Genomic DNA, 144179 nt, shown 5'->3' on the forward strand with positions numbered 1-144179 from the left:
TGGAGACAATCTATAAAAACAAAGACTTCACAGGTAACATGATATCAATAAAAATGTATCTCTCAGTAATCACTCAATGTGAATGGCCTAAATGCACCCATAAAATGAAACAGGGTTGCAGATTGGATAAAATGACAGGATCCATCCATATGTTGTCTACAAGAGACCCATTTGGAACCTAAGGATACATCCAGACTGAAAGTGAAGGGATGGAGAACCATCTTTCATGTCAATGGGCTTAAAAAGAAGGCTGGGGTAGGGATCCTCATATCAGATTAATTAGATTTTAAACTAAAGAGATAGAGATAAAGAGTTAAGAGCTAAAGAGAAATAAAGAGTTAAGAGATAAAGCGCTAAAGAGTTAAACTAAAGAGTTAGAGATAAAAAAAGGATATTACATCTTTCTTAAAGGGACTATCCACCAAGAAGATCTAACAATTGTAAATATTTATGTCCCTAATATGGAAGCAGCCAATTACATAAGAAAACTGTTAATCAAGATAAAGAGTCATATTGATATGAATACATTAATAGTAGGAGATCTTAACATGCCACTCTCGGTGATAGGCAGATCATCCAAGCAGAAAATCAATAAAGAAACAAGAGCATTAAATGACACACTGGACCAGATGGACCTCATAGGTATATACAGAAGACCCCACCCTAAAACAACAGAATACACATTCTTCTCGAGTGCACATGGAAGCTTCTCCAGAATAGACCACATACTGGGTCACAAATCAGGGCTGAACTGATACCAAAAGACTGAGATTATTCTCTGCATATTCTCAGATCACAATGCTTTGAAACTGGAACTCAACCACAAGGAAAAGTTTGGAAGGAATTCAAACACCTGGAAGCTAAAGACCACCCTGCTTAATAATGATTGGATCGGGCGCCTGGGTGGCTCAGTGGGTTAAGCTGCTGCCTTCGGCTCAGGTCATGATCTCAGGGTCCTGGGATCGAGTCCCGCATTGGGCTCTCTGCTCAGTGGGGAGCCTGCTTCCTTCTCTCTCTCTGCCTTCCTCTCTGCCTACTTGTGATCTCTCTCTGTCGAATAAATAAATAAAATCTTTAAAAAAAAAAAAAGAATGATTGGATCAACCTGGAAATAAAAGAACTTAGATAGTTCATGGAAACCGATGAAAATGAAGACACATAGGTCCAAAACCTATGGGATACAGCAAAGGCGGTCCTAAGGGGGAAATACATAGCCATACAAGCCTTCCTCAAAAAAAGTGAAAAATCCAGAATTCACCAGCTGTCTCTACACCTTAAGGAACTGGAGAGTCAATAACAAATTAAGCCAACCTCACACACAAGAAAAGAAATAATCAATATTAAAGCACAGATCAGTGAGATAGAAACTAGAGATACAGTAGAATGCATCAATGAAACTAGAGCTGCTTTTTTTTTTAAAGAATCAATAAGATTGATAAACCATTGGCCAAACTAATCCAAAAGAAAAGAGAGAGGCCCAAATTAATACAATTATGAATTCAAAGGGAGAGATCACAACTAACACCAAGGAAATAGAAACAATCATCAGAAATTGTTATCAACAGTTATGTGCCAATAAGCTAAGCAACATAGATGAAATGAATGCATGCCTGGAAAACTATAAACTTCCAAAATTGAACCAGGAAGAAACTGACAACCTGAATAGACTGATATCTAGTAATGAGTTTGAAGCAGTGTTCAAAAACCTCCCAAAAGGGGCACCTGGGTGGCTCAGTGGGTTAAGCCGCTGCCTTCGGCTCAGGTCATGATCTCAGGTCATGATCGAGTCCCACATTGGGCTCTCTGCAGAGCAGGGAGCCTGCTTCCCTCTCTCTCTCTCTCTCTCTGCCTGCCTCTCTGCCTACTTGTGATCTATCTCTGTCAAATGAATAAATAAAATCTTTAAAAAAAAAAAAAAACTCCCAAAAAACAAGAGCCCTGGACCTGACGGATTCCCTGGAGAATTCTACCTAACTTTCAAAGAATAAATGACACCTATTCTTCTGAAGCTGTTTCAAAAAATTGAAGCAGAAGGAAAACTTCCAGACTCTTTTTATGAAACCAGCATTACCCTGCTCCCCAAACCATCAAAATGGAGAATTTCAGAGCAATATCACTGATGAATATGGATGCCAAGATTCCAAACACGACCCTAGAAAACAGGATCCAACAGCACATTCAAAAGATTATCCACCATGACCAGGTGGGATTCATCCCTGGGTTGCAAGGATGGTTAAACATTCGCAAATCAATCAATGTGATAGAACAAATCAATAAGAGAAGAGAGAAGAACCACATGGTCCTCTCAATTGATGCAGAAAAAGCATTTGACAAAATCCAGCATCCATTCCTTATTAAAACCCTTCAAAGTATAGGAATAGAGGGAACGTTCCTCAACTTCATAAAATCTATCTATGAAAAACCTACAGCAAATATCATCCTCAGTGGGAAAAAGCTAACAGCCTTGCTGTTGAGATCAGGAAAACAACAAGGATGCCCACTCTCACCACAATTGTTCAACATAGTATTAGAAGTCCTAGCAACAGGGGGGAGGAGTCAAGATGGTGGAGAAGTAGCAGGCTGAGACTACTTCAGCTAGCAGGAGATCAGCTAGATAGCTTATCTAAAGATTGCAAACACCTGAAAATTCATCGGCAGATCTAAAAGAAGAAGAACAGCAATTCTGGAAACAGAAAAACAACCACTTTCTGAAAGGTAGGACTGGCGGAGAAGTGAATCCAAAGCGACGGGAAGATAGACCCCGGGGGGAGGGGCCGGATCCCGGCAAGCGGCGGAGCAACGGAGCACAAAATCAGGACTTTTAAAAGTCTGTTCTGCTGAGGGACATCGCTCCAGAGGCTAAATCAGGGCGAAGCCCGCGGGGGCAGCGTGGCCTCAGGTCCCACAGGGTCACAGAAGGATTGGGGGTGTCTGAGTGTTGCAGAGCTTGCAGGAATTAGAATGGGAAAGCCGGCTACAGAGACACAGACGACAGTAAGCTCACAGCTTGGGGTTACCTTGAACCAGCCACAGGCTCGGTGAGCTCGGAGCACTGCCGGAGGTCAGGCAGACGGGACTTACTGGGTGCTGTTCTCTGAGGGCGCACTGAGGAGTGAGGCCCCGGCTCTCGGCTCCTCCGGGCCAGAGACCAGGAGGCCGCCATTTGTATTCCCGTCCTCTGGAACTCTATGGAAAGCCCTCAGGGAACAAAAGCTCCGGAAAGCAAACCCGAGCGGATTACGCAGCCCGGCCCCTGGTAAGGGCGGTACAATTCCGCCTGGGGCAAAGACGCTTGAGAATCACTACACCAGGCCCCTCCCCCAGAAGATCAACAAGAAATCCAGCCAGGACCAAGTTCACCTACCAAGGAGTGCGGTTTCAATACCAAGGAGAGCAGCAGAATTCCAGAGGAGGAGAAAGCAAAGCACAGAACTCGTGGCTTTTTCCCTGTGATTTTTTATGCTTGCAGTTAATTTAATTTTTTTCTTTTTCATTTTTTTTCTCTTCTTCTGCTAGATTTTTTTTTAACTTTTACCCTTTTCTTTTTTAACGTTTTTTAAATAGTTTATCTAATATACGTTTTAATCTTTTTTATGCTTTTCTTTATTCGTTTTCTTTTTTTAATTCTTTCCTTTCTATTTTTTTTTTTCTTTCTTTCTTTTTGAACCTCTTTTATCCCAATTCTTCCCCCGCACAATTTGGGATCTCTTCTGATTTGGTTGAAGCATATTTTCCTGGGGTTGTTGCCACGCTTTTAGTATTTTACTTGCTCCTTCATATACTCTTACATGGAAAAAATGACAGGGCGGAAAAATTCACCACAAAAAAAAGAACAAGAGGCAGTACCGAAGGCTAGGGACCTAACCAATACAGACATTGGTAATATGTCAGATCTAGAGTTCAGAATGACAATTCTCAAGGTTCTAGCTGGGCTTGAAAAAGGCATGGAAGATATTAGAGAAACCCTCTCAGGAGATATAAACGCCCTTTCTGGAGAAATAAAAGGACTAAAATTTAACCAAGTTGAAATTAAAAAAGCTATTAATGAGGTGCAATCAAAAATAGAGGCTCTCAAAGCTAGGATAAATGAGGCAGAAGAAAGAATTAGCGATACAGAACACCAAATGACAGAGAATAAAGAAGCTGAGCAAAGGAGGGACAAACAGTTACTGGACCACGAGGGGAGAATTCGAGAGATAAGTGACACCATAAGACGAAACAACATTAGAATAATTGGGATTCCAGAAGAAAAAGAAAGAGATAGGGGAGCAGAAGGTATACTGGAGAGAATTATTGGGGAGAATTTCCCCAATATGGCAAAGGGAAGGAGCATCAAAATTCAGGAGGTTCAGAGAATGTCCCTCAAAATCAATAAGAATAGGCCCACACACTGTCACCTAATAGTAAAATTTACAAGACTTAGTGACAAAGAGAAAATCCTGAAAGCATCCCGGGAAAAGAAGTCTGTAACATACAATGGTAAAAATATTAGATTGGCAGCTGACTTATCCACAGAGACCTGGCAGGCCAGAAAGAGCTGGCATGATATTTTCAGAGCACTAAAAGAGAAAAACATGCAGCCAAGAATACTATATCCAGCTAGGCTATCATTGAAAATAGAAGGAGAGATTAAAAGCTTCCAGGACAAACAACAACTGAAAGAATTTGCAAACACCAAACCAGCTCTACAGGAAATCTTGAAAGGGGTCCTCTAAGCAAAGAGAGAGCCAACAAGTGGTAGATCAGAAAGGAACAGAGACCATATACAGTAACAGTCACCTTACCGGCAATACTAAATTCATATCTCTATGAATGGCACTAAATTCATATCTCTCAATAGTTACCATGAATGTTAATGGGCTCAATGCACCAATCAAAAGACACAGGGTATCAGAATGGATAAAAAACAAAACCCATCTATATGTTGCCTACAAAAAACTCATTTTAAGCCCGAAGACACCTCCAGATTTAAAGTGAGGGGGTGGAAAAGAATTTACCATGCTAATGGACATCAGAAGAAAGCAGGAGTGGCAATCCTTATATCAAATCAATTAGATTTTAAGCCAAAGACTATAATAAGAGATGAGGAAGGACACTATATCATACACAAAGGGTCTGCCCAACAAGAATATCTAACAATTTTAAATATCTATGCCCCCAACGTGGGAGCAGCCAACTATATAAACCAATTAATAACAAAATCAAAGAAACACATCAGCAATAATACAATAATAGTAGGGGACATTAACACTCCCCTCACTGAAATGGACGGATCATCCAAGCAAAAGATCAGCAAGGATATAAAGGCCTTAAACGACACACTGGACCAGATGGACATCACAGATATATTCAGAAAATTTCATCCCAAAGCAACAGAATACACATTCTTCTCTAGTGCACATGGAACATTCTCCAGAATAGATCACATCCTTGGTCCTAAATCAGGACTCAGCCGGTATCAAAAGATTGGGATCATTTCCTGCATATTTTCAGACCACAATGCTCTGAAGCTAGAACTCAACCACAAGAGGAAGTTTGGAAAGAAACCAAATACATGGAAACCTAACAGCATCCTTCTAAAGAATGAATTGGTCAACCGGGAAATTAAAGAAGAATTGAAAAAAATCATGGAAACAAATGATAATGAAAATACAACGGTTCAAAAATCTGTGGGACACAACAAAGGGAGTCCTGAGAGGAAAATATATAGCAGTACAAGCCTTTCTCAAGAAACAAGAAAGGTCTCAGGTACACAACCTAACCCTACACCTAAAGGAGCTGGAGAAAGAACAAGAAAGAAACCCTAAGCCCAGCAGGAGAAGAGAAATCATAAAGATCAGAGAAGAAATCAATGAAATAGATACCAAAAAAACCATAGAGCAAATCAACGAAACTAGGAGCTGGTTCCTTGAAAGAATTAATAAAATTGATAAACCCCTGACCAGACTTATCAAAAAGAAAAGAGAAAGGACCCAAATAAATAAAATCATGAATGAAAGAGGAGAGATCACAACTAACACCAAAGAAATACAAACTATTATAAGAACATACTATGAGCAACTCTACGGCAATAAACTTGACAATCTGGAAGAAATGGATGCATTCCTAGAAAGATAACTTACCACAACTGAACCAGGAAGAAATAGAAAGCCTGAAGAGACCCATAACCAGTAAGGAGATTGAAACAGTCATTAAAAATCTCCAAACAAACAAAAGCCCAGGGCCAGATGGCTTCCTGGGGGAATTCTACCAAACATTTAAAGAAGAACAAATACCTATTCTCCTGAAACTGTTCCAAAAAATAGCAATGGAAGGAAAACTTCCAAACTCATTTTATGAGGCCAGCATCACTTTGTTCCCAAAACCAGACAAGGATCCCATCAAAAAAGAGAGCTATAGACCAATATCCTTGAGGAACACAGATGCAAAAATTCTCACCAAAATACTAGCCAATAGGATTCAACAGTACATTAAAAAGATTATTCACCACGACCAAGTGGGATTTATTCCAGGGCTGCAAGGTTGGTTCAACATCCGCAAATCAGTCAATGTGATACAACACATCAATAAAAGAAAGAACAAGAACCATATGATACTCTCAATAGATGCTGAAAAAGCATTTGACAAAGTACAGCATCCCTTCCTGATCAAAAGTCTTCAATATAAGGATAGAGGGCACATACCTCAATATCATCAAAGCCATCTATGAAAAACCCACCGCAAATATCATTCTCAATGGAGAAAAACTGAAAGCTTTTCCACTAAGGTCAGGAACACGGCAGGGATGTCCATTATCACCACTGCTATTCAACATAGTACTAGAGGTCCTAGCCTCATCAATCAGACAACAAAAGGAAATTAAAGGCATCCAAATCGGCAAAGAAGAAGTCAAATTATCACTCTTCGCAGATGATATGATACTATATGTGGAAAACCCAAAAGACTCCACTCCAAAACTGCTAGAACTTGTACAGGAATTCAGTAAAGTGTCAGGATATAAAATCAATGCACAGAAATCAGTTGCATTTCTCTACACCAACAACAAGACAGAAGAAAGAGAAATTAAGGAGTCAATCCCATTTACAATTGCACCCCAAACCATAAGATACCTAGGAATAAACCTAACCAAAGAGACACAGAATCTATACTCAGAAAACTATAAAGTACTCATGAAAGAAATTGAGGAAGATACAAAGAAATGGAAAAATGTTCCATGCTCCTGGATTGGAAGAATAAATATTGTGAAAATGTCTATGCTACCTAAAGCAATCTACACATTTAATGCAATTCCTATCAAAGTACCGTCCATCTTTTCCAAAGAAATGGAACAAATAATTCTAAAATTTATATGGAACCAGAAAAGACCTCGAATAGCCAAAGGAATATTGAAAAAGAAAGCCAATGTTGGTGGCATCACAATTCCGGACTTCAACTCTATTACAAAGCTGTCATCATCAAGACAGCATGGTACAGGCAAAAAAACAGACACATAAATCAATGTAACAGAATAGAGAGCCCAGAAATAGACCCTCAACTCTATGGTCAACTAATCTTTGACAAAGCAGGAAAGAATGTCCGGTGGAAAAAAGCCTCTTCAATAAATGGTGTTGGAAAAATTGGACAGCCACATGCAGAAAAATGAAATTGGACCACTCCCTTACACCACACACAAAAATAGACAAAATGGATGAAGGACCTCAATGTGTGAAAGGAATCCATCAAAATCCTTGAGGAGAACACAGGCAGCAACCTCTTTGACCTCAGCCGCAGCAACATCTTCCTAGGAACATCGCCAAAGGCAAGGGAAGCAAGGGCAAAAGTGAACTATTGGGATTTCATCAAGATCAAAATCTTTTGCACAGCAAAGGAAACAGTTAACAAAATCAAAAGACAACTGACAGAATGGGAGAAGATATTTGTAAATGACATATCAGATAAAGGACTAGTGTCCAAAATCTATAAAGAACTTAGCAAACTCAACACCCAAAGAACAAATAATCCAATCAAGAAATGGGCAGAGGACATGAACAGACATTTCTGCAAAGAAGACATCCAAATGGCCAGCAGACACATGAAAAAGTGCTGCATATCACTCAGCATCAGGGAAATACAAATCAAAACCACAATGAGATATCACCTCACACCAGTCAGAATGGCTAAAATCAACAAGTCAGGAAATGACAGATGCTGACGAGGATGCATAGAAAGGGGAACCCTCCTACACTGTTGGTGGGAATGCAAGCTGGTGCAACCACTCTGGAAAACAGCATGGAGGTTCCTCAAAATGCTGAAAATAGAACTGCCCTATGATCCAGCAATTGCACTACTGGGTATTTACCCTAAAGATACAAACGTAGTGATCCGAAGGGCCACGTGCACCCGAATGTTTATAGCAGCAATGTCCACAAAAGCCAAACTATGGAAAGAACCTAGATGTCCATCAACAGATGAATGGATCAAGAAGATGTGGTATATATACATAATGGAATACTATGCAGCCATCAAAAGAAATGAAATCTTGCCATTTGCGACAACGTGGATGGAACTAGAGCGTATCATGCTTAGCGAAATAAGTCAAGCAGAGAAAGACAACTATCATATGATCTCCCTGATATGAGGAAGTGGAGATGCAACATGGGGGCTTAAGTGGGTAGGAGAAGAATCAATGAAACAAGATGGGATTGGGAGGGAGACAAACCATAAGTGACTCTTAATCTCACAAAACATACTGAGGGTTGCTGGGGGGAGGGGGGTTGGGAGAAGGGGGGTGGGGTTATGGACATTGGGGGGGGGTTGTTTTGGTGAGTGCTGTGGGGTGATTCACGGACCTGTACCCCTGGGGATAAAAATATATGTTTATAAAAAATTAAAAATTTAAAAAAAAAAGAAGTCCTAGCAACAGCAGACAACAAAGAGAAATAAAAGGTATCCAAATTGGCAATGAAGAAGTCAAACTCTCTCTCTTCTCAGATGATATGATACTTTATATGGGAAACCCAAAAGACTCCACCCCCAAACTACTAGAACTCACAGCAATTCAGTAATGTGGCAGGATACAAAGTCAATGTACATAAATCAATTGCTTTCTTATACACTAACAATGAAAACACAGAAATGGAAATTAGAGAATCTGTTCCATTTACTATAGCACGAAGAACCATAAGATACCTGGGAATAAACCTAACAAAAGAGGTAAATGATCTATACTCAAGTAACTACAGAACACTCATGAAAGAAATTGAAGAAGACACAAAGAGATGGAAGACCATTCCATGCTCTTGGTAAAATCTCTCTACAGCCTAGAGCAATCTATACTTTTAATGCCATTCAAAATTCCACTGGTATTTTTCAAAGAGCTGGAGAAAATAATCCAAAAATTTGTATGGAATCAGAAGAGACCCCGAATCGCTAAGGAAATGTTGAAAAAGAAAAACAAAACTGGCGTCATCACGTTGCCTGATTTCAAGCTTTACTACAAAGCTGTGATCACCAAGACAGCATGGTACTGGCATAAAAACAGACACATAGACCAGTGGAACAGAGTAGAGAGCCCAGATATGGACCCTTAACTCTATGGTCAAATAATCTTTGACAAAACAAGAAAAAATATGCAGTGGAAAAAAGACAGTCTCTTCAATAAATGGTGCTGGGAGAATTGAGCAGCTATATGTAGAAGAATGAAACTCAACCATTCTCTTTACCATACACAAAGATAAACTCGAAATGGATAAAAGACCTCAATGTGAGACAGGAATCCATCAGAATCCTAGAGGAGAACATAGGCAATAATCTCTTTGATATCAGCCACAGCAACTTCTTTCAAGATATGTCTCCAAAGGCAAAGGAAACAAAAGTCAAAATAAACTTTTGGGACTTCATCAAGATCAAAAGCTTCTGCACAGCAAAGGAAACAGTCAAGAAAACAAAGAAGCAACCCACGGAATGGGAGAAGATATTTGCAAATGACAGTACAGACAAAAGGCTGACATCCAGGATCTATAAAGAACTTCTCAAACTCAACCCACACAAAACAAATAATCATGTCAAAAAATGGGCAGAAGACATGAACAGACACTTCTCCAATTGAGACATACCAGACACATTAAAAAATGTTCATCATCACTAGCCATCAGGGAGATTCAAATTAAAACCACATTGAGATATCACCTTACACCAGTTAGAATGGCCAAAATTAAGACAGGAAACAACATGTGTTGGAGAGGATGTGGAGAAAGGGGAACCCTCTTACACTGTTGGTGGGAATGCATGTTGGTGCAGCCAATTCGGAGAACAGTGTGGAGATTCCTCAAGAAATTAAAAATAGAACTTCCCTATGACGCTGCAATTGCACTCCTGGGTATTTACCCCAAAGATACAGATGTAGTAAAAAGAAGGGCCATCTGTACCCCAATGTTCATATCAGCAATGGCCACAGTCACCAAACTGTGGAAAGAACCAAGATGCCCTTCAACGGACGAATGGATAAGAAAGATGTAGTCCATATACACTATGGAGTATTATGCCTCCATCAGAAAGGATGAATACCCAACTTTTGTAGCAACATGGACTGGACTGGAAGAGATTATGCTGAGTGAAATAAGTCAAGCCGAGAGAGTCAATTATCATATGGTTTCACTTATTTGTGGAGCATAATAAATAACATAGAGGACATGGGGAAATGGAGTGGAGAAGGGAGCTGTGGGAAATTGGAGGGGAAGATGAACCATGAGAGACTATGGACTCTGAAAAACAATCTGAGGGTTTTGAAGGGGTGGGGGGTGGGAAGTTGGGCCAGTCTGGTGGTGGGTATTGTGGAGGGCACATATTGCATGGAGCACTGGGTGTGGTGCATAAACAATGAATTCTAGTACATTGAAAAGTAATTTAAAAAATAAAAAATTTTTAAAAACAACAACAACAACAAAGTTGTTTAAAAAACAACAACAAAAAAATTATACTTGACCTATTGAGGGGAAAAAAAAAAAACCTGAAGTCCCAAATACCTGATTTTAAGAGCATTAGACCAGTGGTTCTCAAATCAATTGATCCCAGTTCCTCATTGCTTCAGGGAAAAAAATGTTCACAAGGAACTAGGGGAAAAGCTCCAAGCTGCTCTACTCCCATCCCGATTCCAGTGCAATCCAAGATACTGTTGTCTCATTTTTTTACTAGGTTTCCCAACTAATGATATATTCAAAAACAATTGGCTGAGATCATGGTCTATCATTACTCTACAATAACAAAATAACAAATTTATAAGTTGTATTATTTCACTGATGGTTCTCTACATGGTATTCTAACACACACAGTATTTTAACACAAAGTCACCAGGAAATCCTTAGTGACTGTGCTCAGTATTCTCCAGCTGTCCCTCCAGATTCCCTCTCAAACTCTCCACCCTACTTCCCACCCTAGGAGGCTGAATGCCTTTATTATGTGGGCATGGACCACCTCAGCAAGGACTTTGTCACCACACATTACATGAGCAGCCCCACTCTAGACATTTTGGTGGGCTCAGCGAGGCTGAACCCTGCCCTAGCAGGGGAGCCAAGGGCACAAAATGTGGCTGCACCCTGAGGTTCTGGATTCTGAGAGGAACGCAGTGCTTTTGAGGTCTCTCTGTCAACTTCTGGCTGGTAACCATTCCCTCTCAATTGCTCCAGCCCTGTCTGCACCTGCCTGGACTTCTACACAAGCTCTGAGCCTTCCCAGACTTGGTAATCAGCATCTCCCTGCCTGCACCTGCTTGGACTACTACACAAGCTCTGAGGCTTCCCAGACTTGGTAATCAGCGTCTTCATTCAGTCCTCTTTGAATTATCCTCATTCAAGTGTGCCTTGGATTCTAACTGATATGGCAACTTTCATACTTCATATCCAGGTCAAATTTGGCAGTCTCTTAAGCGTTTGCACACACATGACCTGACTTAATCCTCCAAAGAACCTAAGAGATTACAGTCTTGGTTAAAGTGAACAAGTATTGTTAGCCCAACAGACTCTACAGCATAGGATTAGCTGAGCAGGGAGAGGCACATGTGGCAAAGTGAGAAAAAACAGAGCAAAGGCTGAGCTTAAATATGCCTGCCTAAGTCTCTAGGACCTCACACCAACCTGTCCATGGCCAACAACTTAGAAACAGTCTCTGAGACCCTGAAATCGATGACTCTTCTACTTTCCTTAATCTCCCCCTTTGCAGAGGAGTCTATACCTGAAGTTCTTGCAATTCTAGAAAATCAATTGGTAGCTTCAGGTCAGTGGTAGAAGCTTTGAAAATTTTATTTTTTAGATTTTATTTATTTGAGAGAAAGAGAGAGAGCATGAGTGGGAGGGTGGAGACAAAGGGAGAAGGAGAGAGAGAAACAGTCTACCCACTGAGTAGGAGCCCGATGTGGGACTCCATACCAGGACCCTGAGATCATGATCTGAGCTGAAAGCAAACACAACCAACTGAGCCACCCAGAGGACTCGTTTTGAAAAGTTCGTTAAAACAGTTTATTTCTGCTCTGTTTTTCTCTCTTAATGATGCCCGTATTCGTATAGGAGTTTTTCCCCATTGTTTTTGTCTTTAACATAGCAGTACTGTCATTTTTTTTTCCTTTAAGGTAGTTGAAGTTTCTTCCTCAAATTACATTAAAGGTAGGTTCATCTCATAATGTTATTGGAAAGGAGTCATCAACTACTTCTCTTCAATTTGCCCTAACATTTAAGAGGCAGTTTTGCGAGACCATCACCCAAGTTTGCCCATAGCACTCCAATATGAGCTGCATTAGTGACAGGAGCTCTGCTGCATCCTGGCACTCAGAGACTTAAGGCACTCTGAGCCAAAGGATAAGGGAACAATGAGAAGAAAAAAAAAACTGTTAACAATTCCTAAGCCCTCAACTCTGTGTAAACCCTTTCTCATTTTTTTAATTATTTATTTCCATATTTATTGAGTGAATGATAAATAAATGGAGCAAAACATAAAAAATTGGTGGATCTGAGTAAAGTACATAATAAAAGTTCCTTTTTTATTCTTGTCATTTTTCTGGAAGTTTTAATTATATCAAAATTATTACACAAAAATAAATATATCAAATAATCCCACACAAACGTTATTTTAAGACCTTGGGAAACTAGAAAAATGGAATACAAGATCTATCAGTATCTTTGAAGGTCATTCTGAGCCAGCTTAAAGATCTCCAGGCCTTCTTGCTGTATCCAGAAGTGCAAAATAAGTCAAGCAGAGAGTCAACTATCATATGGTTTCACTTACTTGTGAACCATAAGGAATAACATCCTCAGCATGGAGGATATTAGGAGAAGGAAAGGAAAAGTGAATTGGGGGAAATTGGAGGGGGAGATAAACCATGAGAGACTGCAAACTCTGAGAAACAAACTGAGGGTTTTGGAGGGGAGAAGGGTCGGGGATGGGTGAGCGTAGGGGTGGGTATTGAGGTGGGCACTTATCGCATGGAGCACTGGTTGTAATACATAAACAATGAATCTTGGCACACTGAAAAATAAAATTTAAAAAAAACTAATGCAAATTTATACATGGTTAAAAAAAGGTTTTTTAAAAAGTGAACAATCGGGGCGCCTGGGTGGCTCAGTGGGTTAAGCCACTGCCTTCGGCTCAGTTCATGATCTCAGGGTCCTGGGATCGAGCCCCGCATCCGGCTCTCTGCTCAGCAGGGAGCCTGCTTCCTCCTCTCTCTGCCTGCCTCTCTGCCTACTTGTGATCTCTCTCTGTCAAATAAATAAATAAAATCTTTAAAAAATAAATAAATAAAAAATAAAAATAAATAAAAAATTAAAAAGTGAACAATCGTAAAAGGAAATTTGGAAGGAACTCAAATACTTGGAAGCTAAAGAACATCCTACTAAAGAATGAATGGGTCAACCAGGAAATTAGAGATTTTTTTAAATTTATTTTTTATTTATTTTAGCACAACAGTATTCATTATTTTTTCACCACACCCAGTACTCCATGCAACCCATGCCCTCTATAATACCCACCACCTGGTACCCCAACCTCCCACCCTCGGCCACTTCAAACCCCTCAGATTGTTTTTCAGAGTCCATAGTCTCATGGTTTACCTCCCTTCCAATTTCCCCAACTCCCTTCTCCTCTCTAACTCCCCATGTCCTCCATGCTATTTGTTATGCTCCACAAATAAGTGAAACTATAGGATAATTGACTCTCTCTGCTTGACTTATTTCACTCAGCAACTCAGCATCATCTCTTCCAGTCCCATCCATGTTGCTACAAAAGTTGGGTATTCATCCTTTCTGATGGAGGCATAATACTCCATAGTGTATATGAACCACATCTTCCTTATGCATTCGTCCATTGAAGGGCATCTTGGTTCTTTGCACAGCTTGGCGACCATGGCCATTGCTGCTATAAACATTGGGGTACAGATGGCCCTTCTTTTCACTACATCTGTATCTTTGGGGTAAATACCCAGGAGTGCAGGGTCATAGGGAAGTTCTATTTTTAATTTCTTGAGGAATCTCCACACTGTTCTCCAAAGAGGTTGCACCAACTTGCATTCCCACCAACGGTGTAAGAGGGTTTCCCTTTTCCACATCTCCTCCGAACACATGTTGTTTCCTGTCTTAATTTTGGCCATTCTAACTGGTGTAAGGTGATATCTCAATGTGGTTTTAATTTGAATCTCCCTGATGGCTAGTGATGATGAACATTTTTTAATGTGTCTGATAGTCATTTGTATATCTTCACTGGAGAAGTGTCTGTTCATATATTCTGCCCATTTTTTGATATGATTGTCTGTTTTGTGTGTGTTGAGTTTGAGGAATTCATTATAGATCCTGGATATCAACCTTTTGTCTGTACTGTCATATGCAAATATCTTCTCCCATTCCGTGGGTTGCCTCTTGGTTTTCTTGACTGTTTTCTTTGCTGTGCAGAAGCTTTTGATCTTGATGAAGTCCCAAAAGTTTATTTTGACTTTTGTTTCCTTTGCCTTTGGAGACATATCTTGAAAGAAGTTGATGTGGCTGATATCAAAGAGATTATTGCCTATGTTCTCCTCTAGGATTCTGATGGATTCCTGTCTCACATTGAGGTCTTTTATCCATTTCGAGTTTATCTTTGTGTATGGTGTAAGAGAATGGTCGAGCTTCATTCTTCTACATATAGCTGCTCAATTCTCCCAGCACCATTTTTCCACTGTATATTTTTTCCTGCTTTGTTGATGATTATTTGACCATAGAGTTGGGGCTCCATATCTGGACTCTCTACTCTGTTCCACTCGTCTATGTGTCTGTTTTTATGCCAGTACCATGTTGTCTTGGTGATCACAGCTTTGTAGTAAAGCTTGAAATCAAGTAACGTGATGCCCCCATTTTATTTATGTTTTTCAACATTTCCTTAGCGATTCGGGGTCTCTTCTGATTCCATACAAATTTTTGGATTATCTGCTCCAGATCTTTGAAGAATACCGGTGGAACTTTGATCAGAATGGCATTAAAAGTATAGATTGCTCTAGGCAGTATAGACATTTTAACAATGTTTATTCTTCTGATCCAAGAGCATGGAATGGTCTTCCATCTTTTTGTGTCTTCTTCAGTTTCTTTCATGAGTGTTCTGTAGTTCCTCAAGTACACATCCTTTACCTCTTTGGTTAGGTTTATTCCCAGGTATCTTATGGTTCTTGGTGCTATAGTAAATGGAATCAATTCTCTAATTTCCCTTTCTGTATTTTCATTGTTACTGTATGAGAAGGCCACTGATTTCTGTACATTGACTTTGTATCCTGCCACGTTGCTGAATTGCAGTATGAGTTCTAGTAGTTTGGGGGTGGAGTCTTTTGGGTTTTCCATATAAAGAATCATGTCATCTGCGAAGAGAGAGTTTGACTTCTTCATTGCCAATTTGGAGACTTTTTATTTCCCTTTGTTGTCTGATTGCTGTTGCTAAAACTTCTAATACTATGTTGAACAAGAGTGGTGAGAGTGGGCATCCTTGTCGTGTTCCTGATCTCAACGGGAAGGATGCAAGCTTTTTCCCATTGAGGATGATATTTGCTGTGGGTCTTATAGATAGATTTGATAAAGTTCAGGAATGTTCCCTCTATCCCTATACTTTGAAGCATTTTAATCAGGAACGGATGGTGGATTTTGTCAAATGCTTTTTCTGCATCGATTGAGAGGACCATGTGGTTCTTCTGTCTTCTCTTATTAATTTGTTCTATCACATTGATTGATTTGCGAATGTTGAGCCATCCTTGTAGACCAGGGATGAATCCCACCTGGTCATGGTGGATAATCTTTTTAATGTGCTGTTGGATCCTATTTGCTAGGATCTTATTGAGAATCTTAGCATCCATATTCCAACAATTTTAAATATCTATGCCCCCGATATGGGAGCAGCCAACTACATAAGAAAACTGTTAATGAAGATAAAGAATCATATTGATATGAATACATTAATAGTAGGAGATCTTAACACACCTCTCTCAGAAATAGACAGATCATCGAAGCAGAAAATCAATAAAGAAACAAGAGCATTGAATGACACACTGGACCAGATGGACCTCATAGATATATACAGAACATTCCACCCTAAAACAACAGAATACTCATTCTTCTCAAGTGCACATGGAACCTTTTCAAGAATGGACCACATACTGGGTCACAAATCAGGACTCAACCGATAACAAAAGATTGAGATTTTTCCCTGCATATTCTCAGATCACAGTGCTTTGAAACTGGAGCTCAATCACAAGGAAAAGTTCCAAAGGAACTCAAACACCTGGAAGCTAAAGACCACCTTGCTTAAGAATGCTTGGATCAACCAGGAGATCAAAGAAGAACTGAAACAATTCATGGAAACCAATGAGAATGAAGACACTTCGGTCCAAAACATATGGGATACAGCAAAGGTGGAAATACATAGCCATACAAGCCTCCTTCAAAATAACTGGAAAATCCAGAACACAGCAGCTGTCTCTACACCTTAAAGAACAGGAGAATCAACAACAAATCAAACCAACTCTACAAATAAGAAGGGAAATTATCAAGATTAGAGCTGAGATCAATGAGGTAGAAACCAGAGATACAGTAGAACGTATCAGTGAAACTAGAAGCTGGTTTTTTTAAAGAATCAATAAGATCGATAAACCATTGGCCACACTAATCCAAAAGAAAAGAGAGAAAGCCCAAATTCATAAAATTATGAATGAAAAGGGAGAGATCACAATGAACACCAAGGAAGTAGAAACAATCATTATAAGTTATTATCAACAGTTATATGCCAATAAGCTAAGCAACCTAGATGAAATGGACACATTCCTGGAAAACTATAAACTCCCAAAATTGAACCAGGAAGAAATTGACAACTTAAATAGTGATCCAAAACCTCCCAAAAAACAAGAGCCCAGGACCTGACGGATTCCCTGGGGAATTCTACCAAACTTTCAAAGAAGAAATAACACCTATACTCCTGAAGCTGTTTCAAAAAATTGAAGCAGAAGGAAAACTTCCAGACTCCTTCTATGAAGCCAGCATTACCCTGATCCCCAAGCCAGGCAAAGATCCTACCAAAAAGGATAATTTCAGACCAATATCACTGATGAATAGAGAAGATTTTTTTTTTAATTTATGGAAACAAATGAAAATGAAAACACAGCTATTCAAAACCTTTGGGATTCAGCAAAGGCAGCCAGGCCTAAGAGGGAAGTACATAGCAATACAAATATTTCTCAAAAAAATTAGAAAAGTCTCAAATACACAAGTTATACTTACATCTAAAGAAGCTGACCTAAATTTCCTTTTGTGATTGAGTTCAAGTTTGAAAGCATTGTGGTCTGAAAATATGGAGGAAATAAACCCAATATTTTGGTATCAGTTGAGACCTGATTTGTGACTCAGTATGTGATCTAGTCTGGAGACTATTCCATGTGCACTCAAGAAGAATGTGTATTCTGTTGCTTTAGGGTGGAATGTTCTGAATATATCTATGAAATCTATCTGGTCCGGTATGTCACTCAAAGCCCTTGTTTCCTTGTTGATCTTCTGCTTAGATGATCTGTCCATTGCTGTGAGCGGTGCGTTGAAGTCCCCTAGTATTATTATCAATGTGCTTCTTTAATTTGGTTATTAATTGGTTTATATATTTGGCTACTCCCACATTAGGAGCATAAATATTTATAATTATAGATCTTCTTGTTGCATAAGCCTTTCAAGTATGGTACAATGTCCCTCTTCATCCATTACTACAGTCTTTGATTTAACATCAATTTTGTCTAATATTGGGATTGCTACCCCAGCATTCTTTTGAGGTCCATTAGCCTGATAAATTGTTCTCCACCCCCTCACTTTCAATCTGGAGGTGACTTTAGGTCTAAAATGAGTCCCTTGTAGACAGCATATGGATGGGTCTTGTTTTTTTTTATCTAATCTGATACCCTGTGTCTTCTGACTGGAGCATTTAGTCTATTTACATTCAGAGTAACTATTAAAAGATATGAATTTAATGCCAGTGTATTGCCTGTAAGGCCCCAGTTTCTGTAGATTATCTGTTTCTTTTGGGTTTTCTCTTCACTTATGGGATCCCCTTTAATATTTCTTATAGGCTTAGTTTAGTGGTCATATTCTCTTAGTTTCTGCTTTTCCTGGTGCTCTTTAATTCTCCTTCCATTCTGAATGACAGCCTTGCTGGATAAATTATTCTTGGGTGCATGCTTTTCTCATTTACTATTCTGAATATATTATGCCAACCTTTCTGGCATGCCAGGTCTCTGTGGATAGTTTTGCTGTCAGTCTAATGTCCCCATCTCTGTAGGTTAAGAATCTCTTGTCTCAAAGAAAGAGAAATCAAGGAGTCAATCCCATTTACAATTGCACCCAAAATGAACATATCTAGAAATAAACCCAACCAAAGAGGCAAAGGATCTGTACTCAGATGACTACAGAATACTCATGAAGGAAATTGAGGAACACAAAGACATGGAAAAACATCTCATGCTTATGGATTTGGAAGAATAAATATTGTTAAAATGTCTATGCTACCCAGAGCATTCTACACATTCAGTGCAAGCCCTATCAAAATATCATGGGCATTTTCCACAGAGCTCGAACAAATAATCTTAAAATCTGTATGGAATTAGAAAGGATCCTGAATAGCCTAAGGAATGTTGAAATAGAAAATGCTGATGGCATCACAATTCCGGACTATAAGTTATATTTCAAGGCTGTCGTCATTGAAAGAGTATGGTACTGGTGCAAAAACAGACACCTAGATCAATGGAACAGAATAGAGAACCCAGAAATGGGCCCACTACTCTATGGTCAATTAATAAATTGGCAAAGCAGGAAAGAATATCTAGTGGAAAAAAGACAGTGTCTTCAACAGACGGTGTTGGAAAAATTAGTCAGACACATGCAGAAAAATGAAACTTGGCCACTTTTTTCCACCATACACAAAAATGGACTCAAATGGATGAAAGACCTAAATGTGAGAGAGGGATCATTGAAATCCTAGAGGAGAATACAGGCAACAACTTCTGTGACCTTGGTCACAGCAAATTTTACTAGACACATCTCCAAAGGCAAGGGAAACAAAGGCAAAAATGAACTATTAGGACTTCATCAAGATAAAAAGCTTTTGCACAGCAAAGGAGACAGTTGACAAAACCAAAAGGGAACCCACAGAATGGAATAAGGTATTTGCAAATGACATATTAGGTAAAGAGCTAGTATCCAGAATCTATAAAGAACTTACCCAAATCAACACCCAAAGAACACAAAATCCAATCAAGAAATGGGCAGAATACATTAATAGACATTTCTCCAAAGAAGACATACAAATGGCCAACATATGAAAAACTGTCCCACATCACTTGACTTCAGGGAAATACAAATCAAAACTACAAGCAAATACAACTTCACACCAGTCACAATGGCCAAAATGAACAAGTCAGGAAATGATATAGATGTTGGTGAAGATGCACAAAAGGGGGAACAATCCTACACTGTTGGTGGGAATGCAAACTGGTACAGCCATTCTGGAAAACAGTAAAAAAAAAAGTTGAAAGTTGAAAATAGAACTACCCCACAACTCAGCAATCGCACTATTATCTTACCCCAAAGATACAAATGTAGTGATCTGAAGGCATACATACACCCCAATGTGTATAGCAGCAATGTTCACAATAGTCAAACTATGGAAAGAGACCAGATGTCCATCAACAGATGAATGGATAAAGAAGATGTGGGAAAAAAAAAAAGTGGTATATTCATACAATAGACTATTACACAGCCATCAAAAAAAGAAATATTGCCATTTGCAATGACATGGATGGAACTAGAGGGTATTATACTAAGCAAAATAAGTGAATCAGAGAAAGACAATTATATGATTTCACTGATATGTGGAATTTAAGAAGCAAAACAGAGGACCATAGGGGAAGAGGAAAAAATAAAACAAGAAAAAAGCAGAGAGGGAGACAAACCATAATAAATTTTCTTAAATTTAATTTTAGTTTTTCAGTGTTCCAAAATTCATTGTTTATGTGAATAAGAAAAAAACTGAGGGTTTCTCCCTTCCAGGGAGCAGTGTGGAAGGATGGGGTAACTGGGTGATGGGCATTGAGGAGGCCAGGTGATGTAATGAGCACTTAATATTATATACACTGAATAAAATGCATGCCTGTACATCTGAAACAATAATACATTATATGTTAATTCATTGAATATTTTTTAAATGTTTAAAAAAGAATAAACTCAAGTATAAACTATTTTTCTAATTTCTGCAATAAATTGTTTCTCTTAAATTATTACTTTAAAAAATAAAAGTTGGGTGCCTAGGTGGCTTGGATGGTTAAGCATCTAGATTTGGCTCAGATCATGATCCCACAGTCCTGGGATTGTGTCCTGCATCTGGCTCCCTGCTCCTTAGAGAGTCTGCTTCTCTTTCTGCCTCTGCTTCTCTCTCTCTCTCTCTCTGTCTCTCAAGAATAAATAGATACAATATTTTTTCAAGTTTTTCTTGGATGACAAATGGAATTAAATTTGTTGGACATTTAGGTCTTTTCCAAAGAAGATAAAGTGCCAAGTCATTGATTACTGAACATGAGTTTGTGCTTTTGACTTCTTACAGCAAAGAAAATAAGAATATTTAAATCTGTTAGTAAGTATGATTTGTGCTTAACTGATTCATAAATTGGCATCTAAAGAATTCTGTTATAACTATTCACAATTGATTAATAACTGACTAGAGGTTAATAACTAACGGTGCTTCTAAGAGTACAGAATTCTGCTAACTGTAAAACTGATGGAAATAAAGGAAGCAACTCTGTATGTAGGAAAGTAGAAGATATGTAAGAAAGATTTAAGGAATGGGAGTACATTTTGTTGAAAGTAAAAGGAGATAATTTTGTCCTAAATGAGATGGTTGTTTGGGACAAAACCTGAATGCAAAGGAGAGTTGTAGAAGGTTTGTGAGGGGAATTCATTCAGGAACCCAGTGAAAACCTGGCCATGTTTCTTAACTGACTTACTGAGGTGTTAACTCAATACACTCGCCTAGACCCAGCCTCTCTGGCAGGGGCGACTGTTTTAGCTACCCACTTTATTTTCAGTCAGCAGCTGACATTCAGAAAAAATTAAAGAAAGTGGAGGAGGGCCCTCAAACTCCCATTTCTATCTGGTGAAAATGGCATTTAAAGTCTTTAACTCCCAAGAGGAGGCAGCAGAGCTTAAGCACCAAGCCAGACTCCCAACAGAAGGTCCAACTGCAGACCCAAGCCCTGGTAGCAGCCCTGAGGCCAGCAGGTTCTGGGGGTCAACAGAAGGGAGCACCTAACTGCGTCCCTCTGGGGGCCTGTTTTAAGTGTGGAGGCAAGGGACTCTGGGCCCATCAATGCCCCAATCCAAAAGCGCCTACTAGGCCGTGCCCTCAATGCCGCATGACGGGCCACTGGAAATCGGACTGCCCCAGCCTCAGGGGATTCCTGGCACCTCCACGTGGGGGAGACCCTGAGACGGTAAATCCTGACTTCCAACTTCTAGGATTGAAGGATGACTGATGGAGCCCTGACTCAGACACCCCTCTCACCCATGCCGAGCCCAGGGTCATGCTCCAGGTAGCAGGTAAGTCCATTTACTTTCTGTTGGAGACAGGGGCTACCTATTCTGTCCTGCCTTCCTACTTGGGTCCTACTCGTCCCTCCCCAGTTGCAGTTACGGGAAATGATGGTACTTCCTCCACTCCAAAGGCCACCCCGCCCTGTAGGTGCAGCCTGGATGGGTTCCCCTTCTCACACTCCTTCCTCATCATCTCTTCCTGCCCTGTTCCCCTACTAGGCAGGGACATCCTCCACAAACTTCAGGCCACCTCCCTCTTCAGGTCTCTCTCCTTCTCCCTCAACTTCTGCTCACCTCATCCTTCCTCTACTCCCCTCTGACTCGTCCTCTATCCCCAACTGCCCCCCCTCCGTGGACCTGCAGGTATGGGACATTTCCAGATCTATAGTAGCAACCCACCAGTGAAGACTTAAACCCATCATCAACTGCATGCCTCAGCAGGGTCTCCTTATCCCCATTAACCCTCCAAGCAACTAGATGTCACCGCCCAGGGAGGGCAGCCCTGCCTCAGGGCCCTAGCGGCAGCCACTTCTCTGACAAAGGAGGGCCTCAAACTTACCTTGGGACAGCCCATCATGGTCTTCTCCTCCCATCGACTGATGGACTTAGTCAGCCACAAATCCTTGGCACAGCTCACTCCTTCCCCTCTCCAACTCTACCACCTGCTGTTCATAGAAAACCCCCAGACACTCTCTGTCTCCCCTTGCCTAAATCCCTCCACTCTCTTGCCGACACCTTCATCTCTCCCTACTCCTTCCCATTCCTGCTCTCAACTCCTGGAGGAACTCTCTCCCTCCCATCCAGGACTTTTGGACCAGCTGCTGCCTGACCCCGATCGCATTCTGTTCGTGGATGGGAGCTCCCTCATAGCGCCAGATGGACAGCCACACGTGACCTATGTAGTGGTTACGCTGGACGCTGTCATAGAAGCGGTCCCCCTTCCCATTGGGACTACTTCTCAAAGGCATAACTTGTGGCTCTCACCAGGGCCCTTCACTTATCTGAGGGACAATGGGCCACTATTTATACTGACTCCAAATATGCTTTCCTTATTACTCACACTCACACTGTCCTCTGGCAAGAAAGGGGATTTCTCACGACCAAGGGAACCCCCATAGTCAACGGGCCTCTTATTGCCAAACTCCTTGAGGCTCTCAATTACCCTACTGAGGTGGCGATTGTCCACTGACATGGCCATCATGCCTCCAAGGGCCCCATCTCTTTGGGGAACAACAAGGCTGACTCTATTGCCCGACAGATGGCCTAAACTCCTCTCCAGCTCCTCTCTTCTTTCTCAGCACTCCCCACAGTCCCTCATACACTGATGAGGAGACTTAAGCCCTCAAAACATTAGGTGGCAGGGCTGTGTTTCTTCCCCTTGTTATTGGGGTCTCCTTGGCGTCTTCCCTAGTGGCCCTAGCTCACTCCATAGATGCTACCCGAGATTTATCTGAACAGCTCCAAACAGCCATGGAGGCCTCAGGCGAGTCTTTGGCATCCCTACAACAACAGGTTACCTCAGTGGCCCAGGTAGCCCTACAGAACTGATGAGCCTGGACCTGCTCACCGCAGGTTTATTCCTCAATGAATAATGCTGCTATTATATCAACAAATCCAGTATTGTTGAAACCAATATCAGTGCTCTGGCAAAAATCCACCACTCCCTTCGTGGCCAGCATCACCCTGAAATAAACCCCTCTCAATGGTGGCTCTCTCCCTTACCAACCCGGCTCCTTCCAATCCTAAATCCCCTTATTCTCCTCTGTCTGTTAGCACTAATCTTCCCCTGTGTTCTTCGCTTCATTCAGGATCACATCCATGAGGTTTCCAGGGTCACTGTCGACCAACTCCTGCATCCCCATACCTGCCTACCCACATCCAAAGGACCCTATAATGATGCCCCTTGCAAGCAGAAAGTAGCCAGATCTGAATCGCCGCCCCTATTACACCAGAAAGGTCAGAATGTTGGGTCGGCAGCTCCAGGAGGAGCAATAGAAATGACCTCCGGCCTGCCATCTTCCAGCCTCCCCCCTTGACTTTTCCGCCAAAAGGATGTATGCCCAGGTCATGTCTCCATAGGTAACCTGATACTTATGCAGGAAACAGAAGGACACCCCTCCCCATACCCTCTGATCACCAAATACCCTATCATATATGGATATGAGCCCATGCCCTACCTTGGCCCCATAAAAGACCCCCCCCACCCCCGCCAGCTCCCTCCCAGTGCAACTTCCCCCACTCCTCTTCCTGGAGTTGAGGAATCCCGCCTGAGGATACCCACCTCCTCCCAGCGCAAATTTCCTGGCTCCCCTTCTCCTGAGCCCCGAAACTTCACTGGAGAGTGCCTTTAATAAATCTTGCCTTGTGCCTACCTCACCTGCTGTTGTGTTTATTTTGCCTATAAACCCTTACATGGGTGAGGAAGGTTATTTTGATTCTTCCTGGGTTTACCTTGATATCTTTGTTAAAGGACTCAAATTTCCAGAGATAAAAGGAGAGTAAAACTGGTTTATATAGAGAGGTAGTATTGATTAGGGAAAGAGGATTACCTTGAAGCTTATATCTATATGTATACCAAAAAATAGAAAAGAAGAAGAAAAACACAGGTGTATGTATGAAAAAAGTTCAAGTTAAAAGGTTGTTATGGAATATGTTGTATTAAACCTCTAGTTGTAATGGTAAGTAAGTTTAAAAAATTAAAAAGAACAAGAATAGTGAGAATGAATTAAAAATAAAAGTTGTATCTATGAAATACACAGGTTTTAGGGCAATGCCAGTAGCTTAATATATTGTTTTCCCCTGATAAAGGGGTTTTACAGTTTTATGGGGATCCTGTGGTGGTTGTCCTCTCATTCTTTTGGCTGACTTTCTGGGATAGGGGACTGCCTTGTTGTTTTTCAGTCAGTGTTGTTTGGGTTGAGTCCTCCTGCTCCCTATCAAGGGACTGCACTTTATGGAAACCTGTTTTTCAGGCTTTTGTCCTCTGGAGGTATTTTTTCTTTGGCGGCTTTTTGGAGGTTTAGTGGAAAGCAAACAGCCACCAGACCTCTGCCTCAGAGAGAAGCCTCAGTCTGCCCCACTCTGGTTGGTCCAGAACACACAGACTCCCCCTCTGCAAATCCGCTGAGCCATGTGACCTCCCACAGTCAGTGTACATCCCCAGCCACTGTCTCAAGGGTCACCCAAAGTGCCTGCTTGTTTCTGCACCCCCATGCCACTAAAACAGCAAGTGAGATTGATCCAGGGAGCCTGCTTCCAGTGGCTGCCTTTGCCGGGACTGTTATCTAGGTAGGTCCTTCAAGTCTGGGCAGGAGTGTCCCGACTCTTGGCCAGCCCTAGAGACCTCCAGCTAGTGCCTACATGGAGCACTCTTAGGCACAGGTGGGGAGTGCAGATCAGACCCCATCGCACAGTGAGCACAGAGTGCAAAAGGCTCTGGTTCTAGAGAGCACCCACCAGACTCCCTCATGCAAGGGTGAGAGTACATCCCTGCTGAGCGATGGTGCTGATGAAGTTTTAGAATATAGGTGAGGTTTGGTGAGGTGAGGTCCAGGGCTGATGACCAAGAAAGAATTTTTGAGACATGTTTGGTACAAAATGGTGGTTTACTAAAGCACAGGGACAGGACCCATGGGCAGGAAGAGCTGCTGCCCCAGGTTGTGAGGGTGGGGGAAGTAAGGAAAAGGGAGGTTTCAATAGAATTTTCATATGCTAAAGAGGACCTACAGGATACCGGATATCAGAGGCCATGCCATTGCCAAAGTCGTTTTGCCCTTTTTAGCAAGCTATTAAGATAGTTGGGAGATTCCTAAAGAATGTCACATATGGGGGTGCCTGGGTGGCTCAGTGCCTTCAGCTCAGGTCATGATCCCAGGGTCCTGGGATCAAGCCCCACATCAGGCTCTCTGCTCAGCAGGGAGCCTGCTTCCTTCTCTCTCTCCCTGCCTGCCTCTTTGACTAGTTGCAATCTCTATCAAATAAATAAATAAAATCTTTAAAAAAAAAAAAAAAAGAATGTCACCTATGTCCCACCCAGAATTGGGAGGGGGGTTGCAAGGTGTCAGCCTTTTGCTTTGTCCTCAACCAGCCTCCTGTTCCCTCATCAGTGCAAGCCACACAGCCCTGGGAATTCCAAGACCAGGAACTGGAGGCTCTGCCACCACACTCTCTCTGGCACAGGTGGTCGTAGGTGGTGGCTGACCTGGGTCAGTAGGCTTAGGCCCGTGCTCATGATTCCACCAGTTGCCCTTTAAGATCTTTTGTTTGCTCTTTTTGAGGGCTTTTAACTAGACTCCAAGTTAAGGCTGTCCCTAATCACAGGGCACCTTCATATTGGGGTATTACTTTCCAATGGGTTACTTTTGGTGGTTCCCGCCCCCTTCTGTTCATCCTCTGATATCAGCCCGATCTTTCCCAGTATGTTGTACCTCTTCACTGATGTCTTCTGCCCCCACAGAGATCCAGAAGTGTGTAATTCTACATCTCAGGCTTGTTTCATGGGTGTTCAGAGTGTTCTGGTAGATAATTAGCTCACTTTAGGGTACCGGTTGAAACAGCGTCTCCTACTCCTCTGCCATCTTGCATCTCCCTCTCAGTTAAAGCATTTTTAATTTCAACCTGATTAGAATTTATTTCTGCACACTAGAGATTCTCTATTGTCTTTGATGCTTTTATCAAGCCCAACTTGTAACTTTATAATCATTCCTGAATTCCAGCTCCAACATTTTACTTATATCCATATCAATTAGATCTGTGGCAGAGAGTATTACCTTTCATACTTTCTTTTGATTTGAATTCCTCCTTCTAGTCATTTTGCCCTGAGAAGAATGGATGAACAAGAGAGCAAAATCAAAAATATCAGCCATGACCCAAAGGAAATACACACTAGACAAATCCAAAGAGGTCAGAAATCAAAAAAGAAAGGAATAAGAAAAAAGGGGTGAGGAGAGAGAATATAATTTCCCAGGTGATCAAGACAGGATGATCCACTTGGTCCTGGGTGTATTTTGGTCTGTTTGTTAGAAGACACTAAATCCCCAAATTATAAAGAATGCAGAAGTCATATGTATGTGTGTGTATAAAATTAAATACAGTGAAAGGAAGCCAAAAATGAAGAATATATCTATAAAATGTAAAGGTAGAAAAATGAAAGTTAAACAAAGACTTAAAAATAAGGAGTCAATAAAATGTCTCTATGGCCTAGAGCAATCTATACTTTCAATGCCATGCCAATCAAAATGAGAAACTAGTTGAAAAGGGGGAAAAAAAGGAAAAAAGTAAAGGAAAATTTTAAACTGAAAGAAAACTGAATCAGGAGGAAGAATTTAGATTTCTATATACTATTTTCCCCTAGTGCTGGAGTTCTGCAGTTCTGTGTGTTTGTAAACTTGGTGTTCACCCTGACTTTCAGCTAATCTTCTAGGGGAGGGGACTGCTGCACTGATTCTCAGGTGTCTTTGCCTGGGGCAGAGCTACCAGGGGGGTGGAATCAGTGTAAATTTCTTCTGGTTGCTGTATGTGGCTTTTGTTCCGTGGAGGCTTCTTTGGGCCTCTTTAGAGGATTAAAATGGCCACAACCTGATTTCCAGCCCCAGAGCTGAAAGATCAGGGTCCCCTCTCTTCAGTAAACTCTTGGGGATAAGCAGTCTTCACTTCGTGTATCAAACTCTGCATTCTCTTGCGGTGCATGCCAGCACCAATCCTCCCAGGAAAAGACATAGGGTTGCCACTTTTTCTGTCCCTTGTAGGGCCCCCCAACAGATAGCTGTCACTGGACCCAGCTGTGGTTTATCATTTATGGCAAAATGAGCTGAGAGCCTCCTCTTGGGCCTGCTGACCCTAACAGTTTCTGTACCCTAATGCTTGGGAATTCTATCAACTCGGGCACCCTCATTCTTTCTGTGACTCTGGGGATTCTGAGACCCATTGTCCCACCTAGGATTCTTCCCCACTTCACCACCAGAGCACCTTTCAGGCAGGGATGACTCTCACTGGAGCATATTTGAAAAGGTTTGGATTTTGCACCCTGGGGTTATATCACTCTCCCATAGTAGGCTTATGGAGGCTCCCTCCCCAATATATCCCCTCAGATTTTCTCTGCACCTCCCTACCTTGCAAAAAGTGGTCTCTTTTCTTCTTGTAGAATTCCAGCAATTATTTTCTTACATCTCAGGTTGAATTTGTAGGTGTTCAGAGTGATTTGATAGTTACCTAGCTAAATTAAGGAACCAGATGAAATGAGGTCCCCTAGTCTTCCACCACCTTGCCTCCTTCCCTAGAACCTCATTGTGGTTTTTATTTATATTTCCCTGATGAGTGTTGCTGAGCATCTTTTCATGTATCTGTTAACAATCTGAATGACTTCTTTGGAAAAGTATGTATTCATGTCTTTGGCCCACTTCTTAACTGGATTATTTGTTTTTTTGGGTGTTCACTTTGTTAAGTTCTTTATAGATTTTGGAGACTAACCCTTTATCAGATGTCATTTTTTTTTTCTCCCATTCCACAGGCTGCCTTTTAGTTCTGTTGATTGTTTCCTTCACTATTCAGAAGCTTTTTATCTTGATGGAGTCCCAGTAATTTACTTTTGCTTTTGTTTGCCTTACCTCCAGAGATGTGTCTAATAAGACCTTGCTGTAGCTGAGATCAGAGGTTGCTGCCTGTGTTCTCCTCTCATATTTTCATGGTTTCTTGTCTCACATATAGGTCTTTCACCTGTTTTGAATTTATTTTCATGTAGAGAGTAGAAAAGTGGTCTAATTTCATTTTTTCTGCATTTTGCTGTCCAGTTTTCCCAGCACCATTTGTTGAAGAGACTTTTTTTTTCCATTGGATATTCTTTCCTGCCTAGTCAAAGATTAGTTGATTTCATAGAGTTGAGGGTTCATTTCTGGGTTTTCTATTCTGTTCCATTGTTCTATGTGTTTTTGTGCAGTAACATACTGTCTTGATGACTACCACTTTGAATTATAGCTTAAAGTCCAGAATTGTGATGCCTCCAACTTGGCTTTTCTTTTTCAAGATTGCTTTGGCTATTCAGGCTCTTTTGTGGTTCCACACAAATTTTAGGATTGTTTATTCTAGCTCTGTGAAAAACGCTTGTGGTATTTTGATAAGGTTTGCATTAAATGTGGAGATTGCTTTGGGTAGCATAGACATTTTAACAATGTTGGTCCTTCCTATACATGAGCATGGAATGTTTTTCTATTCCTTTGTGTCCACTTCAATTTCTTTCTTCGGTGTTTTATAGTTTTCAGAGTTCATATCTTTTACCTCTTTGGTTAGGCTTTATTTCTAGGTATCTTATTGTTCTTGGTGCAATTGCAAATGAGACTAATTCCTTGATTTCTTTTTCTGCTGCTTCATTATTGGTGTATAGAAATGCAACAGATTTCTGTATGTTGACTTTATATCCTATGACTTTGCTGAATCCATGTATTAGTTAAAGCAAAGTTTTGGTGGAGTCTTTTGGGTTTTCTACATAGAACATCAACATCAACAGAGAATATCTATAAATGTGAAAGTTTGACTCTTTTCTTGATGATGTGAATGTCTTTTATTTCTTTTTGTTGTCTGATTGCTGAGGCCAGGACTTCTGTACTATGTTAAATAGTAATGGTGAGGGTGAACATCCTTCTCTTGTTTCTGACCATAAGGAAAGGTTCTCAGTTTTTCCCCATTGAGGATGACATTAGCTGTAGGCCTTTCGTATGTGGCCTTTATGATGTTGAGGTGTGTTTCCTTTATCCCTACTTTGCTGAGGGTTTTTTATCAAGAATGGATGTAGGCAGGACTTGAATCATATTAAATTTGTTGTTTTGTGACCCAAAATATAGCTTAGCTTAATCAATGTTCCATGTGCAAAATGTATCTTCTGTATTGGGTGGAGTATTCTATAAATGTCAATTAGGTCAAGTTGATTGAAAGTATTGTTTGAGACCTTTACATCCTTATTTCCTGTCTTCTTATCCTATCCAATTATTGAGAGAGTTGCTGAAATTGTTGACTATATTTGTGGATTTTTCTATTTCCCCTTGAATCTATAAGTTCTCTTTAAGATTTTGTTTATTTATGAAAGATAGAGAGAGTAGGGGGAGCAATATATGGAGAGGGACAAGCAGACTCCACACTGAGCCACTGAGCAAGAAGTCCCATGTGAGACTCAATCTCAGGACCCTTAAATCATGACCTGAGCCAAAAGCAAGAGTCAGATGCTTAACTGACTGAGCCACTCAGGCACCCTGAAATTCTATCAGGTTTTGCATCACTTTTGAAATTATTTTATTTGGTAAATAAATGATTAAAGTCATTATGTCCCTATGATGAGTTGATAATTTATCATTATTAAATGACTCTTTATCCTTCATAATATATTCTTTCCTGTGAAATCAATTTTGCCTGATAATATAGCTACTCCAGATTTCTTTTCATTAGAGTTTTCATAGTGTATTTTTTTCTTTCTTTTTCTTTTAACCTATTTGGTTCTTTTTATTAAAATTAGAATTCTTATAGTCAGCATATGTTTGGGTCTCATTTTTTTAATATAATCTGATAACTTCTGCCTTTTAATTGAGGTGTGTAGAGCATTTACATTTAATTGATATGGGTGAAATAATTAGTATCATTGAATATAAATCTAAGATCTTACTCTTTGCATTTTTTTTTTTTGTCCAATTTTTTTCTCTTTCCCCCTTTTCCTCTTTTCTGCCATTTTTTGGATTTGGTAATTTTTTTTATTCCATTTCTTATCTTTTGGCTTATTAGTTGCAACTCTTTGGCATGTTATTTTAGTAGTTGCCTTAAGATATCCAGTATACAGGGGTGCCTGGGTTGCTCAGTGGGTTAAGCCGCTGCCTTCAACTCAGGTCATGATCTCAGGGTCCTGGGATTGAGTCCCGCATTGGGCTCTCTGCTCAGCAGGGAGCCTGCTTCCCTCTCTCTCTGCCTGCCTCTCCATCTACTTGTGATTTCTCTCTGTCAAATAAATAAATAAAATCTTTTTAAATAAATAAATAAATATAAAAAAAATTTTAAAAAAGATATCTAGTATACATATTTATCACAATCTACCTTCAAGTGATATTACATCACTTTTCATGTAAGAACATTATAACAGTATAATCTTATTTCTCTCCTCCAAGACTTTGTGCTATTGTCATACATTTTACTTTGACATATATTACTAACCCTACAAGAAGACATCAACATTATTATTGCTTTATACAGACTATCTTTTTAAGATATAAATAAGAAATGTATATGTATATATATAATTTTTAGTGTTCTTCATTCCTTTGTATAGATCCATATTTCTTCTGGTATAATTTTCCATCTGCTTTAACAATTTCCTTTTATAGTTCTAATACTGCAGGTCTTCTGATGGTTAATTCTTTCAACTTCAATATGTTTGAAAATGTTCTTATATCACCTATGTTTTCCAAAAATATTTTCAGTAGGCAAAGAATTCTAGGTTTGTTTCCCATTCTAGTACTTTGAAGCTGTTCCTCTGCTCTGTTGTAGCTTGCATAACTACAGTACAAGAACTAAGAAATACTCTGTCATCATTACCATCGTTCTTTTATAATGATGTACCTTTTTCCTGCTGATTTTAAGGTATCTGTATCACTGTTTTTAAGCAGCTGATTAGACTTAAGGTTGTTTATTCATGTTTCTTGTGCTTGAAGCTTATTTACATTTTTGAATGTGTGGGTTTATAGTAGTCATCAAATTTGGAAAATATTCAGTCATTATTTCTTCCCACACACCCTGACTCTTGAGAGAGTCCTTTCTTTCCCCTCCAGTCTTTTTCCTCCTTGGTTTCTTTTTGAATGCTTTCTATTGTCTTTAAATTCACTACTCTCTTATTCTGTAATCTGTTATTAACTCTACTTGGTTAGAATTAATTCCTATTAGTTACTAATCCTGTCAATCTTATTTTTCACCTCAGACATTACAGTCTTTATTTCTAAAACTTCAGTTTGGGGCTTTTGTATCTTTCATGTTCAGTCTTTCCTCTACATTCTTAAAAATATCAAATACAGTCATAACTAGTTTAATATTCTTTGCTCATTTTATCATCTGTTTGCTATTTTGGGGTCAGTTTTGATTAATTGATGATTTTTTTTCTCTTCATTATAGGTCTTATTTTTCTACTTTGAGCATTGGGTGACTTTCCAATTTTAGTATATGTGCTGTCGAAGCGAGCACAGCATTGGATGACTTTTGACTAGATGCCAGACAATGTGATTGTTGAGTGGTAGGCATTTTTGTATTCCTATAATTTGTGCTTTGTTACAGGACACAGTTAATTTTTTTTTTAAGATTTTATTTATTTGACAGAGAGAGTGAGCACAAGCAGAAGGAGCAGCAGGTGAGGGAGAAGGAGAAACAGGCTCACTGAGCACGAAGCCTGATGCAGGGCTTGATCGTAGGACTCCCGGATCATGACCTGAGCTTAACAACTGAGCCACCCAGGTGCCCCACAGTTTAATTTCTTAAAAACAATTTGATCCCTTTAGGTCTTGCTTTTAAATTTCCTTGTTAGGACCACCGTAGCATTTAGCCTAGGGTTAATTTACCTTCACTGAGGCAAACCCATCCTGAGTATTCTACCTAGTATCTTGTGAAATATGAAGTATTCAGCTTTGCTTATGGGAACAGTCACTGTTCCAAGTCCCCCGATTGTTTCCTCTAATCCTTTCAGATAGTTCTCTTTCCTTGGCCTCAGGTGCTTTTCTCTCACACACAGGCTGATCTGTACTGAGCGAAATAACAAATGGAAACCCTCTGTAAATCTTTGTTTTGCTCCCTTCTATCCAGTACTCTGATCTGCAAAATTTAGCCACCTCAGGTTCCCCAAGTTCCCAGCTCTGTCTCCTCAAATCAGGGAGACTGCTAGGTTCTATGTGGCTTTCCCCACCCACCCCCTGTATCTTAGGAAACTTTCTCCAGGTGGTTAACTAGGGAATTAGAGGACTCCATTTGTGTCCATTCAGTGCTTCACACTGCCTTATATATTTTGTTGAATTCTTGTTTTTTTGTTTTTGTTTTTTTTAAGGAGGGAGAGTAAATATGGTCCCTTTTTATCCATCTTTTTATAAACAGGAATGTGTATCCTTATGTTTTAGCTGTACATCATGTTAGCTATCATGTACTTAGGTATTTTGTTTCCAATCTGACAGTATTTGTTTTTATTAGAATATCCTACCATTTACATTTAACATAATTACAGATATATTTATATCTGGATCTACCATCTTACCAAGCTCCTGTATTACCTATTCTATATTCATTTCCCCTTCCTTCTCGCCTTCTTTTCGATTATTTAAGGAAGGGAGAATACAAGATGCAGCTGGCAGCTCTCAGATGAGGCACACTCTGGGTAATGAGAATCACCTTAGCTGATATTATGCCCCCTTTCGGAGGCAGTCCACATGAAATGGTTGGTTGATGCAAGAATATAAGGACCTAGTCCCCTCACCTTGTTCCCATGGGATTGGCTGGGGCTTTTGCTGTGACTCTCAGCTCAACATTGTGGTGCAGTGGCCCTGCCAGTTAGGCTATACAACTCAAGAAACTCTATGCTATTAGAAGTATTTGTGGGGGAAAAAATACCCGTGGTATTTGCAACAAGTCCTTACAGGAGAATCACATTATACTGCTGGTTCTAAAGCAAAGCCCCACCTTCTATGGCAGATACTTATGTCTTTTGAAAAACAGCTGTTGGTGTACTACTGGCCCTGAGAGATAGAGTGCCTGATCACAGCCAAACAGATATCCATGCAGCCAAAACCACCTTTGATGTTCTGGCTCTGTCAGACTCACCAACTCAAGAGGCCAGGCAAATCCATCAGCAATCCACTGTAAAACGAAATGGTACAAAGGGATCAGGCATAAGTATGGCCACAGGGAACTTGTGAGCTTCATGTGCAAGTGACCTGAACATCATGTCATCATTGTTGCATCTATGCCTCTTCTTCAGCTCATACCTGTAGCTACATTGGGGCCAAGGGGATATTTTAGACCAGCTTACAAAGGAGAGATAATGACAAGCCTAGTTTCCATGTTGGTCAGTTTTGTGAATGAGTACAAAGCCAAAAAGGGACTGCTGCCACACCACAGTCCTACTTATGGCAGTCCTGAAAAGTAGCAGTGAGTGACATCTTCCTTATGACATCCTTGGGCACCACATCTCACCATCTACTTTGTGAGGTAGGAGGAAGCCTAAAGTCAGAACACACATGGACTCATAGGAGGTGACAAAATGCTCAGCTGGCTGAGAAAGAGTATGGTGGGAAAACAATTGGGAAGTCAGAGGCATGTGGATGCATGTGTAGAGTGGGTACAAAGTGTGAAGATCACTGGATCAGAGGTTAATGTCCACCAGAGAACAAAAGAGATAGCAAACACCAAACTGGACAGAATGACTTAGCCAATTGGCAACATCTGGTCTCTCCTCACCATCTCAGGGCTGACACAATGACACAATGACGAGAATATCAATGACGGCAGGGGTGGAGGTAACCAAGACCAGTCTGTCAACTGCTACTGCTGAGTGTCCAACATGCCAATGACAGCCCAACACAACACCATCCTGAGACAATCAACTAGTTTGGGTGAAGTTGAGTCTATTGTACCCTTTCAATCCTGGAGAAGGATGATTTAATCTTGCCTTTAATAGACATATTCTGGGAATGGGTTTGCCTTTCCTGCCACAGAGTCTCATGCTCTGATCCCAGGGGTAGCCTGGAACATGACTGTCAGTACAGGGATATAAAGGCCCACTCCTCTTGCCCCAAATTAGGACAACTCTGAACGGCCATCCCAGGTCCAGAGCACCCTCACTGGAATGGCTGAGGCCTTTGTTGTGGCTGCATCACAGCTCACATCCTCCCTCTGCTAAGACTGCTTTAATCCCTTAGGTATTGGTTCCAACAACAGTTCTCAATAAACTTCCTGCACAAAAGTCTCCATCTGAGTGTACATCCCAGAGAACATGCTTGCAGCAGAGGACAAGGCTAGAGACAAAAAGACCAGCCCAAGCCAAAATGTATTGATTGCCCTCTTATTATACACTGTCCATTGCTGATCCAATCCAGGACTAATGGGCACAATCTAGCATTAGGTTCTCAATAACAACACTGTTAATTCTGATTTTTGAGTTTCCAAAAAGGGATCCAGTGTTTGCAGCCTTGACAGTTCACCTAGTACCTGGGCTTCTGAATTAGAAAACTGGGATTTCAAGAGAGAATAAGCAGAATATTATTGAACTGGCAGATACATTAAAATCAAAAAGAGTTGGGGTGCCTGGATGGCTTGGTGGGTTAAAGCCTCTGCCTTCGCCTCAGGCCATGATCTCAGGGTCCTGGGATCGAGCCCCGCATAGGGCTCTCTGCTCTGCAGGGAGCCTGCTTCCCTTCCTCTCTCTCTGCCTGCCTCTCTGCCTACTTGTGATCTCTGTCTGTCAAATGAATAAATCCATAAAAAAAAAAATGCCTTTAAAAAAAAATCAAAATGAGTCACATTTGTAGCTGAAGTCTGCAATATAATTTGCATTAAATAAATTCATACAATAAAATATACCCTGTGTGGAATTTCTAAAAATAGCTTGAACATGATAGGCAAGTATGAGAATATTGGCCTTCTGATTCAGAAAAATGAACTCTCTAGAGAAGAGCTTAATAAACCAGGTTAAAGGGGCGCCTGGGTGGCTCAGTGGGTTGGGCCGCTGCCTTCGGCTCAGGTCATGATCTCAGGGTCCTGGGATCGAGTCCCGCATCGGGCTCTCTGCTCAGAAGAGAGCCTGCTTCCCTCTCTCTCTCTCTCTGCCTGCCTCTCCATCTACTTGTGATTTCTCTGTCAAATAAATAAATAAAATCTTAAAAAAAAAAAAATAAACCAGGTTAAAGCTATAATATAATTTCTGCAGTTAGGTCTTCAGTGAATCCTGAGAAAATTTAAATATTGATCTGTAATACAAAACTACCAATTCTGATTGGTCAAGGAGAAATAGAAATTTAGCTACTATGCCCTCTTCTTCTCTCTTCTCTTGTTTTTAATTCTCTCAGAGGTATTTTTTCCTGCCCCCAAAGTCAGGAATTGCCAAAAATAAAAACAAACCCTTGGAGTCATAGGCCCCTGACACAAGAGGATGACTCTAACATGTCTTCCTTAAATTTCTACAGATACCATATTTATAAACTTCATATTAATCTGTATCTCTATTCACCTCATCAAATGAATGAGGTATCTGGCAGTTAGATTTACTGTAATTTTCTTTTTATCACACTTGATTAAATGATTTTTGTATATTTTTTAAAAATCCTATATATATAAGGACCATAGACAAGTCCTTTATTGAAACATAATTAAGTAATGTGCCAAAAGGGATAAAATAATAATTTGGGGGCCTAGAGAAAATGGTTCAAATTCAATTCTAGAAATACTAGAAGTTCAGTCAGAGAGTAGATAAGAGCCCTAGTGGCATTTAATTTTCTCAATCAATATCTAACAATAACAAACAGCTTTCGTTTCCCTCCAGAACTCTTTAGTACATTTTTTTTTAAAGATTTTTATTTATTTATTTGACAGAGAGAGATCACAAGTAGACAGAGAGGCAGGCAGAGAGAGAGAGGAAAGGAAGCAGGCTCCCCGCCGAGCAGAGAGCCCGACGCGGGACTCGATCCCAGGACCCCGAGATCATGACCCAAGCCGAAGGCAGTGGCTTAACCCACTGAGCCACCCAGGCGCCCCTCTTTGGTACATTCGTGATGAACAAATCAAGAGATCAGTTATTTTTAAAACTGCCAGGATCAATTGATAAAATACCATCAATAGTTTCTTCAGAACACAGTTGCCACACGCATTAGCAGTTTTTCAGTAAAAGGAGTATTTCAGTAAAAGGGATGAGGCACCTTTTCCCCAATTCCCACAGCTGGGCTGGCTCCATCACCTCAGATCTTCTGCCTGTAAACTCAAAGGAGACAGGAAGCAAGTCATAGTAACCTATGTTGTTTAGAGCCAGGGAGGAAAAGAAAGGGCTTCAGAAGTATCTAGGTTTTACTTATGTGTTTCCAGCATGCTATAAAAAGTAAATCAGAAGAGTCAAAAAGGAAAAACATCTAAATGCTCTGAGGACATGAATTTGGCTTCTAAAATGCAGGACATTTTGTTTTCTTTTGCACATATTTACTTCATCCAATCTAGACTCCCTTGCCTGGATGCAGCACTCAACGCTGCGGCTGCCCTCTTTTCTATTGTTATATAATGACATATAATTGCAATAAAACACATCCACACATTTTTACATCTACAAAGTGCCTGACACTAAACAATTCTGGTCTGGTCTTTGCAAAATTTCAGCTTTTATTTAGCTAAGCCAAAAGAAAAACAAATAAACAAATGTCCTATTTCTCTTAGGAAACTGCCTACTAGTAAAACTCTTCTGGTCAAATATATAAATTTTTGTTCCCAGGGGGTCAAGATAACACAAGTGCCTACTAAATAGCTGAAAAAGCTCTTCTGGAAAGTAATACATGAAAATGGGTTATGTCAACCTCCTTCTCTCTGAGCCTTGCATCAGCCCTGTGCATTTTCCCAAGTGGCTGTCCTGCTGAGCCTGCTTATTCTCAAGTCGGTCTAGTCATTTTCAGCCATTACTTTTGCCAACAGAAGAAACAGAAAGAGGATTTTTGAAAGTTATTTTTTATCCTCAGCACTGCCAAGTCATTCTTCACTCAGAGTAATAGTCTTTTTCTTGGAATTGCCCAGGTTGTTAACCATAAATAATGGAATATTATAAAGCACTACCTTATTCATATTTTCTTTATTTAGCTTGATATTTTAGCTTGCCACTTCCCAATTCCAGAATCCAATCAGCTCCAGGTTAAGCAATAATCTCATACTTTTTCTCTGCATCCTGCCAACCAAAAAGATTAGTTCTTATTTGGGGCTTCTGACTTGGACCAATTGGTGACATGGACTTGAGAAGTGTGTGGAAGATCTCTTATCCCTGACAACTGCCTCAGACTGTGCCAACTTGACTGGCTTATTGCCTAGGAATTGCCAGGATGGACAAAAATGCAGATATGCCCCACTCTGTGACTTAGAACATTCACTCCATTCATATAAAAATTAAAATACACAAAAAAAAGATCATGTCTCTATCAATGCTTAATTTATCTGCAAATCTCCAGCCCATACCAGTCATCAATTGCACTTATATTACAAAAATCCAGGCAAATGCTGTCTTAAAATTATTGGGTTTTGTATTTATATCCTACTGTAATAAATATTTGATTTTTTTCTCCTTCAATCTTTAAAAAAAAAAATGTAGGGCATTTTTAGGTAGAGAGAATACCCATGTACTCCCTTCTCCCCACTGCACACACTTTCCCTTACTAGCATCTTGCATTAGTGTGGAACATTTGATGAACCAATACTGACACATTAACTAAAGTCTTTAGTTTACATTAGGGTTCACTCTTTGTATTGCATATTCTATGGGTTTTGACAAATAAATAATGCATGTATTCATCATTATATTATCATACTGCCCTAAAAATGTTCTGTGCTCCATCCCCCCACTACATTCCTACTACTCCCCAAACTCCTGGCAACCGCTAAATCTTTTTACTGTTAGCTTTTTCCAGATGTCTTATAGTTGGGATCATAAGGTATGTAGGCTTTTCAAACTGACTTCCTTAACAATGTATACTTAAGGTTCCTCCATGTCTTTTTATGGCTTGATATCTCATTTCTTCCACTACTGAAAAAGCATCTATCTCTTCCTCCTCCTCCTCCATCATCATTACCATTGCTGTATGCCAAGCATTATTCTAAGTGCCTTGTACATGTTAACTTAACCCTTTCAAAAACCTTGTTAAGTCCTAGTAATATCCCCATTTTACAGATAAAAGAGAAAATATTTTACAGAGGAAACAGGACAGAGAGCCCAAGCCTGCAAAGCTAATAAACGGTGTGACAGGATTTAAACTCAGGTAGTCTGGTTCTAGGTTCATTCCCATAACCACTATAATATACTGTGTCATGTCATATTTTCCAGAGTCATGTCATACTTTCCAGAGCCTAATCTTTTTTAATTAATAGAGCTATACTGAATATGGGGTGCTCTTTATTATTTCTCAGGAAGAGTAACTCTTCCTGAGATTAGATTCCTGTAGATTAGTTCTTACATCTCTCTTCACTTTTATTTGAGTAACTCTGTAATGAGTGACTCATTACCCACATTCAGTAATATCAGTATGCATAAGTGTAATTTGGTGGCAGTAACTAGACTCATCATTTAATCTTCAATTCACATTCAATTCTCCTTTTTTACAGTATTTCCATAATAACTTCGGGTATCTTAGCCAAAATCATATTTTCCAACATCAATTGTAAAAAGTAGGATATCAATTTTACAAGATTATGAAAATTCCAGACTGAGTAACACTGGGCCCACTTACAGTCATGCTGTTGTGAGAGGTCCTTGGTTAAATACTACTTCAATCTCAACATCATGCCCTCCGGGAAACACAGCAACCTGATAAGCAACTCTAGCTGGAAAACTACTCTCGAAATACTGATAGTATTTCTGCATTCTGACTGCAAAACATAATGGAAGAGCAATTGAGCAAGAAAAAGAAATGAAAGACATCCACATTGGAAAAGAGTAAAATTATCTCTATTTGCATATGGCATGATTTTATGTAGAGAAAACCCTAAATAATAAATAAGTTCAAGATTGAAGACATAAGACTCTCAACAAAGTGGATATAGAGAGAGTATCTCAACATAATAAAAGCCATACGTGATACACCCACAGCTAACAAGATACTAAATGGTGAAAAGCTGAAAGATTTTGCTCTAAGATTAGGAACAAGACAAAGATGTCCACTTTTACCAGTTTTGTTCAACATATTACTGGAAGTCCTAGCCACAACAATCAGACAACAAAAAGAAATAAAAGGTATTCAGATTAGTAAGGAAAAAATAAAACTGTCACTATCTGCAGATGATATGATACTATGTATAGAAAACTTTAAAAACGCCACCAAAACACTATTAGGACTCATCAATGATTTCGTAAAATTGCAGGATACAAAATTAATATACAGAAATCTGTTGCTTTTCTGTATAATAATAAACTAACAGCAGCGAGGGAAATTCAGAAACAACCCCATTTACAACTGCATTTTAAAAAAAAATAGGAATAAATTTGGCCAAGGAGGTAAAAGACTTGTATACTGAAAACTGTAAGACATTCATGAAAGAAACTAAAGACAACATAAATCAATGGAAAGATATTCTATGCTTATAGATAGAAAGAATTATTATTTAAAATGTCCGTATTGATCAAAGCAATCTAGAGATTTAATGTAATCCCTATCAAAATACCAAAGGTATTTTTCACAGAATTAAAACAAATAATCCTAAAATTTGTATAGAACCACAACAGAACAAAACAACAACAACAAAGAAACTCCCAATAACCAAAGCAATCTTGAGAAAAAAAGAACAAAGCTGGTGGCTTCACAGTCCCAGATTTCAAACTATACTACAAAACTATAATAATAATCAAATCAGTATGGTACTGGCCTAGAAACAGATAAACAAAACAGAATAGAAACCTCAGAAATAAACTCATGCTTATATAGTCAATTAATCTACAACAAAGGAGGTAAGCATATGCAATGGAGAAGGGACAGTCTCTTCAATAAACGGTGCTGTGAAAACTGGAGGGCTATATTCAAAAGAATCAAACTGAAATACTTTCTTACATTACACATGAAAATAAATTCAAAATGGATTAAAGACCTAAATATAAGACTCAAAACTATAAAACTCCCTAAAAGAAAACAGGCAGTAAATTCTTGAACACTGGTTTTAGCAACATTTTTTAACTCTCTCTCAGGCAAGGGCAATCAAAGCTAAAACAACTGAGACTATAAAAAGGTTTTTTTGCACAGCAAAGGAAACTATCAAGAAAACAAAAAGGCAACCTACTTAATAGGAAAAGATATTTACAAATGATATATCCAATAATGGTTTACTATTCAAAATATGTAAGTAACTCCTACAACTCAACCCCCAAAACAAATAATTCAATTAAAAATGGGCAAAGGTTCTGAATAGAGATTTTTGCCAAGACATTAGAGGCCAACAGACACATGAAAAGGAGCTCAACATCAGGGAAATAGAAATCAAAACCACAATGAGACATCACTTCACACCTGTTAAAATGGCTATCATTAAGAAAAAAGAAGTGGTAAGAACATGGAAAAAAGGCAACCCTTATGCCCTGTTGGTGAGAAGGTAAATTGGTGCAGCAACCACTATGGAACAGTATGGTGGTTCCTCAAAAAATTAAAAATAAAACAACCTGGGGCACCTGGGTGGCTCAGTCGGTTAAGTGTCTGATTCTTGATTTCAGCTCAGGTCAGTATCTCAAGGTTGTGAGATCAAGGCCTGCATTGGGCTCTGTACAGCATGGAGGCTTGCTTAAGATTCTCTCTTTTCCTCTCTCTCTGTCCCTCCTCCCAAGCTTGCACACTTGCATTCTCTTAGCACACATACACACACACACACACACACACACACACACACACACAAAGAACAATCCTATGACTCAGTAATCACTCTACTGGGTATTTACTCAAAAATAATAAAAACACTAAATGCAAGCAGATATATGCATGTGTGTCAGCTATATTCAAATTTAAAAAAGATATACGCACATCTATGTTTATTGCAACATTATTTACAATTATCAACATATGGAAGCACCCTAAGTGTCCACTGATAGATGAATAAATTAAAGAAGACATGGCATATATACAATGGAATATTACTCAGACATTAAAAAAAAAAAAAGAATGAAATCTTGCTATTCACAAAGATGCACTCTGAGGGTATTAATGCTAAGTGAAATAAGTCATAAAGAAAAAGACAAATACATGATTTCATGTTATGTGCAATCTAAAAAACAAAAAAACAACAGGAACAGACACACAAATACAGAGAACAAACTAGTGGTTGCCAGAAAGTGAAGAGTGGGAGGGCTGGGTGATACATATTAAGAGGATTAAGAGGTACAAAGATCCAGTTACAAATAAATAAGTTCTGTAGATGAAAAGTACAGTACAGGGGATATAGGCAGTAATATTGTAATAACTTTGCATGATAACAGATGGTAACTAAACTTAACTATGGTGAGCATTTTGTTACTATATCATACACCTGTAACTAATATAATACTGTATGTCAACTATACTTAAATTAAAACTAATTGAAATATAATTTTTTAAAAGATTTTATTTATTTACTTGACAGAGATCACAAGTAGGCAGAGAGGCAGGCAGAGAGAGGGGGAAGCAGGCTTCCGTTGAGCAGAGAGCCCAATGCAGGGTTCAATCCCAGGACCCCAAGATCATGAGCCAAAGGTAGAGGCTTTAACCCACTGAGCCACCCAGGTACCCCTATAAATCTACTTTAATGGATTAAAGATTTGAATATATTATTTGACACCACAAAATCCCTAAAAGAAAACATAGGTGGTAATCTGTTCAACATTAGTGTTGGCAATCAGTTTTTGTATTTCACTCCAAAAGGTAAGACAACAAAAGCAAAAATAAACAAAACTACAAAAAAGCTTCTGTACAGCAAAGGAACTCATCAACAAAATGAAAAAGCAACCTATGGAATAGGAGAAAATATTTGCAAACATGTATCTGGTAAGAGGTTAACATCCTAAATACATAAACAACTCATACAATTCAACACCAAAAATAATAATAAAAACATCCAGTTAAAAATGAGCAGAGGATCTGAATAGAAATTTTTCAAAGACATACAGATGGCCAACCGACACATGAAAAGATGCTCAATATCACTTAATCATCAGAAAAATGTAAATCTTTAAAATATTTCAATATAAATGGTCCCAGTTTCAAAAATCCAGTACCAAGAATTATATTTAACTGGATAAAAAGATGCATGGGCGCAGAAGCTTTAATCTCAAGAGGCCTCTCTATAAGCACCCCTTCCCACATACACAAAATGCTAAATAAAAATTTCTCTAACTTAAAGTAAAATATCCCCTATTGTGATCCCCTAATATAATTTTAGAGAAACTTTTGGGTTTTATTAATATTCAGAATCACTAAAGACACGCATTGAAGATCTGAAATTACAACAAAGTACTCCAGAATAATCACAACTCAGGCAACATAGAATGTTGATTTCCATACTGCTGTCTTTATTCCAAGTGCTTCATTTTCATACCCTACCCCAGAATCACTTCCTTTGTACAATAATAAACATCCTTTGTTCTAAGCACATATCTAACAAATAAGGAAGCAAAGATCAATGTTTGGGAGAGAGGAATTAAACTTCAGTTAATGCTAACTCATTTCATCATATGACTTGATAAGCCTGCTGTGGCTGACAGTGCTGGTCATTACTTGGGAAAATTTCTCTTCAGGGACCCTAGAGCAGAGGAAAAAATATTGCAAACACATGATCAATATATAAAAATTAGTTGCAGCAATTAATCTGAAAATGAAATTAAGAGAACAATTCCATTTCAGTAGCATCAAAAATAGCAACATACATAGGTATAAACTTAAAATAAGAAGTGCAAGACTTGGGACGCCTGGGTGGCTCAGTTGGTTGAGCGGCTGCCTTCAGCTCAGGTCATGATCCCAGCGTTCCTGGGATCGAGTCCCACATCGGGCTCCTTACTCAGCAGGGAGCCTGCTTCTGTCTCTTCCTGCCATTCTGTCTGCATGTACTCGCTCTCTCTCTCTGACAAATAAATAAATAAATAAATAAATAAATAAATAGAAGTGCAAGACTTGTATACTACAAAGAAAGACAACTATGAAACATTGTTGAAAGAAATCAAAGATGATGTAAATAAATAAAGGCATCCCATGTTCATGGGTTGGAAGGTTTAATATTGTTAAAATGGAAATACTTCCCAAAGCAATCTACAGATTCAATACATTCTCTATCAAAATTTCAACTTTCCTTGTTTCCCACAATAATGAACAAGCTGGTGTTAAAAGTCATATGGAACTGCAAAGACTCAAAATAGCCCAATCTTGAAAAGAACAAAATTGGAGGACTCACAATCCTTGATTTCAAAACCTACTGCAAAGTTACAGTAATCAAGACAGTGAGGTATTGGCATTAAGGCTAGACTTACAGATTGATGGAATAGAATTGGAAGTCCAGAAATAAACCCATACATACATGGTAAACTGATTTTTGACAAGGGTTCTAAGACCATTCAACAAATGGTGCCAAGATAACTGGATATCACCATACATAAGAATGAATTTGGATCCCTCCCTCACACTATATTAAAAAACAAACCCAAACCAAACAAAAACCTAAATGTGAAAGCTAAAAATATAAAATTTGTAGAAGAAAACATAGATGTAATTCTTTGTTACTGTATCAGGAACAATAAATGATAAATGACTAGATAGATTGATTGATCAATAGACACAGGTAGAGATAGATTTATTGTTAAGGAACTAGTTCAAGCAACTCTGGGGGCTGGCCAGTCTGAAATGCATAAGGTAGACTGGCAGGCTGGCAATACAGGCAGGACTTGATGCAGAATTTATTCTCCTCCTGGAAACCTTAGTTGTTTTTCTTACAGCCTTCAACTGACTATAAGAGGTCTACTCCCATTAGCGAGGGTGGTCCCCTTTACTTAGCCAATTGTAGATGTTGCCTGTATCTGATCTGTGTCTACATCTATAAAGTATCTTAAGAAGAAGATCCAGATCAGCGACTGATTAAATAACTGGTTACTATAGCTTAGCCAAGTTGACACATAAAACTAACCATCATAATGACCTTGGACTAGGCAATGATTTCTTAGATGCATCAAAGTACAAGCAGCCAAAGGGAAAAAAAAAAAAAAAAAGAAAAATTGGACTGCATAAAAATTAAAATTTTTGTGCACCAAAGAGCAGTGTCAAGAGAGTGAAAAGACAATACAAAGAATGGATTGCAAACTGTCTATCTGGTAAGGATCTAGTATCCAAAATAAACAAGAACTCTTACAACTCAACAATAAAACAAAGAACCTAATTCTAACAAGGGGCATTAGACTTGAATAGACATTTCTCTAAAGAAAATTTACACATCTTGTAAAAAAAAAAAATGCTCAACATCATTAGTGATTAATAAAAATCACACTGAATTACCACTTTATATCCATTAGGATTGCCTGAACCAAAAACAAATAAGCATTGTCAAGGATGTGGAGAAATTAGAACTCCCCTCACACACTGCTGGTAGGGTTGTAAAATGACATAGCCACTTTAGAAAATATCCAGAAGTTCCTCAAAAGGATTAAAGAGCTACCATGACTTGACAACTCTACTCCTACGTATCTACCCAAGAGAAATGAAAACATTTGTCCATGCAAAAACTTGTACACAAATGTTTATAATACCATGAGAGCCAAAAAATGGAAATAGCTCAAATGTCCATCATTCTGGAAATGTACCAGAATTAGGTAGTGGTGATAGTTACACAATCTTGAGGATACATTTAAAAACACTGAATTATACACTCCTAAATGTCAAATTATATATGTAATTTAGATCTCAATTTTAAAAAGAAATAGAAATGAAAAGCTCAGGATATGTAGATATGACATCACTCCCAGCTATCCTGCCCTCAGGCCTAGCACTGTCAGAGCTGGAATGGAGTGGGCCTAGTGAAGTAGCAAAAGAACACTAGAGCATTGTGCAACATAGCTTCAACTCCAGGCAGCACCCTCATTGGATACATGAATCAATCATGTTTAGGAGAGAGGACGTGATCAGGTTGTCAGTCAGCACACTCTAATAGCGACCACCATTGGGCAGTGTTCCATACCATGTTAACTCAAGGGTAAACTGGCTTTATCAGTAAGTCCAATTTCCACATGTCCAATGTTGGTCCAACCTCTACATAGTTACTTGGGAGATCCAGGTCAAATGTCTGTATTTTAGGTGGGCCAGTGAAGTGTGTGCCAATACCTGTGTTGGATAAATACATCAATATAACTACACCAACAATACCATTCAATTTGTAATTTATGGCATAAGAAGGCAAACTATCATAAATATCAATTAATGGTCACATTACCATGAAAAGAGCAAGTGGAAAGGGTAGAAGTGGAGCTGGGTTTCAGAAGCAACAGGAACCAGAAACGAATACCACACCATCCTATCTTTCCATCTCTTATGTCTATCTCTGAAGGTCAACCTGTCCTCTGACTGGCTTTACTCTCACAGTGAGAATGGCACATTACCTCCTCTCCCTCATCCCACACACACCTTCCCCCAGAAGGAAAATAAACAGTGTTCACTACTCAGATGAAAGGAAAGAGGTGTACAATCGTTGTCTACCACACTGCCTTTCAAAATTTGTTTCAAGTTATACATAGTTCATTAAAACTTTAATCCAGGCTACAACATAAAAATTTAGAAAGTAAGCTGATGACAAAGTTCTGGAAGTCATCATAGGGTTTTTATTTGCACTTTTACTCTTTGCCTAGAGACAACAATTCAGAAAACTAGTATATCGGTAACAACACACAAAATTTTTAGTGATGAAAATATTTTTTAACATGAAAATGGCTCATGATGTCACTACTGCTCCCCATCTTTGCTTCTAGCAAGATGCACCTTCAACATTGCTGACTCTTGACAAGTAGCCGACTTTTCTCTCGTCCAGAGAACACATCTGAACTCAGTGGTAATCATATTTAGAGCCATCATTATTACATGGGTAATGTTTCCCAAAAGAAATGGTCTCAAAATTAGAGAACAGCCATATTCACCCACAGCTGCTACCAGGGAGGCTGCAGATAAAATAGCAATACAACCTTAGAAATGTCTGTAGCGCTTAGAATGTTTTAAGAGTCATCCTACCTAGCCTCACATTATGTGAAGTTCAGAACTAGAAAGGAATTAAAATAAATATCATCCAATAGACAACACTGCAGATAAACTTTAAATCACATAATAAACTACTAAACCAACAAATATCTATTACATAATTATTTGTAACTATTATGTATCAATTTGCCCTGGTCAATTAAAAATGCTTGAGAAGAGTTTAAAAAACAACAACGAACCTTGGAAAACTGAAAAATAAAATTTAAAAAAATTAAAATAAAAAAAAGTTTAAAAAACCCTCAACAGTTCTAGTAGTTAACTGAAGAGACTCCTCTTTTCACTTATTTTCCTCTTCCACTGCAAGCTACCATTTCTGTGACCTCATGCAGCACAGTTTGCTTCTTACTACCCTGACCTTTTCACTTGATGGTTATGCTAACACCAAACGGGTGAGCCTGGCCATGCTGGTGGGCAGCACACACTCTATGCTAGTGAGGACTGCATTTACATAATAGTAAGCCACTCTGTTGCTCATTCCAGGAAAATAATGCCTCTACCTGTAAGCTATTCCTTTACATACGTATAGTTTGGGAGAAGTAGTATGAGATGAACATTTTAATTGAGGTAAGATTTGAACTTGGCCATAACAGGATACTTGAAAGAAATCCATTTTTGCAAAAGTGAATGGCCATGTGTCTGGAACGGGGGTGAGGAGCTTCCCAGGCTTGGTAAAAGAACTAGTATTAACAGGGGATGAAGGTCTGGATTCTGTAAGGCAGCATTCAGAAGTGCCCATCCAGCAACAGAAAGGAGTAGGTTTGCAAATAAATTCAAGACCAGAGCAATGTGGGCATATACCAATGGCGGGTCCACAGAGACCAGAGGTGCAGTGAGGGGATGGGGGGGCTGGAGGCATAGAAACATCATTGTCTGCACAGGAAATGCCAAGGGCAGCAGTCACAGTAAAGCTAATTTATATAGAGCCTAGATAGGAACATTTGGAAAGAGAATTAACCTTCATAATATAGCAATATCAAATTTAGTTATGTGGGGTAGAATCACCCCTACCTCCCTACATACACACAGAAACACATGATTTGACAGTCAGATCTCAAGTATGAGGCTGGTGAAGAACACCCGAGGAATTAACGAGAGCCAGAAATGTGAGCAAGAAGGAAGAATTTGGAAAGACAATCAGCACACACAAGGGCTCCTCAGTGTTAACTTCCCTTGCTCCTCCTCTGTATAGAGTAAGAGAATGAGCTTAGTTAACCAAAACATGATTTACTCAATAGTGTCTGATATATGCTAGATACTCTTTCATTACTTTTCCCCAAAATACTGTTTATTAGACCCTTTGGTAGTGAAAGTGTGGTCCACCAACCAGGGGACATCACTGGGAATTTAATAAATACTGACCATACAGCCTATCCCAGATGTACTAAATTAAAATATTCATTTTAACTACCCCCCACTCAAATGCCATTAAAATCTGAGATTATACCATGAAATTAAATCCTTCCAGACTGCAGTCTATATATATATATTTGCACTATATGCAAATAAAACTATGATTCTGTGTGCCCTGACAGGACCAGCAAGGCTCAACACATGGTAGAGTATTCAATACTGCTTAGAGCACACACTGTAAATGACTGAAAAAAAAAATCAACGACTTGGCACTTAAGGCATTTCAGAATTTGTCTACTCCAATGTCCTCTTCATGGGTCAGGAAATTACTCCAGAGAATATGTGGACTATCTAAAGTCTAAGTTATTCTTCTATAATAATATAACCCTTTAATAATTCTCAGGTTACCAAATACCAGGATGAGCAAATCAATATATAGGTGTGGTTTATATTCTCTTTAAAAGATATGCTATCAATCATAGTATGTGTAACTGTTCAAGAACCTTAGAAATTCAGTCCCAAGTAGATAGATGTTCCTTATGAATGTCTCCCAAAGGCCAACACTCCATCTCTCTTGGCATTTGTCACTAAACGAATTTCCTATTTGCTCATCTCTAAGCCCCAGTAGATTGTAACCATGAAATGCTGTGTGACACCACCCTGTGATACTCACCAATGTTTATACATGCCTGGTGGACTGCACAAACCTAATACACTTTTGTTGAATTAATGAGTTAATATAACCAGATAAAATCAATTAACCAAAATCAGCCAACTCTTAGGGGTAAGTACAGTATTAAAAGCCAGTCTTTTAACATCTGGCAGGGAATTAGGGGCAAGTATTACTAACTTAATCCACATTTTAACTTTGACTAGGTAAAAACAAACATTTACTGAGGTCTTAACCTATCCAGGAATTATGTTATATATAACTTCAGGAGGGCAAGGATGAGCAAGGAGAAAGCCCTACTCTTGAGATTTTTTTGGAGGCACCACATATTGACATTTACTACAAGCAGACTTTTTTGCGGGCTCAACAACTGAGGTGACTTCGATGTGATTATTCAAGAGTGAAGATTATTAGTGGAAGAGGCAAATTTGAAATGTCACTTTATGTAGGTTGCATATATGAAATTTTCTATTGGAATGTAGTAGGGCCTTCAGCCCAAGTTACACAAGCTTTCTTTTGCACTGTTAGTTAAGTTTACCTCTTTCCAATGGAATTCATTGTAAAAACCTGCTGCTGATGCCAAAACAATTGTGCCCATCCAGAAGTGAATCCACCTGGCCCACCATACCCAGGAGCAGGATGGGGGAAGGGATCCTCTGGCCAATGTTGGGGGTGCCAAGCATGACAGGACTAACATCCAGAAGCCCATCTGTTTACCTTCAACCATGACCAGAAATTCAATTCATCCAGAATGCACAAGTAGCTTAATAAAGCTTACTAAACCTCGTAACACTTCTTGAAAAATCAGCCCACACTTTCCACAACAGAGACTTAATGCAAGTGCATATTTTAACATAACGTAAGATTTAATGCTTAGATTAGTAACATTTTTAAATGCTACCACTTACTGATCATTCTGTATCAGACTGTAATTAAAACATGCATATTACTTTACGAAACCCAACTCTGGGTAAACATTGACTTTACAGAAGAAAGTGAAGATTACAGAGGCTAACTGGCCCAAAATCATAGGACATATGCCAAAAGAGTACTCACCCCAGGACTTGCACTAGCTTCCTCTCTACTGCTCTCTTTCATTTATCAATATTACTATCCTGTTCACCTTAGAACCTTATTGCTAACAGGCACTTACTTAGGCTCTATCAGTAAGGAGTGCCCCCTCCTCTGCCATCATGATCATCCATTCAATAACCAAGAGGTGACCATAATTTGTATTTATGTATAAACCCCATATTATCATCTATATTCATGTACTAATAAGTGGCACTTCACAAGGATTTAACACAGGGAGGTCTTGAATACAAGTATCCCAAGGTGTTTGGTAAAGAGAACTCAGCAAAGTTTTCATGACATAAAAAGTTACCTCAGGGGCACCTGGGTGGCTCAGTGGGTTAAAGCCTCTGCCTTGGGCTCAGGTCATGATCCCAGGGTCCTGGGATCGATTCCCGCATCGGGCTCTCTGCTCCACGGGGAGCCTGCTTTCTCCTCTCTCTCTGCCTGCCTCTCTGCCTACTTGTGATCTCTGTCAAATAAATAAATAAAATCTTTAAAAAAAAAAAAAGTTACTTCATTTCTGGTAGTCATGATTCCAACAAATAAATTCTAACATTTCTTTGTAGCCAAATACATTTGTTTTCAAAATCTTAATAATCTTAGGTATCTCAATAAGAAAACATCCAATTTTTTATTTTTAGTTTCAAAAAAATATACTTTGGAAGTATGTTATTTAAAATTCAAATAATACAATTATTAAGATACATTTATAAATAACTTTACAACCTTATGATGATGATCATGACCACCAGAGTTGGCTGCTTGGACATCAACTCTCAAAGGTTAAAAATCAAAAACATCAACATGAGTCCAAGCAAGACAACAGAGATAGGTTGAGAAAACAATCTACAACGAGAGTGGTAAAGTAGTCAGGAAGGAACAGGATTATAAACATTAATAGAGGTGATTAACAAAGGTCACATGGTAGGAAGGAGTCAGAGGATACCAACTGATTCAAGTTGGTGAAATAATCTCCCAAGAGTATTCTTCAAATTCATGGTCAGTGCTGATGTCAAAGGAAGAAGATGAAAGGGATCAGATCCCGGATGATGGGGAGAAGAAAACTGGACATGCCTAAAGGAGTCACAAGGAAAAATCCACTCAACAGGACAGAAGAGAACTGGTCACAAGAAGAACAGAGGTGACCATGGGCTGATGGAAAGGGAGATTTACGAGAGAATGATGGCACAACAGTTCAAACAAAGAGGGAGAGGAATTTTTAACTGCAGTTTATATTCTAAAACAATGAATATATTCAGCACACATTACCACTGAGCTTGGGGATCATACCATTTAGCTTGAAGACATCGAGTAAAATGCATTATCCTAGAAACTAGTATTACACAATATGTTAACTTACCTGAGTTTAAGTAAATTTTAAAAAGGGGAAAAAATGTTACCCTAAATTAAAATGTGATCAGTACACCAAGTTACCATTCATCACCAATTGTAAATAATTTTTACTCCTATATAGGACCACAATGACAGTAAAGTGGGTATCACTGTTAATTCTTCATAATCAAGGGTTTAAGAAAATTGTGGTCTCTAAAGTGGAACCAAAGACTTGGGAGTTGGGGCGCGTGGGTGGCTGTCATTAAGCCTCTGCCTTCAGCTCAGGTCATGATCCCAGGATCCTGGCATGAAGACCCACATCGGGCCCCCTGCTCTGCAGAAAGCCTGCTTCTCCCTCTCCCACTCCCCCTGCTTCTGTCCCCTCTCTCCGTGTCTCTTTCTGTCAAATAAATAAATAAAATCTTAAAAAAATAATAAAATAAAAAGACTCAGGAGTTCTTTGCAAGAATGGTCTCTGGTTAATAGAAAAGAACATTAGTGGAATTAATAAAGAATTGTATTTACAACAAACAAAGGTCAGATAACATAAAAACATTTCTGAAGCAGTAGGGCAAAAGGAAAAAGGTAAAAAACTCTGAGATCCAGCAGCACACCATAGTCTAGACATGGCAAAAAAAAAAGGGAGGGGGGAGCCAAATAGAGACAACACTAATATTTATAAGCAGATTAAATAAAACATCCTCAATTCTAAATTATTTTCCATTTTAATTACTCTATAGTTGAATGTACTTTATAATTTTATAAAGGCCCAAGAGCATAAGTTTATACAACATTTACATTAGTACAGTTTTATGCATTAAACGTTTTAACAAAAATAATTCAAAACAATACTGAGTCCACAAGTACGATTTTTCTCCTTAAAGTCCATACATCACTCAAGATTAAGAAATCTAGGCATTTAGATATTTTACTTTTCTTGTGTACTCAATTATTTTCTCTTGAGTACTGCAATTATTGAAGAAAAATGTATCACCCACTTTAAATTTGTCTCACCCAATTTAAATTATCTGGATATCAAAAAATTATAGCAATAGAAAGATAATTTATGATAATAAACTGGACATCTGACAATCATTACTTGGCCAATGTGGCTTGAAAAGGAGTATAACAATATTACATTTCTTTGTCAGTCATCAACTGTGAAGAAAATCTACCTTTTTCCCTGTCAAAGGCTGCTAAACTATAATTCATCCCACCATTATAATAATAATGCATTTACAATTACCATGTTTGTTGACTGGAAAAGGAGTCATCTTCAGACCCCCCAAAAATGACATTAATTATCAAAACAAGTTTTACTACATTTTAATATGAAATTATCCTGTTAAAACTCACATTATATTGCAAATTTTCCAGATTACTTTGTTATCTGTTTTTTTTAAGCAATTATACTATATGAAGAATATAAAATCAATTGTTAACAGCACTTCTTTATAATCTTTGAACAAAATTTTTTTTCAATTATCCAATTACTGCACCGGACAAACTGAAGTCTTTACTTTCAACTCAGTAACTATTTGCTTCTTTACTGACTACAGGTTTCTCATTACTATTGGATTCTTAGTGCCAACTATTAGTCCTCCTTTGGGGGTAAAATACTAACTCCATTTTTGTGCAATTTCTTGGCTGCAAAAACTTCCAGATAAACATCTGCTCATAACTGAATAAGGACAAGACAAAAGAATTCCCATAAGTCTACACTGAGCAGCCAATGGATCACTGTACAAATCTTACATGGTATTTGGTCAGTTACTCATTTTAGGATGAATGATTCCTGGAACCTTTTAAGTTAAGAAAATGAGATCTATCTGACTTTGTTGATTTCCTAATGAACTTGCCAAAAAAACTCTTAAAGACTACATGGGAAATGAGATGAAGCCAACCCTTAGGAACTTTTTTTTGGTGAGAATATCCAACTAAGGATGTAAACACCATGGCAACCTCCTCATTTCTACTGTTTGTTTTTTGTTTTGTTTTTTTTTTAATCATGTACTCACTCCATGAGTTCCCAAAACTCCCTTATTCCACAAAGTGATGGCTTTGACATCATTTTCTATATCACCAAATACCTTCAAATTTTTCTCTCAGGAAATGCATATGGCATATCTTTTATTTTCAATTTCCCACTATATTTTAAAAGAAAATTTTCAGTGTGAACTATGGTTAAGATTTCCATCCACTCATAATATAACTTCTATAAGGCATAAAAGATACTTTATTTCCATACATTTCCCACTTTTTAGTAAACACAGTAATGGATGGGAATTAACTGCCAATGCTCATATCAATTCTGTAGTACAGTGCATCCATTCCTTTTTATGATGTTCCTATTTTATATACAAAATACACATACCTTCCAAAATTGTGAGAAATGGAATCATTTTGTGAAAATAACAAAAAACAAATCAAGTTGATACTGGAAAATTACACTGATACTTAGCAGAGGGGTAAACTCAGTGCCTTTTAGATCCTTCCCAGCAATAAACAATACTATGATTCTACACATAGGTCTAAAAAAATACTTCTAAAATGAAATCGGGGAAAAAATTCCTTAAACACCTATCAAACCCCATATACTAGACTTTATTATATGTACTTACATTCTTTAAACTGTATGTAAGAACACAGTAATGTGCTCATTAAAAGGGTTAACATAGTTTTGACCAGACTGTAATTCCATGATGCACCTACCAAAACTATCCAAAGCCATACACACCGAATCTATTAAGGATCATGTACTAATATTTTCCAGTTGTATCCTCTAAATTTTCAAAACAATATTAATTTCACATGTATTTATCAATAAAATTACACATAGTGGGAAATATTTAAATCAATGAATTGGCATTAAGTAATCCAGATTAATAAACCAGCTGTAAGTAAAACTAATGTATTCTCCAAGCACTTACTCAAACTGAAGTGTGATAAATTCTTTTAAAAGGATAATTTGAAATTACAAATTTCTTCTACAGCACTACCCTTACAAATGTTAATGTTCCGTAATTCTGAAATTAACACTTAACCCATAAACAAATGCCATCACTTCAAAATATTAGAAAAAAATGTTAAAACCAGCAATTCTGAAAAAGTAACTAAAACCATTAAAGCATAACATTGACCTAATAGGACAAGAATTTCATTTTTGTAATCTTTATTAAATTTACTGATCATCCCCTAGGGTCGCAACTGCTAGTCTTTTAAACAAATTTCAAAGGCAATTTTACAGTTCATTTAATACCATACACTCCTATAACCCTACCCACTTTAGAAAACAAAGGAAAGATTGCTTCAAAATGTGGTCTTAGAAATGTTACTAGAATTAAGAGCAGCTCTATATTAGCTCTTTCTATAATCAACCAGTGTGTTTTAAGATTGCCATGTATATCTTGATTGTTACATGCAAAATGGATTCTGCTTTGGAAACTAATTAGCATGCAGATTTCTGCAGAGATCCACAGTCCCAAAAACAAAACAGAGGAAATAAACACCTCAGCTAACTCAGACAACATATACTTGGGGGGAGAACCCTTCACAATAGTGGATATGGGAAAAGGAAAGAGAATAAGTGATCAAGGTACCCAGATTCTCAGCCTACCAATATAATTTAACATTCAAATGGTTATTAGCTACACTGTATGACAAGACACATTTCCAAAGTGGAAAAGAAGCTGTTAAACTAATTTACACTACCAGTAATGGTTTTACATATGAAGTCACTGTAAATCAAGTTCAACAATTCAAAATTTTTAAGAAGTATGCCAAGATAATAATTCATTTCAAACCACTTTAATAAATTACACATGCACTAATTTGTGGGTATATCATTTCTATGTGTCATCTGAAAGCATTTTAGACATCTCTGATAATTAAAAATAGCCATGTTGAAATTAGTAAGTTTAGACAAACTGTCACTAACTTTCATGTATTATTAACCAAGGAAAAGTAGCTCAGAGCTCTAATTGTGAATGACTTGATAAAAACATGTCAGGGAATCTTTAAGAAATTTGTCCTTGATACCTGACCACCACTCTATTTTCTTCAGGGAATTTGTAAGAAAAAAACATTTTTAACAAAGTAGTATACCCAGTGCTTTGAAATGAAAAACAGTGACTTAAAGCCTTGAGTCATTTTGGTAAAGGGAAAACATAAATGAGCTTTCAATTAAGAATTTCTATTTGTCAAAGTGGAGGTTAAGAGTAATTGGATAAAATTAATCCCAACCAGAAGCATTGGGGGAAGAAATGTCACAGAAAATTATAGAAAAAAGAAGTTTCAAAGAGAATGGAATGTGTATTTGGATAATTTGCAATTTATAATTCTGTAAGAACTTCTAGAATCCAAACATTTTTAAATAGTATTTCTGGCCAACTAAAATTTAAAATATAGTACCTGCAATTCCTCTTTCTCCAAAAATGAAATTAAACTAATTAGGTAATTTGTTCTCTCAAACACTCTGCAAATTCTAATTCACAAGAAGTATACAAAATAGGATAATAAAGGTGTTTATAGATGAATAGCTACAATAATTTCAATTTTTGCTACCTCAGCAAGGTACTATACATATACCACATCAATATAATAGAAATGGCACGGTTTCTGAGGACATGTTCCACATTTATTTACATTTTAAGACTAACTTTAATCTCAAAATCACATACCCATACACCTATTTCCTTTTTGTTGATTTCACTTAAATGCATGGTTTGTCAAAGACTGTAAACAAATATTTACCATGTCTGTTACATGTAACACACAGGAACGGCTTTTAACAGAAATTCATCGACCTCCCCCACAACACTTTTTATTATAAATACAGGTATCAAAACAATCCTGACATTTTTTTGATACTACTAGTAGTCAGCACCCACACGGCTTCAAAAATTAACACAATTTGTGACAATATTCATTGTACCTGCTACTTTAGACAATTTCAACTGAAGCTCTTTCACTAAGATGGACAAAGCATGCCATTTCTGTTTTTCCTCTTGAAATTTGTTTTTACTTTTCAGAAACACACATGCTTCCACAGCGTCTGATTCTTCTCTCCATGCTTTCATCTTGTAAACCTGAATTCTATTTTGAGTACTCCAGGTTTATGCTTAAATGATAGTGCCTTAACAAGAGAAAAAAAAAATTGTGCTGCGTTTTTCCTCCTGTAACCGGAAAACATAATGGTGTACATATATTAAATATATTCTTACAAATGTCCAGGTCATGTTTACCAGCTGGAATTCTTTTACTTAATGTGTGGGTATTTTGCATTGTGATATTTAATCAAGACATTAACATGAGTAGAAGGTTGTTGATTTAAGACAAGTTTGAGATCCACTAAAATTAATTGTTGTATGTTTGTCCTTCTGGTGGCTGTGGAAGCTTCATATTTTCTTTGGACATCATTAGACGTCTTAGCTCTTGAAGTACAACTTTAATGCTATATGAATTTTGCCATTTTGCTAACACTGGTATGCTCCGTGCATCCACCTAAAATGGGGAGAAAAGAGCAGAATTAACTACAAAGTTTAAAGTACTATGACACCAACTTATTAAACCTACCTTAATGAAAAGAAGTGATTTTTAAATTCATAGCTTGGCTCTACTTTCACAAAAGAGAACATTATGAAACTACAGGTTCATATCATACTTAGTGTCGGGGTCGCGCCCCTAAGAAGGCCCGGGCTATGCAGCCCGAGCAGCACGGACAGTCTGAAAAACATCCTGGCCACACGTGATGTCATGCTCGTCACGTGAACATCTCTGTGATTGGCTGTTATGCCACCACTGCCTACAAGCCCCAGATACCTCCTGTTCACGTGAACACCTCTGTGATTGGCTGTTATGCCCTATATAAGGCAAGGGAACTTCCCCTCAGGGGAAGGAGAAAGAAAGGGAAGAGAAAGATCCACCAGAGAATAAACAAGAGCTTGTGCATTGACCTGTGTGTTGGTGTTGCGTCATCTCTGCAGGCAGGGAGAGCGCGACAACTTAGGAACAATAGTGCTTCTGTAACAGGTTATTTCCTAAAAATGTGTGTCGTGTGTGTGTGCTTTTCTGTATCTTACAATAAACATGTAGTTAATTTTGGACATCAGAAATAAGCAAACATTACATTAAATAACTACATATTTGCCATATATGTAATATATGTAAAATATATAAACATATTTGCCAATTGCTTCTTTTTTTTTTTTTAAGATTTTTTATTTATTTATTTGACAGAGAGAGACCACAAGTAGGCAGAGAGGCAGGCAGAGAGAGAGGAGGAGGCAGGCTCCCCGCAGAGCAGAGAGCCCGATATGGGGCTCGATCCCAGGACCCTGAGATCATGCCCCGAGCTGAAGGCAGAGGCTTTAACCCACTGAGCCACCTAGGCGCCCTGCCAATTGCTTCTTGATGAGATAAGATCTGAAGGTTCCTCTCTATCTCCAAGGCCCACTACCCAGAACCTGGGCAATTATCTTAAATAGGATTTAGGAAAAAGCTGAGAACCTAATTTCTGCTTTTGGATTTTTCTTACCAGTGTTTTCTTTGCACAATACTAAACTAACCTTCCATTGTAAAAGACTGACAGAACGGACTACAGGTCCTTCAAAGCCTTATTCCCATATAACTGACACCACTGGACCTGTCCGGCAGTTCCCAGAAAAATCCCACCCACAGGGTTTTTCTTTTTCTGACCTCAAAATTCACACACTGAGTACCACCTATTCCTCTGCCCACCCACATCCACACCTACCCCAGGCATTTGTCAAAAATAATCAGTGTCAATTGTTTTAACATCTCTGCTGCCTGGGGAAACAATACGAACAGGAAGGTGATCAAAATATTTCAGAGGAAAAACTGGGAAATGAGATGTCCATAGGGGCTTTGAAAAGTTCCAACATATCCCTGGGAGTCCTTAAGAGCACATATGTACAGGGCTGTTCACAGGCTTACAAAAGACTTGATAAATACCCATCTGTGGCTGATCTGCAGTAATGCATAAAAAAGATTCCAACCAAGTGGGATTTATCCCAGAACTGCAGGTTTGGCTCAGGATTTTAAAAGCCAGCCAATATAATACACTGTATTAACAGAGAACAAAAACCATAATTATTTCAATTAGCAAAAAAAGGTATCTGATAAAAATCCAACTTTTCATGATAAAAAAAACACTTAAGAAACCAGGAACAGAAGGAACTTCCTCAGCCTGAAAAGGGGGATCTATAAAAATCTACAGCTAACATCATACTTAATCATCACTACTACTCAACATGGTACTAGAGGTTCCAGCCAGGCAATCAGGCAAGAAAATGAAATAATAAGAGGCATCAGACTACAAAGAATGAACAGATCAATCTGTTTGCAGGTGAAATGATCTTGTATATAGAAAATCCTAAGGTATCCATTAAAGAAACTAGCAGAGCTAATAAAGATAAGTTGCAGGATATAGAATTGATTTATAAAAACCATGTCTATATACTTGCAATAAGCAACCTGGAAATAAAATTAAGAAAACAATGCCATTTACAAATGGGAAAGAATAAAATGCACAGATATAAATTTAACAAAAGAAGTATAGGACTGCTATAAAAAAAACTATAAAATACTGTTGAAAACGTAGACCTAAATAAATGGAAAGACTTCCCCTTATACATGGATCAGAAGACCTATACTGCTAGGATGTCAATACTCCCTCAAAGTGGTCTACAAATCTAATAAAGACCCTATCAAAATTTCAACTTCCTGGCACTTTTTATGTTTTTGTAGAAATGAACAAGGTTATCCTAAAATTCATATGAAAACAAGGAACCCAGAATAGCCCAAACATTGTAAAGAAAAAAAAAAAAAGGTAACAAAGTTTTTCCAATTTTAAAACTTACTACAAAGGTACAATAATCAAGAAGGATGGTTCTTACATAAGGAATGACACTGGACCAATGGACTACAAATGAGAGCAGAAAAGTAAATCCATGCATATATGGACAACTAATCTACCGACAAAGGTGTCAGAAAAACACACAAAGAATAGTCTCTTTAGGGACGCCTGGGTGGCTCAGTTGGTTGGACGACTGCCTTCGGCTCGGGTCATGATCCCGGAGTCCTGGGATCGAGTCCCGCATCGGGCTCCCGGCTCTGCGGGGAGTCTGCTTCTCCCTCTGACCTTCTCCTCGCTCATGTTCTCTCTCACTGTCTCTCTCTCAAATAAATAAATAAAATCTTTAAAAAAAAAAAAAAAAAAAGAATAGTCTCTTTAATAAATGGTATTGGGATAACTAGATATCCACAAGCAAAGGAATGAAGTTGAACCATTAACTCACATCATATATGAAGATTAACTCCAAATGGATCATAGATCTAAATTAAGAGCTTAAGCTATTAAAAAAAAGAAAACTTTAAGAAAACAGGAGTAAATCTTCATGACATGGCATTTGGCAATGTTTTCCTAAGTATCTAATGCCTAACAGGCATACAACAAAAGAAAAAGCAGATAAACTGGCTACATCAAAACTTAAATTTTTCATTGCAAACCATACCCTTAAGAAAGCAGAGGCAACTCAAAGAATGGAAAAAAAAAATACTTGCAAATCATATTATTTGATAACGGGCTCCTGTTCTGTATATAAATAACTCTTACAACTCAATTAATAAAAAGCCAAGAATCTCTCAATATACACCGCTGGAAAGAATGCAAAATGTAATGTTCACTTTGAAAAACAGTCTGACTACACCTCAAGAAGTTAAACATATAGTCAGTCATCATATGACCCAGCAATTCTATTCCTAGGTATACACCCAAGAGAAATGAAAAGATTTACCCATTTAACCTTGTACACAAATTCACAGTAGCAACGTTCATGATAGCCAAAAGCAGAAAAACCCAAACATCTGTCAGGTGATGAATTGATAAATAAAATGTTATATATCCTTATAATGGAATTATTATTATTCAACAATAAAAAGCAATAAAGTACTGATATATGCTACAACACAGATGAACTTTGAAAATATTATGTTCAGGGGAGCGCCTGGGTGACTCAGTGGGTTAAAGCCTCTGCCTTTGGCTCAGGTCATGATTCCAGGGTCCTGGGATCAAACCCCACATCAGGCTCGCTGCTCAGCGGGAAGCCTGCTTCCTCCTCTCTCTCTCTGCCTGCCTCTCTGCCTACTTGTGATCTCTGTCTGTCAAATAAATAAACAAATCTTTAAAAAAAAAAAAAAAGAAAGAAAGAAAGAAAGAAAATATTATGTTCGGTTAAAGGAGCTAGTCACAAAAAAATATTATTCCGTTTATATGAAAGTCCAGAATAGGCAAATCTATAAAAACTGAAAGATTAAACGTTGTTTAGGGTATGGGAAGGCAGGACAGAAAGTGACAACTAAACTAATGGACATGGGGTCTCCTCTGAGAGGAACAAAAATGTTCTAAAAACTTAGATTGTGGTAATGCGTCCACAACCCTGTGAATACTAAAAAACACTGAATTATATGCACTGACTGAATTGTATGGTATGCAAATTATATCACAATAAACTGCCTAAAACAGAAAAGAGAATTTTTAAATAATTCTCTTGCAAGTAACTGAAACAATAATATTATAATATTAAGATGTATTTTTTTTTATTTTTTTATTTTTTAAAGATTTTATTTATTTGACAGAGATCACAAGTAGGCAGAGAGGCAGGCAGAGAAAGGGGGAAGCAGGCTTCCCACTGAGCAGAGAGCCCAAGGCAGGGCTCAATCCCAGGACCCCAGGATCATGACCTGAGCCAAAGGCAGAGGTTTTAACCCACTGAGCCACCCAGGCACCCCAATGTTAAGATGTATTTAAAGTGATTACTCTAATGCTTTAACTTACTGAGTAGCAAGCCCCTTAGCCTATTTTAAGTAGACTCCGTTAGCAAACAGGAGTTTACAAGTAAAGAAAATACCAAGCTCTTTCCAAAGCAGAAACCAACACTTACAGCTGTAAAGTTACGTGACGTTAAATAAACAAGAAGACTGCAAATCCTGTAAAATACCAACAGAATACACCAAAAAAAAAAAGTGGGGGGCTGGGGGATGAAGAAGAGAGAAGAGGGGGAAAAGAGCATGGGAAAATATTATGTCAGAACAAATCTGCATCTTACCATTCTATAATATACAATAACCTCTAAAACTTGATACCTCGTAACATAAAGAACTACAATTTATGCTTTATAGTGCTAAACGCCCCAAGGAATAATTCTGCCTTACTGTATAAAATAGATACACACCAAAATTACTAAAGCAACACCCATAATTCATCAGGTACTTAAATAACCTCAAAATATATAATATAAAATTATGCCAGCTTATCACCAATGGTCAATGTGAGATTATGGCTATTTATTTCCTAGTTATGAAAGTAATACTTTAAATTCTTAAATTCAAGAGAAAAACTGATGTCCAGTGTATTCACCCTATCTCTACTCTCTACACTCTAATAATTAAAATCCGTATTATTCTGTTTCCAGATTGCCGACATGAAATGTTGGTGAGATGTACGATCACAGGGTACTGTTACACACAGCTAAGAGGACAGACATGGATATAGCCCTATGGAGAGTAAGATGGCAGTATTATATCAAGTTGAAGTCAAGCCCCACACCTCAGCAGACATTCCACTTCTGGGTGTATGTCCTAGAACAGTGCTACTCTAAGCATGTTTCATGGAATGACACTAGGCCTTGAACTAATTTTTTGCTGGTGTACCTCAAGATAAACACTGAAATTGAGAGTAAGTGTTTCAAGAGTTCTATGATAATTTGACAGAGAAATTTTTATTTAAAAAATCCAAGCTTGTATTTTATCTTTTTGAATTTTATTTTCTTAGTATTTTTTATTGTATCTTACAAAAGTACTGATCTATAACATACTGGAACCAACAAACCAAGGAACCAACAACCAAGTCTTGAGAAACACTGCCCTAGAGTAAAAGAATACATGTACAAGAACGTCCACAGTAGCAATCTTTTCAGGGAAAACTGAAAATAGCCTAAATGTCCAGCAGGTGACAAAGAGAGTATTAAAAAGAACAATCTAATTTAAATGACTCAACATGAATGAAGCTCAAAAATCACTAACAAAAGTGATACAAAACAGAAGTATACACACACATGCACAGTAAAAACAAAACAATCATGTTCAGAAATGATAAACATGAAATTCAAGATAAGACTACCTCTGAGGAAAGTGGAAGGGGAAACTTGGGAAAGGAACACAGACTTAACTATTTATAATATAGTCTCTCTTAAAAAAAAAAAAAAAGAAAGAAAGAAAGAAACGAGCTATTACAGATAAGACCAACAAGCTAAAATCTGACAAGGGAAAATGGAAGATATTGGTTATATCATTTTCTGAAACTTGTCTATATGTTAAAAATATTTCTTTTAAAAAAACTCCAATGGGGTGCCTGGGTGGCTCAGTGGGTTAAGCCGCTATGGCCTTCGACTCAGGTCATGATCCCAGGTCCTGGGATCAAGTCCCACATCGGGCTCTCTGCTCGGCAGGGAGCCTGCTTCTTCCTCTCTCTCTTTCAGCCTGCCTCTCTGCCTACTTGTGATCTCTGTCTGTCAAATAAATAAATAAAATCTTTAAAAAATAATAATAATAAATAAATAAATGAATGAATGAATGAATAAAATCGCCAAAAATGAGGATGCCTGGATGGCTTAGTCGGTTAAGCGTTTGCCTTCTGCTCAGGTCATAATCCTGGGTTCTTAGGATGGAGTCCCAGCATTGGGCTCCCTTCTTGGCAGGGAGTCTGCTTCTCCTGACTCTGACCTTCCCCCTTGGTTGTGCACGCCCTCTCTGTCTCTCAAATAAATAAATAAATAATCTTTTTAAACAAGGCACCAAAAATGAAAACCAAGAGAAAAGTGGTAATAAATTTATAGTAACTGCTATTATCAGAATAAAAGATTATCAGAGAAAAGATTTTCAGAGTAAAAAAAGGGACAGAATTCAGACTGGAGAATCAGGAAGGACTTGTCTAAGAGAGTGACATTTACACTGAGAAATGAAGCATCTGTAAGTATTCGCCAGAGTGGATATGTCCAGACTGGAAGAAAAGACAGTACAACAGTCCTAAGGCAAAATAAAAGGTATGTGAGACAGTGTGTACCCTGTGAGTACTAATAAGCCATAGCAAAAGGCATGCACAATGTTGCTGAAATCATTCATGGGTATTACAGCACAGAAGTGATATGACACAATTTGTATTTTAGAAAGATCCTCTGGCTCCTTGCTCTGAAAAGACTGGAGGAAGTAAGAAAGCAAAATCAGAGATTATTTCAAGACACGAGATGATGGTCAACGTTCATTTAGTGGCAATGTAAACAGAAAAATAAGACTTGACTCAAAGTTACATTTCCAACAAAGACTTACAGGACTTAACAGTAGACAGGAAAGGGAAGAAAAATAGAGAAAGAGACAAAAATGTCAAAAAGTAGATAAGACACCCATGAGATCAGATAAACTCATCAGAGGTGTTCCTGAAATTTAATCCTGAACTTCCTAGTTCCTACAACAATGCAGAGCCCACCATTAATTACTTAATTTACAGTCTATAATATGAAAACAAACCAGCAGTTGAGAAGAACAGCTACTCCTGGTAGAGAAATTTTTCTCTAACAAAAACAGAAATATTTTTGTTAAATTTCTTCCTCATAAAGGTAATACTATGTGTCACAAAAGAATTCCCTAAACAGTATTGTTTCTGTAAATTCAAAATGTTTTATAATCCTACTTCTATAATATCTCTTATCACCGGACATAGAAATAGTTAGGTATGCACATTATAATTTCCAGAATAACTACTGAAAGAACAGAAACAGAATTTAAAAGTTGAGAACCATTTCAAAAGTAGACAAGAAACAAAAACCACACAGGAAATCAGAAACCACAAAATAAGATAACTTATTAAACCAAATATATTAATATATTGTATATTAAATAAACTAAATGTTCCCAGTAAATTGCAAAGATTGACAGACTGACAGGAAGGACTCTCAGAACCCAGCTTCTAATTGGCATGTACCAGATAGGGAGGTTCAGAAGTGACCCAGGAGGCCCACAGCTGAGATTTCCAATGACCCATCTACCTTCTTCCTATCAGGGTCATGCTTTCATCCAATACACCCAGCAGAGAGACACCAGCCATTCTGGGTCCTAGCTGTGGGCCTGCATATTTGACTGAGGTTGAAGCTAGACAGCTAGCTCTATGTCCAGGGCTCAACTTGTAGTCAGAGGGAATTACAAATGTGGAGAAGATGAAATATGGAATATACCCTATCGTGCTGAAATAGAATTGAAGGTACTGGTATAAACTTGGCTTTTTCGGGGTTTTTTGTTGCTGTTGTTTCATTTATTTGTCAGAGAGAGAGAGAGAGTACATGTGCCTGTAAGCAGTGGGGAGGAGGCAGAGGAAGAGGGAGAAACAGATTCCCCACCACCAAGCAAGAAGTCTGATGTGAGACTCAATCCCAAGACCCTGGGACCTGAGCTGAAGGCAGACGCTTAACTGACTGAACTACCCAAGTGTCCCATAAACTCGGTTTTTAACAGATGATATATTAAGGTACGCATATAGGTAGATAAGAAGAAAAGGAGGAGGAAGGATAGGTAGACACATGTGATACACTGGGTAAAATTTAAAAAAAAAAATGAGTATAAAAGAAAATTTTTAAGATGTTAATTACCATTGGTAAGGAAAAGAATACAGAGATGGGATGAGGAGGAGTACACAAGAAATTAAGGATGTTGGTAACATTCTATTTCCTAAGATGGATAATGTTCATTTTACTATTATGTTGTTGTTGTTACACTACCTAACATGTATTTTGCATGTGAGTATGCCCTCAACATGGTATCTCAAGAGCCTGGATTTAAAAGTCTTAACATGAGGGACACTTAAGTGGCTCAGTAGGTTAAGAGTCTGCCTTCAGCTCAAACCATGATCCCAAGAGTCCTGGGATTGAGTTCCACATGCATGGGGCTTCCTATTCAGGGGGGAATTTGTTTTTCCCTCTCCCTCTGCCCCTGCCCCTGCTTGTGCTCTCTTGCGCTCTGTCAAATAAATAAATAACTTATTTTTTTTAAAAGTCTTAACATGAACCTTAACAACTTACTCATACTGAAATTCAGCCTTCCCTGTGTGAATCTGGTCAAGCATGTCATTTTGATTTGCTTTCAACATACAACAATGTCCAACCTGTTTGTTCTAATACAAACATACCTTCCCTCAAAGAAAAGCCTCCTCTTTAAGAATATTCATCCTTTTAAACTCACCAAATGTACCTTAACCTTAAAGAAAACAACATTCAAAGAGAAATAATGGTCATCTTTTCACCAAATAAGGATTCAACTAAAATATGACTACTAAAGCAATTAATAAAACCCTAAGAAAACTGTTGTCAACATCTATCTAGGCTGGTACATACAAGTTTTTTAAGGATAGGTTGACTTATACAAGAAAAACAATATAAGATTAATTTCTTTTAAACTTCCAGCTAAACAAAGTCCTTTTTAAATTTTAACTTTCTCCTGACTATATATTATTCATTATATAGGAATAAAATGACTATTTTAACTTACCATTCCACTGGAATTATTAATTCCATTCATATTAATTTTGGTTACAAATCTAACTGATGGAGGAGCTTCTGGGTATTTAGGTCCACATTCTACTTTCAGGCTATATATTCTGTTTTCATAATTTGTCTGGAAGGCAAAAAATAATAATAATAATATTCAATTACTAATTAAAGAAGAAAAGTATAGTATGAATATATCTGACATTACTTTATGATCAAGAATTTACTTTTCCACATTCAAATTTATTTGACTTTTATGGTCAAAAAAATGGAGCAAGCATACTTAAAATCAAGATTTTATAATATCAAAATTATTCTATAAAGTTAAATCAAGAGACAGAAGTTGCTTTTTGTAGCACAAACAATGCCTATAACAAATTAAAATGAAAAAAAAAATTCAGACTTTAATTAAAAAAAAGTTTATATTGTACGGGGAGGGACTACTGACTTGTGTCACACATAGATACAGGTTCCCATTTGTCCAGAACAATTCTATCTATTCCCACTGTCCCAGTATTAATTATTAACAACACTTATTCACTCTCAAAAGGGACTGGCTGGACAATAATTTACACGGTTACTCCACTTACAGAGCAATCAGAAACTTCTAGCCAAAGGGAAAACAGCATATTATACCATCTTACTGTAATAAAACATAATTATTTCATGCATTATATTTCTATTACTTCATTAACTTTGAGGTTCATTAAATTCCATTTTCAGAGATACAACAGCAAAATTTATGTCTCTGTATCATTTTAAAATAGTTTCTTAATCAAGAAGTTGAACATCACTATATTATTAAACAACTATTTTAAAGCTACCAAACTAAAATCCTTGCAGATTATTTGGGCTTATTTTCATGCTATAATTAACTCTTTATCCTTATGGCTTTCGCTCACTTGGTTAACTTATTAATGTACAATCAATAATAGTAAAGTAAAAATAAATGAAAGTGACAAATTTAATACCTGTTGGTTCCTGCATAAACCTGGAAAAAAATATTAAGCTAACCATCTATAGATTTCACTTACCCAAACTGATCCACAGCTTCTTTTCCCTTAAGTAAGAGCTATTCCCAAGTGGAGGTCAGATCTGGGATATTAAACTACTGTAATTTAAAATTTAAAATGTATGCAACAATCTTGTACATATAATTATTAAATATTCTGACACTTTAGAAAGAAACACCTATATAAAAGTCATCCCAGTTTAACAGCACACATCCATTAACAACATGCCCAGTGCTTTGGATATGTATTGAAAGACTAAAATCAGGGAGACCTCAAGGAAATCATCCAGTCTGTGGTTCTCCAATCTGGATATACATTAGCCTCTCTATAAAACTTGCATTAAAAAATAATAGCCCCCAAGAAATTCTACAATGTTAGAAATACTCACTGTATGTGGAAACAACCAGACTCACACTCTGCTGGGAGTAGAGGATGGTATAACCATTTTGGAAACAATCTGGCATTTTCTTATGGAGAAAGTAGTGTATACATACCCTATGATGTAGCAATTCCATTCCTAAGCATTTTACCCACCCCACCAAAATGGAAACAAACATTGTTCACAAAAGACTTTTAAAAGAATGCTCATAGCAGTTTTATTTCTAATAAGCACAAAGTAGATAAAATCCAAATACCATGAACACAACTGATAAATACTGTATATATCCATAGAGTAAAATACTACACAATAATAAAAAGAAACACACTCTTACTATATGGAACAAACAGGTGAATCTCTAAGATACTAAGTCAAAAGAAGCAGACCAGTAAATACAAACTACATGATTCCACTTACACAAAGTTCTATAACCTGCAAATCTGCTCCAAGGTGCAGGAAGTAGTGCCTGGGGTGGAGATGGGAAGAGGCAGAGGTAATTGAAATGCTCTGTATCTGGAGTATAGGCAACAGGTATATTTTTGGAAATTCATGGTAAGATTTGTGCATTTCATTATATGTAAATTAGACCTCAACTTTTTTTTTTTTTTTTTAAGTTAAAAAAACTAAGCCTTTTGGTCTAATTCAATGCTTAGAGTAAACATTGTCTTAGCTTTGGACACCATGGGCTAATTTTATAACTTCTAAATTTTAAAAAACAGCCCTATCCTTCTGTTATCTAATAAAATAGTAAAATAAAGTAAAAAAGGAACTAATATTTACTAACTATATACTATAGTCAGACACCTTCCTGTTGTCTAAGTAAGCCATTTAATTCTCCAACTGCTCTAAACATGGCACCTTCTAAAGAGAAAACAACTAAAATGAGCATCAACCCCTGCAGATTTTATTAAAAGGCAACTGAACAAGTGTACAAGCACTCACCCCACCGGGTCCCACATGCCTTAGTGAGAGAGATTAAGTGGAGAGAGGGTGGGTGATGCAGGGCAGAACTCACTGGCTGGCTAGAAAGACGCTGTGCCTTTATGAGGCGCTCCCCTCTTGCCTGTTAGTGAGAAGAGGCTCCAAGATCCCCACCCCCAGAAAGGGAAAAGCCCAATGAACAGAAGTCTAGCATGGCCACCGGCAGCACTGTGTCTACACGACCTTTTCAAGCAAGCCAGATCTCCTTCCCCAAGCAGAGCAACCTTCACTATGCACTGGCACAGCCTGGACACAAGAGCTTCCTGCAGTTTAGTGACACCAGGAAAGACACCTAGTCCAGGGAGTCCTGCTGGTGACCCCAAAAGTGTGAGATCAAGTGGGAGTTGCTCTTCCATATTTGCTTATGTTATGGGACAGCCCACAGAATCACTGAGGAACTCATACACAAGCTCCAAAACATTCCTAACGTTTAAAGTTCTCTGGAGGTAGTGCCTGGAGAAAAACTAAATCTAAATAATTTCAAATTTATATTCTACCAAGTTCAGACTGTCAAATCTTCAAACTATTCATTAAGAATGCTGATAAATTACTTTTTTTTAAACCAAACATGGTAATCATGTTCATAGGCAATAAAATCATGGTTTTCATTACAAATACCAAGTTATAAAATAAATCAAGAACCTTAACCATCAGTACTACATTTCCTTCCTCAAATATCTCACGAAAAAATCAAAGCAGTAGAAGGAAGTCAGAGTTTGTTAGGTTAGTATTGTGCTCAAATTTTGCAAAGGAATACCAGAAAATATAAGACATACATTAATTCACTCACTAAAGTTAACACTGTTGATTACCTGGATCCATTTTTCTTTTGTAATAATCAAGAGGAAATCTAAACCCTACCCAACAGCAAAACAGTTGAAATGCTCCCATAAGGTAGGCATTAGTATATAAAACCAAAGACTAAAAAAAACAAACAAACAAAAAAACCCTTCAAATTAGTGTTCTTTCCAGCAAGTCAAAACATTACACAATACATATTACATATTTCAAAGACTCACTGCCAAGAGTGTAGTAAATGGGACCTTTGAGTAAGGAATGCAATGTACAAAATATTTCCCAGTCTGAAAAGATTTTCAGTAAAAATAAAACTTTAAAACCTTGAGAAAGGTCTAAGAATAAAACACAATGGGCCTGCTGCCAACAAAAGAAAATATACAAAAATCAGAGACTTTTCTATATACTGTATGAAGAAATTAATACCTATAGCATTTACAAGGCAAGTCAAATGTCAAAAGGGCAAACAGCAGTGTGCACTCAATACAAACCAATTTAGAAACCCCTGGTTACACACACAGCAGATTAGTAACATATTACGTCAAAATATACTGTTTGCTCTTCCCAAATACCCCTCCATTTCCTCACCTTTTCTCCTCTCTATCTGGAATGTTCTCCAGCCCCATCACCACCTTCTGAAATCCTACCAGTCAGTCCTTTAAGGCTCATTCCAAAGGCAACTTCCTCCACTGTTCAGCCTTCCTCAATTATTCCAGCTAGAAGAAACATATTCTGAAGTCCGTAGTGAACTTTCTCTGCCATAGTTAGAATCTGTCATTTGTATTTATTTTTTCTCCTCCACTAAACTGCAAACACCTTGAGGGAAATGACCATATCAATCTTTTCCCCCCAGTCCTCCATAAATCAAGCATTATATCCTATACACAGAAAGCATCAATAAATGTATACAAATAAATTAAAAGGGAGGAATTATTTCAGTTAGAAGTGATAATTATTTTAATATCAATTTAAAATAAAATTCTTACTCTAAAATGACAGTAAGTAATAAAAAATATATATAATTTATAGCACTGACCCTTGGTGGCCCAATAATCATGCCTGTCCACCTTGTAAGTGTCATATCTTCATCATCTTCAAGGCCCCAGCTAACCGTACCATCGCCTACTCCTTTTTGTCCTTCTTCAAGTTCTTCCAACAAGCGAAAATTACGAGGAACTTTAACTCCTATACAAAAAGAATGTCAATGTAAATGTAAAAAGCCCATAATTAAAACAGCTGCATATATTCAAATTAAACTTTTTCCAAATTAATCTTTAAGACCAAATTCCCTTGAAGCATTCTGCCCCAGAAAATGCTCAATTTAAAAACTAGTCAAAATGAAAACACTAGGGCGCCTGGGTGGCTCAGTGGGTTAGGCCACTGCCTTCGGCTCAGGTCATGGTCTCAGAGTCCTGGGATCGAGTCCCACATCGGGCTCCCTGCTCAGCAGAGAGTCTGCTTCCCTCTCTCTCTCTCTCTCTCTGCCTGCCTCTTCATCTACTTGTGATTTCTCTCTGTCAAATAAATAAATAAATAAAATCTTTAAAAAAAAAAAAATGAAAACACTAAAGAGAAAGCACTGTACCAAATATTAACTGTAATACAGATCATGTATATAAATTCCTAATTAATGTTATCCTGATATAAATCAATCCTAAGGAAATCACTATAAAATAAGTATTTTCCCATAACTGAGATTTCTGTCCCAAGCCTAGAACACTGCATCAAATAAATGGGCAAAGACAAGAACGTTCATAAAAGCTCAAATCCATTAACATACATTCTCTAATGCTTTTTAAAGAATGGAATTATGTTCCTACTTTAAAAATGGCACTAAAAGTACTATTTTCTTCTAGAACCCTGAAGCAGCACCACCCACATTCCCCAGTCAGTCTCCTTTACTATTCTCGCCCCAAACAATAGGGTCTTACCTCTCCCATGTCAGAATGCCACTTAATCATCACTTGGAGAGTTCCTCCAAATGAGAATAACTCTCCTCATGAATGTAACAGTTTCTTGGGACCCACCCTTCACCTCTGGGCCCAACCCAGCAAATTATTCATGATCCACTAGTCCTTCTCACACCTCCCATTCTTAAGACCTTCTCACCCCTACTCTATTTTTAAAATCTTAACACAGATGTCTTCCCCTCTGCCTAGAATTCCCTAGCATTTCAAGTTTTCTCTTTCATTCTCAGTAAACCTGGTCTTTGCCATCACTGTGAACTCCAATCCCTAGAATCCAACCATGGTTCTTCTAACTGACCACACCTTTCCTAAAATTATTGGCCTGGCCTCTCCAAAGGATAGATCTTGTGGTCTCGCATGTTCTCAACAACATCAAGACTGAAACATCCCCCAGTCCCACCACATAAGTCTTGAAAAAATTAGGTAAATGTCCCCAGAAGCCTCTCTCTCTGGTTCTGGAGATTGCACATATATTCTTGTGTACTCCCTCTCATGGATGCATACACACAAAACGATGAAGCAGAAAAAAGTGACATCTATTTTTTTTTAGAGACATCTCTTCTAAAGCTAACTGTCAATTTGTGTAACCTCTCTCTTGGTAAAACCAAAACATCTTTCACTTATTAATTCATACTAATCCTTCCGGACATACAATGAAAAAGCAATAAATATTATAACTTAAGAGAACACTAGCCATAGAATACTAGCACAGTCCTGTGCTTTATTTAAAAAAAAAAAAAAAAAAAAAAAAAAGCTTGAAAATCTTGGGCCACAAAAATATGGAGCTGTCATAAATCACAAGAAACAAGAATAGTCATTATTACAACTATTATGATTATCAATAACCACTTGTTTAGCATACACTGTATGCTACTTTAAGCAAAATTAAATCATCCCATTTAATCCTAAAAGCACCCATTTTACCATTGTAGGAACTGGGATATAAAGAAGTTAAATGACCTACCCAAAGTCATACAAGCTATAAGAGACAGATCCTCAATTTCTAGACCAAAGCCACTTTTAACCACCAAGCTGCACAGCAGTATAAACTACACAGGCAGCATATCCTGGCACAGATACAAGAATCAGACTGCCAAAGTCCAGTTCTGCTAACCACTTGATATGTGACCCCAGCCCTATTTTCTCATCTATAAAAGTGAGGTAACAGTAGTTCCTACCCACAGAATCACTGTGAAAACTAAACAAGGCAATCCATCTTAAACTCAATGTTGACTATGATGATCATTTCAGTTATGTTTTTAGAGAGAATTACATAAAACTTTAATTAACCTCCATCGAAGCTATGTGAGAAGAAAAGCTCTTTGTACAACCCTGTGGGGTGGACCCTAGAAATATTATCCTAAGCTGTAAGTTTCTATTCACCTACCATTGCTACTTTCCTGTAACTACAGTCATTATTTCCACAATATATTGCTACTGAGTTTTTAAAATAATCCTAAATGAACCTGATTACCCTTGCCCTTATGAAGTCATTCCCCAAGAATTACTATAAATTTGTATTATAATAAATTGTTACAAATGTTTCCTCCTAGTTATAAACAATTCAATCAAGTGACCTTGATGAGCATCCAAAATAACAAGGCAAACAAAGTAAAATTAATGTTTCTCTTTACATAAGTGCCATAAAAATGCTAAACCTAGTTACTGCTAAACTTTTCACCCTTTCTTTATATAGCTTTCTGGGAAAATAGTTCTTAAACTGATAGCTCTATTACTGACAATACTAACATTTAAAAAGTTGTAACAGCTTAGACTATTTTACTTTTAAAGTGTAAGACAAACAAAAACCAAAAAACACTGAGCCTTATTTTCAAATTCAGGACTAGAGCAATGGCTTTATTTCACCAAACCACCAATGTCTACGAAGGAAAAAACAAAGCCACAAGATGGGCATATTACTCCATGAAAACTGAAATATTAAACAGCTACCTTCTAGATCTCTTGCCATCTAGGAGTCTTTTTCTACAGTTCTACTTGTCTTTTTCCTGTATATCTGTGTGTGTTGTTTTGTTAACAGTTTTAAATATTTTACCTCCTTAGTCTGGGTTCAGTTAATAAATAACCCATAAATCTATCCTTTTCTAGCTGAAACTTTTAAAATGCTGTCAATATTTGGTCCAGGAGAACACCAGAGATCATCCAGTCCAAAACCAAACACTTTAGAGGAAAGAAAATTATCACCAGAAATGTTAGGTGATTATCCTAAAGTCACTTAACTATGTTTTTGTTGACAAACCAAGACCAAAACCCATCTCCAGGTTTCCTCCACTAATCAATCTAGTCTCTCCTTCATCACAATGAACCTGCACTTCTGAGCCATAACACCAAAAACTACACAGACAATGCAAACAACCTAGGAAACATGCTTCCAGCTTTAAATCTGAAGGATATCAAATCCCAAATCATTTGCCTTTAATTCCCATGATACCAAAAATAAAAGCACAAATTTTTACCTTTTTCAAATTACAGCAAAAATAGTGTAAGACCTTGAATAGTAATAAATCTATCAATATGTCCACACAAACATATGAGAAATGGTAACAAAGCACATATACCAGTTTGCAACTAATCATCTAAATTAAGGAAGTTCTAAAGTAACACTAAAAAAAAGATAAGCGATATTATAGTTTTAGAGAGGGCAGTGTGGATTCCAGTTCCAGCAGCTGATGGTAAACAGTCTAAGATATACAAAAGTCCCCAAAATTCAAGGAATAATTATGGTTACTATTTTAATATACTTCTCTTCAGATTATTCTCCATATACAAAATATGGTTTCCATGTTTTTTGCCAAAATGAGAACATGACTCATAGTTCTGTAACTTCCCTTTCCCCCTACTTATGAACATCTTTCTGTGACAGACATTATCAAATGCCATTTTAAAATGCTTGCTTGAGGGGCAGGGGTTGGGAGACTGGACCAGAGTAATGACCACCTACTCAAAAATTAAAGGAGAACACCTGTAGGAATGGAATAAATCTTTTCTGTGTTATGTGCTTTTCAACCATCCTTTAGCTGATCTTCAAGAACACTCAAGTTGGCAATGGGTCCCCTCCCCTGACCCCACTACCCAGAGTACCCAGAGGTTAAGGAAGAGAGTATCTGGGGCATGCGTGTCCCTCCCCTATCACACTACCTAGAGTATCAGTATATGAGGTTAAGGAAGAGAGTAGCTGGGGCATGAGTGCTGTGGGAAGCAACCAGGTTGTTTACCTGTCCCCCTGCAGAGTTCTGACATGTGGGTTGCAACAAGCCTGAGCAGATACACTGTTAAGATAGAATTCATGAAGAGTCCCCACCTGTGCCGTTAGTTCTCTGGTCCTGCCCCATTGTGGGAGTTCTAAGTTCTCCTCAAACCCCAACAAGCTGATCTGATTAAAAATAACATACTTACTGAGCACCTCCTATGAGACAAACATTTGCTAAAAACTTTACAGGAGGAATTACTTCACTAAATCTCACCTTGTAAACTGATATAATATCACCATTTCACTAGATAAGAAAATTAAAGCTTAAATTATTAAGTTGAATCTTAGAAAATGAAAGTGCCGCTATTTAGGCATCTTTTTAACCAACAGAAAGAGTAATCTCATAAAATTCAATCTAATTACATGGAGAGTGACTGAATCAGGGTTGAATCTCTTAGCCATTAATTCTCCAATGAGACCTCATGGAACCCACTAGTCCCAGATGGAACTCTTTTCCCTAGCCACTACTAACTTGTCGAAAGTCCCTGCAAATCTGATGGGGATGACGCACATCTTGATCAACTGTGGAAGAAACTCTGACAAAATACATACAATTCTGAATTCCCTTAAAAGAAATTTTTCTATATGTCACACACTGGGTATACTCAAAACAGTCCTATCCAAGAAAAAGAAACATAGCATTTTATATTTTTCAAATCACTTTTTCATACAGCCATTTATTTGTATATAAAAGAAATCTTTTGGGCTATAATGGACAGCTATATCCACATTTACAAAGACCAAAACATGAAGTAACTTATTTAAGACCATGGTAAACTAACAACTGAGTCAAATCTAATATTCAAATTTCCCAACACGGTTACAACACTCTATCACTATATACTGTATTTCAAAATCCAGAAAATTTTATTCATTTTTACTTTTTTAAGTAAGCTCTATGCCCAATGTGGGGCTTGAACTCATCATCCCAATATCAAGAATCACATGCTCCACCAACTGAGCCATCCAGGCATCCCAAAATTCAAAAATTTTTTTAAAAGTAGGGAGATTATAGGGGTACCTGGGTGGCTCAATGGGTTAAGCCTCTGCCTTCGGCTCAGGTCATGATCTCAGGGTCCTGGGATCAAGCCCCACATCAGGCTCTCTGCTCAGCGGGGAGCCTGCTTCCCCCTCTCTCTCTCTGCCTGCCTCTCTGCCTACTTGTGATCTTTCTCTCTGTTAAATATATAAAATCTTAAAAAAACAGAAAAAGTAGGGAGATTATAGATCCGAGGGGCAAGATGGCAGAGAAGTAGAAGACCCTATTTCAACTGGTCCCCTAAAGTAAGCTAAGTATCCACCAGAACACTCTGAACACCCATGAAATCAGCCCGAGATATAAGATTATACACTTCTGGATCTCTACGAAGGCAAAAGACATCAGTGGAGAGGGAGCCACCCTAAGAGACCCCCTGGAAAGTAATACACCAATACGAAAGTGCCCTGTGACTGGGGACCAGGATTAACTGGGAGTCTAGTTAAAAGCACTCAAAAAGAGCAAAAGACCTTAAGGGCAACTGGTGGAATCAGGCAATCATGGGCACGGGCCTAACCCAGGGTCCCAGGACAGTCACCACAAGAGACCACCCATGCCAGACAGAGTTCAGCAGGGCCCCCCCAGTCCATGGTCCCTGAGCCCGCAACTTTCAGCTGCTTGTACCACCACAGGGGCTGGGCATACATCCACCTGCGCCTGAGAGAACACAGTGCAAACTCCAGTTGGGGTTCTTCTGCCCACAGCCTTCTGCAACCTTTTAGGCAGTGGAGTCTGGGCACACCCAGCATGAGCCTTGACTCCAGACAGTAGTTCCAGCAAAGGCACCCACGGACCAGTATCACTTGCAGTTTTAGTTGCACAGGGGTGCAGAGACAAGCAGGGGCCTTGGGTGACCACTGGAATGGTGGCTGGGGGTGCATAATGCCTGTGGGAGGTTGTGGTTTTCAGTGGAGATTGCAAAGGGAGTCTGTGTGTTCTGGACCACCCAGAGGGCAACAATCTGAGGCTTCTCTCTGAGACAGAGGTCTGGGAGCAGACAGATTCTTTGCTCTGACCCTCTGAAAAGACACAAAAAACCCACCAAAGAACAAAAACCCCCAGAAAACAAAAGCCTGAAAATCCAGTTTCCACAGAGCCCAGCCCGTTGAGACTCAACCCAAGCAAGATGATGGAAAACAACACAGGAGCCCCCCCACCCCAGAAGACAAGCCAAAAGAACAAGAGGACAACCACCACAGGGTCCCCATAAAACTGTAAAACCCCAACATGAGGGAGAAAACAATATATTAAGCTCCCAGTATTTGTCCCCAAACCTGTATATTTCATATATAAAACTTTTTTTAACTCGTTCTCACGATTCTTGTTTTTTTTTAATTTTTTTAACCTACTTAACATTACAACTAGAGGTTTAATACAATATTTCCATAATAGCTTTTTAACTTGAACTTTTTTTTTTAAGATTTTATTTATTTACTTGACAAACAAACATCCCAAGCAGGCAGAGAGGCAAGCAGAGGAGTGGGGGGAAGCAGGAACCCCACCAAGCAGAAAGCCCAATACGGAGCTCAATCCCAGGACCCTGAAACCATGACCTGAGTGAAGGCAGAGCCTTAACCCACTGAGCAATCCATGTGCCCCTAACATGAACTTTTTTCATACATATAATTGTATTTCTTTTTGTCTTTTTTTAATATAATACAGATATAAGCTTCAAAATAATCCTTTTTCCTATTCGATGCTACCCATATATATAAATCAGTTTCAATCTCCCTTTATCTCTGGAAAGTTGAGTCCTTTAACAAGGATAACAAGAAACACCCAGGAAAAACAAAATAACCTTCCTCGCCCACATCGAGATTTATAACCACACTCCCATTTTATTCCCCTGTCAGTGTTTCTGTGTATTTGACTCTGTTCTGGGTTATATTAATCTTATTCTTGGAGTTCATTTTGGTTGGGATTTTCTTTTTTTTCTTGTCCTTTACTTTGTCGGTCTTGTTTGTTCTTGTTTATGTACCTTATACATCTTACTTTAGGGGCTCTTTCTGGCTGTGTTTTTTTTTTCTTCTCTCTCTCTCTTTATTACTGGTGGGGACTTCCGATTACTCCAAAACTTTCCAGGGTGTACCCTGCCTCGATTGTGGCTGATATATTCAGCTATACATTCCCTCAACAACTTCTCACCAAAATGACGAGGAGGAGGAACACCCAACAGAGGAAAAAATCAGAGACTGTGCCCTCCCCATTAGAACTATTGGATATGGACATAAACAGTATGTTGGAAAGGGAATTCAAGATAATAATTATCCAGGCAATGGCTAGGTTGGAGAAGACCATTAGTGACAACACAGAATCTCTAAGGGTGGAAGTAAGAGCCAATATGGCAGAAGTTAAAATGCTATCAATGAGATCCAATCTAATCTAAATACTCTAACAGCTGGGTTAACTGAGGCAGAAGACAGAATCAGTGATCTAAAAGACAAGCTGATAGAAAAGAAAGATCAGGAGCCCTGAAACAAACAGCTTAGAAGCCATGAAAACAGAATTAGGGAAATAAATGATGCCATGAAACATTCCAACATCAGAATTATTGGGATCCCTGAGGGAGTGGAGAAAGAAAGAAGAATAGAAGATACAGCTGAATAAATTCTGGATGAAAATTTCCCCAATCTGGGGAATGGAACAAGTTTCGTGACCTAGAAGCAGAAAGGATACCCCGCCAAGATCAATGATCTAGAAAGAAATCCAGACACTTAACTGTGAAATTCACGTATCATAATTTCAGACAGGAGGTCTTAAGGACAGCTAGGGGGGAAGAGATCCCTTACATACAGAGGAAGGACCAACAGAATAACGTCAGATCTTCCAAAGAAATCTGACAAGCCAGAAAGGGCTGGCAAGACATTCAGGGCACTAAGTGAGAAGAACATGCAGCCAAGAATACCTTATCCAGCAAGGCTGACATTCAAAATGGATGGAGAGATAAAGAGCTTCCAATAATCGCAAAATTTAAAAAGATATGTGACCACACAGCTGGCACTACAAGAAATGTTAAGGGGTGTTCTATAAAAGAAGAAAGATCCCAAGTGCCATAAAACAGAAATTTACAGAGACAATCATAGAAACAAGGATTACACAGACAACATGATATCAATAAAAACTTATATTTCAATAATTACTCTCAACATGAACGGCCTAAATGCTCCCATAAAACAGCATTGGGTGGCAGACTAGTTAAAATGACAGGACCCGGCCATATGCTGTCTATAACAGACACATTTGGAACCTAAAGATATATCCAGACTGAAAGTGGAGGGATGGAGAACCATCTTTCATGCCAATGGGCCTCAAAAGAAAGCTGCGATAGCAATTCTCATATCAGATAAATTAGATTTTAAGCTTAAGACTGTAGTCAGAGATACAGAAGGATACTATATCATTCTTAAAGTGTCTATCCACCAAGAGTATCTAACAATTGTAAATATTTATGCCCCCAATATGGGAGCAGACAACTATATAAGCCAACCATTAATCAAAATAAAGAGTCATGGGGTGCCTGGGTGGCTCAGTGGGTTAAAGCCTCTGCCCAGGGTCCTGGGATCAAGCCCTGCATCAGGGAGCCTGCTTCTTCCTCTCTCTCTGCCTGCTTCTCTGCCTACTTGTGATCTTTGTCTGTCAAATAAATAAATAAAACCTTATAAACAAAATAGTCATATTGATATGAATACATTAATTATAGGAGATCTTAACATAGCACTCTCAGTAACATATCATCCAAGCAGAAAGTCAATAAAGAAACAAAAGCACTGAATGACATATTGAACCAGATGAACCTCTTAGATATATAAAGAACATTCTACCCTAAAAAACCAGAATACTCATTCTTCTTGAGCTCACTTTCCCCAGAACAGACCGTATATACTGGGTCACAAAGCAGGAATTAACAGATACCGAAAGACTGAGATTATTCCCTGCATATTCTCAGACCACAATGCTTTGAAACTGAACCACAAGAACTAAATCACAAGAAAAAGTTTGGAAGGAATTCAAACACTTGGAAGCTAAAGACCACCCTGCTCAAGAATGTTTGGATCAACCAGGAAATCAAAGAACAACTTAAAACAATTCATATAAGCCAAGGAGAATGAAGACACATCAGTCCAAAACCTATAGGATACAGCAAAGGTGGTTCTAAGGGGGGAAATTCATAGTCATCCAAGGCTCCCTCAAAAAAAACTGAAAAATCCCAAATACATCAGCTCTCTTTAAACCCTAAAGAACTGAGAATCAAAAAACAAATTAAGCCAACCCCACACACAAGAAGGGAAATAATCAAGATCAAAGCAGAGATCAATGAGATAGGACCTAAAGAAACAGCAGAACATATCAAAAAAAACTAGAAGCAGATTCTTTCAAAGAATCAATGAGATCAATAAACCACTGGCCAAGCTAATCCAAAAGAAAAGAGACAGGACCCAAATTACTAAAATTATGAATGAAAAGGGAGCAATCACGATTAACACCAAGGAAATAGAAAAAATCATCAGAAATAACTATCAACAGTTATATGCCAATAAGTTAAGCAATCTAGATGAAATGGATGCATTCCCAGAAATCTATAAACTTCCAAAACTGAATCAGGAAGAAACTGATAACCTGAACAGACCAATTGAAGCAGTGATCAAAAACCCCCCCAAAAAACAAGAGTCAGGACCTGACGGATTCTCTGGAGAATTCTACCTAACATTCAAAAAGGAAATAATACCTACTCTCCTGAAGCTGTTTCAAAAAATAGAGAAGGAAAACTTCCAGACTCTTTCTATGAAGCCAGCATTCCCCTGATCCTGAAACCAGGCAAAGACCCCACATGAAAAAGGAGAATTTCAGACCAATATCCCTGATGAATATGGATGCCAAGATTCTCACCAAGATCCTAGCTAATAGGATCCAAAAGTACATTAAAAAGATTACCCACCATGACCAGGTAGTTGTTTTCCCTGAGATGCAAGGGTGGTTCGACATCCACAAATCAATCAACGTGATAGAACAAATCAATAAAAGAACCACATGGTCCTCTCAATGCAGAAAAAGCAGGTGACAAAATACAGCATCCATTCCTGATTAAAACAATTCAAAGTATAAGGACAGAGGGAACATTCCTCAACTTCATAAAATCTATGAAAAACCCACAGAAGTTATCATTTTCAATGACGAAAAACTGACAGCCTTCCCACTGATATCAGGAACATGAGAAGGATGCCTACTCTCGCCACTGTTGTTCAACATAGTACTAGAAGTCCTAGCAACAGCAATCAGAAAACAAAAGAAATAAAAGGTATTCAAATTGGCAAAGAAGAAGTCAAACTCTCTCTCTTCACAGATGACATACTTTATATGAAAAATCCAAAAAACTCCACTCCCAAACTACTAGAACTCACAGAGCAATTCAGTAATGTGGCAGGATACAGCATCAGTATACAGAAATTGGCTGCTTTCTTATACACTAAAAATGAAAATAAAGAAAGGGAAAAGAGAGAATCGATTCCATTTACTATACCTACCTGGGAATAAACTTAACCAAAGAGTTTAAAGGATGTGTACTCTAGGAACTACAGAATACTCATGAAAGAAACTGAAGACACAAAAAGATGGAAAAGCATTCCATGCTCATGGATCAAAGAATAAACATTGTTAAAATGCCTTTACTGTGCAGAGCAATCTATACTTTCAATGCCATCCTGATCATAATTTCTATCAGCATTACACAAAGAGCTGGAACAAACAATCCTAAAATTTTTATGGAACCAGAAGAGACCACAAATTGCTAAGGAAATGCTGAAAAAGAAAAACAATACTGGAAGCACCACATTGCCTGATTTCAAGCTTTACTACAAAGCTGTGATCACCAAGACAGCATGGTACTGGCACAAAAACAGACATACAGAACAATGGAACCAAGTAGAGAGTCCAAATATGTACCTTCCACTCTATGGTCAAATAATCTTCAACAAAGCAAGAATAAAATATCTAGTGGAAAACAGTCCCTTCAATAAATGGTGCTGGGAAAAGAGGACAGCTGTGTGTAGAAGAATGAAAGTCAACCATTCTCTTACACCATACACCAAGATAAACTTGAAATGGATAAAGACCTCAACGTGATGCAGGAATCTATCAAAATGCTAGAGGAGAAATAGACCGTAACCTCTTCAACCTCAGCCACAGAAACTTCTTCCAAGATATGTCTCCAAAGGCAAAGGAAACAAAAGCAAAAAAGAACTTTTAGGACTTCATCAAGATCAAAAACTTGTGCTCAGTCAAGAAAGCAGTCAACAAAGAAAGAGGCAACCCACAAAATGGGAGAGGATATTCGCAAATGACACTACAAAGGGCTGATACCCAAGATCTATAAAGTACTCCTCAAACTCAACACACAATACAGATAATCGCATCCAAAAATGGGCAGAAGACATGAACAGACACTTCTCCAAAGAAGACATATAAATGACTAAAAGACACAGGAAAAAATGTTCATCACCATTACCCATCAGGGAGATTCAAATCAAAACCACATTGAGATACCACCTTACACCAGTTAGAAGGGCCAAAATTAGCAAGACAGGAAACAACATGTGTTGGAGGGGATGTGGAGAAACCCTCCAACACATGTTGGAGGGAACCCTCTTACACTGTTGGTGGGAATGCAAGTTGGTGCAGCCACTTTGGAGAACAGTGTGGAGATTCCTCAAGAAATTAAAAATAGGGCGCCTGGGTGGCTCAGTGGGTTAAGCCGCTGCCTTCGGCTCAGGTCATGATCTCAGGGTCCTGGGATCGAGTCCCGCATCGGGCTCTCTGCTCAGCAGGGAGCCTGCTTCCTTCTCTCTCTCTCTCTGCCTGCCTCTCAGTGTACTTGTAATTTCTCTCTGTCAAATAAATAAATAAAATCTTAAAAAAAAAAAAAAGAAATTAAAAATAGAGCTTCCCTATGACCCTGCCATTGCACCACTAGATATTTACCCCAAAGATACAGATGTAGTGAAAAGAAGGGTATCTGTACCCCAATGTTTATAGCAGCAATGGTCACGGTTGCCAAACTGAGGAAAGAACCAAGATGCCCTTCAACGGACGAATGGATAAAGAAGATATGGTCCATATATACAATGGAATATTATGCCTCCATAAGAAAGGATGATTACCCAAATTTTGTAGCAACATGGATATGACTGAAGAAGATTATGCTGAGTGAAATAAGTCAAGCAGAGAGCCAACTGTCATATAGTTTCACTTACTTGTGAAGCATAAGGAATAACACAGAGAACATAGGGAGATGGAGAGGAGAAGTGAGTTGGGGGAAATCAGAGGGGGAGATGAACCATGAGAGACTGTAGACTCTGAGAAACAAACTGAGGCTTTTATAGGGGATGGGAGTGGGCGGGTTACATGAGCCTGATGGTGGGTACTAAGGAGGACATGTATAGCATGGAGCACTGGGTCTGGTGCATAAAAAATGAATCTTGGAACACACACAAAAAAGGTAAAATAAAATTTTAATAAAATAAAAAAGCAGGGAGATTACAGAATGTATACAACTTAAAATACGTATTTTCTAAAAATCACTCACTGTTGTAATTTGTCATATAAACAAATACCGTAAAGAATTTCTGTAATTTGGGGCACCTGGGTGGCTCAGTGGGTTAAGCCTCTGCCTTCGGCTCAGGTCATGATCTCAGGGTCTTGAGATCAAGCCCCACATCAGGCTCTCTGCTCAGCAGGGAGCCTGCTTCCCCCTCTCTCTGCTTGCCTCTCTGCCTGCTTGTCATTTCTCTTTCTCAATCAAATATATTAATAAAATATATATTAAAAAAAAAGAATTTCTGTAATCTGTCATGTGAAAAAGTACTGTAAAGAAAGCATTAAAATTGAAGTCCAAGAATTTCTGGTTTATGGTGCTTAAAATCATATATTAGTAAAAAGATTTATAAAACTTTTCTGCTAATACTCCGTAATTTTTCAGTAAGACAAATATTTGATTTTAACATTATTATCTTCCTTAATGGAACAAATAACATCACGAAAACATAACGCAGAAGGACACACATAAGGCAGGAAAGGAAGAGGTGACCTCTATTTTGTCATCCATTCACTACTGTATTAATTCACACCTACATTCAAAAATCATTTGAGTACTACTAGATTCAATTACTACGTAGACTAGGAAGTTGAGACTAGGAGGACTAAAACCCTGCTTTCAAGAACTTTATAGTCTATGAGAGAAAGACAGAGAAACAACATAATACAATGTGAAAAACTATCTGGGAGCATTTAGAAAGGACAACTTACCCCAAAAGGGGGACAAGGAAAGTCTCCTAAAGGAAGAACTCTCCAGATTCACCATAAAGATGAACAGTGGGTGAAAATACGTAAGATGGGGCACCTGGGTGGCTCAGTGGGTTAAAGCCTCTGCCTTCGGCTCGGGTCATGATCCCAGGGTCCTGGGATCGAGGCCCGCATGGGGCTCTCTGCTCAGCTGGGAGCCTGCTTCCTCCTCTCTCTCTGCCTGCTTCTCTGCCTACTTGTGATCTCTGTCTGTTAAATAAATAAATAAAAATCTTTAAAAAAAAAAAAAAAAAAGAAAATACGTAAGATGTCAGCAGAAAAAAACTATAAAACATAAACAAAAAAAACATCAAAAACTTGGAAAAAAAACAAAAAGCAATGTGCTACATGACAAACTTATTCCAAAGATTAAGTTCTCAAATTACTCTAAAGACTCTTCCAATTTAAGCTGAAATTCTAACAGCCTTGCCCTTGGAACCTGACAAAATAGTTCTAACATTCTTCTAGCAAATCTGAAAGGCAAGACTCTGGAGAAAATTTTTAAAGAAAAAGAAACAGAGGAAATAGTTTTTCCTAGATATTAAGATTTCCTCATCAACCAAAGAATGTGAATGTGACAAAGGTAATCTGAAACTAACGGCGGAGGTGGCCCCCAAACAGATACATGCTAAGAAAGAAAACATCAAATAAAGCCTAAATCCAGCAAGAGAAGACTGAAACAGAAATCAATGATATAGAAATTTTTTTAAAAAAGCAACAGTAAAACAAATTAACAAAACTAGAAGGTATTTCTTTGAAAAAATTAACAAGATTGATAAACCCCAGCCAGACCTACCAAAATGAGAAAGTACCCCTGAAACAAATAATGTATTATATATTAATAATAAAATTTTTTAAAAATAAACAAAAATAAAGAAAACGGACCCAAATCAGTAAAATCATAAATGAAAGAAAGATCACAACCAACACCAAAGAAATAAAATTGTAAAAACATCATGAGCAACTATATGCCAACAAATTAGGTAATATGGAAGAAATGGATACATCCCTAGAAACATATAAACTAACAAAACTGAAACAGGAAGGAAGAGAAAACCTGAACAGACACATAACCAGCAAAGAAATTGAAGCAATAATCCCAAATCTCCCAACAAACCAGAGTCCAGTCCAGATCGCTTCCCAGGGAATTCTACCAAGCATTTAAAGAAGACCTAATACCTATTCTTCCAAAACTGTCCAAATAAATTGAAATGTGAGGAAAACTTACAAACTCATTGTATGAAGTCATCACTACCTTGATCCTAAAACCAGACAAAGACACCCCCCCCCAAAAGAAGAATTACAGACCAATACCCTGATAAACATGGGATGTAAAAATTCTCACCAAGATACTAGTGAATGGGGGCACCTGGGTGGCTCAGTGTGTTAAACCTCTGCCTTTTGGGCTGCCTGGGTGGCTCAGTGGGTTAAGCCTCTGCCTTCAGCTTAGGTCATGATCTCAGGTCCTGGGATCGAGTCCCATATCGGGCTCTCTGCTAGGAAGGGAGCCTACTTCCTCCTCCCTCTCTCTCGCTTGCTCTCTCTCTCTCTCTCTTTCTCAAAAAAACAAAAACAAAAACCCTCTGCCTTTGGCTCAGGTCATGATCTTAGGGTCCTAGAATTGAGCCCTGATGGGGTTCTCTGCTCAGCAGGGTACCTGCTTCCTCCTCTCTCTCCCTCTGCCTACTTGTGATCTCTGTAAATAAATAAATAAATAATATCTTTAAAAATTAAAAAAAAAAAGAAGAAGAAGAAGAAGAATCACTTTAAAAAAAAAAGATACTAGTAAATAGGATCCAACAGTATACCAAAAGGATTATTCACCACCACCACCAGGAGCAGGATTTATTCCTGGGCCGCAGGGGTGGTTCAACATCTGCAAATCAATGTGATACACTACATTTTAAGAGAAAAGATAAGAACCATTTAATCCTCTCAATGGATGCAGAAAAAGCTTTTGACAAAATATAGCATCTTTTTTTTTAAGATTTTATTTATCTTTTTGTCAGATAGAGAGATGGCACAAGCAGGGGAAGGGGCAGGCAGAGGGCAAAGCAGGCATCCTGCTGAGCAAGGAGCCTGATGTGGGACTGGATCCGAGGAACCTGGCATCATGATCTGAGCCGAAGGCAACCACTTAACCAGCTGAGCCACCCAGGAGTCGCTACAGCATCCTTTCTTGATACCAAAAAAAAAAAAAAAACCCAAAAACAAAAAACAAAAAAACACTCCATAATGTAGGAATAGAGGGAACATACCTAAACATCACAAAGGCCATACAAAAGATCCACAGAGACTATCATACTCAATAGGGAAAAACTGAGAGTTTTCCCCCTAAGGTCAGGAATATGACACAGAACATCGACTCTCATCACTGTTGTTCAAAACAGTACTAGAAGTCCTAGCCTCAGCAATCAGTCAACAAAAAAAAAAATAAAAGGCATCCAAATCAGCAAAAAGGAAGTCAAACTTTCACTCTTCATAGATACTCTACATAAAAAACCCAAAAAACTCCACCAAGAAATTGCTAGACTGAAACAGGAGTTCATCAAAGTCACAGGATATAAAATCAACATAAGAAGTCAGTTGCATTTCTATGCACTAGCAAATAAGCAGCAGAAAGAGAAATCAACAAATCAATCCTGTTTACAATTGCACTAAGAAGGAACTGATACCTAGGAATAAACCTAACCAGAGAGGTACCCTAAGCACTACACAACACTTACGAAAGAAACTGAGGAAGACAAAAAGAAATCCAAAAACGTTTGTGCTCATGGACTGAAAGAACAAACAATGTTTAAAAAGTCTATTCTACCCAAAGCAATCTACATATTCAATGAAATCTCTAACAAAATACCATCAGCATTTTTCACAGACTGGAACATAATCAATCCTAAAATGTGTACGGAACCAGAAAAGTCATCAAATAGACAAAGAACTGCTGAAAATCAAAGATGAAGGTAAAACAATTCACAGACTTCAAACTGTATTACAAAACTGTAATCATCAAAACAGTATGGAACTCACACACAAAAAAACACAAACACACTGCTCAATGGAACAGAATAAAGAACCCAGAAATGGACACCTTAATTCTATCATCAGCTACCCTTGAACAAAGCAGAAATGACTATCCAATGGAAAATGAAAAGTCTCTTTAACAAATGGTGGGAAAACTGGACAGACACATGCAGAAGAATGAGATTTGACCACGTTCTTTCTTTTTTTTTTTTTTAATTTTTAAAGATTTTATTTTTTATTTCACAGACAGAAATCTCAAGTAGGCAGAGAGGCAGGCACAGAGAGAGGGGGAGGCAGGCTCCCTGCCGAGCAGAGAGAGCCTGATGCGGGGCTCAATCCCAGGACCCTGGGATCATGACCCAAGCCGAAAGCAGAGGCTTTAACCCACTGAGCCACCCAGGCACCCCTTGACCACTTTCTTAAACCATACACAAAAATAAACTCAAATACGATGAAAAACCTAAATGTGAGACAGGCATCCACCCAAGTCCTAGAAGAGAACAATAGGCAGAAACCTCTGTGACCTTGGCCACAGCAACGTATTGCTAGACACAACTTCAAAGGCAAAAGAAACAAAAGCAAAAATGAACTATCAAGACTTGATGAAGATAAAAAACTTTTGCACAGCAAAGGGAGCAGTTGACAAAACTAAAAGGCATCCTATGGAATGGAAGAAGTATTTGCAAATGCCATCAGATAAAGGGCTAGTATCCAAAATCTATAAAAAACTTATCAAACTCAGCACCCAAAGAACAAATAATCCAATCAAGACATGGACAGAAGACACCAGACATTTCCAAAGAAGACACACAAATGGCCAACATGAAAAGATGTTCAACATCACTCATCATTAGGGAAATACAAACCAAAACCACAATTAACTGTCACCTCACACCTGTCAGAATGGCTAAAATGAACAACTCATGAAACAACAAATGTTGGCAAGGATGCAAAGAAAGTGGAACACTCTTATACTGTTGGTGGGAATGCGAGCTGATGCACCCACTGGAGAACAGCATGGAGGCTCCTCAAAAATTTAAAAATGGAACATCCTTAAGACCCAACAGTTTAATTACTAGGTATTCATCTATCTAAAGGATACAAACACAGTGATTCAAAGGGGCACATGCACCCTACTGTGTATAGCAGGAATGCCCACAAAAGCCAAACTATGGAAAGGGCCCAGATATCCATTAACAGATGAATGCATAAAGAAAATGTGGTGTGTATATACATATTCAATGGGATAATAGCCATCAAAAAGAATGGAATTGTGCAATTTGTAATGACTAAAAGGAACCAGAGGGTATTATGCTAAGTGGAATCAATCAGAGAAAGACAATTAATTATATGATTTCATGTATGGTATTTAAGAAACAAAACAGGAATATCAAGGAAGGGAAGGAAAAATAAAACAAAAATAGTCAAGCAAACCATAAGAGACACTTAACTATAGGGAACAAACTGAGGTTTGCCAGAGTGGAAAGAGTGGAGGAATAGGGTTACCAAGTGATGGGCATTAAGGAGGGCACTTGAAGTAATGAGGACTGGATGTTTCATGCAACTGATGAATTTTAAATTCTACCCCTAAAACTAATAATACAGTATATGTTAACTAAATGGAGTTTAAGTAAAAAATATTAAATAAATAAATAAAACACATTAGTGGGAAATTTGGCAGAACACGAATAGGCCTATATCTTAGAAGTTCTATATCAATGCTCATTCCCTGATCTTGAAAATTACATTGTTGTAACGTAAGAGGATGCCTGGTTTTCAGTAAACACAAAGCAATGTATTTATGAGTGAAGAGGTCTATGTCTGTCACTTATTTTCAAACAGTTGAGGAAAAAAATTGTGTCTGTGGGAAGAGAAGGGGAAAGAGAGCACATAAAAACATTAAAATATTAACATTTGATGAATCTGGGTGAAGGTACATGGGAATTGTTTGTACTGTTTCTGTAACATATCTGTAAATCTGAAATTAAGCCAAAAGAAAAAACTAGAAAACAATGTACTTTTCAGTTAATGGTGTTAGGATATTTTATCTATATGGAAAAATTAAACCCCTATCTCACAAATACATAAAAATCAATTCTAAGCAAATAAATGCTAATTATGAAGAGCAAAATATTAACTTTAAGAAAACATAAGGTATCTTTATGACCTTGAGATATAAGAAAGGATTTTTTTTTAAGATTTTATTTATTTATTTATTTGACAGAGAGCGATGTCACAAGTAGGCAGAGAGGCAGACAGAGAGGTGGGGAAGCAGGCTCCCCGCTAAGCAGAGAGCCCACTACGGCCTCCATCCCAGGACCATGGACCATGAGATCATGACCTGAGCCGAAGGTGGAGGTTTAACTCATTGAGCCACCCAGGCAACTAAGAAAGGATTTCTTAAAACAAAACAAAGAAAGCAAAACCAAAGGACTGATAAACCTGACCAAAAAAAAAAAAAAAAAAAAAAAAAAAAGACAAGAAAAAAATGTCCAGAGAAAGACTAAAGATGAGCCACAGACTGAAAGACGATTCAAGTAACCGGTAAAATGTTAGCATCTAAAATTCAGAGACAAGAAAAAAAAACAATTAAAAATAGAAACTCCACAGAACAGTACTAGATTTGAGGAAGATATAGAGAAGAGCTCATATACTGTTGACATGAGAATAAACTAGTACAACTAAATTGGTGGCCAAACTGGTAATATTTAGAAAGATCAAAGGATAGGACTGAAAAAACTCATTTGAGTGCTCAGAGGAAGACAGGAATAAGAATGCTCACTAAGCAATACCCTTAACAGTAAAAATTTAGAAACAGGGGTGACTGGGTGGCTCTGTGTGTTAAGCCTCTGCCTTCAGCTCAGGTCATGATCCCAGCATCCCGGGATTGAGCCCCACATTGGGCTCTCTGCTCAGCAGGGAGCCTGCTTCCCCCTCTCCCCCCTGCTTACCTCTCTGCCTACTTGTGATTTCTCTGTCAAATAAATAAATAAAATTGCTTAAAAAAAAAAAAAAAACAGAACAAAACTCAGAAACAACCTAAGACTAAGAAGATACAATCAACAACACAAGACTGTTACAATTAGAATAAAAAAATTAGAGCTCCAAGTACCAATCCATGCCAAAATTTTTTAAGCACACTATTTAATGAGTAGTTCCAGTTTTGCCAGTTGAAAAGTTCTGGAGATTGCTGCAAACATGAATATACTTAACCTTACTCAACTGTATAGTTAAGATGATAATTGTTACATTGTATACATTTTGCCACAATTAAAAAGAAACCCCTCAAAAGCCATATATAAACGGATCTTTATACTGTTCCTGAGTACATATATATGGTAGCAAAAGTATAAGTATAAAGACATTTGTGCAATACACTCCAAAATTAGGATAGCAGTAATCTCTGGACAAAGAAGAAGAGGCCTAGGTACTGACAAATTTTTTTTGGAAGGGTACTGACAAATTTTATTTCTTCGATCAACCTGAAGCAATAATAATTTACTAGAATTTGAGAGAGCTGTGAGTGGATGTATGTGTATTCACACATTTTTCTGCTGTTTAAAATTTTTCTTTTTAAAAGGAGGAACATCACACACAAAAAAATGAAAAATAAAAAAGAAAATAATAAAGTAGAAAGAGAGAATGGTAGGCAATGTTTGGGGAAGTAGTTGAGAATGAATGAGCAAAGAGCCAGATATGACCTGGAAGGCAGGGTTCAACACATAAAGGACAGGTACACTTGCAAACTCAGACTTTACCTGCAGCAAGAGGTGCAGGCAAGTGCAAGGCTGGGAAATAAGCATGAACATCACAGATAAAAAGAGGAGGAAAGCAGCAACACTGATGATGAAAGACCAAGAAATCTGAAGTGCCTCAACTAGAAAAACTGGGTTCATTTTATTATAATTCTGTAATTTTATTTACTTCCAATTAACCAAAATCAAAAATCGACTACAAGCTAGGAACTATGTGAGGCCAATGGGATCTAGCACTGACAGCCACAGTCCCAGATCTCTTGCAGCTTACAGTTTAACAGCAAGACACAGAAATCAGATTATGAGAAGTTCTTTAAGAAAGAACACCACAAAATTTTCATTAACATTTTGCTCTACCAGGATCTAGCCAAACGACTCTGAGCAAAGAGTGTTTTCTTTTACACTTTGCATTATTTCGGTGTGAAACGTGGAACTAAACTACATCAGTGATGTACAACTTTTTGTCCATCCCAACAAATCTCAGTGAGCAACACGTAAAAGCTTACTACAGGAAGAATTCACCAAACAGGGGAGAAAGAAGAGGCAACATGAAGAAGAAATCTTCTTGCCTTTTCTCTGCCCTCATCTCCATTCTCTGGTTCAGAATCCTTGCTGACCCACATTATTTCCAAATTTGGGATTCTTTTTTTTTTTTAAGAGTTTTTTTTTTGTTGTTGTTTACTCATTTGAGAAAGATACAGAGACAAAGCACAAGCAGAGGGAGAAGCAGAGAGAGAAGGAGAAACAGACTCCCTGCTGAGCGGGGAGCCAGACATGGGGCTTGATCCCAGGACCTGGGGATCATGACCTGAGCCGAAGGCAGACACTCAACCACCTGAGCCACCCAGGTGCCCCAAATTTGGGATTCTTAAACTCCATGAAACCAAGCTATCGAGACTAATTTTAAAACAAAACAACCTACCTGTATGATTCCTGAAACACCTTTAAATCAAAGATCAAATGCAGTTTCAGTGTTATGCAATTTATATCATTTTGCTTACTAAAAATTCATGTTTATCTATTAACTTTGCAATCAAAATAGTTGAGAATCACTGTAAAAATTAAAGGTAGCCAGAAATTCTTTGCTATTCGCCCCACTGAGAGGTATAGTCTAATTTTCCTCCCCATTTAACCTTCCTTTAGTTCATCTAGAGCACTGTTTCAGAATATCAGACATGATTCTATCCCAAGTTAAAAAAAAAAAAAAGCAAAAAAGAAGTACTAAACATAAGGTATAAAATTTTCAACTTGATTTCAATACCTTTAAATTTTAAAGCCTCCTAATATCAATAACCAGTTCCTTGAACAAAAAGGAAATGGCCACACACATTTATAACTATATATATATATAAATGTTACCCATTTATATAACTATATATATATATAGTTATATAAATGGGTATATATATATATATATATAGTTATATAAATGGGTAACATTTATATATATATATAGTTATAAATGTGTGTAACATTTATATATATATATATATAAAATAAATAGGTAACACATATTTCATAGATGTGAAATACAAATGATAAAACAAGAAAATAAACCAAACAAAAAAATTTTTTTAAAAAAGCAAACTAAAGACATCCATCAAAAAATAAAATTTAAGGGACGCCTGGGTGGCTCAGTGGGTTAAAGCCTCTGCCTTCGGCTCAGGTCATGATCTCAGGTCCTGGGATCGAGCCCCGCATCAGGCTCTCTGCTTAGCAGGGAGCCTGCTTCCTCCTCTCTCTCTGCCTGCCTCTCTGGCCGCTTATGATCTCTCTCTCTGTGTCAAATAAATAAATAAAATCTTTTTTTAAAAAATAATAAATAATAAATAAATAAATAAATAAATTTAAAATATGCTAAACACGATGCTGGTGTAACTATGGGAAAAGTATATTTATACATAATTACACACCACTAGAAATCAATTCCACCTTGCTTAAGAGGTAACTTGACAAATATAGTAATTTTTTTTTTTTTAAAGATTTTATTTATTTATTTGACAGAGACCACAAGCAGGCAGAGGCAGGCAGAGAGAGAGGAGGAAGCAGGCTCCCTGCCAAGCAGAGAGCCCGATGTGGGGCTTGATCCCAAGACCCCGGGATCATGACCCGAGCCGAAAGCAGAGGCTTTAACCCACTGAGCCACCCAGGTGCCCCAAATATAGTAATTTTTATTCATATGCTTTGACTTAAAATTCTATATGAAATTTGCCCTCAGAACAAAACATAAAGAGTAGTCTGTAGGCTGCCTCCAAAGCTAGCTATGAACAATTCTTCTCACTCAGGACACAACCCCCACTCCCCAACAAGGGATGGAGGCTATTTCCTCTCCACTTGAATCTGGGATGGCTTAGCCATTTATTTTGATATATGGTATAGTATGTTGGTGCAGTTGTGGGAACAGCATTCTCAGAGGCCAGATGGCTTCTCTTCTTTTTAGCTCTCTTGGTAGTCAACCACCAATTAAGACACTACCAGGATGTAAAGAAGTCACAAAGGCCAGAGAATGGCCAATCCTAACTGAATCAAGATACCTGGGCAAGAGGCGCAGTCCATCATCACGTGATACCAGCAGAACGACCAAATTAATGAGAAATCATGACAAAGAACGAATCAGTTTGAAGCCATTGAGGTTATTTTTGCTTTTTTGTTTTATAAAGATTTTATTTATTTATTTGACAGACAAAGATCACAAGTAGGCAGAGAGGCAGGCAGAGAGAGGCGGAAGCAGGTTCCCTGCTGAGCAGAGAGTCCCATGCGGAGCTCGATCCCAGGACCCTGGGATCATGACCTGAGCCGAAGGCAGAGGCTTTAACCCACTGAGTCACCCAGGCACCCCAAAGCCATTGAGTTTTGCAGTGACTAGGGACACCTGGGTGTCTCAATCAGTTAAGGGGCTGCCTTCAGCTCAGGCCATGATCCCAGGGACCTGGGATTGAGTCCCACATGGGGCTCCTTGCTCAGGGGGGAGCCGGCTTCTCCCTTGCCTGCCCCTCCCCCTGCTTGTGCTTACTTTCTCCCTCCCTATGTCAAATAAATAAATAAAGTCTTAAAAAAAAAAAAAAAAGGCAGTGATTCGCTATATAGCCAGAGATAAGTAAAGGTAAGAAAAGCAGGTGAAAATGAAAACTCTGGAGAAAAATGTTTAGCAGTACGAAAACTTAAAGGACAACTGCCATACATTCAGGTAACTATGTCATATATTTAAAACATTAGGGGCACCTGGCTGGCTCAAGAGGTCATGATTTTTGGCTTTGACTCAGGTCATGATCTCCAGGTCCTGAGATCAGGCCCTGCATCAGGCCCCTGCTTGGTGGGGAGTCTGCTTCTCTCTCTCTCTGCCCCTCCTCCCTGTTCATTCTCTCTCTAAAGTAAATAAATAAAATATTTTTTAAAATGTTTTTTAAAAAACATGAAATAATTTTAAAATACGTGAATTAGGGGAGCCTGGGTGGCTCAGTCAGTTAAGCATCTGACTCTTGATTTTGGATCAGGGTCATGATCTCAGGGTCATGACATCCTGCCCTGCATTGGACTCTCCCTTTCCCTTTCCCCACCTCTTTAAAAAAAAAAAAATTAAATTAAATTAAATACAAGATTGTATCCAACAGCTAACATCATCCTTAATGGGGGAAAACTGAGCTTTTCCCCTAAGGTCAGGAACAAGGCAAGAATGTCCACTCTCACCACTGTTATTTAACATAGCACTGGAAGTTCCAGCCACAGCAATCAGTCTACAAAAAGAAATACAAGACAATCAGATAAAGAAATTAAGGAAGGTATAGGTAAGGAAGAAGCAAAACTTTCACTATTTGCGGATGACATGATACTCTATATAGAAAACCTGAAAGCAAGTCCACCAAAACACTGCTAGAACTGATAAACAAATTCAGTAAAGTCGCAGGATACAAAAGCAATGTACAGAAATCTGTTGCATCTCTATACACCAGTAATGAAGAAAGAGAAATTAAGAAAACAATCTTATTTCCAACTGTATCCAAAACAGTAAGATGTCTAAGAATAAACCTAACCAAAGACTCATAATCTGAAAACTGATGAAAGAAATTGTAGAAGACACTAAGAAATGGAAAAACATTCCACGCTCATAGACTGGAAGAACAAATACTGTTAATTTGTCTATAACACCCAAAGCAATCTACACATTTAATGCAATCCCTATTAAAATACCAACAACAATTTCCACAGAATTAGAACAAACAACTCTAAAATTTGTATGGAATAATAAAAGATCCCAAATAACCAAAGGAATCTTCAAAGAGAAAAATAAAACTAGAGGTATCACAATTACATGCTTCAAGTTATACTGCAAAGCTGCAGGGATCAAAACAGTATGGTACTGGCACAAAAAGAAACAGATTAATGAAACAGAACGAAAACCCCAGAAAAAAACCTACAACTACATGGTTAATTCATCTTTGACAAAGTGGGAAAGAGTATCCAGTGAGAAATAGTCTCTTCAACAAACGGTACTGGGAAAACTAGACAGTAACACGCAAAAGAAAGAAACTGGACCACTTACTCAGATCCTACAAAAAATTCAAAATGGATTAAAGACCTAAATGTGTAAACTGCAAACATAAAAATGCTAAGAGAACAAAACAGTAACTTCTTTCACATCAGCCATATGAACTTTTTCCTAAATATGTCTCCTGAGGCAAAGGAAATAACAAAAACAAACTGAGACTAAATCAAAGTAAAAAGTTTCTGCATATGAAGGAAACAATCAACAAAACTAAAAGGTAACGTATGGAATGGGAGAAGATATATCCAAATAACATTATCTGATAAAGGATTAGCATCCAAAATATATAAAGAACCCCAAAAAACAAATAATCCAATTAGGCAGAAGGCATGAACACACAGACATACAGATGGCCAACAAAGATGCTCAACATTACTTCCCATCAGGGAAATGCAAATCAGAAGTACAATGAGGTATCACCTTGCACCTGTCAAAATAGCTAAAATCAACAAAAGAAACAACAGGTGTTGATGAGCATGTGGAGGGAAAAAAAAAAAAAACCCACTTGCACTCCTGGTGAGAATGAAAACTGGTGCAGCCACTGTAGAAAACAGTATGAAGGTTCCCCCAAAACTGAAAAACAGAACTCCTCTATGATCCAGCAATCACACTCCTGGTTATTTACCCAAATAATACAGAAACACTAATCCAAAGGCATACAAGCACCTCTATATTTACAGTATCTCTATTTATAGTAGCTACAATATGGAAGCATCTAAAGCGTCCCTAGATTGATGAATGGCTAAAGAAAATGGTGTGTGTGTGTGTGTGTGTGTGTGTGTGTGTGAGAGAGAGAGAGAGAGAGAGAGAAAGAGAAAGAGAGAGATAATAAATATTATTTAGCCATAAAAAAAGGAAGGAAATCTTCCCAGTTGCAATGACATGAATGGTCCTAGAAAGTATAATGCTAATAAGCAAAGCAAGTCAATCAGAGAGAGACAAATACCATGATTTCACATCTATATGTAACAAGAAACAAACAAGCAAAAGGGAAATAAAAGAAACAGAATTAAGAACTTATAGAGTCTTGGGGCGCCTGGGTGGCTCAGTGGGTTAAGCCGCTGCCTTTGGCTCAGGTCATGATCTCAGGATCCTGGGACTGGGTCCCGCATCGGGCTCTCTGCTCAGCAGGGAGCCTGCTTCCTCCTCTCTCTCTCTCTGCCTGCCTCTCTGCCTACTTGTGATCTCTGTAAAATAAATAAATAAAATCTTAAAAAAAAAAGAACTTATAGAGTCTTGGAGAGAACTGATGATTCCCAAAGGGGAGTGGGTAGGAGGACGGGTTAAATATGTAATGAGGTTTAAGAAGTGCACTTTGATCAGCATCAGGGATGTATGAAGTGTTGAATCACTATACTGTACACATGAAACTAATACAACACTACAAGTTTACTAACTGGAATTAAAATCAATACTTAAAAAATAATAAAGTACATGAATTACACTAACAGTGTATAAATGAAAAAACAAGCCTAATAAAAAACACATACACTATGGTTTTATTTATCATAAGCTTTCAAATGTTCATCAATATATACCCAAAGATAACCCACAAATAATGTTTTAAATTCACTAGGTCTTTTTACCTTACATGTTAACAGCAGAATATTTTAGGAAAATAAATGAGTTCATTTTGTGTCACCACTTTACCGCCCTCTATTTTGGGTTATTTGCACTTACTCTCTTCCACACCCCATCAGTGGAATTCCTAACTGAGTAGGTCTATCATCCTATTAACTCTGACCACTCATTCTTCAAAGAAATAAATTTGACTGAATCATTAATCCTCATTCAAAGTTCTTCACTCAGAAAAAACCCTATTCCACAATTTTAACTGAACCTATAATCCCACTAGCTTTTACAAAACCAGCAATTACACTCCCACTATAAATACTATCATCAAAAATGTCAAGAACACAGGATTATTGACATCAAGGAATATGATTTACATTACAAAAACTTTAGAATGGAATTATGTCCATCAGAGAATATGAACTGGTAATACAAACAATGACTTAATATTGAAAGTTAAGTCACAGAAAAACATCAGAATATTCTTTTGCTGAAATGAAGCTTTATCATGTACAGCAATTTTAACTTTTCTCTCTAAAGTAAGCATTTTAAGAAATTATGTAAGATTAAAAATTATTTCAATTTTTTTTAAGTTTTTTTTTTTTACTTTATTTATTTGACAGAGAGAGCGAGAGAGAGAGCATGGGGGAAGAGCAAAGGGAGATGGAGAAGCAGGCCCTCTCCACTGAGCAGGGAGCCCAACATGGGGTTCAATCCCAGTACCTGGGATCATGACCTGAGCTGAAGGCTAAGGCAGACAGACACTCAACCGACTGAGCCACCCAGGCACCCCTAAAATATACTTAAGTTTATAATAATTGCTTAATATTCAATTAAGAAAAGACAATACACATTAATATGCTTGTAGAACCCTATAACTTAAAATCTGGTATATGGGTTGCCTGGTGGCTCTGCTGCTCCCCCTGCTTGTGCTCTGTCAAATAAATAAAATCATAAAATAAATAAATTATAAACAAATAAAATCTGATATGTATTCAGCTCACTGAAATGCTTTGTAATAGACTTCAAATTTTTTTTTCATCTAAATCTAAGACAGCATAAACTATGATGGACTATTTTTTTAAGATTCTATTTATTTGTGAGAGAAAGAGACAAAGCACATGGGCATATACAAGCACACAATCAGTAGAAGCAGCAGGCAGAGGGAGAAGCAGGCTCCTTACCAACCAAGGAGTCCAATGTGTGACTTGATCCCAGGACCCTGGGATCATGACTTGAGCCAAAAAGAGATGCTTAACTGACTGACCCATCCAGGTGTCCCTATGAGGGACTATTATTAAGAAATTTAAAAAAAAAAAAATTAAACACCACCAATTGAACTATACAACATATACCCATTTTAGACATTCAAATGTGTCTTAGAACTAATGAAATATGGGGTGCCTGAGTGGCTCAGTCAGTTGGGTATCTGCCTTCAGCTCAGGTTGTAATCTTGGGGTCCTGGGATCAAGCCCCATGTCAGGCTCCCTCCTCAGCTGGGAGTCTGCTTTTCCCTCTCCCTCTGCCCCTCCACTCTGCTCATGATCTGTTGTGCACAAAAGCACTCTCTCAAATAAAACCTTAAAAAAAAGAACTGCTGAAACATGGTAAATAAAAACATCTGAAAAAAGCAAAATTCAAATCAAATATTGTTCATCTGAAGGAAAAGCCTCTGGAATACAGGTTTTGTAAAGTATCTCAATTCTGTTTTGGGAGATGCATTATGCACAGAATATTAATTATGCTACTGGAATTCAAGGTTACAACCAAAACCACTCTGCCCCTAGACACTCCCCAAAAATTCTGCAACTATATGAATACAGTTAATCTGCTGTATACTAACTCAGCCAGATAAGGAGAAAATAATGTGTTTATTTAATGAATGCACCTGAACATAAAATTTTTAGTACTATTTTACTTCAGAAAAGTGAACTAAAAAGCAATTTGTGAGTAAAACATTAATTTATAAAGAAGGAAAACTAGATTTCATTTAAACCATTTGTTTTCTAATTATTACACCACTTAAATACAAAGCACTGTAAGAAAATGATGGCAATACATAATTGGTATATCAGATGCTTACCTTCAATCTTCCTCTCAACACTTACAAACCAGTCCTGTAGAAGGTGCTGCTAATTCTGAATACCAACACAGAATCCTTTCCCCAAGATTTTACACTCAGATGTCAATGATGACAACCACATAAGCAGATAATTCAACATTCAAACACAACGCAGTAAGCTGTTGAAGACTGCTCAGATACACAATAAATATCTCAGTGTGATAGGGAAACAAAGGGAGAATACAGAAGTTGCTATTTTCCAGGAAAGCAGCTAACAATATTTATTCCAGAACTAGAAAAAGACCTGGGGAAGTCCCTTAGAATAAACTAAGAAGTGGAGGAAAGTTAGGTAAGCTGCAATATACTGAGGTTCCTTTCTAGGATGAATTTCTAAGTTAAATTAAAAATGGCATACACTCTGGAAGATATGAGGTCTTCTGACAGAGACCATTTAAATGAATATAACTGCTCTCCTATGAGCCCAAGTAGCTTGCAATCAGAAAACCATATTAAGCAAAATAAGGAAATATCCCTCTAAATTGCCACTTACAAGGTAAGCACTTGAGAAAATTAAAACCTTTACAACTTAAGTGTTACTTCTCAGAAAATAACCACTTACACCAATATAGCTTAGTAAGCCACAACTGATAAATTAGGTAACAGGTGATACTAACATAGATAACAGAGTAAGCCAACTTATGCACTGTTTATATTCTTCAAGAATATAAACAATTTGTTTATATTGTTTATACCACAATATTTAACTGAAAAATCTGCATCATAATTACAGTATTACAAATCTCAAGCTGCTGAGAGTATTATCTGGCTATTTAGCTTTTTTAATGGGAAGTTTAAACCTTATACCTAGCAAGAGGAAGCTTGGACTCCTACAGCCCTCTACCATATGATAAAGATATAAAATAATCATAGCCAAATCATCAATTAGAAGTTACATTATGTATCATTTCTCCCCCTTTTGGCTAAAATCAACTGTAGAGTTTACATATGTCAACCTGACATTTTCAAAACAAAGAATCAGCCTGACAATGAAATGCATACCAAAAGCCATACTGTGCATCTTAATAATGTGGAAAGGATAACTGGACTTAATCAAAATTTAAAACTTTGGGTTTTAAAAGATACCATCAAAAAAGTGAAACAGATAACCTACAAAATTGTAGAAAATACTTACAAACTATACATATATAAAGAACTTATATCACTATATAAAGAACTCTTACAACTCAACAAGATAAAGATAGCCTAATTTAAAAATAAGAATCTGAAGAGACATTTCTCCAAAGACAATATGGAAATGACCAATATGCACGTAAAATGCTCAACATCATTAGTCACCAGGGAAATGCAAACCAAAACCACAATGAAGTATCACATTACACATACCAGAATGGCTACAGTCAAAAAGTCAGGCAGTTTATGTGACATGTGGAGAAATCAGGACTCTAAAACTACTGGTGAGAATATAAAATGGTCTCCCATTGGAAAACAGTCTGAAAGTTTCTCAAACAATTAAAAATAGAATTACCGGGGAGGAGCAAGATGACCGAATAAGAGACCTAAATTTCGTGTGGTACCAGGAATTCAGCTAATTACCAAACCATTCTGAACACCTACAAACTCAACAGGAAATCAAAGAAAACAGCAGCAATTCTATGAACAGAAAAGCGACCACTTTCTGGAAAGTAGGACATGTGGAGAAGTGAAACCAAGGTGGTATTTGGGAAGACAGAATGTGGCAGGAGAGGGTCCCTTCATCTCCGGCTACAGGCAAGTGATAGAGAAACCAAGCACAAAATCAGAACTTTTAGAAGTCTGTTCTGCTTAGGGATGTTACTCCTGTGGCTAAGCAGGGGGTGGAACCCTCACTGGGACAGTGTGGCCACAGGACCCTAAGGATCACAGAAAGACTGGGGGTGCCAAAGTGTGGCAGAGCTCCCAGGTATCAGAGCAGGGAAGCCAGCTACAAAGACTGAGTCAAGGAAGGGGCCCTCAGCTAGGGGTTGCCATAAACACTGAACCGCGGCACAGCTGGACCACTACTCCTCAAGAGGGGATCCAACAAGCAGTAGATCGGGGAAACTCCGTTCCTCCCCCAGGGAAGAACAGCACCTGAGCACAAAGAGGAATCTGCTGGGTATGTAAACCCCAAACAGGTCATGTGCCAGAGACAGAAATGCTCAGTCACAGGCCAGGTAAGCAAGGAGTGCAGCTGGAGACCAGGGAGACAAGAGTAATTGACTATTTTTCTGTGAGGGCACACCGAGGGGTGGGGCCCCAAGTTCTCGGCTCTTCTGGGGCTAGAGATTGGGAGTCCACCATGTTCATTCTCAAACACGAAAGCTATACAGAAAGCTTTCAGGAAAAAAAGCTACTGAGAGCAAACCCTAGAAGGGCAGTGCAATTCCACCTCAGGCAAGGACATTTGAGAATCACTGCAACAGGCCCTTCCCTCAGAAGATCAGCAAGAACAACCAACTAAGACCAAGTTTACTGATCAATGAGAACCACAGAATACCAGGGCTGGGAGAATACAGCACATAGAATTCATAGCTTCTTCCCCATGATTCCTTAGTCTTTCAAAGTTAATTTTTTTAATTTTCTTTATCTTTTTCTATATTTCTTTAGAAATATTCTTCTTTCCAAGCAACATCTTATCAATTACTTTTTTTAAAAAATCTTCAATTTCATTTTACAGTCATATTCTATCCCTTTGTTGTATTTCGCCTTATTTTTTGTATATACATAAGCTTTTCTTTCTTCAAAATTTGGGATGCAGTTACTTCTAACAGACCAAAACATACCCCAAATCTATAGTATGGCTTTGTTTTAGTCTCCAGCATAGTCACATTCTCTCCTTTTTTCTGTTTTCTGTTGTTGTCGTCGTTTTTGTTTCTGTTTTTATATTTTTCTTTATTTTCTCAACCAACTTATCTTACCCTTTTTATCTTATCTTATCTTATCCCTTTTTAAAATGTTTTTTAGTTTTTGTCTCTACAGCCATATTCCATCTTACTTGCCCTTATTTTTACATATATATGTTTACCTTTCCTTAAAATTTTGGAAAGCAGTTTCATCTAACAGACCAAAATACACCCAAAATCTAGTGTATGGCTATGTTTTATTCATCACTCTGATCATATTCTTTTTTTTTCCCCCTTTCTTTTCCCCCCAGGTTTCAGATCTCTTCTGATTTGTTTAGAGTGTATTTTTCTAAGGTCGTTGTTACCTTTTAGCATTTTGTTCTCTCATTCATGTATTCTTTTCTGGACAAAATGACAAAACGGAAAAACTCACCTCAAAAAAAAAAAAAAAGGAACAAGAAGCAGTATCGACAGCCATGGACCTATAATACACAGTAAGATGTCGGAACTAGAGTTTAGAATGATGATTATAAAGACAGGGACCTGGAACAAAGCATAGAAGATACTAGAGAATAGAAAATACTAGCACAGGAGATACTAGAGAATCCCCTTCTGGAGAAATAGAAGAACTAAAATCTAACAGGTCAAAATCAGGCAAAAGTCAAAATCAGGTGCAATAAAAAAAATGGAGGCTCTAACTGCTAGAATAAATGAGGAAGAAATGAGAATTAGTGATATAAAAGACCAAATGATGGAGAATAAAAAAGCTGACCAAAACAGAGATAAAAAAAACTACTGGATTGTGAGGGAAGACTTTGAGAGATAAGTGATACCAAAAGATAAAACAGTATTAGAATAATTAGAATCCCAGAAGAAAAAGAAAGTGAGGTGCAGAAGGTATACCAGAGCAAATTATAGCAGAGAACTTCCCTGATTTGGGGAAGGAAACAGGCATTAAATCCAGGGGGCACAGAACCCCCCCTCAAAATCAATAAAAATGGGTCAACACCCCATCATCTAATAGTAAAACTTACAAGTCTCAGAGACAAAGAGAAAATCCTGAAAGCAGCACAGGACAAGAGGTCCATAACATACAACTGTAGAAACATTATATTGGCAGCAGACCTATCCAGAGAGACCTGGCAGGCCAGAAAGGGCTGGCATGATGTATACAGAGCTCTAAATGGGAAAAATATGCATCCAAGAATAGTATATCCAGGTAGGCTGTCACTGAAAAAGGAAGGAGAAATAAAAAGCTTCCAGGACAAACAAAAACTTAAAGAATTTGTGAACACCAAACCAGCCATACAGGAAATATTGAAAAGGTCCTCTAAGCAAAGAGAGAGCCTAAAAGTAACACAGACCAGAAAGGAATACAGAAAATATACAGTAATAGTCATCTTACAGGCAATACAATGACACTAAATTCACATCTTTCAACAGTTACCCTGAATGTTAATAGGCTAAATACTCCAATCAAAAGACACAGGGTATTAGATTGGATTTAAAAAGCCAAGACCCATCGATATACTGTCTGCAAGAGACTCATTTTAGACCCATAGACACCTACAAATTTAAAGTAAGGAGGTGGAAAACCATTTACATGCTAATGGACATCAAAAGAAAGCTGGTGTGGCAATCCTTACACCAGACAAATCAGATTTTAAGCCAAAGACAATAATAAGAGATGAAGAAGGAAACTGTATCATACATAAAGGGTCTATCCAAGATCTAACAATTTTAAATAACAATTTTAAATATCTATGCTGCTAACATGGGAGCAATCAATTATAAGCCAATTAATAACAAAATCAAACACATAGATAATAATACAACAGTAGGAGGGGACTTTAACACCCCTTCACTTAAACGGACAAATCATCCAAGCAAAAGATCAACAAGGAAATAAAGGCTTTAAATGACACACTGGGCAAGATGGACTTCACAGATATATTCAGAACATTCCAACCCAAAGCAACAAACTACATATTCTTCTCTAGTGCACATGGACAGATCATCTAAGCAAAATTACAACAAGGAAATAAAGGCTTTAAATGATACACTGGACCAGATGGAATCACAGATATATTCAGAACATTCCATCCCAAAGCAATAGAATACACACTCTTCTCTAATGCACATGGAACATTTTCCAGAATAGAACATATCCTGGGTCACAAATCAGGTCTCAACCAAGTACCAAAAGACTGGGATCATTCCCTGCATATTTTCAGACCCCAATGCTTTGAAACTAGAACTCAATCACAAGAGGAAAGTTGGAAAGAACTCAAATCCATGGAAGCTAAAGAGCATCCTACTAAAGAATGAACGGGTCAACCAGGAAATTAAAGAATTTTTTTAAAAAATCATGGAAAAAAATGAAATAAAAGCACAATAGTTCAAAATCGTTGGGATGCAATGAAGGTGGTCCTGAGAGGAAAGCAGGTAGCAATACCAGCCATTCTCAAGAAAGTTCTCAAACACACAACCGAACCCTACACCTAAAGGAGCTGGAGAAAGAACAACAAACAAAACCTAAACCCAGCAGGAAAAGAGAAATTACAATACAGATTAGAACAGAAATCAATGAAATAGTAACCAAAAGAACAGGAGAACAGACCCACAAAACTAGGAGCTGGTTCTTTGAAAGAATCAATAAGAATGAAAAAACCCTGACCAGATGTATCAAAAAGGAAAGAGGAAAGACCCAAATAAAATCACAAATGAAAGAGGAGAGATCACAACCAACACCAAAGAAATACAAACGATTATGAGAAGATATTATAAGTAACTATATGCCAGCAAATTAGACAATCTGGAAGAAACGGACGCATTTCTAGAGACATATAAACTACCAAAACTGAAAAAGGAAGAAATAGAAAACCTGAAAAAACCCATAACCAGTAAGGAAATTGAAGGAGTCATCAAAAATCTCCCAACAAGCATGAGCCCAGGGCCATATGGCTTCCTAGGGGAATTCTACCAAAGATTTAAAGAATACTTATTCTCCCAAAATTGTTCCCAAAAAATAGAAATGGAAGGAAAACTTCCAAACTCATTTTATTAAGCCAGCATTACCTTGATCCCAAGACCAGACAAAGACCCCATCAAAAAGGAGAATTGCAGACCAATATGCCTTGATGAACATGGATGCAAAAATTCTCATCAAAATCTAGCCAATAGGATCCAACAGTACATTAAAAGGATTATTCACCACCACCAAATGGGATTTATTCCTGGGCTGCAAGGTTGGTTCAATGTCCACAAATCAATCAATGTTATACAACATGTTAATAAAAGAAAGAACAAGGTGTACCTGGGTGGCTCAGTGGGTTAAAGACTCTGCCTTTAGCTCAGGTCATGATCCCAGGGTCCTGGGAACGAGTCCCACATCAGTCCCACATGGGGCTCTCTGCTTGGCAGTAAGCCTGCTTCCCCCTCTCTCTCTCTCTGCCTGCCTCCCTGCCTACTTATGATCTCTCACTCTGTCAAATAAGTAAATTAAAAAAAAAAAAAAAAAAAAAAGGGACGCCTGTGCGGCTCAGTTGGTTGAGCAGCTGCCTTCGGCTCAGGTCATGATCCCAGCATCCTGGGATCGAGTCCCACATCGGGCTCCTTGCTCAGCAGGGAGCCTGCTTCTCCCTCTGCCTCTGCCTGCCATTCTGTCTGCCTGTGCTCGCTCTCTCCCCCCCTCTCTCTGATAAATAAATAAAATCTTTAAAAAAAAAAAAAAAGGAAAGAACAAAAGCCACATGATACTCTCAACAGATGTAGAAAAAGCATTTCAAAAGCGCAGCATCCTTTCTTGATTAAAATTCTTCACAGTGTAGAGCATATCTCAATATGATAATAAGCCATATAAGAAAAACCTACAGCAAATTGTCATTCTCAATGGAGAAAAACAGAGCTTTCCCCTAAGGTCTAGAACACAGCAGGGCTGTCCACTATCATCATGCTATTTAACATAGTACTGGAAGTCCTAGCCTCAGCAATCAGACAACAAAAAGAATCAAAGGGCATCCAAATCACCATAAAAGTCAAACTCATTCTTGGCAGATGATATGATATTTTATGAGGAAACCCAAAGCACTCCACCCGAAAACTGCCAGAACTCATACAGGAACTCAGTAGTGTCAGGATACAAAAAATATCAATGCACAAAAATCAGCTGCATTTCTATACACAACAACAAGACAGAGAAATTAAGGAGTCAATCCCATTTACAACTGCACCCAAAACCATAAAATACCTAGGAATAAATCTAACCAAAGAGGTGAAGAATCTGTACTCAAAAAACTATGGAATACTCAAATTCAAATACTGAATAAGACAAAGAAATAGAAAAGCATTCATGCTCATAGATTGGAAGAACAAATACTGTGAAAATGTCTGTGCTACCTAGAGCAACCTACATATTTAATGCAATCCCCATCAAAATACCATCAACTCTTTTCAATGAAATGGAACCAAAAAATCCTAAAACTTGTATGGAACCAGAAAAGACCCTGAGTAGCCAGAGGAATGCTGAAAAAGAAAACCAAAATTTGTGGCATCACAATTCTGGACTTCAAGCTCTATTACAAAGCTGTAATCATCAAGACAATATGGTACACATAGATCAATGGAACAGAACAAACCCTCAACTCCATGGTCAACTAGTGAAAAGAAAACAATACCTTCAACAAATGCTGTTGAGAAAATCGGATCGTCACATGCAGAAAAATGAAACTGGGCCATTTCCTTATACCACACATAAAAACACTCCAAATGAATGAAAAGACCTAAATGTGGGACAGTAATCCATCAAAATCCTAGAGGGGAACACAGGCAGCAACATCTTTGATCTGGGCCACAGCAACTTCTTCCTAGAAACACTGCCGAAGGCAAGGGAAGCAAGGGCAAAAATGAACTACTGGGACTTCATCAAGATAAAAAGCTTTTGCACAGCAAAGTAAAGAGTCAGCAAAACCAAAAGAAAACAGACAGAATAGGAGAAGATATCTGCAAATGACCTATCAGATAAAGGGTTAGTATCCAAAATCTCTAAAGAATTTATCCAACTCAACACCCAAAGAATGAAGAATCCAAACAAGAAATGGGCAGAAGGCATAACCAGACACCTCTGCAGAGAAGACATCCAAATGGCCAACACATGAAAAAGTGCCCAACATCACTCGGCATCAGGGAAAACAAATCAAAACCACAGTGAGATACCACTTCACACCTGTGAGAATGGCTAAAATTAACAAGTCAGGAAACAACAGATGTTGGTGAGGATGTGAAGAAAGGGGAACCCTCTTACACTGTTGGTGGGAATGCAAACTGGTGCAGCCACTCTGGAAAACAGTATGGAGGTTCCTCAAAAAGTTGAAAATAGAGCTACCCTACAACCCAGCAACTGCACTACTGGGTATTCACCCTAAAGATACAAATGTATTGATCTGAAAGGCACGTGCACCTGAATGTTTATAGCAGCAATGCCCACAATAGCCAAACTATAGAAAGAGCCTAGATGTCCATCAACAGATGAATCGACAAAGAAGATGCAGGGTGTGTGGGTGTGTGTATACATACATACATACACACACATATGTATATGTATGTATATATATCCACATCCATGCAAATGGATGTGGACAGAACTAGAGGGTATTATACTAAGTGAAATATATATATGTGTGTGTGTGTGTATATATGTATATATGTATGTGTGTGTATATCTCAATTCATCAGGTTATGCTTCCTAATTCTGATAGAGATGAGTATCTGTAAACGTCCTAGCACTCCCAATAACCTCCCCTCCCATCCCATCCCCAAAATAAGCTCAAGAGAAAAATGCCAGGTATTATAAGAATCATCAAGGAAAACAATTACTGCGTATTTGCCTGCAATACCAAATCCGAGCAGTCATGCGCGCGTGTGCACACACACACACAAAATGTGTAAATGTTAACAAGATTTAGCTATTAATATCAACTGTCTTAATTTTTTTGTTATTCTTTCAACATAATCATTTACACCTTAGTTTTAATTACTTATAACGCTATTGCACTCATCGAAGTGTCTTGTCTTGATCCTTAATGGCATTTATTTAGGAAATCACAGTTAAGTTTCTACAAAATAAAAGCAAACAAAAAGTTTATAGAATATAGTGTAATAAAGTAGTAGTATCAAAGAACTTGAAAGCAAGAAACTAGCTCTGGACTCAACATCTAGCTAAATAATTTTGTAAAAGTCATTTCATATCTAGATTAACACTGCTTATCTGTAAAATGAACTTGGCCCAGAGTCTAGAAAATCCATAACATCCTTTCCATTAGAACTACTATTTCAAAAAAACATATGTAAAGTAGGCCTTAAGGATTTCTCTCCTGTGGTCTGAAACTGTGCTGAGCTCTAACTCAAACTAAATATAACATGTGCTCTTACAAAAATCAGCGAGACTTTGTAAATAAGAGTTAAGTCACTCACAAACACCACTCCTGAAGTTCCTTCAAATTTTTATTTTTTTATATACTTTATATATTATATATAAAATACATTGTTATACCATATATTTTCATATATATTTATAATTATCAAATATTATTTGAAGGTAATAATGTTACCTCAAAGACTTACTCTTTAATAAAGTCAATTACATTTGAAACATTCTTTTGAACACTGAATTTTATTCCATTTATTCTAGTCTACAAGCCTCATATATCCACTTCGAAGTTTTGTGTCAAGCAGCTCCCTATATAATTGTCAAGTAAATGTCTCCACTAAGGATAATCTTTGCTCTCCATAGTTTCCATTTGCATGACCTTCAGTTAGCATCATTTAAGTAACACACCAGTTCCCCAACAACATGGGTAAAGCTTCAGTTAGCAGTCTCCTGTGGGTGACTGCATTAAGTACAAACTTTGCTGCTAGCTCCCTAGTCCACAAATCACTATGTAAATAATAGAGGAGCATCCTAACCAGAGGCCAATCACTTCACATCTTTCAAAATCTGTTGGTGCACAGACTGCACATCTGTTAGTTACATATAGACAGCAATGCTTATAATAGTGTTGCCTCCCTGTCTGCCAGGGGTAAACTCATGTGACATTCTCATTTTTTTAAAGACTTTATTTACTTGAGAGAGAGAGACAGTATGAGAAGAGACAGCACAAGTTGCAGGGGGGCACCAGAAGAGAAGCAGAGTCCCCACCAAGCAGGGAACCAGATGCAGGGCTCAATCCTCGGACCCTGAGATCATGACCTGAGCAGAAGACAGACACTTAACCCACTGAGCCACCCAGGCACCCAAACCCATGAGACACTCTATAAAAACGGCCAAAAAAGGAAATTAGCCAACAAAGATCAAAGTACAACAAAGAAATGAAAACTGAAAGAGCAGCAAGAACAAAAACTGGTAACACTGAAGTGAAATGTGAATCAGATGAAAATAGTTGAGAAGAAATACTCGACCATAAAGTGTAGACTGTAGACAGACTGTAGATGAACAGCCATATAAACTTTGTGAATGAGAGCTTATGGATGTATATGAGAGAAGTAATTTAAGAAAAGGATGACAATGTTCCAGAGGAAGTAAAACACTTCACAATCAACAAAGTCACAGATTACTTCCTAACATAAAAAGCACAAAGGATAAAATACTGAAAATGATTCCACCTTAGAAGTAGGACAATTCATCAAAGCACTGAAAAGATGCTTGCCCCACATTATATTAGAAAACAGAAGTACTATTCAAACTACTCCTAACAAGTATTTTTAAAAAAATAAAACACTCTAATTCTTGATGTTTCATGTTTAGAGTACTAAACAAATATTAGCTTTGTAATTTTTTTTTTCATTTTCCTATATACTTGTAACCACAGGAAGAGTTTTTAATGTCTGAACAAACATTTTCAAAAGTCACAGAATAATAATTTTTCTTACTTAATAAAATTGTTTTGGGGGCACCTGGGTGGCTTGGTCAGTTAAGCATCTTACTTTGGCTCAGGTCATGATCTCAAGGTATTGGGATCAAGCCTCATCAGGTTCTGTGCTCAGCAGGGAGTCTGTTTGTCCCTCTTCCTCTCCCAAAGCCCCCTGCCAACTCATGCTCTCTCAGTCTCTGTCTCAAAAAACTAAACAAGCAAACAAAATCTTAAAAAGAAAAAAAAAAAGTGCTTTGAACAGTTTCAGTTTGAATGGTCATTTTTACCATTCTGTAGTACTATGCAAAGGGATGTCTGCCTGTATAATAAGGTTGTATCATTTAATCATATTGTCAAGAGCAAGCATGTATCAAGAGTATGCAGGTTCTTAATGGACAAAGAAAAATATCAGGCCAGTTAGTATAAGTCTCAAGAGAAAAATGCACTTACTAGACTACTACAATTCGGTTCCATTGTTTAGTTCCCAGATTGTAGGTTGTAATTTACATATGCAGATCTCTTCTGTTCCAATCCCCAGATTCTGCCCATATGTCTTCATCTTAAAGATGGGGAAAATCATGTTGTCCAACCTTTTCATAGAAAGGATGGGGAAAGCAAGGCTTAAGAGACTCAGTGGCATGCCTATTATGCCTCAGTAATCTATCAGGGGCGAGGAAGGAAATTAAAACAATACTAATCTAGTTCTCGTTCCTGTATAACACAATGCTGCCCACTTCTGAAAAGGGCAATTAAGTTTTATTTTGGTTTTGTTTTTCAACCATATGGCTTACACAGACCCACTATCAAAGAAAAAAAGACTCCATTTTTTCCTGAACCTCTCATTAAAGATATTTTACAATCATCAGCATTCAGACTACAACAGTGTAACACTACTGTAACTTAAGTGATAAGAAATTTTTAAATGTTTCATGTTACAATGTATCCTAGATGGGATCCTGAGACAGAAAATGTACATTAGTTACTCTAATGTACAATCTTCTATGTACTATCTTCACAACTTCCCTGTAAAACTACAACAATTCTAGGGCACCTGGGGGGCTCAGTGCTTTAAAGCCTCTGCCTTTGGCTCAGGTCATTATCTCTGGGTCCTGGGATTAAGCCCTGTATCTGGGCTCTCTGCTCAGCAGGGAGCTTGCTTTCCCCCCTCTCTCTCTGTTGTGATCTCTCTCTCTGTCAAATAAATAAATAAAATCTTTAAAAAAAAAAAAAAACTAGAACTATTCTAAAATTAAAAAAAAAAAATTTAAGATTTTATTTATTTGAGAGAATAAGAGAGAAGAGAGAACATTACAGGAGGGAGGGTCAGAGGGAGAAGCAGACTCCCTGCTGAACAGGGAACCCCATGCAGGACTAGATCCTGGGACTCCAGGATCATGACCTGAGCCAAAGACAGTTGCTTAACCAAATGAGCCACCCAGGTGCCCCCCCAAAAAATTTTTTGGAGTATTTTTTTTGCACAAATTTTTTTATCTATCTTTTCTTAGTGCTAGGATATAATTAAGTTTTTTAATCAAAGATACTAAATGTACTAATAAATTACTATTCCTTGAAGTAGTTTTTCTTAAGCTATGTCCTATGAAATCCTCTTGAACCCCAGAAGTAACTATGCCTCTTGGAAAAGGGGAACCCAGGCAGTGGGTCTCCACCATAGCCCCATTTCCATTCATAAGAATCTTAACAGTCTGAAACAAAGATTCTGCTAGAATGAAAAGTGTGGAAGTCACTCTTAAGCATAAAAGGAAGTAAGATTCATGGTTTGAGGAATATTCACAAATTTGAGGGAAATTCACAAATTCACAGTTCCTCATAACAGAAAGAACATTAGACTGAGAACAAAAAACCCCAAATTATAATCTCAAGTCTATCACTATGTATAATCTTGTATTTCTTTAGGCCTCAGTCTTCTCATCTGCAAAGCAAGAGAACCAATAGTTCCCATTCTAATCAGAATTTTTTCTCCCCAATTTTCTTCTAATAAGAGGAAGGGTAAAAGTATATGACTTAGATAACGCACATTAAAATATACTGCCTTAGAAAAGATCAAAAAGTATTTGTCAGGTGTCTCTTCTTTTTGGCCTACCAAATAACTAATTTTATCCAAGATTATTTTGTCTATGTACATTTCTAAATGATTCTCTTTTTTCAAAGTTTATTTATTTCTTTTTTTTAGTAATCTCTACACCCAAAATGGGACTTGAACCCAAGACTACGAAATCAAGAGTTCCATGCTCAGACTGAGCCAGCCAGGCACCCCCAAACATGTACATTATTACATCCATCTAGCTCATCTCACTTTAAATTTCCAGTTACATCACATTTATTTCACAAATATATACTGACTATTTCCCTTTCATGCCACCAAGAAGCAAATACAAAAATATAGCTAACAGGAAGTTTAATTTAAAAAGCCCAGGGATGCCTGGGTGGCTCAGTGGGTTAAAGCCTCTGCCTTCGGCTCAGGTCATGATCTCAGGGTCTTCGATCAAGTCCCGCATTGGGCTCTTTGCTCAGCGGGGAGCCTGCTTCCTCCTTTCTCTCTCTCTCTCTGCCTGCCTCTCTGCCTACTTGTGATCTCTGTCAAGTAAATAAATAAAATCTTAAAAAAAAAAAAAAAAAAAAAAGAAAGAAAGAAAAGAAAAGCCCAAAGCTGCACTCCTATCCCTCTCAAGTCAATACTGTCAATACTGTAAGGCACATAAAATGAATAGAATAGTGAAATTTACCAGGGCAAGTTTTTAGCAATAGTTTCAAAATGAATTTCAGTGGTTTAAGAAAACCCAAATGCCTAAATTACATCCTTATTAATTATGCTAAGTCTTCAAATTTCATAAATCTAAGAACAGTGAAAATGTAACATTGTGATGCTGAAGTATAAACTAGAAAACATAGGCATTCGATGTATAAGGAAATGTGCCAATAATCAGCAACATCTTTATAATTTATATTATAAAATGTCTAAAAGTGACTTAAAAAAACCTAAAAGTGGTTAACAAAAAATATCTGCCATTAATGTCATCTAATATTTGGTCTTTCCAAAATATCTCCACACTTTCTTATAGGTATAATGTTAGGGGGAAAAAATCATGTTTAAATAAACAATGCAATCCGCAAAGTGAAAACTATCAAATTAAAATGCACCATTTTATTATTAAATTTTCAAGAACCCATAGGTACTAAGCACAATGCTTAAAAAGATATGACCCATTCACAAGCGCACTGGATTTCGAACAGTTTTAACAGTAAAATCTCATTTTTTAAATAATCCTTTACTAGTTCGCTCTGACCTCAAGTATTTTCCCAACGCTAAAACTGTTAAGGATCCCATCACCTATGACATCTGTAAATAAAGATGAGCCTTAAAAGACACATTCATTAAAATGTATGTTGAATGTATTCTGAGGTATTACAAGTTACAGTAACATACAATGCAACCATTCTTTAGCACAATATAGGTTTAAAAATTCGTTCTATTATGCAATGACGGCGTAAAAAACTAAATCACACTGTTCTATAACCTGGTTTCAATAATGACTAAGAAAAATGAAAGAGCAAAAGCGTATGTTTAAGTAGTCAAACTTAACATTTTCATTTTTAACATTTTTTAAAATGGTCATGCTTTGAAAATTTCAGCGTTAATATTTAATTTCAAAGTCTGTGCTCACTGGAAACCAAGCACTGTACACCGTACAAGAGAACAGCTTAACAGCCTATCTAAAACACCACTTCAATTAGCTTTTCCTTGCTCCATGCTTTTACTTGCACTAGTTTTGTATTTAAATGAATAAAAAGACAACACGAATTCAGTCAGGTAAGAATAGTCATCATTTTTCCTCTATTACAAAGAGCAACAGTCTTCTTCGTGCTCTTCTCCTCCACCCCTTTAAAGGCAAGTCCAAGAGAACGTAATCCCCACACTACCCAGGATGCCCCTTACCCCGAAACCCTTCCGTGCCTGAGTTTGACACCGCCCACCGTGGGCCTCCTCTCCTCCCTCCCACACCGTCTTCCGCTCCGCAATCGGACCCGCACCAGCCAGACCCAGCTAGTGCGCCCGCGCCGGAGCCACCCCGCCCCCAGCCCGCGGGCGCGCGGCCGACGCGCAAGCACGACCCGCCGCCCCCGACGGCCGCCCCGGGCCCTCAGCGCCGGCGCCCTGCTCGCCTGGACCCTCCCCGCTCCCGGGCTTCGTTCCACTGGGAGCCAGGTGTCCGAGAAGGCGCACTCCGGATTCTCCCATAAAGTCAGGACTCGGCCGCCAGAAGCAGGCAGAGGGGCAAAGCCGGGCTGGAGTGGGAATGCAGGCAGCCCAACCCGGGAACAGACCTGTGGAGACCGCCATCTTCTCCTGCAGCCCGACGCAGCCGCCTGCACGCACAGCGACGTCAGCGCCACTTCCGGGAGCGCGCTGCCCCGCCCCTCGTCCTCCGCTTCCCGGAGTGCGTCAAGTGGGCTCCGCCCTCGGAGGCCTTCTTTCAGGTCACTTAGCCCAAGGGTATGCTGGAGCTCAGGGCTGTGTGGGTGGCCTTTTAAGATTCCTCTCCTGATTCAAAGTAAAAATTAAAAGAAAAAGTTTATTGGGACATCTTTTGAGTCAGTTATCATAATGTAGAACAAAAAGAGAGAATATTTTTAAAATGCATGTGCAATGGAAGGGAGGGGAATTTAATTTTTTTTTTTTTAATTTTTAGAAGAGGCGTATGCAGTATGGCAATCTCGTGTATTATGAACTCGTGCCTGAGGATGTGCTGTAAGGGAGACAGCGCAGGTTTGCACAACCTTAATCTGTTCAACAATACACATAAAGAAATCTCATTAAGAATGTTTTGTAGTGATTAAATATGGAAATATTTTTATATATTGAATTAAGAGAAGTATATTGTTAGAAGTCATAGCAAAATAGGGCATTGACAATTTTGTGTTGAAAAATGATTCAGAGAAGTTAGAAAATGCAGAAAACCTCTTTAGAATTAAATGAATTTATTGCATTCATATTTTGCTTTTGAGGTATGCATGATAGTGAAACACTAAAATCTATGTCTAAGTAGGAAAGCTCTTTCAGAAACATCTAATATAAAATTTGTAAGTAATTAGGAAGTATGTTCAAAAAGCAAAGATTTTACATCCTTATTTTTCACTATAGCAACACAGTAGAAACATTACCATTAATATTATGGAACTGTCATGGCTCTCAATACCATCCTTGCAAATACAATTAGTAATATTTGATACTACCATCCCCATTTTATAAGAAATGAAAATAAACCCCAAAGAGCTTAAATTACTTTGCTAAGAGCGTGAATCTACCAATAGTTGCAACAGAGCTAGTGTTCAGATAAAATTCTGAATCCCAAGTCAATTCTCACTTCATTTCTGGTTGCCCTTACAATGCTGGGCCTGGTAGTAAATGCTGATGCTGCTGTAGTAGTACTCAGAGTCTGAAGTCTTTCATTCGTTCTTTTTTTCTTTCTTTCTTTCTTTCTTTCTCTCTTTTTTTAAGAGTTATTTGACAGAGAATGAGAGAGCACAAGCAAGGGGAGTGGCAGAGGGAGAGGAAGAAGCAGCGCTGAGCAGGGACCCTGATGTGGGGCTCAATCCCAGGACCCTGATATCATGACCCCAGCAGAAGGCAGCCGTTTAACTGATTAAGCCACCAAGGCACCCCTACCCCATCTCTTAACCTCTGTCTGAAGTTTTGGGAAAAGAAAGGCTCTATTCTTAATTTCTGAATGTGCAGCACCAGTTGCTTTTTCTTTCTCGTCAGTCCCAGCTCTGTCTCATAACATCAAGTGACGCTACTCAGCATTCTTTTAATGTTTGTTTCACTCTCTGTAGTAGGCAAACCTCTAAGATGGCTCCCAGTGATACCCTCTTGGTGTCCATGCCCTTGTTTTTATAATTCCCTTGCCTTTTATGGGGGCTGAGTTTACTAACTAGCTTTCAGTGAATAAAGTAAGACAACAGTGCTGGGATATCACTTTTGAGATTATGTTTTAGAAAGATTAGATTCCATCTATAACACTCTCTCTTGCTCTCTCGCTTCCCCCAAGGATCACCAACTGCCATATGGAGAGCTACCCCAGAGTGAAGCCCAGCTTGCAAGGAACTGATACCCGCTTCTGGCCAACAGCCGTGGAAGTAAGGCCCTCAGTTCAATAGCCATGAAGAACTGAATCCTGTCAACAAGCACTGCTGTTTGAGCTTGAAAGCATATCCTGCCCTAGTTAAGTCTGAAGATGACACTGCAGTTCTGCCCAACACCTAATTGCCGTGCTGCTAGGACCCAGGTAAGGCATGCCCAGATTCCTGACCCACAGAAAATAAAATAAATGAGATGATATGTTGGCTGTTTTAAGCCACTAAGTTTGGGGATAATTTGTTATGAAGCAGTAAGAAACTAATACATTCTCCCTGCTTACTGTTATTCTTTGTTAACTATTCTTGCAAACATTGTTTGAGTAACCATTATCATACATTTTTTACGAATGTCCACTTATGTTTGGATGTTGATGAACTTCTGCTGACATATACCTACCATTGTATTAGGTTAGACTGATGGATAATGGCATTTAATAGATTAAATCCTATCCTCCCCACAACAGAATCAAAATTAACTAGCAAAACATTGACCAAATTCAATTCTACTTTACCAACTGTAGACATTTTCTCAAGAAATGCTTTAATCTTAATGCTGCTAATAAACACATGAGCCTACAAGCAGCTCTCTCCCCCGTCAAGCCTTAAAAGGAGACCACAGATCCTGAACTGACATATAGATTAAAGCCCTGCAGAGAACCCAGTTGACCCATGCCCCGGACTCCTGACTCACAGATGCTGTCAAAACATAAATGGAGGGGCACCTGGGTGGCTCAGTGGGTTAAGCCGCTGCCTTCGGCTCAGGTCATGATCTCGGGGTCCTGGGATCGAGTCCCGCATCGGGCTCTCTGCTCAGCAGGGAGCCTGCTTCCTCCTCTCTCTCTCTCTCTGCCTGCCTCTCTGCCTACTTGTGATCTTTCTCTGTCAAATAAATAAAATCTTTAAAAAAAAAAATAAAAAAAAAAAAACATAAATGGAAGTTGTTTAAGCTACCAAGATGGTGATAATTGCAGACAAGTTCTGTCCACATCTGACTTTTTAACTGGCTAACAAGCCAGTTAACTTGTTGACTCAGGAAATTGTAAAGCCTCAAAAATCAATGCAGTCATAGATTTTATCACAAATGGGAAGCTCAGTACCTGTAATTAAAACACTATTATGTACATATACACTTACAAAACCTCATTATTCATTCTGAGAATATTTCTGTCTTCTCAGAATTTTATTTTATTGGGGCACCTGGGTGGCTCAGTGGGTTAAAGTTTCTGCCTTCGGCTCAGGTCATGGTCTTAGGATCTGAATCTGGGATCGAGCCCTGCATTGGGCTCTCTGCTCAGCAGGGAACCTGCTTCCTCCTCTCTCTCTGCCTGCCTCGCTGCCTACTTGTAATCTCTGTCTATCAAATAAATAAATAAAAACCTTTTAAAATTTTTAAAAGAAAAAGAATTTTATTTTTATTTTCATTTTATATTTTTATTTATTTATTTATTAAGATTTTATTTATTTATTTGAGAGCGAGACAGTGAGAAAGAGCATGAGAGGGGAGAAAGTCAGAGGGAGAAGCAGACTCTCCAAGGAGCAGGGAGCCTGATATGGGACTCCATCCCAGGACCCTGGGATCATGACCTGAGCCGAAGGCAGTCGCTTAACCAACTGAGCCACCCAGGCGCCCTTATTTTTTATTTTTAAAGATTTTATTTATTCATTGGACAGAGAGAGAGCACAAGCAAGCAGAGGCAGATGGAGAAGCAGGCTTCCTGCTGAGCAGGGAACCCAACGTGGGCTCGATCCCAGGACCCCGGGATCATGACCTGAGCTGAAGGCAGATGCTTAACCACCTGAGCCACGCAGGCATGGTCTTCTCAGAATTGTAATGCTGCCTCTTCTGTGTTGCCCTTTTATGTAGCTGGGTGCTTTTTTTCCTCTTGTTTGGAACAAATTTCAGTCTTTTAAAGTCTTTACTCCAAAGTTTACCTTTCTCCACTATTGTTATATTTTTCCCTGCTTAAAAGTCTTCCAATATTGAAATGCTGCCCAATAATGGAATCTGATGGTTAATTCCCAGTGCTCATCCTACTTGATCTGCAAGCAGATGGTAGCATAATTGACCATTATGTTATCTGAGAACAATGTCTTCACTTGACTTCAAACTCACCACACTTTCCTGGTATTTTAAGGGTAACTGGGGTTCATTTTAATCAGATATGGTAAGACACATAGAGAAGTGACTATCATGAAGAAAGAAATTTGTTATACTCACAGTTCCCTAGAAAAAGTAGGCATGAACATCTCTGCTGTGGTCCTGACCTTAGGGGAAAAGTTCTCAGTTTTTCCCCATTTTCAGTCAAGAAATGGGCAGAAGACATGACTAGACATTTCTCCAAAGAAGACATACAAATGGCCAATAGACACATGAAAAAATTGGTCCACATCACTTGGCATCAGGAAAACACAAATCAAGATATGACCTCACACTGCTCAGAATGGCTAAAATTAATAACTCAGGAAACAATAGATGTTGGCAAGGATGTGGACAAAAGGAAACCCTCTTACACTATTGGTGGGAATGCAAACTGGTGCAGCCACTCTGGAAAACAGTTTGGAGGTTCCTCAAAAAGTTAAAAAAGTAGAGCTGCCCTACAACCCAGCAATTGCTCTTAGGCATTTATCCAAAAGATACAAACATAGTGATTTAAAAGGGCACATACACCCCACTGCATATAACAGCAATGTCCACAATAGCTGAACTATGTAAAGGGCCCAGAAGTCCATCAACAGATCAATGGATAAAGAAGCTATGGTATATAATGGAATAGTACTCAGTCATCAAATCTCACAATTTGTAACAACCTGGACGGAACTAGAAGTTATCATGCTAAGTGAAATAAGTCAGGGAGGCACCTGGATAGCTCCATCAGTTAAGTATCTGCCTTTGGCTCAGGTCATAATCCAGGATCCTGGGATTGAGCCCTGCATTGGGTTCCCTGCTTGGCAGGGAGCCTGCTTCTGCCCCTTCCCACTGTTCATGTCCTCTCTCTCTCTCTCAAAGACATAAAATCTTTTTTTTAAAAAAAGAAATAAGGAAGTCAGAGAAAGTCAAATACTATATGATTTCACTCCTATGTGGAATTTTTAAAAGATTTTACTCAAAAAAATTTTATTTATTCATTAAATTTCAAAAAAAAATTATTCATATTCATTTATTCATTAAGTCACACATCAGACACTCTGCTCAGTGAGGAGTCTGCTTCTCCCGCTCCCTCTGACTTTCCACCTTGCTCTTGCTCTCTCTCTCTCTCAAATAAATAAAATCTTAAAAAAACAAAAAACAAAAAAACAGGGAGACAAACCGTAAGAGACTCTTAACTATAGGAAACAAACAGAAGTTTCTGGAAGAGAGGTGGGGGGGATGAGGTAACTGGGTGATGGACATTAAGGAGGGCTCTTGAAGTAATGAGAACGGGTGTTGTAGGCAACCGATGAAACACTGAATTCTATCCCTGAAACTAATAATATAGTATATGTTAATTAAATTGAACTTAAATAAAAAGTTAAAAAACAGAAGTAGGCATGGTATATCATGTTGGACCATATGGGGAAGCACCAATCAGTCAGGAGACAGAGGGGGTAACAAAGAAATGTAGGCAAGAATCTTTATTGTGGATTCCACAAGAGAGAATGGACAAAACAAGATAAGCAGGCTTAGAACTGATAAATTTAAGTAATTTCACTGGGCTGTGGAACATAGGGAATGTCCTTAGTTTGTTATCTTACTCTGGAGTGTTTAAGGCAGGGAATAGTGACCCAGAATGTGAAAAATCTAATAAAGGAGGTGATGGGGATATAAACTCTATTGTTTGGCTTGCTTTTGAAAGGCACAATCCCAGGAGAGTTATTTACCATTTTTAGGAATTAAGCAACCTTGAAGAGGGCCATCCCTCAAGGGCCAGGAAGGCCAAAGGATATCAAAGCATGAAAAAACAAAATAAAAAGACATGGTTAATGCTTCTTGTCTTCCTCCTACATCACTGGCTATTCCTTCCAAGGCTCCTTTTCTGATTTCTCTTTTTCTCTTAAGAATCAGAACACTGAGGGCTAGCTATCAGTCCTTGGAAGTTTTTTCTCTCTCCATAGGCACTTAGTGACCACATCTAGACTCATGGTGTCTATACACTTTGCCTCCAAAAATGGTCCTTCATTTCTCCTTCTCTCACATCATGCATTCAATCCATCTGGAAGTTCTGCTGGCCCTATCTTCTAAATATATCTGACAAATAGCTCATTCTTACCATGTTATCCAGAGTGATCATTTTAAAGCACAAATCAAATTAAATTATTCCTCTGCTCAAAAGTCTCCACTGATTCCCAAAATATGTGGAGATTGAATAACACACTTCCAAATAACACAGATCAAAGAAATAATCTCAAGAGAAATTTATATTTTTAAATAAATGAACATGAAAACACAATGTATCAAAATTTCTGGGATACAGTAAAAGCGGTGCTTAGGGAGAAATGTGTAGCATTGAATTCATGTATTAGAAAGGAGGAAAAGAACTAAAGTCAGCCCTCTAAGTTCCCATCTTAGGAAGCTAGAAAAAGAAGAGCAAATTAAATCCAAAGAAAGAGAAGGTGGGGTGCCTGGGTGGCTCAGTGGGTTAAAGCCTCTGCCTTCAGCTCAGGTCATGATCTCAGGGTCCTAGGATCAAGCCCCGCATCAGGCTCTCTGCTCAGCAGGAGCCTGCTCCCCCTCTCTCTCTGCCTGCCTCTCTGCCTACTTGTGATCTCTCTCTCTCTGTTAAATAAAATCTTTAAAAAAAAAAAAAAAGAAAAGAAAAGAAAGCAGAAGGAAAGAAACAATAAAAATTAGAGTAGAAACCAATGAAACCGAAAATAAGAAATCAATAGACAAAATCAACAAAACCAAAAACTGTGTTCTTTGAAAAGATCAGTAAAATTAATAAGCCTCTAGACAGACTAATTAATAAAAAAGAGAGAGAGAATGCAAATTACTAAATTGGAAGCGAAAGATGGGACATTACTACAAATCCTATGTACATTAAATGTACAATAAAAAAATATATATGTAGGTGCACGTTGGTGGCTCAGTGGATAAAATCCTCTGCCTTCAGCTCAGGTCATGATCCCAGGGTCCTGGGATCAAGCCCCACATTGGGCTCTCTTCTCAGCAGGGAGCCTGCTTCCCCCTCTCTCTCTGCCTGCCTCTCTGCCTACTTGTGATCTCTGTCTGTCAAATAAATAAATAAAATCTTAAAAAAAAAATCCAGAATATATTTATGTATATAAATATACACAAATACATACATACATACATACTATGGGGCGTCTGGGTGGCTCAGTCAGTTAAGCATTTGACTCTTGATTTCAGTTCAGGTCATAATCTCAGAGTCATGAGACTCTGGATGTGGAACCTGCATAAGATTCTTTCTCTTATTTATGTAAGAATGGGATTTTTTTTTTGCTTATTTTTTTTAAACAAAAATATTATTTATTTTAACTTTTTTTAAATTAACTTACAATGTATTATTAGCCCCAGGGGTACAGGTCTGTGAATTGCCAGGTTTACACACCTCACAGCACTCACCATAGCACATACCTTCCCCAATGTCCATAACCCCACCACCCCCTCTCCACCCTCCTTCCCCCAGCAACCCTTGGTTTGTTTTGTGAGATTAAGAGTCTCTTATGGTTTGTCTAAACAACAATTTTCTTTCAGATATTTCTAACTACTTTGTAACTGCATGACTTAACCTGGTGATAAAAGCAGTTATTAGAAGTCTACCTTCTCAAAAAAAAAAAAAATTTCTCTCTCTCTCTCTCTCTCTCAAAACAAAACAAAATGAAAAACACTATGAGCTACTCTGTGCCACAAATTCAACAACCTAGATAAAATGGACCAATTCCTTGAAAGACACAATCTACCAAAACTCACAGAAGAAGAAATGGTATAAATAGGTCTATATCTGTATTCTAAAACAGAAAGCACCAGGCCCAGATGGGTTCAATAATAAGTTCTATCAAACATTTAAAAAAGGAATTACACCAATTCTCTATAATCTCTTTCAGAAGGAATACTGTTTACTTCATTATGTTCAACGTCACACTAGTAACAAAACCAGACAAAGACATTACAAGAGAACAAAACTATAAACCAGTGTCTCTTTAACATGAATGCAAAAATCCTCAACAAAATATTGGCAAATAAAATCCAACTGTATATATGTAAGTGTGTATAATTACAGCAACCACGTGGGATTTAGCCCAGGGACCCAAAACTATTTCAACATTCAAAAGTTATTTAATGTAATCAATCACACAAACAGATTAAAAAGAAAAGCATATGATCATACCAATAGATGCAGAAAAAAATATTTAATAAAATTCAACAATTCATGATTAAAACCCCAAGTAAAATAGGAATAGAAAAAAAAATTCCTTGATCTGATAAAGAATATCTATTTAAAAAAAAGTTGACAACCAACTATAAGATTTTCCACTAAGATCAAGAACAGGATGAAGATCCCTTCTTCATCACTCCTCTTCAACATTTCACCGGAGAAGCAAGAAAGAAACTGTTTGCCAATGACATGATTATCTATGTAGAAAATCTGAAAAAAAATTAACAACAACAAAAAAAAATCTGACACTAGCAAGGTTGCAGGATAAAAGATTAATGTACAGAAGTCAATCACTTTCCTAAATATCTGCAATGGTCAAGTAAATACTGTTTACATAAGCATCCTAAAAATTAAATTCTTAGGTACAAATCTGACAAACTGTGTATAAGATTGATATGAGTAGGGACAACTGGAAGGTGCAGTTGGTTAAGCATCTGCCTTCAGCTCAGGTAAAGATCCCAGGGTCCTGGGTTCAAGTCCCACATCAGGGGAAAATTTTTTAAAACTTCCAGAATATTAGAATGTAAGTTGTTTTATTCAAGATTTTGTCCTTAAACTTGTGAGGTCTGTATTAACTCTGGGTAGTTAGTGTTGGAATCTGACACACAGTTGGTGTCAGAATTGGTGTTTGAACACTCATAGACTATGTAAAAAATGTAATAATACTTGGGGCACCTGGGTGGCTCGCTCAGTAAAGTGACTCTTAATTTCATCTCAAGGTCCTGGGATCAAATCCTGCCTTGTGTTCCATGCACAGTGGGGATTCTGCTTGAGAATTTTCTCTCCATCTTCTTGGACCCCTCCTCTCTCACTCTCTCTTAAATAAATAAAAAAATAAATATGGTTTTTTGTTTAAAAAAAGGTAACAATACTTTTTATATAGCCACAGCCACTTGTCAAAAGACAAAGCATGTTAGTGTTGCTCATGCCTTGGTGTTTTCAGCTCTATGGTAGATCTTTAGTGATCTTTGATGGAAGTTGGAGTCATCTCCAACAGCATAATAACCATATACGAAGAACACTGCAACATGACATTACTTTGCAATATGATGTTGCAAAGGTAGTACTGTAAGAAAGATCTTTCGGTGTGTCAGAAGTACAAGAAATGGTATTCCAAAATTTCACATAGGTATTTGTCACCATCAATATATCTAGATCCTTGAAGCCTTTTTGTAAGTTTGGCTGCATTTAAAAGTCAACTTATGTATTAATAAAATGACTCAGTAATGGCAAGACTAACTATATCACCAAAGAAAAGCTTAGTGTATATCATATCGTATATCCAGTTAAATTATTTCCTTTGTTTTTGAATGGGTAATACAATCCCAGTGTTCATAAATGAACTATAAGAAACTATAGGAAAAAGTCTTACTTCCATCTATGTACTATCTGCCCCATCAACTCCCCAAATAACTGTTTTTATATAGTCTTCCAGAGTTTTTTTATGCATTCTGGAGAATTAGAATATGGATTTTTACTCTTCCCTGATGTTTTTTATACACAAGAAGGATAACTAAATACACTATTTTAGACCTGGCTTTTTCTTCTTAGCAATATTTCTTAGAGATCTTTCCATATAAGTACATTGAGAGGCTATCTCATTTTTTATAGTATTCCCTTGTATGGATATATATAATTTATTTAATAATTTCCTACTAATGTGTATTTGGGTTGTTTCTATTTTGTAGAATTATAAGCAATACACAATAACCTTATATATAAATCATTTCACATGTCTGAAAGTATTTAGACTGAGAATTATTTTGTGCAAACATTCACAGTGATACATTATAGCAAATTAGATATGCAATTCTTGACAACTACTATTTCCTTCAGATCCCAGAACAAGCAGAAAGTAAAAATTTTAAGGAGGGAGAAAGTGAGATTCTGAGAAGTTAAGGTGTCTTCTCAGATTGTCCAGCAGTGCTAGAGCCCAATCACTACTTCTTGATTCCAATGTCTGAGCTTGCTGGTATGCAAGACTTTTTCCATTTGTCTCCCATTACTCAGAAATCCATCCAGTCAAGCCTGGAAGCCTCATCAAGTCTAGTGATGCAAGGATTAGGTTTTCAGAACCTAATTAGACAAGAAATCTTGGCAATAACTTCATGTTCCAAAGTTTGCATTCTATTTTTTTCTTTATTTTTTTGTTTTGTTTTGTTTCGCACAATTTTAAAAATTTTATTTTTTTAAGTGTTCCAAAATTCATTGTTTACACACCACACCCAGTGCTCCATGCAATACATGCACTCCATTATACCCACCATGAGGCTCACCCAACAACCCACGTTCCTCCCCTCCAAATCCCTCAGTTTGTTTCTCAGAGTCCACAGTCTCTCATGGTTTGTCTCCCCCTGCGATTTCCCCCAACTCACTGCTACCAATGTCCTCTGTGTTATTCCTTATGTTCCACAAGTAAGTGAAACCATATGATAATTGACTCTCTCTGTTTGACTTATTTCACTCAGCATAATCTTGTCCAATCACATCCATGTTGATACAAAATTTAGGTATTCATCTTTCCTGATGGAGGCACAATTCTCCATCGTATACATGGACTGTATCTTCTTTATCCATTCATCCATTGAAGGGTATCTTGGTTCTTTCCACAGTTTGCTGATAGTGGCCATTGCTGCTATGAACATTAGGGTACAGATGGCCCTTCTTTTCACTACATCTGTATCTTTGTGGTAAATACCCAGGAGTGCAATCGCAGGGTCATGGGTAGCTCTATTTTTACTTTCTTAAGGAATCTCCACACTGTTTTCCAAAGTGGCTGCACCAACTTGCATTCCCACCAACAGTTTAAGAGGGTTCCCCTTTCCCCACAGCCTCTCCAACACTTGTTGTTTCCTGTCCTGTCAATTTTGGCCATTATAACTGATGTAAGGTATTATCTCAATGTGGTTTTGATTTGAATCTTCCTGATGGCTAATGATGATGAACCTTTTTTCATGTGTCTGTTAGCCATTTGTATGTCTTCATTGGGGAAGTGTCTGTTCACTACTTCTGCCCATTTTTCGAGGTGATTATCTGTTTTTTGAGTGTTGAGTTTGAGGAGTTCTTTATAGATCTTGGATATCAGCCTTTTGTCTGTACTGTCATTTGCGAATATCTTCTCCCATTCTGTCATAGACTCCTTGTTTTGTTGACTGTTTCCTTTGCTGTGCAGAAGCTTTTGATCTTGATGAAGCCCCAAAAGTTCATTTTCACTTTTGTTCCTTTCCCTTTGGAGACATATCTTTTTTTTTTTTTTTAAAGATTTTATTTATTTATTTGAGAGAGAGACAGTGAGAGAGAGCATGAGCGAGGAGAAGGTCAGAGGGAAAAGCAGACTCCCCGTGGAGCTGGGAGCCCGATGCGGGACTCGATCCCGGGACTCCGGGATCATGACCTGAGCCGAAAGCAGTTGTCCAACCAACTGAGCCACCCAGGCGTCCCTGGAGACATATCTTGAAAGAAGTTGCTGTGGCCAATGTCGAAGAGGTCACTACCTAGGTTCTCCTCTAGGATTTTGATAGATTCCTGCCTCACATTGAGGTCTTTTATCCATTTCAAGTTTATCATTGTATATGGTATAAGGGAAAGGTCGAGTTTCATTCTTCTACACATAGCTCTCCTGTTTTCCCAGCACCATTTATTGAAGGGACTGTTTTTTTCCACTGTATATTTTCTCCTGTTTTGTTGAGGATTATTTGCCCATAGAGTTGAGGATCCATATCTGGGCTCTCTACTCTATTCCACTGGTCTATGTGTCTGTTTTTGTGCCAGTACCATGCTGTCTTGGTGATCACAGCTTTGTAGTAAAGCTTGAACTCAGGGAATGGGATGCCCCCAGCTTTGTTTTTCTTGTTCAACATTTCCTTAGCAATTCGGGTTCTCTTCTGCTTCCATACAAATTTTAGGATTGTTTGTTCCAGCTCCTTGAACAATTGCTGGTGGAATTTTGATTGGGATGGCATTGAAAGTATAGATTGCTCTGCATGGTACAAACATTTTAACAATGTTTATTCTTTGATCCATGAGCATGGAATGCTTTTCCATCTTTTTGTGTCTTCTTCAGTTTCTTTTATGAGTATTCTGTAGTTCCTTGAGTAGATCCTTTACCTCTTTGGTTAGGTTGATTCCCAGGTATCTCATGGTTCTTGGTGCTATAGTAAATGGAATCGATTCTCTAATTTCCCTTTCTGTATTTTCATTGTTAGTGTATAAGAAAGCCACTGATTTCTGTACATTGATTTTGTATCCTGCTACATTACTGAATTGCTGTATGAGTTCTAGAAATTTGGGGGTGGAGTCTTTGGGTTTTCCAAATAAAGTATCACGACATCTGCAAAGAGAGAGAGTTTGATTTCTTCTTTGCCAATTTGAATTGTCGGAGGTAGGCCCCTGGCCAGGGCGGCCTCTGCCATTAAAAGATGGCACCTGGCTAGTTGCCAGGTTAGGATTGCCTCGTGAGACTAAGTGGAACGCCCAAAGAGGAAGTAAACAGCATTGGTTGCTAGCGAAGTTGTTCGTTTAAGTGCACAGCCTGATTCACTCCCTCCTGTACCCTGCTCGCTGATTGGTCATGTAAACGTATATAAGTGTGTAGACTTGTGGAAATAAAGAGAGAGAAGACACATCTGAACTGGGGCTTCTTGTCATCCTTGTGGGTCGAGGGCGATATTGAATACCTTTTATTTCTTTTTGTTGTCTGATTGCTGTTGCTAGGACTTCTAGTACTATGTTGAACAACAGTGGTGAGAGAGGACATCCTTGTCGTGTGCCTGATCTCAACGGGAAGGCTGTCAGTTTTTCCTCATTGAGCATGATATTCTATGGTTTTTTTTTATAGATAGATTTTATGAAGTTGAGGAATGTTCCCTCTGTCCCTATACTTTGAAGAGTTTTAATCAGGAATGGATGCTGTATCTTGTCAAATGCTTTTTTGCATCAATTGCATCAATTGCATCCTCTCTTATTGATTTGTTCTATCACATTAATTGATTTGAGAATGTTGAACCACCCTTGCAACCCTCTGACAAATCCCACCTGGTCATGGTGGATAATCATTTAGGATCCATAGTGTTGGATCCTATTAGCTACGATCTTGTTGAGAATCTTAGCATCCATATTCATCAGGGATATTGGTCTGAAATTCTCCTTTTTGGTGGGGCCTTTGGCTAGTTTGGGGATCAGGGTAATGCTGGCTTCATAGAAAGAGTCTGGAAGTTTTCCTTCTGTTTTCTATTGTTTGAAACAGCTTCAGGAGAATATGTATTATTCCTTCTTTGAATGTTTGGTAGAATTCTCCAAGGAATATGGCAGGTCCTGGGTTCTTGTTTTTTTTAATCACTGCTTCAATCTCGTTAGTGGACATTGGTCTATTCAGATTTTCAATTGCTTCCTGATTCAGTTTTGGAAGTTTATAGATTTCCAGGAATGCATCCATTTTGTCTAGGTTGCTTAACTTATTGGCATAAAACTGTTGATAATAATTTCTGATGGTTCTTTCTATTTCTTTGGTGTTGTGATTGCTCCCCTTTCATTCATAATTTTATTAATTTGGGTTCTCTCTCTTTTCTTTTGGATTAGTAAGGCCAAAGTTTTATCAATCTTATTGATTCTTTCAAAAAACTAGCTTCTAGTTTCATTGATGTGTTCTACTGTATCTCTAGTTTCTATCTCATTGATCTCTGCTCTAATCTTGATTATTTCCCTTCTTGTGTGTGGGATTGGCTTAATTCATTGTTGATTCTCCAGTTCTTTAAGGTGTAAAGAGAGCTGGTATATTCTTGATTTTTCAATTTTTTTGAGGAAGGCTTGGATGGCTAAAGATTCCCCCCTTAGGACTGCCTTTGCCATCCCACTGGTTTTGGATAGAACTGCCTTCATTCTCATTGGTTTCCATAAATTTTTTAAGTTGTTCTTTGATTTCCTGGTTGATCCAAACATTCTAACGCAGGGTGGTCTATAGCTTCCGAGTGTTTGAATTCTGTCTAAACTTTTCCTTGTGGTTTAGTTCCAGGTTCAAAGCATTGTGTTCTGAGAATATGCAGGGAATAGTCTCAATCTTTTGGTATTGGTTGAGCCCTGATTTGTGACCCAGTATGTGGTCTGTTATGGAGAAAGTTCCATGTGCGCTTGAGAAGAATGAGTATTCTATTGTTTTAGGGTGGAATGTTTTGTATCTATCTATGAGGTCTACCTGGTCCAATATGTCATTTAGCACTCTTGTTTCTTTATTGATTTTTTTTTTGCTTGGATGATCTATTACTGAGAGTGAAGTGTTAAGATCCCCTACTATTAATTTATTCATATCAATATGACTCTTTGTCTTGACTAACAGTTGTCTTATGAAGTTGGCTGCTCCTGTATTGGGGGCATAAATATTTACAATTGTTAGATCTTTTTGGTGGATAGGCCCTTTAAGAATGATGTAGTGTTCTTCCGTATCTCTGACTACAGTCTTCAGCTTAAAATATAACTTATCTGATATGAGAATTGCTACGCCAGCTTTCTTTTGAGGCCCATTGGCATGAAAGAATGTTCTCCATTAGGACACCTGGGTGACTGAGTTGGTTAAGCATCTGCCTTTAGCTCGGGATCCAGTCCTGCATCAGGCTCCCCCTCTGCTGCTCCACCTGCTTGTGCTCTCTCTCTCTCTGACAAATAAATAAATAAATAAATAAATAAATTTAAAAAGACGGTTCTCCATCCCTTCACTTTCAGTCTGGATGTATCTTTATGTTTGAAAGGGTCTCTTGTACACAACATATGGATGGGTCTGTCATTTAATTTAATCTGCAACTTTGTGCCATTTTATGGGAGCATTTAGGCCATTCACGTTGAGAGTGATTATTGAAAGATATGTTTTTATTGACATCATGTTGCCTGCTAGGTCCTGGTTTCTATAAATTGTCTCTGTAAATTTCTGTTCTATGACACTCTTGGGTTCTTCTCTTATAGAACACCCCTTAATATTTCTTATAGTGCCGGCTTGGTGGTCACATACTCTTTTAAACCTTGTGAGTCTTGGTAGCTCTTTATCTCTCCATGCATTTTGAATTTCAGCTTTGCTGGATAAAGTATTCTTGGCTGCATGCTCATTTCATTGAATGCCCTGAATATGTCTTGCCAGCCATTTCTGGCTTGCCAGGTTTCTGTGGACAGGTCTGAAGTTATTTTGATGGACCTTCCTGTGCATGTAAGGAATCTCTTCCCTCTAGCTGCTCTCAAAAGTTCTCATCTAATATTATGATTCATCAGTCTTAAAAAGTGCCTCAAGGTCTTTCTAGATTCCTTGATCTTGGGGGGTGTTCCTTCTACCTCTAGGACATGAACGCTGATTCCATTCCGAAGATTGGGAAATTTTTCATGGTGAATTTGTTCAACTATATCTTCTAGTCTTCTTTCTTTCTCCTCCCCATCAAGGATCCCAATAATTCTGATGTTGGAACATTTCATGCATCATTTATTTCCCTAATTCTGTTTTCATGGTTTCTAAGCTGTTTCTTCCAGGTCTCCTCCTGATCCTTTTTCTCTATCAGTTTTTCCTCTAGATCACTAGTTCTGTCTTCTGCTATGGTTGCCTTAGCTGTTAGAGTATTTAGATTACACTGGATCTCATTGATAGCACTTTAAACTTCTTCCTGGGCAGCTTTCATTTCTGCCCTAATGGATTACTTGTTGTCACTAATGGTTTTCTCCAACCTAGCCATTTTCTGGATAATTGTTATCCAGAATTCCCTTTCTGACATACTGTTTATGTCCATATCCAATAATTCTGATGAAGAGGGCACAGTCTCTGAATTTTTCCTCTGTTGGGTGTTTCTCCTCCTAGTCATTTTGTGAGAGGTGGTTGAGGGGATGTGTAGCTGAATATATCAACCACGATCCAGGCAAGGTGGATCCAGGTTCCACCCTGGAACACTTCTGAGCAACCTGAAGTCACCACCAAAAATAAAGAAAAAAGAAAAAAGGAGAGAAGGAAAGAGAGAGACAGAAAAAAAAAAAGAGGACCCAGCCATAATGAGCCCCAAAGGTCAGATTTATAATGTATACAACCAAAAAAGGACAAACAAAAAGGCCGACAAAAGTAAATGACAAGGAAAAAAAAAAAGAACCAACCAAAATGAACCTGAAGGATAAGATTTATATAATACTAGAACAAAAACAAATACACAGAAACATTGACAGACGAAAAAGATGGGAGGGTGGTTATAAATCCTCTATGTGGACGAGGAAGGTTATTTTGATTCTTCCTGGGTTTACCTCGATATCTTTGTTAAAGGACTCAAATTTCAAGAGATAAAGAGAGAGTGAAACTAGTTTATATATAGGGGTAGTATTGATTAGGAAAAGAGGATTACTTGAAGCTTATATCTATATGTATACCAAAAAATAGAAAAAAGGAAGAAAAACACAGGTGTATGTATGAAAAAAGTTCAAGTTAAAAGGTTATTATGGAATATGTTTATAAAACCTCTAGTTGTAATGGTTAAGTAGGTTTAAAAAATTAAAAAGAACAAGAATAGTGAGAATGAATTAAAAATAAAAGTTGGGGGCACCTGGGTGGCTCAGTGGGTTAAAGCCTCTGCCTTCAGCTCAGGTCATGATCCCAGGGTCCTGGGATCAAGCCCCGCATTGGGCTCTCTGCTCAGCGGGGAGCCTGCTTCCCTTCCTTTCTCTCTGCCTGCCTTTCTCTACTTGTGATCTCTGTCTGTCAATAAATACATAAAATCTTTAAAAAATAAATAAGTAAATAAATAATAAAAATAAAAATAAAAGTTGTATCTATGAAATGTACAGGTTTTAGGGCAATACCTGGAGCTTCATATATTGTTTTCCCCTGATATTGGAGTTTTACAGTTTTATGGGGACACTGTGGTGGTTGTCCTCTTGTTCTTTTTTTTTTAAGGATTTTATTTATTTATTTGACAGAGAGAAATCACAAGTAGGCAGAGAGGCAGGCAGAGAGAGAGAGGGAAGCAGGCTCCCTGCTGAGCAGAGAGCCCGATGCAGGACTTGATCCCAGGACCCTGAGATCATGACCTGAGCCAAAGGCAGCGGCTTAACCACTGAGCCAACCAGGCGCCCCTGTCCTCTTGTTCTTTTGGCTGGCTTTCTGGGGTAGAGACCTGCCTTGTTGTTTTTCAGTCAGTCTTGCTTTGGCTGAGTCCTCCTGCTCCCTATTAAGGGGCTGGACTCTGTGGAAACCGGTTTTTCAGGCTTTTGTTCTCTGGAGGTTTTTCTTTCTTTGGCAGCTTTTTGTGGCTTTTTGGAGGTTTAGTGGAAAGCAAACTGCCCCCAGACCTCTGCCTCAGACAGTAGCCTCAGTCTGCCCCACTTTGGATGGTTCAGAACCCACAGACTCCCCTTCTGCAAACTGCTGAGCCATGTGACCTCCCACAGGCAGAGCACGTCCCAATCACTTTCTCAGGGGTTGCCCGAAGCGCCTGCTTGTCTTTGCACCCCTATGCTACTAAAACTGTGAGTGATACTGGTCCAGGGAGCTTGCTTCCAGTGGCTGCCTTTGCGGAGAATGCTGTCTGGGGTCCAGAACTCTGGTTGCCCCCACAAGAGATCAACTGAGTTCCTTTAGGCAGCAACTGGGAGAGTCCAGGCCCTCGACTGATCCTAGAGACCACCAAATAGCACCCACATGGAGTTTGTGGGGACTGGGTCAGACTCCAATCACCCAGTGCGCAAAAGTTCTAGGGACCGTAGACTGGTGCTGTCACCAGACTTGCTCATGTGGGGGCAGAATATGCCCAGCCAAGCCGTGATGCAAGCCGCTCAACCCCAGGGCATTCTTCCATACTCTCTCTGGCATAGGTAGTCGCTGGCCATGGCCATCCTGGGTCCATGGCTTGGGTCCATGGCTTAGGCCCATCACTGTGACCACCCGATTCTACCAGTTGCTTCTTAAGATCCTTGGCTCTTTTTGAGTGCTTTTAACCAGACTCCAAGTTAATGCTGGTCCCCAATCACAGGGCACTTTCATATTGGGGTATTATTTTCTAATGGGTCATTTCTGGTGGCTCCCTGCCCCTTCTGTTTATCCTCTGATATCAGTCTAATTGTTCCCAGCATGCTTCACCTCTCCACTGATGTCTTCTGCCTCCATAGATATCCAGAAGTGTATAATCTTACATCTCAGGCTGATTTCATGGGTGTTCAGAGTGTTCTGGTAGATAATTAGTTCACTTTAAGGGTTGAAACAGGGTCTCCTACTTCTCTGTCATCTTGCCCCTTCTCCATTCTATTCTTTTCAAATGCTCTCTTCCACAAAATTTTATTTCCTCTCTATTCTCAAACATTCTGTTAAGCTGTTTGCCTTGTAGGAAGAACACTGGGGAGCAAGTGTGGAAAAGTAATGTGTTTGTCTATATATTCTTTGGTATTGTTTGAAATTTTAAGCCAGACATTAGCTTGTTCTTTTAAAAAAAATAATGTTATTAAAGATTTTATTTATTTATCAGAGAGAGAGAAAGAAAAGAGAGACACCATCCAAGCAGGTGGAGAGACAGGCAGAGGGAGAAGAAGCCTCTCTTTGAGCAAGGAATCCAATGCAGGGCTCAATCCCAGGGCCCTGGGATCATGACCTGACCAAAGGCAGACACTTAACCAACTGAGCCACACAGGTATCCCCTAAAATAATTTTAATTGGCAAATAAAACTGCTTCAAAAATCTTTTTTTTAAAATCACCCATGGTCTCTTCCAAACTTCTTTCCACTATTTATCATGTGTATACATGATGCTTGTTTGTTATTCAGTTATGTACAAAAAATCCTTTTTGAATCCTCCCTTTTGGCCCCCAAGTTTTTTTATTTCAAAAGTAGCCATGTAAAAGGGAAACGTTTTGATGTTAACTTAAAAGGCAAATTACATAACATAATAAAAATTTTTTTAAAAACGCAAATTACAGAGTTTCAGTACATAGTATGAACATAAATGTTTTAGAACATTCAAACATACCTTAAGGAAATGCAGAAATACATTTAAAAGTGGTTTTGTTTTTGTTTTGTGTTTTCTGTTTGTTTGTTTGTTTGTTTGTTTTTGAGTAGGGTCCACTCCCAATGTAGGGCTTGAATCACGACCCTGAGATCAGGAGTGGCATGCTCTACTGACTGAGCCAGCCAGGAACCCTCAGATGTTTTTTTCAAGGAGGTTATTTTTTATTAGTATAACTTGAGTAATTTTTTATCCCTTTTTCCTTTACCATATTATACAAATTTCATATAGTATAGATATATATTAATTTCCTAGAGCTGCCATAACAAATCACCACAAACTTGGTGGCTTAACAACAGAAATGTTATTCCCCCACCCCCATTCCTGTTCTGGATTCTAGAAGTCCAAAATCAAGGTGCCTGCAAGGTGGATTCCTTTTTAAGGTTCTATGCTTCTCTCTTAACCTTGTGGTCACTAGAAGTTCTTGGCATACAGAAACATCACTCTAATTTCTGCCTCTGTCATCTAATGGTATTCTCTCTTTGTATCTCTGTGTCCAACTTTCTTCTTACTGATGAGGGAGCAGGAGGCTGGCTGAAAACAAAGCAAAAGCTGGCACCTTGCACCCCCTCTCCATCCACTCCCCTTCGGTAATATGTGTAGCATTCCTCAGGCACCCCTGACTGCCATAAATGATAAACAAACAGTTAACTTGCAGAGATCACAATCCTGCAAGACAGGAGTCTCCCTTGGTTTACAAATGTCCTAGAGATCTACTAACAAAGAAGTTACCTTATCATCAATAGCACAATTTCCAGAGACAAATAACTCAGTTCCTCAAGCCCTAATGTCTCTCCTCCCCACCATAAACAAAACTGAAGGAGGCTGAGGTAGAAGGAAATGTAAATATGGCCACAAGGGCACGGCCTCCATAGACCTCCGGTATTCCCCCCACCACCACCTTGTAAGCCCTTTTTTAGCATATGAAAACTCCTTTGAAACCATCCATCCCCTCACCTACCCCCAACGGCAAGGTATATAACCTGCCATCCCTCACAACCCTGTGCAGCAGCTCTTCCTGACCACGGGTCCTGTCCCTGAGCTTTAATAAACCACCATTTTGCACCAAAGATGTCTCAAGAATTTTTTCTTGGTCATCGGCTCTGGACACAAGTAGGCAGAGAGGCAAGCAGGGAGAGAGGAAGGGAAGCAGGCTCCCTGCTGAGCAGAGAGCCCGATGCGGGACTCAATCCCAGGACCCTGAGATCATGACCTGAGCCGAAGGCAGTGGCTTAACCCACTGAGCCACCCAGGTGCCCCAGTTTTTAATTTTAAGATGTATAATTTTTATTATGTGAAAATAAGTGTATTTGGGAGATCCTGTTCTTGAAGTGATGGTAGTGAAGAGTGATTACTTATCTTACTCTGTACCAGTGCTCTTACTCTGTACCAGTACTTTTATACCTCATCTCAGATAAATTTTCTGATCTGCCCATGGGCTAGGTGGGTACTGGCAGTGGATATTTTTTCTCCTTCAAGCATCCATCTCCCTTCTGGTCACAGCACCCTGCTTTTCCTTTGGAGAAAACCCTCTGCCCCACTCAGTCTGATTTATAGGCAAGAACAGTGCCCACTCCATCAAGATGTAGGTGGACAAGGGACTGAAACTGGGGCAGCTACATATTCCATCCACCAGCAGTGCATGGGTGCAGAAGGCTCTTCTGCAGAAGGAAGTCTGTCTTTTAGGTTGGTGAGCTCTGCAGTAGCCACCCAGCCCCACCCCCAGAGAACCTACCTGAGCAGAAGGAACCACAGAAAGGAGGGCTGAGCAATGGAGACAGAAGTCAGCCACATCAGTAGGCCTCTACACCTGGCCAAGACTGAAATCCATATGCCCATAAACATTCTAGTTAAGCAAATTATATATTTTCTTTTTCTCTTAAGCCAATTTGTGCTAGGTTTTTTTCCTTTTCCAACTAACTAATATAGTAGCATCTCTCTATTCAACACATGAAGCAACTGGGACATGGAGGGGTAAAGTAATGTGCCCAAAGTCACACAGCTTTAAGGTAATAGCCAGACTTGAACCTGGGCCTGTCTGCCTGAAGGCCAATGTTTAAAGCAATAGATTATATTACAAAAAAGCATACCTACTAGTGTCTCTGTTAATAAGATACAAATAAGTCTTATTGCTCTCTAAAAAAGCAATTTAAATGGGTATAAATGAGCAGATATTCTGACTTGTTCTGTACAGGTGACCTCATTTAGACACATTGTCCCAGAGCAAATCAATCAATAAGAATACTTCTTCCTCCTGAAAATGCAGTAGTACAAGTACACTTTCTAGATAAATGATCAAAACTAGAACACTACATACTTCATAAAATTAAACAGAAGTTTTACAATATAGAGAGTGTTTCCTAGGTTTTATCAGCACCAAAGAAGGGAAGAATGGAACTTTACTTAATAATGAAATTGAAGGGGCACCTGGGTGGTTCAGTGGGTTAAAGCTTCTGCCTTCGGCTCAGGTCATGATCCCAGGGTCCTGGGATAGAGCCCCACATTGGGCTCTCTGCTCAGCGGGGAGCCTGCTTCCTCCTCTGTCTCTGCCTGCTTCTCTGCCCACTTGTGATCTCTGTCTATCAAATAAATTTAAAAATCTTTAAAAAAAATAATGAAATTGAAGTGGTGTTTTGAAGCCCAGTGAAGAAAGAGCAATAATGAGTGGATGAACCCTTTCCTTGAGGTAACTGGAAGTTACTATCAATCATTACTCAGTTTATCATGGAGCTATTCACCATACTCCTCTGACAAAACACAGGGGCTTCCAAGAAAACTTACAACTAGATGACTGAAAGGAGCAGCAGAAGTCAACACTTCTTATAAAAATAATTTCATGTGCATATGAAAACTGGATGTGATGGGGGAAGGGATGAAGGGCATCAGACTATGTCATCCCAAAGCATGATATTTGGGCAGAAGAATTATTTTGAGTTGAAGGCATTTGGGAATGAACATACACAGAAAGAGTTCTCTGCCCTCTCCTGACCTGCCTGAAAGCAGGATAGAGATTTCACTTTTTGTAGGTGTTTCCCTCCTCTGAACTTGAAAAGGAACTCTTGTCACTGGAGAGAGTCAACCCTGACATAAGTCTGTATAAACAAACATTATTAAAATCACCCCCATTTTCCATTAGTTTCCCCCACATATTTCCTGGCCACCCCACCCCACAATTCACCATCTTTTGTAAGCCAAAACCCTCTTTCCTTAATTAAAAATGGTATATCCTGTGTCTAACCACTTATTTGATGTTGTTGTTGTTGTTATTTTTTTTCCCTATGCCTTCTATGGGCATAAATGTTAAACACATGTGCCATTGCTCTTGTTTATCTGTCTTTTGTTAGATGAATTCATAGTCCCCTGCTCAAAAACTTAAGAGGGAGAGGAAAAGTTTTTCTTCCCTGACAGGGTTTTATTAGAGAATCCTTTCTGATCCTTGTTCACACTGGGAGAGTTCTTTGCTGTTATTTGTCTTCTTTGGACCAATTACCTATTGTCTCGCTAATCCTTCTGTAATCAAGTGCAGACAAGGACACAATGGAAGTCAATGCAATAAATTTTTAAATTACCAGGTAAAGAGCTACCCTACAACTCAGCAATTGCACTACTGGGTATTAACCCCAAAGATACAAATGTAGTGATGCAAAGGGGCATGAGCACCCCAATGTTTATAGCAGCAATGTCCACAATAATCAAACAATGGAAAAAGCCTAGATGTCCATCAACAGGTGAATGGATAAAGATGTGATACATATATATATATATATATATATATATATAGAGAGAGAGAGAGAGAGAGAGAGAGAGAGAGATAATGGAATATTACACAACCATCAAAATTGAAATCTTGCCATTTGCAATGATGCTGATGGAACTACAAGCTACTATGCTAAGTGAAGTAAGTCAATCAGAGAAATAATTATCATATGATCTCAGAGAAAGAATTATCATATGATCTCACTGATATAAGGAATTTGAGAAACAAGAGAAAAGATCACAGGGGAAGAGGGGGGAATAAAACAAGATGAAACCAGAGAGAGAGACAAACCATAAGAGACTCTCAATCTCAGGAAACAAACTGAGGGTTATTGGATGGAAGGGATGGGGTGGCTGGGTGATGGATATTGGGGAGTATATGTGTTGTGGTGAGTACTGTGAGTTGTGTAAGACTGATGAATCATATACCTGTACCCCTGAAACAAATAATATAATATATTATATGTTAATAAAAATAATAATAATAAAGGAAAAAATAACCAGGTAAGTCTCAAAAAAGCAAGAAAAAGAGGAGGGACATATTATTTGTCCATAAAAAGGGATAAAGTACTGATACGTACAAGTGGAAAAACCTTGAAAACGTTATGCTAAATGAAAGAAGACTGACACAAAAGGTCATATATTAGATGACTCCATTTATATAAAATATACATAGAGACAGGAATTTATAGGGACAGAAAGCAGATTAGTGGTTTCCAGGTGTTAGAGGTGGGGGGATAGGATGTGGCTGCTTAATGGGCATGAGACTTCTTTTGGGGGCAATAAAAATGTTTTGAAACTGGACTGAGGTAGTGATTGCACAACATTGTGAATGTACTAAATGCTACTAAATTGCTCACTTTAAAGTAGTTAATTCTATCTTATGGGAATTTCACCTCAATGAATTAAAGAAAGGGGGAGCAGTGATTGAAACTAAAAATTACTCACTGGTTCCCTCCAACAACAGGTCTTTCTGACATTATTTCTGCTTCTCTTTACATAAACCCCTACACTTCCCACTGCTCTGGAAACTGCATCTCTTCCTCTGGGGCTCCAGTCTTTGAGCCCTTGCTTGGTCCTGCCACTCAGGCTTCTGTCAGGTACCAGTGGAGTCACTCTGAACTAGTCTACCCAAGAATGAGGAGGATCAGCGGTGCTTGATTCCAACTCTGTCTTTCCTTTGGAGATAACTGTGTTTGAGATCCTTCAGAGAAGATGTGTTTAGGCACTCAGAAAGAAAACACCCCTTATCAAAGCAAACTATGGGTTTTTCTGGCACAGCATAATCTAATCTCTTATTAAAAAAGGACATTCATGGGGCGCCTGGGTGGCTCAGTGGGTTAAAGCCGCTGCCTTCAGCTCAGGTCATGATCCCAGGGTCCTGGGATCGAGCCCCGCATCGGGCTCTCTGCTCAGCGGGGTGCCTGCTTCCTCCTCTCTCTCTGCCTGCCTCTCTGCCTACTTATGATCTCTGCCAAATAAATAAATAAATCTTTAAAAAAAAAAAAAAAAAAAAAAGGACATTCATTCTGTTGACATGTCATTGACCAGGCAATTTTCCAAACAGAAATTCTCAAGACACTTTGTGAAAGAGCATTTACTTCTTTTCCTGGGTCTGATTTAAATCATAAAAGCTACCCTAGCTATAAATGTTTCATTTTAACAGTTAAGTTGATTCTGTTCATGCCAAATGTCTCTGCTAATTGCATGTGGGAAGAGTGAAAAAATGGGACTTTTTTTTTTTTTCCAATTTTACTCTACCATACCCATAATACACGAAGTTATGAAATCCTTTCAATATATATGTGCACCTTCTAACCACCTTGTTATGTGGTTGGAACAAGTATCTATTCCAATTTGACAAATGAGGAGACCACTGAAGTTTGGAGAAATTAAGTGTTCCAGCTGGAACAGGAATCCAAGCCCTCTGACCTCTAATCCATTGGTTTTATGAGGCTTAAAGGCTGAGAAGGAAACAGTATACATTTTTAAGTATAAATGATAATTGCTACCCCCAAATCAAGCACTTCCTCTGTGTCAGGCACATTTACTTAAATATGTACATGTGGTTTTTTCATTTAGTTTTTACAACTATATACATTGACATAATTATTACCACTTTTCTAAATTTAAAACTCAGAGAAATTAAATAATTTGCCCAAGGTCGCATAGTAGTGGCAAACCAGAGCATAAACATAGGTTATCTGATTCTAAGGCTTAAGTTTTAAACCTCTGCATATGAAGTCTATAAATAGTGGTTTGGTTTAGGTGGAGGAAGAATTTAAAAACTACATAGAACTATTTTTTCCTTTACTTTCTCTGCATATAATTTGTAAGAAGGCTGGAGAGATTGTAACCAACTGCTTCTTTAACATCTGCTTTTTGGTTGACTGAAGAAACAATTAAGTCCTAAACTTCCATTTTCCTGTTTTAATTTTTCTAGTTAAAATTGCCTCATTAAGGGACACCTAAGTGGTTTAGTTAGTTAGGTATCTGACTCCTGATTTCAGCTCAGGTCATGATCTCATGGTCATGAGATCAAGCCCCATGCTAGGCTGTGCACTCAGCAGAGAGTCTGCTTGAAGATTTTCTCCCTCTGCCCTCTTCCCCCACACATGCACATGCATGCTGCATCTCTCTTTCTCAAATAAATAAATAAATATTTTTAAAAAGATTGCCTCATTAAAAGGAAAGAATGAATAGAAGAGAAACAGGTGGCGTAAATCTGTGGTGTTACTTTGGCATTGCTTGTATTAGTACAAAATTATAGGAAAGGAAAAACTTTCCTCTCTCTTCTTGGGCTAATTTGTGGCCCTGTAATTGATTAAATGGACAAAATACAGAGGGGAATAAATACAGAGGGAGAAAAAAAAAAGATCTAATTAAACAAGACAATGACTAATGGTTTGGTCAATCATGACTGTGCAATGAAACCTCCATAACAATTCAACCCTCCATAAAAATTCACAACAATGTGAATGTATGCATGTGGAGATTGGGAACAGTGGTACCTGGCGAAGGCATGCAAGCTCTGTGCCCTTTCCCCATACCTCACCTTATGTATCTTTTCATCTGGTTGCTGATTTATATCCTTTATTATATCCTTTAATAAGCTGGTGAGATGCCTAAATTATAACCATAACCGCTATTTCTGCTTCTGTACCTTCACTTGCTAACCCAGGAGGAGATGGAAAATTACCAGCAAACTTTCTATAGGCACTCTGTAACCACACAATCCCCGCCCAGAATCGAACCTAGCAGAGTGGCCGCTCCCAGACCCACTCCCGGCTCTGGGCCAAGAGATAACAGCGATCTGGCGCCAGAGAAACCCCCACCCAGAATTGGGTGTGACAAAGTGACTGCCCCCGGACCCCCCACCCAGCTTTGGGTACGGGAGATAATAACCATCTGGCACCCCGTGGCTTGACAGGGAGACCCCGGCCAATCCTTAAGGGGCAGGTACCCTAGCAGCGCCAACTAAGCAGTTTGAAGAATGACAGCTCTTTGATCTAACCAATAATCTATTCTCAGCCTTTTCCCTCTCAGTAGCACGCCAGTCATATTATAGAGTTGCTGTTTGATTTTCCCGTGGTATGTAGTGATTTGTTACGATGTGCTATGATGTATGCTAAGTCCCTGCCTCCCCAAAATAGAGTATAAAAAGTGTGTGATCCTGAGCTCAGGACCTCTTAGCGTCACCGGCAATGAGTGTGCGGAGGTCCGGGTTCGAACTCGTAATAAACAACCCTTGCTGTTTGGCTTTGACTCTGGAGTCTGGTGGTCGTCTTTGGGGGGTCTCAGAATTTGGGCACAATACTGGTAAACATAATTACTTCCCTAAGTTCTGTGAGTTATTCTAGCAAATTAAAAAAAAACCTAAGGAGGGGACGCCTGGGTGGCTCAGTTGGTTAAGCAGCTACCCTCGGCTCAGGTCATGATCCCAGCGTTCTGGGATCCAGTCCCACCTCGGGCTCCTTGCTCAGCGACGGGGAGCCTGCTTCTCCCTCTGCCTCTGCCTGCCTCTCTGTCTGCCTGTGCTTGCTCTCTCTCCCTCTCTCTCTGACAAAAAAAAAAAAAAAAAAAAAAAAAAAAAAAAACAAAAAAAAACCTAAGGAGGAGGTCATTAGAATTTTCAATCTGTAGCTAGTTGGTCAAAAACACAGGTAACACCTAGGGTTTCAAACTGACCTCTGAAGTTGGGAATGGGGGCAGAATTAAGGACTGAGCCCTTAGTCTGTGGAATCTAATACTATCTCTGGGTCAATAGTGTCAGAACTGAGTTGAATTCTTGAACATCCTACTGGTGTCTAAGACTTGCTTCATGTTTTATGTGTGGGGAAACCATCACCTACATGTTGGAATTGGATCTAGGAACCTTAAAAGAAGGACATTATTTTAAATGAATTAAGCCCATCTTAAATGGATGAATACTTATAACTCCACTTATATGAGATACCTAGAATATCAAATTCATAGAGACAGAAAGTAAAATGGTGACTATAGGAAATGACATATAAGAGGGGAGTTATTGATTAAAGGGTACAGAGTTTCAGTTATGTAAGATGAAAAGACTTTCAGAGATGAATGGTGGTGATGGTTGTACAACAATGTGAATGTACTCAATGCCATGAAATGCATACTTAAAAATGGCTAAAATGTGTATTTTATCCGAACTTTTTTTCTGTTGTGTGAAAATTGTCATTGATTTTTTTTCTTTTATTTATTTTCAGCATAACAGTATTCATTGTTTTTGCACCACACCCAGTGCTCCAAGCAATCCGTGCCCTCTCTAATACCCACCACCTGGTTCCCCCAACCTCCCAGCCCCCGCCACTTCAAACCCCTCAGTTGTTTTTCAGAGTCCATAGTCTTTCATGATTCACCTCCCCTTCCAATTTCCCTCAACTCCCTTCTCCTCTCTAACTCCCCATGTCCTCCATGCTATTTGTTATACACCAAAATAATATCCCAACTTTTTTGAAATGATGTTATTTATTTATTTGACACACAGAGAGATAGAGAGAGGGAGCACAAGCAGGGGAAGCAGTAGGCAGGCAGGCAGAGGGAGAGGGAGAAGCAGGCTCCCAGCCGAACAAGGAGACCAAGGCGGGGCTTGATATCAGAACCCCAGGGTCATAACCTGAGCTGAAGGCAACCACTTAATGACTGAGCTGCCCAGGTGCCCCTTACCCCAAATTTTTAAAAAGCAAAGCACAGAAGAGTATATAATATGCTATTGTGACAGTTAATTTTATATGCCAACTTGGAAGGTAGGATAAAGCAGATCTGGATAAAGCAGATTGTTCCTATATTGTGGATGGGGCTCATCCAATTAGCCGAAGGTCCAAATAGAAATATAACTGGCCTCACTAACCAGAAGGAAATTCTCCAGAAGGTAGGCTTTAGACTTCATCTGCAGCATAGATTTCCTGTGTTTCCAAGCTGCCAGGCCACAATGAAGATTTTGAATTTCCCAACCTCTATCATCATATGGCAAATTCCTTATTATATATACATATATGGTGATAAAGAGAGAGAACCCTAACAGAGCTACTATTTATGTCTTAAGAAAAGAAAAATTCAATTGCACCAAAAATAATAAAATATCTAGAAATAAACGTAACCAAGGTTGTGAAAGATCTGTACTGTGAAAACTATAGAACATTTATTAAAGAAATTGAAGAAGACACAAAGAAATGGAAAAATTTTCAATGATCATAAATTGGAAGAACAAATATGTTAAAATATCTATGCTACCCAGAGCAATCTACACATTCAATACCATCGACATTCTTCACAGAGCTTAAACATATAATCTTAAAATTTGTATAGAACCAGAAAAGACCCTGAATTGCCAGAGGAATGTTCAAAAAGAAAACCAAACTGGATGACACTAGATTTCTGGACTTCAAACTATATTACAAAGCTGCAATAATTAAGATAGTATGGTACTGGCACAAAAATAGACACATAGATCAATGGAACAGAATAGAGACCCCAGAAATGGACCCATAACTCTATGGTCAACTAATCTTCAACAAAGCAGGAAAGAACATCTAATGGAACAAAAAACAATACCTTCAACAAATGCTGTTGGGAAAACTAGACAGCCACATGCAGAAGACCACTTTCTTGCTCCATACCACAAAAATAGATTCAAAATGGATGAAAGACCTAAATATGAGATAGGAATCCATCAAAATCCTAGCGGAGAACACCAGGCAGCAACCCCTGTGACCTTGGCCACAGAAAATGATTATTGCTAGACATATCTACAAAGGCAAGGGAAACAAAGGCAAATATGAACTATTTGGATTTCATCAAGATAAAAAGCTTTTGCATAGTAAAGGAAACAGTCAACAAAACCAAAAGACAACTGACAAAATGGGAGAAGATATTTGTAAATGTCTTAGGAGATAAATGGCTAACATCTAAAATCTATAAAGAACTTATCAAACTCAACACCACAAAAAACCAAAAACTCCAGTGAAGAAATGGGCAGAGAACAGGAACAGACATTTCTCCAAGGCAGACATCCAAATGGCCAACAGACACATGAAAAAATGCTCAGCATCAGGGAAATACAAATCAAAACCACAATGAGATATCACCTCACACCAGTCAGAATGGCTAAAATTAATAAATCAGCAAACAACAAATGTTGGTGAGGATGTGGAGAAAAGGAAACTCTCTTATACTGTTGGTAGGAATGTAAGGTGCAGCCACTGGAAAACAGTATAAAGGTTCCTGAAAAAGTTGAAAATAGAGCTACCTACAACCCAGTAGTTTCACTACTAGGTATTTACCCAAAGGACACAAACATAGTGATTTGAAGGGGCACATGCACCCCAATGTTTCTAGCAGCAATATCCACAATAGCCAAACTATGGGAAGAGCGCAGATGGACCAGAAGGTATTATGCTAAGTGAAATAAGTCAATCAGAAAAAATTAGCATATGATCTGACTCATGTGGAATTTAAGAAACAAAATAGGGCTGTAAGGATAGGGAGGGAAAAATAAAATAAGATGAAATCAGAGAAGGAGACAAACCATAGGAGATTCTTAACAATGGGAAACAAACTGAGGGTTGCTGGAGGGGACGAGGTGGGGAGATGTGGTAACTGGTTGATGGGTATTAAGGAAGGCATGAGATATAATGAGCACTGGGTGTTATATGCAACTGATAAATAACCGAACTCTACATCTGAAATTAATAATACATTACATGTTAATTAATTGAATTCAAATAAAATAAGATAAAAAATAAAATAAAATAAA

At 38.3% G+C, this 144179-nt stretch overlaps 1 protein-coding gene across 3 annotated transcripts; it reads right to left on the minus strand.

The window, feature by feature from the left end:
• Positions 1-52191: 52191 nt before the first annotated feature.
• UBE2V2 (ubiquitin conjugating enzyme E2 V2) lies at positions 52192-114031 on the minus strand. 3 transcript variants are annotated; one of them, XM_059166485.1, is made up of 4 exons: positions 113957-114031; positions 70302-70450; positions 66099-66224; positions 52192-56987 (listed from the first exon to the last, which is right to left on the minus strand). In XM_059166485.1, the coding sequence occupies exons 1-4, from the start codon at positions 113970-113972 to the stop codon at positions 56841-56843; spliced, it is 438 nt and encodes a 145-aa protein (XP_059022468.1). In that variant the 5' UTR covers positions 113973-114031; the 3' UTR covers positions 52192-56840. The 3 variants fall into 3 exon arrangements, with proteins under 3 accessions (XP_059022468.1, XP_059022470.1, XP_059022469.1); XM_059166487.1 differs by lacking the exon at positions 113957-114031 and adding an exon at positions 113568-113588; XM_059166486.1 differs by lacking the exon at positions 113957-114031 and adding an exon at positions 110063-110086.
• Positions 114032-144179: the final 30148 nt, after the last annotated feature.

This window comes from Mustela lutreola, chromosome 3 (assembly GCF_030435805.1).
Source record: "Mustela lutreola isolate mMusLut2 chromosome 3, mMusLut2.pri, whole genome shotgun sequence".
Lineage (NCBI taxonomy): Eukaryota > Metazoa > Chordata > Mammalia > Carnivora > Mustelidae > Mustela > Mustela lutreola.

Excerpts from the sequence above, each read along its gene's own strand:
- UBE2V2 (XM_059166485.1), bottom strand. Across the intron at positions 66,225-70,301 it reads TGATTATTGGGCCACCAAGG|ACAAATTATGAAAACAGAAT; the intron begins GTCAGTGCTATA and ends TTTGCCTTCCAG. Across the intron at positions 56,988-66,098 it reads TTAATAATTCCAGTGGAATG|GTGGATGCACGGAGCATACC; the intron begins GTAAGTTAAAAT and ends TCCCCATTTTAG.